Raw genomic sequence first — 141,948 nt, 5'->3', positions numbered from 1 at the left:
GCGCAAACATGCACCCGACAGATATGTTTTACTGAAGCTGCCTCAGTTTAGTCTTAAACAGTTTTTTTAAACAATTTACATTCTAGTGCATAAAGCAATATAAAGATACATGAAAGGATGCTGTACAAGGTTTCCAATGAACATTCAAATCAGAATCGATGTCTGCCATTTGCAGAAGCAGTATGCTCCAAGCATAAATACCTCAGAGCACTTGGAAATCTGTGCTCTAGGATTACAAACTGTCGTAAATCAAACAGGCCGTAAATGTCTGACCCATTCTCGGCAATAGTTGTCAAGAAGTACAACGTTGTTGATGATTGCTGATGTATTTCTAGATCAAACGCCAGTTTGAGGAAGTGACTAGGGTTAAAGGAATTAAATGTATATTTCTACATTCAATCTCAAAACGATTCGATTTAATTTGCCATTGCTTGCATTTTGTGTGCGTTTGTGTCGATCATGTGCTCCGAGAAGGAATGTGATCAAGTTTAGCAATGTAACACTCTGGAGCGGATAATTTTGTATAACTTATTTGCACAGCTCAGATGATTTTTTACCAATAGCCATTGAGCATCGGCATCCTGGAGTTACTGATTATTTCCCATGTTTTAATGAATGTGTACACATTCCCATGTGACTATCCTCGATATTCGATATTATTTACCTTGAAAATCCCCTAAAATCACCTTTAACAATTTTCGCTTGAATGTATATCTACCCTTCAACTATTGTGGCTTGTAATATTTCTCCATGAAAATTCAATGTTTTTATCAGCAACCATTCATAATATCGGCTGAATGTAATGTGTTAAACAATAAAAATAATATCATAACCGCTCATCAATCAAACCAGAGCAAGTTTGTTAAACAAACAGTTACCATTTACGTTACATTGCGCTAGCTCCAGCATTGAAAGATACCTTTACCTCCTTTTGTCCAGCGACACGATCGTCCTGTTAACAGCGTGCCTCGTATAATCATTTTTCTCTGTTCGGCAAAACTTTAAAAAAAGGCTTTATTAAAAGCTTGCAATCAATTACACATTTATCCTACACCTTGCGCCTCACGATGGCGGCTCCACGACGGTGTGAACTTGATTTGATATCGCGTGATTGGGTGATTACACAGAGCGTGAACCGCTTCCGTTGGCAGTGGGATCGATTTCGCTTGGGTAACTGGATAGCGCAGAACAAAAGCAAGAAAACAACAGCACCGGCAAGTCTTACTTTCGTGTGTCTTCGATTGCGTCGGCACGATTTGCTTACGGTGCAGCGTGTGTATAGAGTGTTATTAAGTTGTTGCAAAGGTGCAAGGGATCGTTTGTGCATCGCTTTTGGGGCCAACGCGGAGGGGATAAGCAAGCGAAGCAGCAATTCGGATAAGACGCGACCGAAGGTAATGCATTCAAGAATCGCTTAATTGATTGCTCACATATCGTACCGTTCCAAACGGGAAAGTAGTAGAATTATAGTTTCGAAAAACTTTACGAACGAAAAAACAAAGTACCGTACCGTAAGTACACACCACCTTCTGTTCCATCGTCGGCATAGTGCGGGGCTCGACTTTCGGTGCCATATTTTCATAGCCACAAATCGTGAATTATCGTGCGCTCGACAGTTTAAATTTATGAATGACTGAAGGAGGCAAACTTTCGCAGCCCATTTCTGGAGCAAACACAGTCACACTCAAAAAAAATAAAACCTTCCCATCGTTGTCGCTCTTCCAGACGCTCTTTTGCTGCGCTATTTTTGGGACGCATAATAAATTTCCATAAATTTTCACGATTTACACCACCGCGTCTTGTACAGCCCGTGGAAGTTGCCCCGATTCGTCAGCACTGCTGAGGGCTGCTTGCCTGCTGCTGGAGCGAACTTGCGATGCGAAACTTTTGGCCATCATCACTTCCCCCAACCCGTGAGTGGCGAATATGGTTCACGCGGGGGGGGGGAGTCGTAATGTAATGTTCGGTTTCGGTAGATTTTTGATGGGTTGGTTTTAATTAAATTCAACCTGTGATTTGTGTCGCGCACACAACGTTCACACAACTAGCACACCCCGTATACCGCGTAAAAGCATTCGAAAACCACACCAAGCATAAGGGTCTCTCATGTGGATCGATCGATATGTTTTGGGGACGCGGGCAAATGGAACGCCATTTTCACACCGCACGGGTACCGCGCGATGATTTGGTGACGAATTTAAGGGGGGGGGGGGGGGGGGGGGGGGTGGGGGGGGGGACGGTGCGGTTCGAGGTAACTTAATTGTTGGCAGAACTTTGCATGTTGCCCGCACGCCGTTCGCATATGGTAAGGGAAGTTGCCGAGTGCTTCAATTAATCTTTCGTCCGGAGTCCGATCCTGTTCGCCCCGGATCGTTGCTTAATTTATTGATACTTTCCGTTTATTTGCTCTCATTAGTCAGTGGGTTTGGGTTTGAAGGGGAGAAGGGGTGGTAAGAAATACATTCCGTCCCAGCTGTGAGATAATCCTCTGTATGAACTTATGTGATACGGTAAGGATTAATAACCTAATGGACCAATCGATATTGTTTGGTCTTTTTTTTGCGAAATATTAAATTTCATTTTATTTTACCCTTCACCATTTCTTTTGCTTTGTTTGGTTGGCTACTGTGGTGTGATCAGTTTTTGTTCAAAGCACTCTATCGGTTCGCTATTAAAATATATTATGCTAAATAAGTACAGCTTAAGTCTTTCCTTATAAAGATATGCAGCGCAGCAAACAAAAAAAAAACAACTGTTAACGACTTCAAAAAGATAGCCAAAAGTGGAGTTGGAGTTACGGCATGACTCTGTGGTGTGTGTGTGTGTGAAAGCCCGCAGTCGATGTATTAATTTTAACGACGCTGTAAAGAGGTTTTTAATGGCTTATGAAAGGAGATGATCAACCGAGATTAGCAAATGAATATTTGCGTATAAAATACTTTCAAAAAATTTCCCCTTTAGGGTTCAATAAACAAAAACAGCAAAAAAACGAACCATTTGCGCCTTTCACCGCAATCACCTGCAGGGAAGAACGTATATGGGCATGATCGTATATTATTTAAAATTGCACCTCAGCCGTATTGTTTGGCCGTGGCCAGGGTAGAGCGTTAGGTACACTAAAACCCACACGATATTCACAATTCCACCGCACGGCATTCTGAACTTGTTCCCGTAAAAGGCATTAATTAAAATGGTGATCCATCTCGATATCCGAACCCGGAAAGCCAGATGGGATTTACCGAGCGCTCACAATGCCGGCACACCGAACGTACCAAAACTTCACTTCAGGTGGATGACGGTCGGTCGCCAGCATGCTGCATATTCATGCGCTACGAAACATTGCGCCCGCCCCATCCACCGGACAAAAGGGTCATCCATTCGCTTTTTCGCCACTCACAGGCGGGATGAGATGCTGAGAAACGAACAAAAAAAAACACACACATAAAAATCTTACAAACTGCTCCCAGCAGTCACGATCCGTGTTTGGTTGTATCGTGTGACGGTCCGCATACCAATGGTGTTCGCGTTTGGCATTGATGTTGTCCGTTGCAGTACGGCGGCACCCAAGTGGGAAGTGAAGTTGTTTCCGCGACCCAAAAGCAGCAGCTAACAAAGAGATAAACAAATCTATCATCACTTTACGATGCAGCTTTTTTTGTTTGTGTTTGCTTTGTTGCCATGTTTGATTCGAAGCCAATAAGTTTAACAACGGGCAAGTCCTTTCCTTGCTTTTATCGCCATTACAACCGTCACTAATGGGACGATCACGAGCGTATGCCAGTATGTGTTGGGAGAGTACGGTATGGTGCACACCTGAAGAAAACAATCTTAATGTGCCCAACGCAACTTTGTCTTTGGCCGGGTATCGTTAAAAACACCTCAGATTGACCGATACGAGCGATGCGAACTGTTGAACGGTACGCATTGTTTCATAATTAGTCCGGCAGTTTGGTGCACAGCCAGCAAGGGAAACGTTCTTTTTTTTCCCGTGTGTATTCACACACGCACACTTCGAACACTGGCACAGCTACCTTAGCAAGGAAATACCAGCGGTCGGTGTTTGTTTCGATACTGGCACGTATCAAAAACCAGTACAGCAACACGGACGGACAGACGGACGGATCAATTTTGTTGGTCCAGATCATGTTCGTGAGAGGAATTCTAAATGGGAATCACGTTTCGTGGCAAAGTTGTCATCCGATTGGCGCTTGTAGTCGCTTTGTTCTTAATTGCAATTTAATTGCTTGTTTCGTTCCATGTTTATGATTTGTGATAGTGGTGTGTGGTGACATTTTCGGTGGTTTGTAAATGCCATCTGTATGCAGTTTGTCGTCTAGATGTACGTGGTCACTACACAATTTAATGTAAATGGAAATATTTTCCAGCCTTTGGAGAGCAGAATAAAATTCTTCTGTTACAGTCAACCGACAGTTACAACTAAAGCATTTACAAACCAACCCAACGAAAAACGCTCGGTATCGCTGCAAACAAAGCCATCTTGCTTCAAATCGGCACCTTCGTGATCGGGATCGGGCCGCCAGTCCCGACATGTTAATCATTCCTTGCTGCATAAATCAAATAAAACTCGCACTCCATTAAACTTTCACGCATTTCATAATTATCACGCACGGCGCGAGCACGCGTCTGTAATTGATTTTTAATGCCCATGTATTACGGATAACAGCTGCTGCTGACCCGGATAAGAGGCGCACAAGCAGCAGCAGCAGCAGTACCGACAGAAACGCGATCCTTGCCGCGGGAGAAGTTGTGTGTTTTTGCTTTGCGTTCGTGCACTTTCGTCTCGTTTCTTTTACGCTGCAAGCCCGGTAGCATTTGCCTGGGCCAGAATGGTCAGAATGGTGTTTGGGAAGCAATTTTATCGCTTGCAGGCGAGCAGGGGGCTGCTAAAGTCACCCGAACATGTCACCTTTACCTAGGGAAGATTTGCCTTGAGTCTAATTTTCTTTCATGTGCACTAAACGTTACTTGGACATTGAGATTAGCAAGTCTGGATGACAGCACTGGACAGCAAGGTGGTAACGTGTAGCTTTGGGTTAGGAAGGATTTCAATTGATTGGGCTAGGAAGTGGTGGACAACCACCTCGAGTGTATTGTAAGTATGCAGCGTAATGCTGAGCGAGTAATTATGAACTAAATGGCGATTTTTGCCCAATAAGTGGTTGCATTGCGATGATACGATCCATCAAACATGCATGGTGTGGATGACCTGAAAGGACTTTACGGGCTGGGTCGTGCGGTATCATTCTAATGACATGATCAAACAACAGCAGTCTGCCGAGAGTAATTCACCGTACGATATAACGCGTACAGGAAAAAGGATTATTTTTCTAAAATATTATTCAATCAATGAACAATTTACAAGATTTCGCAATATGTAGGTAAGAATAGTTCGTTATTGTCTAATAACTGTTCCGCTCGGAAGTTCACAAGACTCGCGTCTCTCTGACAACTTATTTTCCTTTTTATATCCCGGCCTTCCAGGGTTGTCCAACCCAATCTTTACATTTTTAAGTTATTAGCATAATGTATAAGAACAAAATGTTTGTTAAAGGTGTGATGGATATGTTTTGACGTGTCACGTTATATGCATTACAAGCCAATTACTGAGACCCACACTATACTTTTAAGTATGAATTATGTCGCACCAGGATTCAACATACGTGGCGATACGCGAATATCGGCGATCTCGTGAACATTCTGTAAACTAAACTACGCAATGAACACGATTAAATTAAATAAGTATTAGATAATTACTATTGTACAATTGCATAATTATATAATTTGCAAGATTTTTCAAATATGTTCCAAGATATATCTGAAATCCATGGGACTATCTCATCTGACATAACGAAAGCTTTGGAAATGGGCAAACGATTCGATTGTTACTCAACTGGGCTTGGGAATCAATACTTAGTTCCGAAAGTTAAGTAAATTGTTTGCGAGACGCAAATTGCAGGATTCTGTGTAGTGAGTTCGTTGTATCCTGTTGATTGAGAAACCCAATATTTACGAAGCTTTAGGCACTCATACGAAAATACACACTCATCAATCGATTGTTTTGAAAACAATTCAATTTGTTTAATTACTATCCACAACAAAATATGTTCTCCACATGTTTCTGACCATGTGTTTGCAAATAGTTTTCACGGCACAACGGTGCCTTTCACATTATGGCACCATTAATTAGCAGAATAATTTTGCGGTTCCTCATATTTCCCACAGTTCGCGGTTGGGCAGGAAAAACGTAAATGCATTCAATCGATGCACTGTTCAAGGTCGGTCGCGTTTGCGGCAAACATGTGCACCGGCATGGGTTGCAGAATGCGGATCCATTTAAATGAAACGGATTTTTCCGTACCGCTGGAACTCTCCCGGTATGGAGTGCAACGGCCATAGGTTGATTGATAAAATTACACCTAGGGACGTGATTCTACCTTCGGTTGATTGAAATGGCCACACACATGCCGGTAATTATTCGTTTGCCCAAGTCACCGGTGGCCCAGATCGTATGGTACGTTTGATGGCCGCTCGGTAAAGCCTGCAACGTGGGAGCCGGTGCGAAAGATGCGTTGAGGTGTGGCACATGAATGTAGTTCCAATCACTCGCAATTACCGGTGCGCGCAGCACGTGGTCCAACCGATGCACTGGCGGGAGTGTGTGGGACGCAAAGAGGAAGTTACGCTCGTGGGGAAATGATTCAATAGGGCACGATATTGTACCATGAACTCCACAATGTAAAGCATTTAATTCGACAGCGTGCATAGTAAGCGGTTGTTCGAATTTGGCAAATGTGTGGCTTTGATTACTGCCACATTAGTGGAATGCTTACTCTACGGCAGTGCATAACATCATCTGCCCATTTTAGGCAGCTGAAATGGAACGCAATGCAGTTGTGTGTCTGACAGAAATTAACAATCAATCAGTAAGCAAGCAACCAATAAACTTAATTGTTTCTATGAAGCGCTTGTTGTATGCATTTTTGTTCCGATGAATTTGTAATTAATTCTTGGAATTAATTTATTGGATCAACCTGCCCCAACACCGCTCGAATGTTTAAATGATTTGATTCTCAGTAGATTGTCTCTGATGCTGGAGGAAGCAATTGAATTGTTAGTTCAATTGGATTGAAAAAAAAACAAACAATAGTTTAGATGAACCATAACCGTTCATCAGATGTAACAATGTTGTGTTCCGTGTTTATCATGTAAAAAGCCGGAAAAATTATATCATATAAAAAGTAAAACTTCCCTAATAATGTACATATCTCAAAGGTGTCATTTGGGAATGAACATTCGTGATTATGTTTTCGCCCACCGCGGGGAGCCGGGGTTCGTGATAAGTCCATTAATAAAATCTGTCGCTTTGCTAAACTGCACATCTTTACGATAATGACATCCATTTATCCAGCGCGAACCCATCAACTTGCGAGAGTCTGTCATTCCGTGTGCCATTATTATTAAACAAAAAACAGAGCAAAAGAGCAACTCGACTGATCACGTTGTGCGCTCCGCCTACCAGCGCATAAAATGGAAATGTTTCCCACCCTCCCCAAGAAAGCTCCTACATCCATTAAGTTACCCGTTGGAGTGCTGCGTCTGAGGCAAAGAAACGAAGAAATGTTTATAATAAATTCCACATCATTCCCATTTTTGCATTGGCTGTGATAGCTGACCGTCGAACATCAATGTTGCCGAGCTTGTATCACGAGAGTGCAGTTAAAATGTGATTAATTCACAATCATACCCCGATGGTTCCACGCGTTCCTCCTCGTTTGTCCCGGAAAGGCACGCTAACGAGCACGATCCCAAACCGGGCTTAAAGCTTAATGATGGGAAATGTTGTCATCTACTCACCGGAATGATTTAGACCCCGACGGAATCGGTCGTATGCTGCAGCACGTGTGCGATGTGTGCGACCACGTACATATAGAAGTTGTTTTGTGTGTGTTTTTTTTTTTGTTTCTTCACATACCTACATTACAATGTTTCAAAGTGGCAAACCAGCTACACGGAATGAATGATTTCATTTACCACCCCTCGAACGATATTTATGCGATAGAACACAGGGAAGTAATATACAGCACCTTCATGTGTCAAATTACGGCCGCTTCAGATGCGAGAAAAGCATAAGAAGCCCTTCTTTGTAGAGTAGGGCAATATATTTGCACTCGTGAGATTAATACGGTGATTAACCTAACGAAATTTCCAAAACTTAAGTAAAGCCGTAATCCGTGTGTTCGATACGACTTTTTAATGGTTGCACAGTTTATGGTGCTTTAAAAGCTACTTGCATATCATGTTTCGTAATGCTATCGAAGACATTTTACGTGCCACGCAGTTTGAAGGCAAATTTATTAAACCTATCCGCCATTTTAACAGTGCAGTTGAAATTGTTCCCGTTAGTGCAGATTCGTTACTCACACGAGTGCATTAAATATTGAAATTGCTTTTTGTACAGTGTTTGTCCAGGAATTGTCTACGATTTCGAAGGGGAATTCATTTGTTTGAACCATTTCCAACGCTATATCGTCTAGCACCGTTTGCACACTTACTTTGCCTACAGTTGTAAATCCTTTTGCACCGTGCGCTGCGCATTTACTGCTGAACGAGCCAGAAGCACCGAAGGAAACGAGCTGCAGCAACGTTTGCATCCATCGTTCGCCCAACATCCGTCCCCAGGCGTATCCGTTTCCGCATCCGGGCTGGGGCTTCGTATCCGTTTAAAATTATAACCATGAATGGTGAGAATTATATTTCCTCACTTTGCTTAAATTTCGCTCGCATTGGAACATGTGGGCGAACGGTTGAACGTATCGGTACGTATAAAACTACACGGGCCCAGCGTGAGTTAAGGTAAATTTATGTTTCATTTCACATTTGGGCACCCAGCAGGAAGTTTCTACCATTGCAACGACTTTTGCAGAAAACAGTCGTTTCCGTTCGATGGCTTCCGAGCGTATATTGCCAGTGCTTTTGCATATTTGCCATGCACCTCGTTGTTTATCTTTCGTGGGTGTATTTGTACATGGATACTGCATTTACGGTCTACTTTTGTTTAGTTTTGGCATGTGCGGTATAATTATTTGCCTAGCAATTAAATTATGAATTAATATTTGAATTTGATCATGTTTTGCAGATATGTAAATTACAACTACATACAATGTTATTTATGCTTGTGTGCCTACGATACAAATAATTATGAAATTTATGGAGCTAATGGTTAAAGTAAAATCCAGCAAATGTTTATGGAAAACACCATTGGATGAGCAATTTTTCAATAGTAAAGCCACAAAACAAAAGTAATGTTGTTTGCACACCAACGAAAATCTCTCGTTTGGCTAAGTTACCTTTGGCGTAAATCTTCTTTAACGGCACAACGCAACGACCTCAAAAGGCCTGCTATTTCTGACCATCTTTGGCTTTATTTACGTAGCTACGCAGCTGAAGAACGGCGCTACTACCGAATACACCACCGGCTCACTGTAATTTATACATATCTATATCAATATTGGAATTAATCGAGCTAAGTACTGAGTAAAGGGTACATAAACATTATTGTAATATTTTTTTTCTTTCGTTAGAACGCTCTGTATCAACTTATTTTAGAACATAGCCCGAGAGTCAATTCTTGCTACGCAGAAACGACCCGGATGAGATTTTGACTCGGTTCTGTCGTGTGGTACTGATGTGATTAACAAATACAGCAATGGGCCACGGCATTTCTAATAACATTTCCAAATGCAAAAATCTTTCGTAAAGGCGATGGAGGCGCCCAGTGGATTGTTGAAACATGTATAAACCTAGTATGGGATGTTTTCTGTCGGAACACCCAAGCAATTAGCGGTCTTATGCACCAAAGGATGTGGCACGAATCTCATCTGGTCACCTGTTCTAGACATTGATCCTTTACAGCAATGTGATATAAATAAGTCAATTATGTTATTGGCGATCATGCCATTGCAAATCTTCAAAGGATTTAAATTGCAATAAACGATTCTTTTCTGGGTTTGTACAAAACGCAATGAAATATGTCAAGCTAGATAGGGAAAGCTTCGCACACTCTAGATCTTGTTCAAAAGGAAATGGATTTTGCCTGAAGCTTTCTCGATAGAAAGGGTAATTAATTGGTTTTGTGAAGCAAATTCCAAATTTGTATTAACATAAGCAGCAATTTGAACATTTTAAACTTAATTCAATGAAAATTTCAAACGAAAGTTCAGAAAAAAACAATGAAAATGTTTTACATTAGCTGGCACAGTTTGAGAATTTACAAGATTTTAGATAGAATTATGCCGGATAAAATCGAAAACTGTGCCTCCTTATCGGACAAAATTTGTTTACTTTACAAAGGAAATTTTTTATGAATGTTGTGTTCAAATAATTAAACTTAATGCTATTAAATTGTAGAGCGGCTCGTTGATGTATCGGTACCGAAACCGGTCTTCACACGACAAGATCGGTCCAATATTCCATCTGGACTAGTATTCCTCGTACGATGGACTGACTATCCAGAAAGCCAGAAATGGCTGAAATAGATCTTTAGAGCCTGTGGTGCCGACAAAGAAACTACTAAACACCGTCTACCATATACCAAATCAAAAGCCGGTAATCTTTCACACGCTTCCACTTTTCCACTCGACCTGCAACGAGTCGAGATGATAGCAATTCAGAAAAAATGTAACCTTATTGCATTTCTATGTACAGTATCTGAACGTCATGGGAACCGTGGCAATGCATTTTATTGGATATACCGAGTGTCTTCTTCACGACACAACGCACACCGATTGACAGAAGTGGGGCTGAAAATAGATACGTTTTATTGACTCTTAAATTTGATTTTGATCCATTTTGCAGCTACGATTTGCGTTGATGGCAAAAGTGTTATATTTCAAATTCGCATCAATTACCTTACGCTTAGCAGCATAAACACCAGTGAATCAAACGTATCCGAAGTGATAAAGGACGAAAGCGACGGATAGTTTGGTAGCATTTTTATTTGTGATACAACGTTTGTTTCCTTTGTACGTGTTGCCATGGCAATGGTTAACGTCATTGCGCTCGTTGCTGTTTTGAACGTGTTGCAGCATTGTAAAACTCAGGTTTTATTTTTGGTTAAAACGCAAAACATCAATTACTTGATATTTACGTCATTTTTGAGTACAATGAACTAGTTCAGGTTTTACGCATTTTAATGAAGCTGAGTACATTGTACATTAGCCACCTAAATATGGTTTCTCACGCTATGAGATGGATCGTTAACTCTGCAGATAGATGTATACAAAACTTTGCCACAGTCTTTAACTATAGTTCGGGTGTTCGGACATCTGAAGTTACCGCCTTATCGGTACCCTCTTTAAGCTCTTCAAATTTATTAGAATCCATAATTTATCCAAAGCATCATTCGACCCATTTGCTTAACAACAATGAAAAGCAAGCAGATTCCGCGCTGTAATTTATTGTCATTGTTGGCTGTTTTATCGCTAGAAACCGGAATTAGGGAAAACATTCAGCGACCACTGAACTGAAACATTGTACGCGAAGTGCCATAAGTCAAGCCTGTGCTGTGGTGAAGAAAACAGCGATACAAACAAGTTAATTTGCCATCCGCTTACCAGCCATCGGCACACAAGACTGCCATTGCGTGTTGCCTAGCGGGCTGAAAGAATTATTACCGACTGATGATAAACAGTGCCCGAAATGCGAAAAAAACGACGCCCCAAATGAATGAACGCGTCTTGGCAATAGCTTGAAATGCAGTGGAAAGAAGTGACTTTTTGACTGCTGAAGTAAAAGCGAAAAACAAAAGATGAACAGCATGACCCAATCTCCTGCCTGTGGGTCACGGCATTCAAGGTGATAGGTCTTCTTACGGCAGATGGCGGCAACAAAGAAGCATGCTGCGAAAATAGCCATGATCGCCCAAGGGTAGCAAACGATGGGTAGCTGCACAAGAAGCAAAGTCATTTTGACCCTTAAGTTTGCTTTGTTCCCCTTTTCCGAACGCAGCAAGGAAGCGACAAGCTGTACAAATCGACACATGATGGCAATGGTATTGAATTGTGGTTGGATGGTGTCATCTACGGTAATAGCTAATTTACTATTTACAACCCGAGCAAATCAAATAGCTTGATCTGTTTTTATTTGTACATAAGATGGTCAATTTTCTTTGAGAACATGAAGATATAGTGGTAAGTTTTAAAGCAGTTGTTACAAGAACAAGTATATAAAGCCCGATTGCGTTGAAACATAGCAACAAAGTTTTCAACCCAACACTGTTTGACGCTTACAGCGTGCTTCGAAGTTCATCGGCTGATAATACGGCACACGTTTATCTGCCCATACCGCCTACGGAGGAAATGGAGTCCCAGTCGCAGCTGTCCCTGGTGCAACTTCTGCCCGAAGGGAAATTGAAAACCAATAGCCGTGGACGTGCGAACGGTGAAAAACTGTGAAATATAAAAGGTCAGCGCGCTGGTCGGGTCCGGGGATGAAAGTTTCCATTTGCGTCCCACTATACTCGCTGCTGTTTATGTGAAGGTTGAGCGAAAATTACACTGTCAGCTGGTGGTAGCAGTGTTGGCAAAGTGGTTCAGATTGGATTTGAAGAGAAAATAAATGGAGCGCAACAGCTAGCGGATAGTACGGGCGCCATCATCACAGGATGATCGAAGGACAGCGACGGATACAGCCAGCATCCGGCACCGTTTGGAATATGATGTCCTTTCCCACCAAAGCCTCACCGGATGTGGGCAATACCCTTGGCGAATAGCTGGAAGAAAACTCAATCATCTAAACAAAACCGTTTGCAGCTGTTTTCGAGAGTGGGAATTATATGCTTCCCGGTCGGAGGATCATCCTTGGGCGGGGTGATACAGTAAGAAACCGTGGTATAAAACAATTTTGAAGCACGGTATCCGGTTTAGTTGTTTTGAATTATTAGTGGTGTTGGAACGCGCAACCGATTAAATGAGAAACATTGGTTGCAAATTCTATATGCTTTAAATAATTTTCAAACATTCATGTGTTTTTGAAAACCAAACCAAACCATCACCAAAAGCTTAATCAATATCTACTTAGAAGATATTGATTTATGCAAATGATTTCGGTGTAATCGTAGTGCTGCTTCAAATGCATTACACTCGAATAGCTTTATTTTTCCGAAAATAGGCACCATTCGTACGGTTGCATGCGGGAGATGGTTCAAAAATGATTGTTCCACTTGAGTAAACCAGATACTAGATGGGTATTAAATTTCAACGTTATCATCGATCGATGAGTGCCGATACGAAACAATACTGGCAAGCCGTTGCAAAAACGCTCCCGCAACGATGATCAAAGCCGCCCGGAGCGTAGAACAAAAGGCAATAAAACGGTTTTGCTGCGAAAGCTGCACGAAAAAACACACACACTCAAAAAAACGCCAACAAAATTGGCGGTCGATGAAACAGGTTGAAATATTTAGACGGTTTTCATATCATTGAACGCGAAACGTTAATCTCGCACGATGCATATCGATTGCGTGCTCTGCATAATGACTGTATGGGAACACACGTTGTGATGCTTTGCATTTCGCTTTTATTTGCAGCGGATAGCAAATGCGCATTATGTATTTCCATTTCAATACATCGGCTACATATTTGGCAGTTGCTAAATTTGCGTGAATATGCTTCAGGTTGTAACATGGCTGATAAATAAAATAAAACGTCCGGACAATGTCACGGTTGCGTTAGTTCGCATATTGCTTTTCCACCCAATATTACTCAGCCAAATTTGCATTTCAAAAGCACAAACTCAATGGGCACCCCAGAGAGGGGAGCAGTAATTTTCAGGTTGCTTCGGGGTGCAGAGATAATGTGCTTAAATTACTTCATAATACTTCCTGGCCATGATCAGACAAATATTGCTACCGAAAGCACAGCAGAACATGCAACAAGCCGTACCCGTACATGCATACATGATGGCGCTAAACCCGGGGCTGGAAGCTAATTTGCAGGTGGTACGACGAAAGGGAACATTAGTTCTAACCTTTTGCACCTGGGAAAGGAAGATATAACAATGGTCTGAAAGCTTAGAGCCGCGATAAGTCCGTTCGTAAGAAGATTAATTTAAATGTTGCATGCCATGCACCTGGAATTAGTCATGTTACGTTTGGCCTGCAAGGCATTAGAGTTGCACCGTACGTTGTGCTTGTTTCGGTTGCGGTCGGCACAAGTAAGTGAAACGATAAAGCCTAATTGGGTGTTGTCAGGAAGACAGTGCAAGTTTGCTCCAATTTACGAGCAAAACACGGTGCTCCACAATGGAACCGGTTTTGAAATAACAATAGACTAGGGAACTATAGCTCACCGCTGAAAGTTTGGATGAATAATTTGAAATAATATTACATGTAACGATCATTATGACCGTCCTCAATTCCATTTAATTTCGTTATCGAAATTAGTTTCAATAACGTTGGTCGTTATTCCCACATGATTATGTTTAAACAATCTTTTGCTACGATCATTTCGCGTCAAGGATTAAATAATTAAATTAAAAAAAAGTATATGAAAATATTTACCTTCATCGATTGACCGTATCGCGTGATTAGCTTTTACACGATCTATATAAAAGATAATTTATGAGCAATTGCCTTGTCAGGTATAAACAGATTATCCACTTAACGTACCCTTGTTTATAAGAATGCGTCCAGAAATTGTGCCGCTCCCTGGTCCTACTAGCAGCAATCTGTTCAACACGATGTACCAGCCGACGCGACATTGCAAAATGAAACCAAAAAGCAGCAGTAAAAAAAAGCCCAAAAATCTCTACCGTTCATTTATCCCTTTGCTTCGTGTTCGCTTTCACGTTCCAAATGAAGATTGCGCCCCATCAACATACTGTAAACGATGGAGCTGTCCAATAAGATTAGAAGCGTAAGTAATATGCCCCGAAGCATAAGAATAAAGTTGTTCGACGTGCGGCATCGACGCACGGAAGAACGCCATCCATTCGTGGCGGTAGCTTGAAAATGAAGGTCCCGGCAAACTCGTGTATACGCCAGCGTTCAGCCCACTTGCTTTATGAGCATCAAATATGCCCTTCCGGGCACGAACCGACCGAGTTATGCTGGTATAGTTTTTATTTGTGCACGTTCAGGAATTCAGTCCGGCGGCGATAACCATTAAGCTAGCGCTTAAAATGGAGCCATAATTTATTATTACTATCTTCGAAACTTCTTCTTCTCAAAATGATGCCAAAAAACACACGAACGAACTTGGGAGATAAATATGTAACGACTGTAAACATGCGCAACTTCAATCGTTGCCACTATCGGGTGTAAAATATGGAAATGTGGGTAGCAATGTTGCACGAAAGGAATATAACTTCTAATAATCCACTTTTTAGTGCAAGATACGTAAAACTTCCGATAGGTAAACGGATCACCGTTACGATATGTTACGAGCTCAAGTAAATGAAATTCAAGTTCAAGAGATATACCGGACGAAAGACATTGATCAAGATGGCAGCTGTAACGGACAAAATGCAAAATCCACTTGATTCTCAACACGTACTCCAGGCACGATTCAACGATTTTTTAACGCTGCATTTAGAAAATATGTTGAAGAATTGGTAAATTTATAGCTTAAACCGTTTTGATATAAATGTTCTACAGTGAACGTTGTGTAACATAATATTGAACGGGTCGAATGTATGGTCGACCAACGCTTATGTTCTCTTAAATTTGCGCTCAAAAGATGCATTTGTCCAACGCCATAAAAATAATCCATATTAGACTGGTTATTAATTCTCACCTGGAAAATAATGAAAATCGTACATTTTGGTCTTATCTGTATAGTGGCAATGTAAAATATAATTAAATGAAGTTAAAACAACTTAAACTTTAACCCAGTTGTCCGTCCGTTTTCCGTCGTATCTCAGCAACTCCAACGTTACACCGTGCATCACTGGCTCATCGACGGTACCAGATATCTCATTACAGTGCTTGCGCTTAGTTAAAAGTCTCATCGTCAACTGCACTCTCGTCAATGGCTCTTTCAGTTGGGGTTTCCAGTTCAAACACCAACACCATCAGCCGCTACGGCTACGGCTGCAATCCATGACGGGGCTGACCTTTGCTAAACAGTCCAGCAGACATCACTGATAAGTGATCTGTTTACGAGAACGACCGGGATGAAGTATGAGTTTGAGTGTGAAATTCTCAAGCATTCTCACTGCTGTTGGTTGTCGATTCCATCAGCTGTAGTGTGCATCGCAGACCGAACTGAAGTACTTTTGCTAGTGTCACATTCAGATGACTATCATTGTACAGTGTTTATTCGAGATTACAGCGCTACAACTGTTTTCTAACACCAACGTTAATTAATGCTAAGTCAGTAAGGGATACAAAGAAGCTAAAATAATTAAAAACAGGAAGGGAATGACCAACACAAATACAACTTTTGTAAGAATTTTTTTTATGTTCAAATTCCCAGTTGTACGATTTACAGCACCCCAAGTCACAATGGTATATTGACACAGTTATTATTGAACAGTGATCCCCACGCCCCAAATATAAAGCACATTACGAGTTTACTCCATCTGAATAGCCTCTTGAATTTTCCAACTTGGAGCATGTTTATAAAGGGAAAGTAAAATTAGGTCAAGGCCAATTTCATTAACCGCGTACCAGGAATGGTAACCATGGGCCAAGGTCCTCTCGTACCTCACAAGTGAGCATTTCCGGTACGTTGTTAGTAAGTTTGGATGCTCCACCGCCAGGTATGGCATGACTTGGTACGTTTTCTTGTTGACTGTAAGACGCCATGATTGTTGCTAGTATTTTGACTTCTTTCGCCCATTTCCTTGTAAAACCCTGCCGGAAGTATCAATAAGAATGAAAAAAGACTACAATAACACTCAACCCATAGCCTCTTGGAGTATCGGCGTTATGGAAAGTAAATTAACTAAGCACACAATCCAAATTCAAAACTCAAACCAATTTACAATTCCAGTACCTCTGCTCGAACATGTCAATGTCAAACATATCATCTGGTATGGTAATATGTTAAAAAAAATATGCCAAAAACCACAACCCTCATCGTGTATCGATAGCCAATGGTAGGACTACCGTTAGTGATACATTGAGTGATTGTTTGTTTGCTGACCACATTGTTGCCCGGCAGTGAATTGCGCTAATTTACACCGCACGTTGACCATTAGGAGCACACCTAAGTGTTAAATTAATTAGTGGTGGTTGCCAAACTGTTTTTGTTTAGCATTCATCTATTACCGCACTAAACGAAGGTGTGTGAAGCACAATGTCACGGATTGTGCCATTTAGCAACACGGAGTGTTTTCTTTTCACAAATTCTTAGTAGTAAGCATTTTGATTGTACGTCACTGGAAAATAAAACAAATAAATCATTAAACTTCTGCAAAAATAGCTCTGCAATCCCGTCATCTTTCATTACTGAATTGTTGTTTACTGCTTAAGATTAAGTACGCTTCCTCATACTACTTTGCCTATCATCATTTCCAACATTCACCATGATGCCCGCTCCGCATGAGGGTTGTAATGGTCGCGTGTCACCAATTGCATGTTCGATAGGTACCGTCTCGCATGAGTATGCCCTTCGTCCAGCACTTTTATTGTCTGGCTTGCGAGCAGTCTAATCTTGATCTTTTCCGTCTAGAAATGCCAGCGGAAACATGGAAAGCTGATAGGTAGCGTAATTTCACGTGACCTACGACAATGGTCACGATCTGGCTAATACGATGATAGTTGGGTTGATGCATTGAAAAATGCTCTTCTCCCGCGGCACAGTCGTAACATCATTTAGTGAAGCGTTTTGACAGGAGCTGTCAACATGACCGGCAGTTGACACAAATACGTACAGTGATTGGTGTGATATCGAAAGGTCTTCCATGACTTATTGTGTGAGTGATGGAAGAATTTTAAACAAGTTTAATATAATTTAAATGACAAGAAACCAAATGTAGGACCAGCTAGACTAGGCTCCTGCTAGATAGTTGCCTCACACAAAAACACGTTTTCCAAGACCGTACTGTGACCATAAATTGCTAAAGCATCAAATCAACATAGCAAATGGTTTAAAAGATTGAATTAACTATAGGTTGAGCTTTTTTGTGCCTACAAATATGTTAAAACATTTAAGCCTATTTAAAAGAAGCATACCACAGAGAAAGAAATATACAACCCTCGCCCATAAAAGTATGTCCATTGTATTCGGTACAATAAACATCTACCATCTGTCGTTATCGTGGCCATACGCCATCATGCGGCTAATCTTTGTCACCCACGTACTGGAGGTAGTTTTCCCTTTTGTGATTGTGTGTCTGACTGTTACGTGTATTCCATTCCATTTTTTCCCATTTTTCCACCAGACGTTTTCATTGCACCATGACACGAATTTCGCTCCACCCGTCATTGGATCATGCAGAGCTGTGGGCGAGCTTCGCACCATCCACGTTGTGGTTATTGACAATATTTTCCCTTTCATTTGGTTGCGGGTACCATGAACTCTAGATTTACGGTGAAGCTGAAGAAGCGAACCGTCCGGTATAGTTTATGAAGCGGTAAAGGAGCTTTTCGAACTACTTCCTTCCACGCTCATTTGCAACCATCGCAACGGTGGTACTGATAATCAGTAGCATGGCGAAATTTTATGCGTTGCGTGACGCCAGTCGCAACCGGAATCCGGCAATGTCCGAGGGAAAAGAGTTCTTAGCAAACTCGTATCGCACTTCCCTGGGAAAACTTCCCTTCTTAAACAATGGCCGGTCTGTTACGCTCCGTTGCAAACGGTAAAACCAAAAGACAGAGGAAACTTTGTCGTCTAGCCAGCCAGTGCCAAGTGGAAAGCAGGTGATTGCATATAGATTGGTAGGGCATTATTATTTTTGTTGTGGTACACGCCAAATAATCACGCCCTGTCGAATCACTCGGTTACTTTCACAAGCAGTTATGTCCGTGTAACGTTTTCCACTGAGCAAGAGTATACTTAAGCTGTCTGCTCTCTAGCACTGTGTAGCTGGTTCTGTGACTGAAAGTTTAGTGACTGACTGACTTCTTCCGATGGGACGATTGCACATACCAACGCACGCACATACAAGCGAGCGAGGCAAAAGGTGAAACGCGAACAATATCAAGGTTCGCACTGACAAGAGCCGTCCTGCGGGAATCGTAAAGGAACCGAAACCAATCAGCAGGGGATGGGATAGTATGACAGTAGTGCGTGCACAGCTGCCGGGAAGATGAATTCAATAAGGGCCGGAAAGCTAAAAATAGAAGCTCGATTTGACTTCCGTAGCGTCCGGACGGGTGAAGTAGTTTAAGTTGGAATCACTTCCGGTGAGGTTGGTTCGAATAAAGATATGTAACGGAGAGTCTCCCTGTTTCACTGCCATTCCCACCACCCCCTTTCGTAATGGTCACAGTTAATTGGAAAAGTGTTACAAAGCGCGAAAATTGGACCCCTGACAATTGGTGACTGCGATGGGATGAATGAAAATCGAGTGATAGGAATAAACAATGAAAGTAAGTTGAAGCGAAAATAAAATACCAGCAAAGTGAAGTAAAAAAAAAACCCCCCGAAAGGATAAGCTTTGTAACCAGGAGTTTTAATTTTCACGAGGGTTATGCTAGCAAACAAAAAAGTTTAGTCCTTAAAGGACTGTAATTGTTAGTAGTGCGACCGGAGCGTTCTATATAGAAAAAAAACTATTGCGATTATATTTAATAAGAATTATTCTACAGTAAAGAAGCTTTTCTTAACAGAGAAATCTATATTAACACGCCACATATAGACATACGACAGATTTAAAACGTACATGTTTAAAGCAGTTATTAAATGAAGGCCCTTTTTGATACTTGATTGAGCTTTCGTATAGTGAACTCCCTGTCCTATAAGAATGTCATTACATAAGTTAACAATTATCGTAGGTTTGCATTGGTTGAACGATTGAAAACAGCACTGAAAACATGAATATTACAGGACAAAACAAGGTGTTTTTACATGTCTGCAACATGTTTGGGTCGATAGTACTTCGACAAATGCTTTAAACGAAGATGGAATCTCTTACGTACTCAACTAAAGGTTGATAAAATCTTGAAAAAAATTAACAAATTCTTGTTTTTTTCGATATTTCTTAGTTTACGAGCATTTTGTTTGAGAGCCATGTTTCTGGCCAATAGATTTTTGAAATTATGGATGCAATTTTTTTAAGGTTATCTAAAACTTATTTTGCAATGGTGGGCATACATTGTCGAAATAGTTCTGTCTTTGGTGTTCTGCTAGATGTTGTCTACATTACGACATAGTTTTGCTTGAGCATTTCTCAACAGAAAGTTATGCGTTCTACACCAACCCCCAACACATACCGTCGTTATCCGATACTCGTTAGAAAATTTTGCTGCAAGTAAATTTAATCATACTTGCAAATTGTGATGCCTAAGCTTTCGCTGTCAAAAACTTTTGCTATGCATCCGGTCAGCACAGCTGGGAGCGAATGGAACGATTCACACGATACAGGTGCTTCAGCTATCAACCGACAACCCGACCGACAAACGAACAACTGCTGTACGGTCACGGAACACAAAATATGAACTGCGCCTGTATCGAGTGTGGTTTAGCAATGGGGGAAAAAAACATTGAATGCAAAGTCCATTTTCGGTACAGACAACAAGAAAAGGTAAAAGTTTACTTCCGTTGACCATCTTGGCAAGTTTGATAGAAACGAATTTATTAGTGCTGCCTGGGCGTCGAATGTTTTTGGGGAAACTTTGGCTCGTGCAATAATTAGTTTTGGCTGGGCGATTTTGCATTCGGCGAAGTTTGGTCGGATTTTTGAACGCTTGCGGGCAAATTGAAATGGTACGCTATACTTTCCACTCGCATTTCACTTGAGCAAACATTACATTGCGAGGGACAAGTGATTCGAACTCTCTAATGAAGAAAACGATGAATGAAAGTACGTAGCTCGACATTATTCGCATGATCTAAATAACAATCACCGTTATAAATAAACTAAAAATAAATGTTTACAACCTTGGGATCCACGAGAAACCAGCACTTTACTTCCAGTACATTGTCGCTGTTCTCATATTAGCGAATATTTGAGTGGTTTTTCTCCTAGTCTTCAGTGATCGTTGCAAGCTTTGTAGCCATGGACGAAAAAAGCGCACTGTGCAGAGTCGCTTAGGAAATGTGTATGGCAGCTGCTTGGCGAAAGCATTCGACTGCTTTTACGGTTAACTGACGGCTGCGAGTTATGGACGGTAAATACGTACTCTGTTTGCGTAGCAGTAAATCATTCTAACATAGTTAAATAACTGTAGCGTGCTGCACAGAACGAGGCGATAGAGATCGCATACCACAAAGAAGCACCAGTACCATAGGGCAGAACGAGCGCGCCAGCCAGCAAGTAGTGAAAGCTTGCGGTCCGGCAGCACAAACATTTCGGTTGCCAATGCTGGTTGAAATTTGAGGCAATAAAGATGTAGCAATATTCATGCTTCCTCAAGTTCAACCAACGCAAACATGTCGGATTTGTGGTGGCAGTGTTTGCTTTATAACGCCATGCAGCTGTACAATTTTACCGTGCAGGATGAGTTCCTTCAAGCAATCCATTTAACTTAAGCATTAAACGCGAGCTCTGGTTGGATGTAATAGTCTAACCAACCAACAGCACCCAAAGTATAAAACCAAATCGGTGCACACTTTTAAACTGAAATAACCTCATACAAAACCCAGAACATAATAAAGCAAATATTATTATAAGTACTACGCAACATTCAATGGCTCGGACGTCGTAAGAATAAAAATAACTTTCTCCTTACTTACGAACCCCTGTACGAATAAAACAACTATTAGCAAACTGCTGCATTCATTCAAATTCGCCAAGCGTCGTGCGACAAGCACTATAAAACTTTTCAAATCCATTGATGTGGAAATCCCGAACGTTGACGATCGGAAAATTCGGTCAACCACTAATATTTTTTCAAACGCATCCTTTGCCACTGGCACGAATAACTTTTACATGGTGGCTGAAAGTTCAACAAGCCGTGCAGCAGCACTAACAAACGACCCGTGCACCGGTACCGACACGTCCAACGGTCCACTCGGTAAAATTCCAACGAAACAGTGAAGGATGAGATGTTTTGTATCTTTGAACAGCTGTAAAAAAAAGGGCTCTTGAAATCCATCCAGAAGAAATGCTCAAATGTTTAGACGTATCGAACTGTCGTTCAGCACCGTGCATAGCTTTGGCGAACGATAGCGCATAAAGCGAAAGGACGAATTTTTGTTTGCATTTAGCGTTAAGCTTAGTGGATTTCAACCATCTTTTTGCTATCTTTTGCCGCCATACTCCGCCGTGCTCTGTCTCAATAGCGGCATTCGATGGTTAGTGCTATGTTTTATCATGAGTGGTATATATTTAGAGAAATATTTGTACGAAGAAATCAACTTTCAGGTTTTTGGTTGCTATGGCCCACATAAAGAGGAATTAACTCGCTATCTAGACTGCCTGTATAGTGTTTTAGTCAATGTTATTTAACACTTTAAACTTCATAATAACTTCTATTTCAATTTACGGAAGGAAAAATAAACATTAAACGCAAGAATATTTCAACACTATCAACTAATACCGTGCGTTTCGCATATCAATTTACATGGTAATTGTTAAAATTAATCCATTAAATAATTGCTTTTCTTCTACAGATCGTTGAGCATTGAAGCATTCGGCGTACCGATGGGAAAAAGGAAAACTTTAATTGTTTAAATCGAGACAACAACAACCATTAGGCATACAGAAGCTTTTGGGAAACCCAGGTTAGTAACGGTGATGCGCATTTAAATAGTTTTACCTATGTACACTGTAAAAACAAATAATTTCGTAGCAATAGCGTACGTACAGTATGATGAGCTTCGAGCCTGGAAATCGATTGGATATTGCTTGAAATTGCTTGAATAATTTAATGAACACATCTTTCGAATTGGGTGTACAAGTACGTTTCCAGGAACTTTTCTGCTAAATTTGAGCAACTATTGTGAAAATTAGTAGCAGTGTTTTTATGCGGCGGATTGTTCATTAGAAACAACAACTTTTCCCAACAGTCTGGCAATTTTGAAACCCACTATGAAGCAGATCGTAATATAAAATACTATTCTGGTCCCACCATAAGCTGAGCCCTGATCACCTGATCTTCTACGTCAGAAAAAAAACCCTGTTTGATCCCACTACAACACGTTGTTTCATTGGTGAATATTGGCTCATCGATTTCATGGGACAAATGTTAAACCTCCTTTTTCTTAATTGTAAAGAATATAAGTAAGGCTTCCAGTAAATGATGCTTTGTTGGCTTAAAACTTGATTGTGATCAGCTAAAAACAAAACTTTCGTAATGATTCACAACGTAAATGATGTAATATTATTCACAGATATGCAACCAACACATACGATTTGACATTCAGCCCCGTGATGTACCGGTGGCTTTTGTAAATCGCTCTAAACTTACTTGTATACCTAGTACATTAAACTCTAAGGCACGAATATTTCGATGCTAATACAGCAATATCCATGATGCATACGTACTTTACCGTACGCACATTCACATGTTTGCCAAGAACCCACTGTACCAACGGGTCAACGTGGTCATTGTGGGCGTAATTTCTGCTCAATATTTATCAATCTGGTACATGCGTGGCATCGTGAAGCCTTCTTGGAAAAGCACCACTCTTCCTTACCGCACACTACACTGATGTCACCAAATTGAAGATGCTTCACGCTGTTAAGTCCGCAGGCCAAAAACCGGTACACACATACACACTCCCGTTAAGATCTGTGTATCTAAGAGCCGTATGACAACAGTGGGCAAAACCGCTCGGAAGGAATGAATTCACATCCTACGGTCGTTGCGTTAATTATGCATGGTTGTCGTATGGCACGGCAAATATGTTTATCGACACTATACCGCCCTAGCATATCGTTAGAGTGGTGCCAGAAATGAGTACAAATTATGCGGCAGTCGCTGTCGGCCCAAAGCCCGAACCCAAAGCTTGTTACCAGTGGTGTTCTCACTTGGTGGGAAGAAATGTATCACTGTTGTACATATCACAGTCACCTAATAGAACAACAGTGCGTAACGCCCACGTTTATAACATTGATACGGAGCTACGCTGTAGTTAATCTGAAAGACGAACCGAAAGGTTTCAATTCATGCGTTGGTACGTATGTAAAAGGAAACCATAATTATGCTTCTGTAAAGGTATTGAAACGGATGTGCTTTGAATCTGCATTATGTTAGAGCATGGAAAACACTTCGGAGCTTTCAGTATGTGGTTTTTTACGTAAAACAAGACACACAAACAACATAGAAAACTATGATAGTATCACAAAAATAGCGATATTGATGTGGGAAAAATATCAGTTCAAGTTGGTCTTCATGAAGTACAGGTGCTCTGGATAGTTTATGAACAAAAACGAATAAAAATAATCAACTGGAAGATGCTCAAAAACTTCAGAATGTTTTTGATAGAGGTCTTATTTCATGCGCAGAAACTATTTCTATCGAACCAACTCTATCAGTATATCCAAAAGTTCTTCAATGCATGGTGACTACGTGCATTATGTTAAAACCTCTTCGATACTATTGTTTGACCCAACAGGACAACATATATAGCATGTTAACTGCGTTGGTCCTATAATGGTTGCTTCTGGAAATTTAATATCAGGCCAAAGCTCCTTCTCATTGTTCGACTTCGACACCAAGCAGCAGGAGCAAATAAGAGTTCCAGGAATCCAAATTTTCATTACGCAGAACATTGCTCATGGAAAGGAGTATTAACGCAACATTTGCATTTGCTTTTGAATACATCCTATGCATCGGGCTTTTGGACATAACTATTCAGCTATAGTAGTTATAAGTGAGTTCTAGATGCAATACGCTTTAGTAATTTTAGGATCACCTAAATGAGGCAATAATAATTACAAATTGCGGCAACGAAATATAAATCAAAAACCACATTCTTACAAATTGAACCATCAGTATATTTATATGCAAAATAGAACTTATGTCGCTTTTATAGATCAGTTTCGAATCAAAAGAATTCGCATCAATCATGAAGCCTGCGGTTAAACTATTTTTCATTGCAACCATCAATAGTTTAACAACACCACGCAGCAACACGCATTAAAAATTAAACACAAAATCAATAGGAAACACTTTGTGTGTATGCGTTCCTAAAACCTACAATTATTTGCATTTACTAGCAGCAGCAATTTTCAGCCAACATGCATTCCCACACGCTACTGCTCCGCAAAGACTGCCGTAAAAAAATGTCACGCATCTTGATATCTTCCTGTTTTGTCCGCTTCAACAACGAAAGCCAGTCTCATAAATTGGTCTCCGCACTGCAAAACACTTAACGCGCCGAAGATTCCGATTCCACCACCGTGCTGCGGCCCATGATTCTTCGGACCTCGCGGACTGGTTAATCCGGTTTAGCTAAGCGACGCGATCCTACCCTGCCGTACCGTCATGGGATCGCGTGCTGTCCACTGGTCGAAACGTCGATGCATCGACACATCACGAACCGGCCGGTCGGGGCGACGATCGACCGATTCACCACCTGAATCCCGCCACCAAGGAAACGGGCGTTTCCGAGACGCCGCCTCGCCCGGTGCACGAAATCTGTCACACACAGGAACGGATGCAATGTGCAGTTAGGGCGGATCGTACGATGATCGCCGGCCACCGATGGAAGGAACTGCGAATACATTGACGGTGGTACCCCAGATGCGCTTAATCTTAATTGAAATCTAAAGCAGTGCACTTTTGTTGTCACGCACGGTGATAGAAGGTTTCTTTTTCCATGCTCTCGGCGACGGCGACTATCATTTCCACTGGCGATTGTCGTAAACATGCGGCCGACAGATATGTTTTGCTCAAGGTGCGTAAGCACAAGAAGCTTACGCAAAAGAGCACATGATCTAATGGCTCAGCTTGAGCTGTAAGCATCGATCCGAAAGTGATTTGAATTTACATTTTCCCATAAAAAGCCGGATGAACATGGTAACAGAATCGGTAAGCGTCTTCGCTGCCGGCTTTTTTTTCTGTTCGCGGTGGGTTAATTATTATTCTCTAGCCACCGTGAATCATTCGAAATCATTTGAACCTAACGTACCATCCCATTACTTGGATATTGATCTGTTTACCTTAGCTAAAACAGCTCCAATTGCATTTGAGTAGGAAACACAGGAACGAAACGAACCTAATTATGACATCTACGGTATCGTCCAACTTCATACCGCCTCATTGCCGCACAAAGATATTATGACACATAAGCTCTTGATCACTGTGCATTGGTTGATTGAAATGGCCACACATGCCGGTAATTAGCCATTCGCACGACCATTGCCGACAAGATGTACGCGCGTGGTACGTTTTATGATGGCCCCTCAAGTTGTGGCCGGCCAATGCCGGTCGGTCAGCCGCGAGGAGGTGTGACTCATGAATGCAATTGCAATCACATGCAATTACCGTTGCACTGCGGTCGTTGAACATAAATTGCTAAGCAATGAGGCACACCATCCACCATAAACGCTACTCGCGCAAGTGATAATAGAGACACCCCACATGCATGATCGTTCGTGCCATGATACGCGGCTAATTGTTCTCTTATTCTTTCCTCATGCGGCGTATTTCGTTGCTAATGGTTGTTGAAACTCTGCCACGTCTATCGTGCACTGCGTTTCGGTGATTGCAGAAACACAATAGGATGCTGGTTTAAATTTATTTGTACCATTTTTTATCATTTCACAATCTTCGTTGCCGTGATTGCGGCTCCTTTCACATGCCAGTTTATGTAAACATCGTGTATAGTCCTCGAGCGATAGATCAGTCAGATACGACAAAAAGAGTTTCCAGAGCGGTACATAGAAATGGAGGGAATGAGTCCCTGTCCGTACGGACAGGGCACTGAAATTAAACGATCACTTTTCGAACCTTGCGACGGATTAATTACACACCTTACGACTAAGAGTTTGTGTTTAATCCGTGTATGGCTGGCGGGTATGAATAAATCGGTCCTCTCTCCGTGTGGCCACCAGGTGCTACATTATTGGAAAGGCTTAGCAACATTTTAATGTTTTCCCAACCCCCCCCTCCCCATCAACCCACCCTGCACCCGAGCAATAAACGAATGCAATGTAATACGCGAACAGTAGTGCCGGTTTCTTCTGTTTGCATAATTGATTTACCGTACGCCGTAACGGGCAGCAGCATCGGTTCGTTTTGCGAATTTAGCTGTCAATATTTGTATTAACAAACCGGAGGGCGTATACGTGATGATTGTTGTTAGTTATTAATTAGCAAATCTAACCGGTTCACTAGCCGACAGGCAGCATCACTGCAGGGTTTTAATAGTATGTTTCAATAAAACCCGATCCCGTGTGTGGTAGTGAGTGATGCAGAAGAAATGTTGGCAATTTGCTTTACCTTGCAGGTGTTTTTATGGGCAAAAATTGTGCTTTTGAAGGGGTTGAAGTTGAAGGCTAAATTTTAAACTTGAGGTCACAAGTGCAGTGGAAGAATAACATTTCGGTCGAAGCGGATTTTGCACAATTAACATGCTGCTATACTTTTGCCATAATGTTATGATACCCCGACGAAAATCACTGTAATGCCATCGCAAAGTATGTACCAAGAGCTGCATGCTTGCAAAGAGTTTTGAAAGTAACATTCTTAGGAAAGTTTGTTGTTTTTGTTTTTTTTTGCCTTATTCCATACCAGCGAGACCAGCGACCGGAGGATATTTAATAATTTTACACATACTTCAAATCGCTGTAGAACGGCACGCTAAAGAACGCCCGCATAACTGACATAATTTTGCTTCGACGAGAAATTCAAGCTTAGAAGAGTTGTTATGCTCGTATAATGTGCTATGCGCCACCACCCCCTTCTTTGCGATGGATCTATTTCAATGGAAACGAAGTTTGTCTTTTGCTTTTTATCATGTTGTCAGCGTTTAGCTGCATTGAATTTTCATGAGCATGCCTAATGGATCGCTTTTACGCTTATTATTATGCGCTTGGCTGGACTGATTGAACAAATTCTACGATTTGTATACAAACATATACGCACTTACTGTTGGCAGGACAGCACAATGCATACTTCATTTAAGTGGATTGTCATTGCTTTACTAAATAATGCTATGGAAATATTCCTAAATAATATCAACAATCAACAAAGAACAATAAAACAGTAGCGAAATTTACGCTATTGTATAAAGATCGGTGGTACGCGTAAGTAGTAGTAATTGTCGACGACACTAATACCAATGATCGAAATGATGATAATGTAAGTAGAGGTTATAACGATGGTTAAATTAAGTAAAGAAGGAGGATTTTAAAATAAATATTTATTATTATCTTCAATAAAAAAAATTTCTAAAATACTGTTACCAATTTTTAGAACTCATTTAAATGACAATTTCATGATGGTAACACTTCCAGCGAACTTACGAGTAGTACTTAGTAAGTTGACTGCAATATGAAAGTTGGGTCTAATACACCGAATATCATGGATCTATTTTCACGTTGTTTGGTTTACCTTAGCAAGGACGACCTGTCAATTTACGTGAAAATAATATGGAAGTGGAAGTCTACAGAGCCATTACATGGCAGACCTATTCCCACAAGGATCGTTAAGCCACCGTTTTCATATTTTTTATACTAATAGTTAAAGATTTGCGACGACTCGGTCCCAAAGCGGCGCCAGTCTTCACACGACAGGACCGATCCAAATTCCCATCCAGACCAAACCCCCGTACGCAGGACTGACTATCTAGCTACGAGTAAATAATTCATTCATTTATTTAATTATTTATTTTATAAAAATACAGATATCTGCCCTTAAGGTTTAATGTAATGTCAAAGAAAGCCAGAAATGACAGTCCTCTTGAGATTGTAAATAAGAATAAGATAGTTAAAGATGTGTAGTACAAGAAAGATTTTTTACAGCATAAATATTTGTTTTGTACGCTATACAATTAGAAATTTATTTTAAAAAATCAATCAACGATTTTGATAAATGTAGCATGATTTTGATGTTTTATGAAAAGGAGACGCCTGGTGTTTTATATTTATAAAATATATATATATTTTTTTAACGAACACATTAAACAAACAGACACATTATTTTTGTTTTAAAAGTCGCCGATCGAAGATCAATAATAACATTCACTATAATATTCACTAACATTCACTATAAAAAATTCAAAGTCATGTTTCGTTATTTTACGTGCAGTCGTTAACACTGTTGTTTCCGATGGGACCAAGCTGTAATATTTGAATGTTTTTAAAATAGAAAATCTACCGGTATGGTAGCTATGCGCAGTAAAATTTGATGATTCCGATTCCTGGTGGATTTTGCATAATTTGCTATGTTTCCCAAACAATATACTTAACCGAGACAGGATCGCGTTTTGAGTGGTTCACTTTAAATTTCAAATTACACCGACATAAAAGCAACCCTACTCCACCCAAAATCAAACTACTACACAACCTACCTATTACGAATGGAAATAAGCGCTTTGGACAGTGCATAGTTTCAAGACGGAATACATTTTTGGGCGCTTGATTCGTATACTAACAGCAGGCGCTTAAGTTACAAGTCAAGTGATGTCGGATGGAAATACAAACGGTAAGCTGAATGGAAAGGTGACCCATCGGAGCTGGCCCGGTCCACCCACACGGTCGATAAAACATGCGTTGCGTGTCGACCCCCGTGGGCCAAACGAATGATTTCTGATTAAAGTGGTCAAAAGTAGTGAATCACACACGCACAACAAAATCTCCCAAAACAGGCTACTGCGATGAAAATGTACGTTCTTTTTTTTTGGGGGGGGGGATGGGGGAGAAGAAAATGAATGAAGAGTTCGCAATCTCCTTCCGATCAACTCTCGGAGGTCACATTGGACGTGACAGGTCTCTTATATGGTTCAAGGGTCGGTAAAGGGTGTACCACCAAAAGAAGCTTTCGTAAAAGGTGCTCGAACGAAGGGAAAAACCATCGCAAAAAACACCCGAAACACCCATTACCCGCGTCGGATTTAGCAAAAAAAAAAAAAACAACACCAAAAATACGGAAAAGCCAATTGCATGCTTGACGAAAACGAAGGCGTAGAAGGCACAAGGCCTTGGCTGTAGTGGCCGATGGCAATCTATTTTAATAAGTGAAACATAATTTGCTGATTCCGTACCTCATTCGCTAGCGACTATGAGCAAGCGTTGCCCCGGAACTGGCATAGCGGGTTGTGAAAAGGCACACGGTGGTGGTCAGCACAATTCAAAGAACACTAACCTTGGGGTGTAATTTCACGAAAAAGGACCTTGAGTTAAATGAACTGAAACGAGTAAAGAGAGTTCTTGTTACTGTGTTTACCGTGTAAGAGCAAACGGTTCATTGAAATACCTTTAGTTATTTATAATGTATTTTTGATTAATACATGTTTACGGCATGAACTTGTGTTGAAGCATTTTTTCATACGAATTATTTCATCGATCATGGTCTGTCATGATGTCTAAATTAAAGTAATTCCAGTGCCTTTGACAAACAGGCAGCGTTCTCTTATAGGAGTATTTTGCGAAATGTTATGCCAACAATAGCATCTGAATGATGATACCAGCGTTCTGCTGGTAACCGCTATGGCTGTATCCTTAACCCACGCTCCATGAAGAGATCCTTTACTATGCTTCACTGTGCAAACAATTCTCCGAATCTAGATTAGAATTCCAGTTTTTACCGACCCCAAACTCGGCAGAAGCTCAAGAACGACAACGACAAATTTGTCAATGTAGCACAACTTATGTTAGACATTTTTTCCACAGTACGTCTTCATGCGACAAACAATGCATTTTGTGTAAATTTTCTTTAACAAAGCTGCTACACAAATCTTTCCTTATCGCTCCCTTCATGGAGTGGGATTTATAAAGCAATTTTTGGCCTTGCTTTACATTTCAGGGCTATTGATGATATTTTTTAAATTACAAAAAGAAAAACACATCCTCTGTGGATCTATGCATACATTATTTAATAAATCCACTGAAAGTGTTAAATAAAGCAATTAAAAATCTCCGATCGTAGTCATAATAATCAATTATTGTGATCAATATTATGTGTGAGCTAGCAAACACATCCATTAAAGCACGCGTTCAATGTTTGACCACCAAATAAGTAAACAGGAAACGAGCAACAAATCACACTGTCTGTCAATTACCCGGAACAATCTTACGACCCCAGGTGAAAAAGTGACACAATTAGAAACACGGACTCAAATATCTCGGCCACTATGGGACCATAATTTATAACCCCAATGATTAAAATCACATTAACGCCAACTTCAATTGGTAGCTTCCACGTGTCACCAAGTAGCACAGGTTGTCTCGCATTCTCGCACCTTCCTTTCGAGGCGCTTGCCATTTTGCTTTGCTGTGGGTACCTATGCGGAGGACCTGTTTTCAAAAATCATTTGGGAGTAAGCATTTTCAGCATTTTTCCCCCTTACCGCCTGTTTGGTTTATGTGTGTGTGTGTGTGTGTGTGTGTGTGTGTGTGTGTGTGTGTGTGTGTGTGTGTGTGTGTGTGGAACAGTTTGTTCAATTAAGTATCTTCAGCTGGGTTGTGCTATAATTGGTAGGTGAAGTTACTCTTTGCTTTCCATTCGGCTGTGTATCGGCACCCGTACATGGTTGCGCTTGCTGTTGGAATGACAGCATTCCCACAATGGACATAGATCATGGGCTGCAGCAAGCAATAGAAATCACCTAAATGCGGATAGCTAAACTTATTCTCCGGAGTATTCGCAGACAACGCACCGTTTCTACTCGGGCCGTTTATCCACTAGACAACTATATCAGTCGTGTTTGACCACTTGCAGTGATACAGCAAAACCACCAGTGGTCAGAGTCTTCGGCTACATGCAAGTGACGCAAGCAGTGCGTAGAATGCTGAGGTGGGGCAACAATTTTAAACGTGTAAAATGTCCCGTCCGTCTGGCCGGGCTATGACAAATTAGTCTCGAACCTCCGTTTGAACCTGCTCGTATCATGGTCCCTGCTTCTGTCATGCTCATGGGAAGAAACCCGGACCTTGCAAGATGTAGACGATACAACGCCGTATGATACGATGGAAATGCTTTATTTTTACTATCACTGCTTGTGAGTGGCTACGCTCCCACGGTTTTGTTTGGTATGTATGGGGAAAGGTATGCCGTAGGGTGTACAAGCAAGTTTCCTGCGTTAATTGTGGCAAAGTTACTCTAAGGTTTATCTGTCGAAAATTACATTTTTTTATTTTATTCTTGCAATTTATAATCAACAGACCACAACAAATTCTCGTTAAGCTCCGGCACGAATCTGACCAATCTGGTGTGATTCTGCAAAGAAACATAGAATCAAGATGAAACATTGCAAATCTACTATTCCCAAAATAATTTTACGGCCGAGCATTGCAGCAAATATGTCCAAATATTATGGGACATTGTTAAGTACTGATGGTCCTGATAGCTAACATTCCTACTTGTGCTATATATGTCAAACTGGCGTCAGCTTTTATAATAATCTAGAAAGTTATTTATAGACCCATAATATATTTATAATATGGAATTTCTTCAACCAGCATATTTCATGCACATTCACATTTTAGCCATACGACCCGTGTAATAAAAATAGAATTATTACTTCCTTTTATGGGCTCGTATAGGTATGTATGTATGTGTATGTATAGTGGTATGTCTTCACACGAACGGACCGGACCAAAATCCCATTCGGCCCCGTAGCAACCCTGCGGGAAAAATCATCATACTTTCCCGCTCTGCCTTACTAACAATTAAATCTGGCAAAGCAAGATAGGATGATGGATTTGTTCCGCAGGGAAGGACTGACTATCCGGCTACGCGGTAAAATAATCAAAGGAAAAAATAGAAACAATGAAACAATTAAATAGGACAATGATAAGCAATGAAACGTTAGTTTACCGTCAAAAATATGCAACGTCCTCATCCTTCCATGCGCTTTCACACGCTTTCAGAAAGAAAAAAATCACAATGGATGTCTTCGTTACTGATAAAACTCTCTCCTTTGTGGCTATTGATATTGAGGAAACATAAATGTCCATCATCTGCATTGTTCTTTTTGCATAGATTACTCTATAATCCCAATCTGTGTAAAAAAAACCCAATCGATTGCACTGAACTACATTCGCCGAGGGAATGTATGGTGATGGACGCGGAGGCATGTAATAACCGATTCTCAGATATTTATTTCTGTTGTAGTCTATTGTGCGCTCTATCATTCTCTTCCATCGTATTTACCATCGAAAACCATCATGCTTAAGGTTTGCCGAGCAAATACCATCTCGGATCTTAAATCACACAAAACCGTGTACACTGGAACGGAAACTCGGTACCGAACAAACAAGTATATTTACTTTCCTGTAGTACAACATGTTCCTTTGGTCCTTGATGTTTGATGACCGGTTTTTGTACATTTACAGTAGAGCCTTGCAACTATAAACAAAACTGGACCAATTTCCCTTTATTGTGCAGTAAACCGTAAGCTGATGAGCCACATTAAGAGTTGTTACATAGTTAAATATACATTGCCAAAACAGTGTTACAGATTCATTTTTTGACAATCAGTTTGAATGAATATCGGATTTCCTCGTCACACATTTCCACACAGTGTTTACATTCTACAAACGAGTCTTATTGTCTCTGCTTCTTGGCATCATACAACGGACGAATACCAATTTCCAATCTCAAACCCATCATACGACGACGATCAGCAAATAACATGGGGTTTATTTGAATACAGAATCGCTTCTACCGATAAAAGTTTATATTCATTTCACTGTACCAGCTTATTTCGATCTGACATATCACCTTTTCGCCTGATATTTTCGCTATTTACCAGCTGAATAAGTGATTCAAAAGCGCGAATCACTGTGCAAACTATAAATTGCATTCCGAAGCATCGATGAATTGTGATGCACCATTGTACCCAAGCGTATTGGAATGATACTTCATATTCAATAATGTCACTCGAATGTATTTATATTTGCACATGTCCACGCTGGCACAAAAAAGATTAATTACATCATCCCGTGGCTTGATACTTGGTTTTATGTTGTAGTGTAGACAAGGTCAAATGTTATCATCCCGCGCGTGACTACGTTTAAAGCGCTCAAATTTAATTTCCTTATAACAATCCTGTCCATATTCAGATAGAAAATATTATGCTTAAAACAATCTACTCTACGCTTTATGCTCTTTAATGATACAGTTTCTTTTGTTGCCTTGTTTCATTTATTGCACAAGTTTCAATACTTAATTCATTCGAACAATGAGTAATTGATATTTTAAATGGTTCAAAAATGAAACCGTTTCTTTTTTATGTCGTTTTAAATAAAATGAGTATTCAGCACTGCGGTTTAAATTGAAGTTCTTCCATTTATTTCACAAAACTGGTGAAGGTTCACTCAGGCTACTGAACTCAGAGCAAGTTAATAATTATTTTACCACCTTAACTCACTCCTTGCATAGCTAACAGGTGGATAAATAAGTTCAAACCCAAACCAATGGCTTGATAAATGCTGCCCGATGCTACTCTGTAATATCACATTCAAACAACATTAGTTATGCGAATTTATATGTTCAAAACAGGTTCTTTCGCCAGAAAATATAAAGTTTATTTTTATGGACTTTTGTCGATAAAATGGTAAAACAACATTGATCGAGATAGCAGAAGCTTTTGTGATATGGAAACGTGTCCATAATATTATTCACGATCATTTGGACATCCGAAGCCTTGGCCCAAAGTGGGTAGCGCGTGAGCGTCCAATCGACCAAAAACATCCGTGCCACAAACTGATGTCGAAACTGCACGAATTTGGGTACGAATTGCTTCCGTATTCACCAAATTCTCCAGATCTGGTCCCAACGACTATTTTTTGTTCGCAGACCCGAAAAAGCAAGCTGGTTGGAACGAAATGTTGCACCAATAATCCAATGCAGAAACGTGGGCCTATTTTGAGGCTAAAGACAAACACAATATTACAAATAGCATTAAAGCAATTAGAAGACGCGCTGTATCGATCGAGTAAGTTAAATAGGTTGAAAACAATTTTTTAACCGATGATTAGGACAAAAACTTATCTACACGCCAGTTATAATACGTGCGTGGGCTGAAAGTCACCGTGGGAAGAACCCAGCAAAACACATTCACTCTCATTTAACTTACTCAAGAGCTAAATAACTAAGAAATTATGTAAATTTGCTGTGCGTGAGTTAAATCACATATGACTCACAAAAAACTCTACGTAAAGCTTCTACTTAAGTTACTGTCTGGTAAAATTTAACTGATGCATTTAGTTTGACTCAGTTCCTCGGTAAAACAAAACTATAATAACTTTACGTTGAATACCATCACGTTGAACTAACAATATAATACCATTATTTTTCTTCAATCAGCGCAAACTGTTGCGTTCTTTTGTCTGATTGCACTTTATTAATGATGCCCTACGTTGTGTATTTCTATCTTTGTCTCAAACATTAACTTCAAGCTTATGTATTCGTCCTTTCTCTATGCTTCCTTGCACGCGACTGGCTTACATCATTCGCGCTGTCACTAGCAGTACTGCCAAAATGTAGTAATTTCAATTCTTGAACCAAATGACCGTTTCAATACCTGTTAAAATCCAACATATACTATATATACGATTTTATGAGAAGGTTCGTGTAAAATTACGAAACGAAGTATTAGTTAATATTTTAATATTTTTTAATTTACTATGTGCAAGGCATTTCCTCCTTGTAATTTGCCTAATCCCGGGCATACTCGGTTCGAAACGAGATTTTATTAAATGAAATTTGGTGGGACAGAGCTGTGAAAAAAGTAAGAAAAATATCACTGCATTAAGCTTATTTTCATATTTTCGCAATATCTGTTGTTTGGTAGGTTGCAGCAGTTCGATCAGCGCGCTGACTTTGTTGCATCTCACCGAACAACATGTGCTCTCCTGATGCATGTACTAATTACATTCATGGAAAACAAATTAATCAACCCACCCTACCGTAAATAAAGCTCATGTCAAATGCATCCCATCGCGAATCGGCTCATCCCATCAGGTGCCGTAGAACGTCAACGGACACTTTTTAACATCTACACCAGGGAAGTGATGGTATGGATTGAGTAAAAAAAAAAACTGTCCACCACATCTGTAAAAAAACCCACTGACCTGGAAGATAGGGACGCACTTCATCGCTAGAAATGGACTGCCAATCTCCGTAGGCGTTCTCCCCTGAAGCCAACCTGCCGTGGACTAACGCCTTTCATACTGATTGATCTATTCCTGGACCATTTATCCCGAGGAATGAGGGGTTTAATTTCTATAAAGCACACCGTACTAGCATTTATTCACTGACCTGGCACAATGTAATCATTTTCTTGCTCTTTTTTTGAGTTCAGCTTAATGAAAAAGCTTGGAAAGGTCGGTGGCAAGTGGTTAATCCTTTTATGTTGCTTCACTCGTTGTCGTTGGCAGTGTGCCAAGTGAAGCTCAACACATTGAGGAACAATTGTGTCATGCAAAACGATACGACACAACATCGACATCGGGATTAAATATAAACACACACACTTCCTAGAAGGAACGCGAGAAAGAAGGCACGTAGAAGAAAAAAAAGTGGCAGTGAGCCGCGCTCACAAGCGAGCAGTCTACTGCGATCAATCGTTTGCCTGATCTTCTATCACACCTGTTAAATGTATGATTAAATTACGATTGTTATCACGCTTTGCTCCTAGCAACCCATGTGAAGATGGTGTCTTATTACGCTTCCCTGTCGTGCATTCCTTCGCTCGCGTCAAACAAAAAAGCCTCTTTGCACAACACTGTGCTATATTACGCTGCGTAGGGTTGTTGATACGGATCGGGATCAATGTTCCGTACTGCATCCAGTGTGAACTTTTTCGCTTTGAACACCCTTATATCTGCACTTGGTTCGAAAGTTCAAACACTTTTACTCCTGCAATGCGCCGACCAACGACAGCGCAACCTGAAACCAGCAACGGTAGCAACGAATAATGCAAGAAAGCAACCGGGACATCCGGCTGCACTGGTACGGCTGGCACTGGGATAGCGAGAATATCACACCCCATAAACCACTGTCAGTTGCAAGAAGCGGGGGTGCCTGTAAGTGGGATTCTTTGATCCATCGGGGCACAGTGCCCTGTGTAGTGGCCATGGTTCAAGTTGCCCGGTGCGTTATTCGTCCTTCGTACTCATCCCCATCGTTAGATGCTTCTATTGCTCTTTTCTTTCTTCACAAACAGCAAACGCACACAGAAACACCTGTTGACGAGTCGGAAAGCGAACGAAAGACATGCTAAATCCTAAATACCCCTTTTTTCACGGTATCTCTTGAGGTGCGATCCTTTCGCACATAGTATGCTAGTGGTAAGAGTATCTCGCACGAAACAATTGAACGGCTGTGAAGACACTGTTTCGTGTCATTAAGCATCAGATGTTCATGTTGAAGTTAATAAAATTAGTATCACGCAGCCAGGCGGTACGGTGGAACAGTGGTCAGTGCATGCCCAAAAGATTTGACTATCCTTCTTCTCTGTAGTGGGATAACCACGTAAGCCTTGACCTATCAATTTCTGCTTTTCTCAATTCTTTTTTCCCCGTAAGACATATAATATTACGACCTGGGAACCGGGGAACATGCCGGATTTAGTGCAGGTTCTCCTTCAGTCTAAGAAACCGGCTTCATTATCACTGGACCACCTGGCCCGCCCTGCATTTCCTACTATACAGACACGCATAAATAAGAATTACATGCCATACAGCTCCGAAACGGTAGGGCCAAAGACCACCTGTGATTGTCTAATCCCCGAAATGTAACATCGCAGACATTGCTCTTCACCATTTTTGCTGCTCAAACATCCAGAACTCCCAGGCCGGGCGTGTTGGCTGATAATGACGTAGACAAACAGTCACCGAAAGCAAGACAAATATCGCACAGCATATTAATTAGATCCTGCTGTGCCGTAGCGGGTTCGCATTTTTACGCCATTTCTACGCTCGTGTGACTGCGGATCGCAAACATCCGAATGCTCAAACGCCAGCTGAGCATTCCCATTCCGGTTGGTTGGTGTTTCCAATTCGAACCGGGGCGTAAATATTTTAGTGCCAACACACACCCCATCGAACCACGATGCTGCACAGTGCGCAGAGCTCAGTTCGCTTCCTAATGAATTCAATTAGAGCGGCTCGCTATAAAAGCTAAAACGCTATACCGAGATTGTGCGCTTACTTCCATCTATTGGTACAGCAAATATGTGGCCGGGAATGTGGAGACGCGTACCGTGGGAAGAAAATCGAAGAGGTTTGGGAAGTGGGCACAAATGGGAATGGAAGAGATTTCCGATATATATTTGGAAGCGGCAGTGAGAAATAACCGAAGGTACAATTGTGTTGTAAAAGCCAGGAGAACGCACGTTGAGATAAAAATGTGGAATTAAATTTGATTTCGATAAATCAATTACCGTCTGCCGCACACCGATAAGTGCTGCATTTATAGCAAAAAAACTAATGTTCGACGATATGTTACGCAAAAAAGTGTTCGAAGTGTGCTCCGATAACCAAGCTTAAATCTCTATTGTGTGCCATTTTTGCCAACCCCTGGAAACCGTCAAATAAAACACAGCATCACCTCACCATGCATTTTCCCGTTCTCCGTTACAGATACGGCCCTGAAGGACATATTGGAATGATCAAACGATTAGCTAATGTCAATGTACTCAGCAAATTGCATTCGTATCCAGCTCCGGGTGAGTGTGTTTACATCCCGCCTGGCGATTGATTTTAATTCAATTTCTCCACCCAATATCCCCACACCCAACACTCAACAGGCACGTGCCATTTGCTATGGCAAGCAGAGTACCGCACACGAACGAAATGTCTCCAACGGTACAAACGGAAGCGGACATCGAGTCGGCAGTAACAGTCAAAGCAGCTGAAGAAGTGGACGTCCCCGTATCGGAAGATCGCAAGGATCGTGGATTGCAGGGTTCCTTCCCCGCAGAGCAACTACCGGGCAACATTACCATCGTCATCGATGCGGAACGCCACAATGTTGCCGACGATAGTGGCGGTGGAACCAGCGGCAATCGGAACAACAACAGTGCTAGTATGAAGTGTCTCAATTTTTCCACATCGCCCCCATCCGTACGCGATTCGCATGCGTCTGCCAGGGGTTGCATCTCGACGACCGCGACGGATACGACCGGGACGCGGGACGGTGGGCAGGATACGTCCACACCATTAGATAGTGCAAAGAGTAATCAATTCGTCAATCATAGCTTTAGCTGCAGGGAGATGGGTACCAGCGGTTCCGTGGTGGTCAGCGAAGGGCCTGCCGCATCGCCACCGGGGATGGAGCTGGCTCGGGGGTTTGCCGATGTGGTGCGCGTGTCCACCAGCGTCCCGCAGCCAGTAACGATTCAGATCGAGCCCGGTACGGGCGGTGGCAGGGGAGCGACAGGTACTAGTTTCCACTACGCAACAGCAGCGGCCGTGGCGGCTGTGGCGATGACCGCGGCAGCAGCAGCGGCGGCCGCTGTTTCCTCCAGCAGTAAACCATCCCATTGTAATACCGCATCCGGTGACGGTGAACCTTTGCCACCCATCGTTGAACCAATGGCGCCTGCCAACCCTGCCGCTGATCCCGTGCATTACCATCCTATGATAACCATCAGCGACCATAACGATGACGCCACTACTAACCCTAACCGTACTAACCCAACAACCGTGCATGCACCGTGTGAAGAAGCGGACCCCATTACCAAACCCTGTGATAAAGACTACCACTATCAGCATTACCATCATTCTAATCCAACAACCGTTGTTATGCCTTTCGTGTCCACTAACGTGCCGCTCGATGCAGATCGATGCGACGAAACTACTAACGTCCCATCATCCGTCGGCAACCAATACCACCCGTTCGTAACCACCACTACCACTACCGCCGGTAGTAGCAGTGTCACCATCCCCAACGCCATGTCCATCACTAACACCGGGATGGTGGGAAGATCCAGCAAACCGCCTCTCCATAGCTACCAGCAGCACTATCAAAGCTACCACCACCAGCAGCAGATTTCCACGGACGGCCAATCGGCCCGGGGAAATCAATGTGCGGTTGGTGGTGGTGGTGCAGTGTCGATGGTGGCCGGCGGTGGCACATATCGGTCGCATAGTGCACGCTTTATGACGCAGCACATTAAAATCCTTCCCAAAACTCAATCCCTCGATTTGGCAGATAATGACGACATGCTGGAAGCTTCCAACCGGTCCGAATCGCAGCTCGAGATTAGTGCCGCCGGCATCGTGCCGCCCGGGTTGAAAGGGCGTGTCTTGCCCAAGCTGCAAACGCTTGACCAAACGAGTCGTCCGATTTATCCGAATGTGCCCTACAGTCCGTACAACAGCCCGTACGGCAGTCCCCGCAGTGGCCGGCGACGAACACCGCTGCGCGAATCGAGGCGCGTTTCGATCGAACAGTCGGGGAGTTTCCTGCAGCTTAACCAGTACAAACTGTTGGATCAGATCGGACAGGTGAGTTTGGTGAAATGCATAATTAATTTGCAGCATAATTTCAAAGTTTTTGACACAAAATCAAATGAAGTTCGACAAAAGCCTATTGATTATGCGTGAATTTCTAGACCTCATCTATCCTACACCAGATTATCTTAATTGGGTCAAACGTCCACCGTATGGTTTCAAATAATTTGTTGCCATTTTGAAGGTAGCAAAAGAAGTCTCATACTTCTGTGAGTTCGTATTGGCATAAAAACTCTAATATTTAAATACCTAAATCTTCTCTTGATGATGTCAATTATTTATCACTCATTAAGTAAAGTAATGCGAGCAAAAGATGCTAATCACTAGGTAGGAATTCAAAAAAATATATTATTATTATCATTTATTATTATTTAACAAAACAGATACAAAATAATTTATTAATTACAAAAGAGATACGAATTGGGCATTTAGCCGTACGGAAGCAACTCATAATAACTAATTTGCTTTTTAGTCCCACCAAATGCTTCGACCAAGTGGAAATACTAGATCTGTCCAAAACTGATGACAATCAGAGAGAATAAAGGTTCTTGGCTGCGAATGTGTGAAATGGCAATAGTGGAGCCGCTACAAACGTTCATTAACAACTAGAACTATCGGAGGAGTCATTTTCACTGGGACGCTTCATATTCATTACATTAATGTTTGGGGTTAAACAATTTTACCATAGCTGATGGATGACTTTTATGTATCTTTTCTATAGTATGAAGTGAAAAACGTATTAAAACATATTCCATGTCTACGATTTTTTTTTTGTAAAGTGATAAACGCTTGAAACGCTTGGTAGTTCTAGTGTTGAATTGATACCAACTTCGGAAGCAACGTTGATATATGCCTTAACTATGAATTGGAATACCCCAGTGCGGTTGTAAAGGACTTTCCTAGAGCATTTGAAAATGTCATTTAAAATTTTAAAACCCAATAGTTTGCAAATGATCGGAACAATGATCAGACAAGAGAAAAACAGCAATTGTTAATGTGAAGAATAATTTAATCTTATATAAGTCCTATGAGTAACTCCATTTGTAATCGTTATTGTATTTTTATTACTTAAACTTTCACCATGAAACATGAATCCCAAAGAGCTTCCCATTGGTTAATGATTTTTTTTTTTTTTTTTTGTTTTCGTTAGAACGGCCTGGCCGTATCGACTTATTTTACCACGTAGCCGGATAGTCAGTCCTTGCTACGGGGGATTGGCCCGGATGGGATTTTGGTCCGGTCCGTTCGTGTGAAGACCGGCGCCGCTACCATCATGCCACCGGGCCGCCCCATTGGTTAATGATAGCAGAAACAGAAGAAAGCGATTGCTTGCTCTTCTAATGATTCGCAATACACCGATATTCGATATTACATAAGCTACACACAAAGCACAACTTTCACGGGTAACTGCTTTCGTGTCACTTACCATAGATTACGCTCCATCGCACGGGAGCAAATTAGATTTCAACCTAATGCAGTAGAATAGCAGATTTGCACAACTTGATTACCCCATGTTGAACTGCTTTCCCATTCGCAGGGTTCGTACGGTTTGGTGAAGCTGGCGTACTCGGAGGAAGATTCCACACACTATGCGATGAAAATCTTGTCGAAAAGAAAACTGCTCCGCAAGGCAGGTCTGATGCGCCGGGGACCGAAGCGCGGTACTTCGCCCTTGGATCGGGTTTACCGTGAGATTGCCGTGCTGAAGAAGGTAAGAGAAACTTGACATCCGAACTGTCCAGCCAAACCTCTCCTGAGGTCTTGTTTTTGTGCCGGTTGATGTTGAATCTTGTCCTTTTTTCCTGTTTTTTTGTGTTGTTGTTTGGGTCGTTGTTTCAATCCTTTTTTTTCCCTCCGCCTTCGCGCTGCTGGCTCGCGTTTCCCGTCAGCTGGACCATCCGAACGTAGTGAAGCTGGTGGAAGTGCTCGACGATCCGCTGGAGGATTCGCTCTATCTAGTCTTCGAATTGGTGCAACAGGGCGAAGTGTTGAGCATACCGACCGACACTCCCCTGAGCGAGGAACGTGCCTGGAATGTTTTCCGAGACGTGCTGCTGGGTGTCGAATATCGTAAGTAATGTGTTTTGCAGCCTGCGGCCTGCGACCTTGGGATCGATGTCGGTTAGGTTACGCATAGTCGCCCGGCTGTATCCGCACCTATGGTGACCATGTGCCCAGTGGTGATTGATTTCCCGGGTGCGATGGTAGATATTTGTTTTGCTGCTGGACGCTAAATCACGCACGGAAAACAATCAACACCGAGGATCCGATTATCCCACTTAATTGGAGCACCCGGGGCACCCCCGGGGACCTGTTTTGTCCTGTCTGCTCGTAAACAATGCTGTCGGCTGTTCTGTTCTTTGCAGTACACTATCAGCGCATCATCCACGGGGACCTGAAGCCGGCAAATTTGTTACTTTCCGATTCTGGCAGTGTCAAAGTGGCCGACCTGGGCGTCTGCAACGAGTTTCTCGGTGAAGATGCCGCCATGAACAATGGGTCAACGGCGGGGACACCAGCGTTCCGGGCCCCCGAAACGCTGCTACCCGGGCAACACTTCTACAATGGCAAGGCGGCCGACATCTGGGCGCTTGGGGCCACCCTGTTCTCGTTGGTGCACGGCAATGTGCCGTTCATTGCCACCTCGGTGCCGGGTGTGTACGAGAAGATAAAGAACGACCCACTGGAGTATCCGGCGAACAGCGGCATCAGCGAGGAGCTACGTGATCTGATAAGCCGTATGCTGGACAAGGATCCACAGCAACGTATAACGCTGCCACAGATCAAGGAACACACGTGGCTCACCAGGCACGACAGCGTCCGGATTCCGACGGAGGAAGAAAACTGCCGGCTGGTGCAGATCAACGACGAGGATATGAATAGCGTGGTCAAAAGCATACCGAAGCTGGACACCCTAATACTGATAAAGACCATGCTGAAGAAACATTCGTTCCAGAATCCATTCACCAAAGGCATATCGGGTCGGGCACCACAGGCGGGTGGATCTCGACTGGAGCGTTTTTGTCGCTCGGGGCGATCCAACTCAGCCCCTGGTGACTACCACACCTCCGAACGGTAGGTCTTTGTTATACGGGTAAATCTTAATTCAGGCTGTGTCATTGCTTGTTTCAAAATGCGGTCTGCATTTGTTAAAGTTGGGTGTCAAAAAAAAAGCATCCGTACCAAGATGCTTGTTACAGATGTATTTTCTCTGGATCGTTTTGCTTTCAGACAACCTTCCAACGAATCGCTCCTTCCGTCAGTCACGGAAGGTGTGACAAGCCCACTGGGCAGCCCGGATCCCACTACCGGCAGCATCATCTCCGAGCTGGATAGCCTCACCCTTCGGTCGGACATTTCCAACCCATCGTCCAGCACCGACAACGATACCACTACGGTAAAAATTATCACCACTCCGCCAGAGTAGCCGTTTGCCGTAGACAGAAAGTAGTGGCGCTTCTTAGGTTCGCCGGCGTAACAGCCGGACAAGTTGCATCTTCTGTACATGCTTGACACTAGATTTGGTAGAAAAGTTACACTAGCGCGAAGTTGTAGCGTTCCTTTTCAGAACTAACCACAAAACATCTTATCTACTCTCAATTTCTTTTCCCGTTTTCTCTTTCTCTCTTTCTCGCTAACCTTTTTACTGTTATGGTTTTTCTCTATTTCCTTTTTTTCCCTCTAACACACATCGTTCCTGTTCGCGTTCGATGGTTTACAATTCTTCCTATTTCTAGTCCTTACTTAGCACCTCCTACTTCGAAGTACTGCTTTAGCTTTACTTGCCTTTTTCCAGCTGCGCCATCAACAACCGAAGGCTTCCTCGACCGTCGATAGGGTACAGTGGAAGCGCCGCATTTCATAGAGATGCCAAACACAAATTAGTCCACTCACTCACACTAAACCCCCTCTATTGCGTATCGATGTGTAACGTGGGTATAGTACTGTCAACTATGACAGCTCGTGCATCAACTGTCAATTTGACAACTACTTAAGCGATAGAATGGTAGTTGGCAGAAAATAAGCGTAGAACCGTTGGAGAAGAGAGGAGCAATTCTAAGAAGAAGTAAAAACACACACACAAACACACAATTATTGGGCCAAAAGTAACATAAGGAGACGTAAATTGCTTTGGCAAAGATTTAGAAGGTACGCTTGCTTTAGTCATACCGATACTTAGTTTGTTAGAAAAAAAAGGAACGCCACAGGCGTGCACAAAGAAGGGAACAATTGGTTAGAGCTAGGCAGCCGAAACGGAAACCACTGTGCAATAGGCGACCCAAAATAAACACATTCCTGGGGATGCTTTTTAGTGTTGGGTACGAAAGGAGGCGAGAACGGCCGGAAGGAAGGGATAGTTAATTATTTTATAAGAACCAGTTCGTGAAAACGCACCATGTTTCTATTCGCTGTAAACAGCACAAGTCATCAGAGTTACTATAAGATTCTAGCGTGCACAACGTGTACGCCACGATCATCTGTTATCGCGCACGGTGGTAAAGCGTTCATTTTGTTTCTGTTTTTTCCCCCCATACGATGATTGGCTCCTGGTGGCAGGAATGACATTTTTTACGCTGAACAATGTTGATCAGTAACTACTAGAACATCTAGACGATTTCGTTCAACATTCTGGCCTCAATTTTCTATACTATCTCACTTTATATTAAACAAAAAAGCATTTAAAGACGTACCACGCAGACGTGGAGTACGACGTCTTACATTCAGAATTGAATACGCTTTAATATGGTAAGAAGCACACTCACATGACGCGATCACTAGAACCGATCAGCAATGAAGCAGTGTTTTTTTATTAAAGTAAAACGAATAAAATGTACATCGGTTGTCCATGTTCATGGCAAACCGTCACACACCAATGCCGTAGTAAAAGCGCGCGTCCACTGAAGATTAAATGAGGATTTGTCAAAAATTTTACAATTGTACCGATGGTTGGACCGAATTTAAAGTACTCATCTTCACAATCTCCCAAGTTTCGATGCGCACTTTGGAAAGCCGGTGCGCTAAACCTGTTTGATATTTCAAATGATAGATCTGACCAATGCATTGTAGCGATATTTAAGCGTTAGAGAAGCGATAGATTTTTAATTACACAGACGAGTTTCCTCCAAAGAAACGGGTTTTAGCGTTAAAGTTTATTATTTTTTTGTTTGCATTCAATGTCGGGTTGAAGCGCGACGATCAGTGCACGGGCAGGGGCTCGCAACACCCTGCTGCAGGGTTCGGGCAACGTGCAGTGACTGAAGTGTCCAGAGCAATACACTATTAGCACTAGAGTGTTCGAGCGTAATAAGGTAAGGATGGTGAACAATTTAAGTCATGCTAAAAGTAGATTCCAATTACTTATTTACTACACGATGGTTACACTTTTCCTACTCTATCAATACATTTACGTAGGTTGTGTTTGTATCCGCCATTCCAAGATGCAATCACACAGGAGACACGTTTCGGTCTCCGTCACTTTGATCCATTCGCACAGCTGCACACTAGTGCATGTTCTCCTTTTCGTATGTATGTACCTAAAGGCTACGCAATAATCAATCCCATGTGGTCTGCCACGGCCCATGTTTTGACCCCGAAAGTGATCACAATACAACGAGAACCTGTTTGGCGCTTTGTTCTATTACGGAACGCTTACATTACAGCGTTAGTGTACGCTGCAGTCGTGCGTAAGGCAGCAAATAAAAAAAAAAAAACGGGAACCATTTTTTATAGTTACATCCACAGTCTTACACGGCGCCTCAAGCATTAGCACGAAATTCAATGCTATTCAACTGTTATTGCATTGCATTTGTAAACTAGAGTCAGTGTACCTTTCGCAAGGAGGGAAGTATGTGAAAAGAAACACAAACAACTGAAGAAGCGTTTGGATAATTGTTCGGTACAATTTTGGCGTACCCCCGCGACCCGGGGCGCACAGCGATGGTTTGCAGTTTATTTGTACATAGAACAGAAAATTTATAGCAATTGTTTGACGAACACTTCGGAAACCCTCACCAGATGGTCTGAGATGGTAGTTTAGTTGTTTTACTGTTTTGGTTTTGGTCCTGTGTTTAGGCAACATTGTTAATGATAAATAATATTTAAAAAACAAACCGTTAAATATCCAAACCGCCAAAGGGTAGGGCAAAATTTAAGGAACCTGTTGCATGGACGAAATTTTATATTGCTCTTTTAATAACCTACCTATTGAAGCATATCATTGAAACGGCTACGAGTTGCAGCAAGTGTAGCATGCGTGCACGCACAGACAGACAGACAGAGTGGTACGACAAATGCATAACGGTGGATGAATAAGTCGATATTAAACTTGATTCGTCGAACTCGAAGCTCATGGGTAGAAGGCAGATCGGTACAACCAACTGGTGATAAAAGCATGCAGCAATGCAGAGTAACAACATCCACATACATACGCACACACAAAACATGTGCTGAACATGATATAACGCACATAATGTAACGGCAAAACACGTTAGCGGCAGATCTTTCTTCAGAAAGGATAAAGCAGTAAAAAAAACTCCTAAACTTTTATATAAATCTTTTCCTATTTCAAAACCGATTCCGTGGTGAAAAGCATAAATGCCAAAAGCAAAGTGTCATAACAATAGTCATGAGCACACATTGATAAACACACTCTTATCCCGTTACTAGGCTAACGTAACGCCACGTGCAAAATTTTAAGCTAGTTGAAATTCGATAAACGCTTTGAGAACATTTGAACGTTTCTACCATTACTAACCGGCTAACATGTAACGGAAGCTATATCGGCACACTTTTATATTCCGCACTATCTAATACGTATTTGCACAACTCAAGCGCACACACTTTGCAAAAACAAAGTCTATTTTACCACTTTACTCAAATTTTGCTAGTAGTTAAGCGAATTGTTCTAAGCTCGTCAGTTTAATGATGAAAACTAAACAGCAATATCCTAAGTAGCGGTCCTTTCGGGGGCATGTAGATGTCTCTGCGTCAGGTCATCTCACGGTCCTGCAGTTTGCTAATTCCAACAAACCACACCCAAGGCTGGCATCAACGCGTACAATTAGCTGTTCTCAATCCATGCGTACGAAATGCACGTTTCTTATGCGTTGTAACCAGACAATCACGTTGGTTTGCGATTCCACAAGTTTAGACGTGTTCCAAAAGACAAAATTAAGTTGTTTTGAGTTGTTTTCAACCAATGTTTTAACTGGCAATGAGCAAAATTAGCACAGCAAAGGAATTGATGGGATTAGGTTTGGGTTTTAATGTATTTTGAAGCAGGCAACGCCCATGAGGGACAGTTTTATGCAAGGCAACAAGGCATTTTGACGGGAAGATTGAAGCGATGCAGTCCTAGTCATATGGCGAACCAACGCTTTTCACGCACTGATTTGAACATCGACACATTTGGCACAATACACGACTTCATTCCTGTGTTTGTTTTTAGATGTGGGGGACCCCCTTAATGCCAGTCAGCAAGAGACAGGAGAAAACAGGATAAATTTACAATGGAAAATCTCGCGTGTAGATCCTATGAGCAGAACCAACTTCCCATTTCTAGCTAAGTACTAAATAAACAAAAAAGAGAAAAACGAAACATAAAAGAGATATACAATCGATCGATGCAAGAAAATGATATATACATATATTAGATTCTACAGAGCCTGACATGTGTTAATATTGATCCAAATAAAATAAATCATTCGTTTTTTTCTATTTTAAAATCATTAATGGGTTGTTTTATTCCTCATTAGTCAGAAAGCATTGCAAAAACTAACAAACTGAACTGAACATGTGATTTCCAACGTACAGGTAAAGTATTTTCATTTCATACAAAAATTCCGAAAAATTCCCTAATCTTGTAAATTTATGTACCCTGTGGTGCATTCCGTTTTGGATAACTCGCGATCGCTTTGAATTTCAAAATAAATATACATTCTTTTCGCGAGTTACGCGAATTCGAGATACGCGAATCCCAAAATTTTGACAATTCGTGTAATTTTGTATGTGGATTTGAAGTTTGTATTTGTCAATTTGAAAATTTCCCAAAAATACGTTAAATTTGGATATTAAAACAATAATTTTGGTCAAAATTTACTCTAGTTGTCGAAATAAACGTAAAAATATCAATAATTAACGTGCTTCGTAACACGAAAAGAAGAACTCGATCATTGAATACTAACTATAAACGATATTATAAAGGGAATCCGAGTTACGCGAATTTTTCTGGCACGCATTATTCGCGTAACTCGGGAAAAGACTGTAATTATACGCGCATTAATCGATCGTGGTACTTAGCGATCGGTTATTATAGTTTAGTCCATTCAAGAATTTATTCAATTTTTTAGACTTTACCCATATAACATTTTTGATAGGATAATTTTAAACACTTAACAATAACAAACAGGTTACTGTGCCAAAACCATTGGAGTATAACTTAGAAACCCCCCAAAATGAAGGCGGCAATGTCTTCGATTCTTAACTGAACAAACACTGATCTAACTTAGGGTGAAATATATAAATACGGTAAACTTACGAATTACAATGACCAACGACGCATGCCAGGTGATGGTGGATGGAAAACTCTCAGGGCACTTTGCTACCACCAAAGGGTCCGCGCCAAGGAGATGGGCTAGCTTGTCTATTCCTCAACCTAGCGCTAGGGAGGGCCATCCCCGAATCGGAGGTGGAAACTTTGAGGGGCATCTTCTATAACTCAATCCAGATCCTGGCATACGCTGATGACATAGACATCATTTGTTTACGGCTCTCCTACATAGCTGATGCTTACCAAAGGATTGAGCAGGGGAGACAACGAGGCAAAAGCCAAGATGATGATGGCACCACCAGCGACCCTTCTAACACATCCTAACTTACGCAGGGGTGACAAATACGTGAGCGCTCTTTCGAAGTTGTCCAAAATTTCACCTATCTTGGGTCAAACGTCAGCGCCGGCAATAGCATTGATGTTGAAAAATGCTCTAGGGTGCTGGCTGCCAACCGGTCATACTAAAGACTGAGGAAACTTCTTCACTCAAAACACCGGTCGCGACGAACGAAGCTGGGACTATATAGAACCTATAAAGTTCCAGTACTCACATACGCCTCTGAGACATGGACTTTATCCAAAACTGACGTAACCCTCTTAACCGCGTTTGAGAGGAAGATGATCAGAAGGATTTTTGGCCCCATATGTGTGGAAGGACAATGGAGGTGCCGCTGCAATGACGAGCTGTATGGCGAACTTACTGTCGTACAGCGGATTAAGCTCGCCAGGCTCCGGTGGGCTGGTCTCGTCATGAGAATGACACCGGACGAGCCATCCCGTAATGTCCTTTTAGATCGTCCACTTGGACAGAGGAGGAGTAGGTGCAAATTGAGCAAGAGTGATGAGACGTAGCTAGAGAGATGGCGTAGAGAGAATGGAGACCCAAAAAAATATCAAAATGTTCTACTACCGCATAGTACTACCACAGTTCCACGTAGTACGATCAATTGGACCCGCCTTAATAAGCATGCAAAATCATCGTTACAAGGAACCCGGCCTAAGATATCTATCATACTTATTCATACAAACTGGCCTGTGAGTTAAAATGAGTTTGACACAACTTGTCTAGACGTTTGCGAAAGTGAACGTGTTGTCTAGCTGGGTAAGCTAAGCTTAGGCTGGGTATTCCACTGTTGGATGCATTATCTGTACAACACGAAAGAAAAACCTGACCTACATTCGCTCACCGATAACGGACATTCACCTAATACGAGTGCAATTTTTGATAAGATCCGTTGCCCGTTCGGTTTCGCCCAAAACCTTTGTGTGTCTTATCATACCCCAATGCAAACGAACTGCAAAAAATTCTGTCTAGCCTAGTATCGATTCGTTGCAATCAGTTTATGCCCGTTGAAGGTTGGACCAGCATTTAGTGAACTGCATTTAAAACGGTAGGATCGGTGTATCGAGTTGAAAAATTGTTGTGGGACCTATGAGCAACGCACCGTAATTTCTTTATGGTAGGACAGAATGGAATCGATTCCACTAGAAGAACGACATAGAACTGTGAGAGATCGAGAACGAATTGAGGACCAAGAACCAAGTGAGGATACCGATAGCATAACCGAAGCCCGTACACCCACGATCGATGTGCACAACATTGCCGGATTGATCACGATCCTAACGGTCAACATTCATCAGCTGGAGTCCTTGCTGCAAGTTGGTGCGGAATTGGGCTTTAAATTCTGGTTGAACATCGTGCTCATATCCATTTCTATCGTGTGTGTGGTAAGTGTATCCGTTTCTCCCTACTGCAGCTGTTACTACTAATCGTGAGTGCGCTAACTGTTTCATACCCACAGTACCCTTTGCTCGTTCTGCGAATGCTGCAAGGTGAAGGTTACGCACCTTCGCCTCGACGCTACTGGGCCAGTTTTGTGTTGATGGTGATCATTTTTACAATCAACCTAACGTTGCAGATTTTCAACGATTTGGAGGCTCAATGCACAGTGCTTTTGAATCAGGCATTACCACCGATCGAACCACATTCTAGTTTGAACTGTTCCGTCTGATGCTGCGATCCTTCCGGGGTAGAATCTTGAACAACTGTTTCGTACACGATGGTAGGCCGAGTTCATGTAGTACAACTAACCTGTTACCATGTGTAATATTTAATAACTAATCTACTGCAACTATCTTTATGTTATATTCACAGGCACACCCAAAGCAAAGAAGATACTTTGATGTGTCCTACATTCTTATCCTCGCCACTATATTGTCGGTTAATGTGGCGCAAATCGTGACTTACGTTCGAGCACATAACATCCGCGCTTCAGCCGATCCCGCAGTATGGATATTATTTGGAAGTGCTTTATTAGCTCTTTTCGTGGTAGGACTTTTGGTGCTTGCCAACGTAGTGATTCAAGTATGGTCAACGCACCGAAGGACAGGATCGTTTAACGTTGCCCTACTTAACGCTATGCATAACATTAATTCTAGTATTGCGTTACACTTGACATTGCTTTCCATCAATCTAGTGCTGCAGGTTTTTGGGGAAAGGTCCTTATTTTGTGATATTTCTACTTAGCTTATCCACAATGAAAAGGGAAAGCCGGTAAGCAAGATCTAATCTAGTAAAAAAACACATCAATTTATTGTACGCTGTGAAGCATTTTTGCTTAAATATGAATGTTGACGAACATCGAAGCTCAACGGCAGCATGTTACTTTTTGTTATAAATCGTGTTATAAATTACAGAGATAAACTGAACGAGTAAAATTTTTCATCCCCTTAGACATATTTTCCATGATTGAAAATTGTACTGTTCAAAAAGATTGTTTTGATAAACCTACATTTTAGTGTCCCCATACATATAGTGTCCATAGATTTGTATAAGGTATATATTTTGGAGGTTAATATAGAAATGAAAAATATCCCGAAAAGCATATTTCATTAGCACATAAAATTTACTTGCCATTATATGACCGACGAACCGTTCAGGGCCTTATTTTTCTTCACCTTCTGCATCTTGCACGAGTTGACCTGCGAGGCAAAGCGAAGCGATTTGACCGTTTCCATAAAGCAGTCCTGGAACGGTGCCACGTTGACAAACATCAGCGTTTTCGAATTGCCGCCCAAGCTTGGCATCAACAGGTGTGTTAGCTTGGAGTTGCGGTACGGGATGTGTTCGTTCCTCTGCACCAGGGCCAATATAACGTTGCTCAGTTCGCTAAGCGATCGATTGATATTTTTCGTCTCGTCCATGCGTGTGCTTGTCTTGGGACTCTCGGACCCGGCTAAGTCGACCAGATTTACTGAACCAACGCACGTTTCACACTTTTCCTGGTGCGTACCGATCAGGGTTATTTTCGTGACTGCATGGGACCGCGAGGAACGCTCATTACCGGCGGTTGCTGCCGTGGCGCGATTCATCTTTGCGATATTCATCAGTTGATGCAATCGTCCGGGCGATTCTACTGTCTCTTCGATTATGTTCGAAACGTAAACTTCTGTTTTGTTTTTCGCATTAGCCATTCGTATCTCCAGATCTTTCGTTGTACCAGAGGTGTCCAGCAGATCGTACAATATTTCGTTATAAATCTCAAGGAATGTGACACGGATCTAAAGGAGGAAAAAAAAACGTTTAAGAAAAGCCGATTTTTAAGTTCTGTTTATGCAACATAATGAACTGAAATAAAGAAAAGAAACCAAATCGCAAACTGTACCTCATATTCCCATCCAAAGCGTTTGTAATCATTAACCGCGTTGAAAATCAAATCGACTGTGCGAGGAATAACGCCCAAGCTCTCCGGTACACCATCCATCGTGAATGTTTTGCCGCTTCCCGTTTGACCATACGCAAAAATGCAAACGTTGTATCCATCCAAAGCGGACTGTATCAGGGGCGACACGTTATCGAATATGTCCTGCTGCGTAGTCCGGGGATGGAACACGTGATCGAAACTGAAGTCCATCCGCTTGTTAGTACCGTCCATGGCATACAGTTCGATCGACTGTTCGTCCAGATACTTCCAACCACACTCGATTCTGTTCGCTTCCGAAGGCAATGGTGGCCGCACACGACAAAATACGCGTATGTTGCCCCGTAGGTCCATAACCATGTTGTGCAGCTCTTTACGCTCGATGTTTGCATGAAACAGCAGTTCCGCGTTGCGTTCGTTTGCGTCCTGTAACGTAAGATTTTCTTCCTCCAAGAATGCTGACCGCTCCTCGAGCTCTTTGACTTGCTTTCGGAGCTCAACATTTTCCCGATCAGCAACGGTAAATTTTTCCTTATATTTGCTTAGTTCCGCTTCTGTTTGTTGAAGAGCAGTGGATAGCGTTAGATTGTGTTGCTTCAGTTCTTCGCTCTCCAAGCTTATCTTCCGCAGATCCGTCTGTAGCAGCGCATGTTCGTTTTTCAGATTGCCAAGTTCTCTAGTGCAGTCGTCGTACAACTCCTGCAACGCTTCCCGGCTGGCGTGTTCCTCCTGCAGTTTTTCATGCTTCTCGACAAGTGCTTTGTGCTTTTCGGTTAAATTCGCAAACCGTGCTTTATAATCGTACGGCGGAATGCGTTTGTTCATCGTTTTACCGGTCGTCTTCGTACCTACCCCGTTCGATTTTGGTGCATCCACTCCGGTCCTTTTAACGCTCAAAGCACCACCGCTACTGCCTGTCGTCTTCACGCCTAGAGTGCTTTTCATTGGCGGGACCGCCTTCTTTGATGTAGTCGTAGAGATAATAGTTGGCTTCTGTGATGAGGATTTGGTAAACATGCTAGTAGATCCTGTTGTCGCCATTCTCGGTGGAATTGTAGTCATTTTTGGCAGCTTAGCTGGTACAACATTACGGCAGTTGAAGCCAGTGGTCGGCGGTTGGCGCTTGTATCCGGCTAAGGATGACACCCCGCTAACTGATGATGAATTTGTCGATGAAGCAGAAGACATGTTCGATTTCATTGCAATATCGCAGGCGGAACGACTCCTGCGAAGATGCGTTCTTGCACCATTGGTATCGGTTAGCGGTTTGACCAGATCACTAGTTGCCATCATTGCCACCGTAGTGGCGTTTATATTTGCTGGTCTTGACGATATCGATGCCAGGTTAGACAGATACTTCGGACGATGAAAATCCGTTCTGTTTAGCTCGGCCGCCGATCGGCTGCGGCGTAGTTTCGTACGGTTTACCAATCCACCAGTGCTCTTATGATCTGGTGAAGCAACACGCACTTTAGCCAACATAGTGGCATTTGCTGACGGAAGATTGAGCAAATCTCTGCTTAACGGTAGACGAGCATTACCGGGCAAACTTAACGGCCCGGTAGGTTTTCTCAGGAACGCAGGTTTCGGAATTTTGGAATCCATACCCAACATCAGCCGCAACTCGTTAGTACGTTCTCTTTTGATATTCTGGTAGAAATTTAACACAGCGTTTGTGGTCGTTATCGTGTTATCACGGAATTACGTGTCGTGCGCTAGCCTTTCTGTCTATTTAACACCACGATACTTTTCGCCGAACGCTGCAAGTCCGTTTGCTTGCTAAATTTGTTTTTCAACGTTTTTGACAAGTGAAGGAAGCGCAATGTCGGTTAAATTTTGAACGCTCCGCACATCGAGCAGTCTGCTCGATAAGCTGCTCGAAAGCCATACGAATTTGAATGATCCCAACCAAGGTCGATATATACATAAAGTTTGCGAAAGGATTTGAATTACTTGGTATTGTTTTTAAGCTCTTCTTTGATCATTTGTTTTTCAACGTACTCAAATGGGTATTTGCAACAGAACAAACTTAACAAATTTAATTACAATTTATGATGCATTCGAATAGCCACATAGAATTTCGAATTTAGAAAAATTGACAGCTCGTAGCTGTCACGCGGTAACAAAAAAAAAACAACCAACTAAACAAACGCTGCTTGTACCGAATTGGTTGTACTTTATTGTTTTTATCGGAAAAAGTCACGAAAATCTACTAATCCGGTCAACGGATTACACGCACCCTATTTCCCGGCAGACCTCCGGAGAAGCCGCACGTCACCGACTGTCGGGAACTAGCCACATTAGCACCGTCGCGGAGGCTGAGGCCAACAAAGCTATGCCTGTTCGGTGCGCCTGAGTGTGGCACAAAACAGCAGCAAATTCCCGTTCCCGATTCCGGAATAAGCGACAAAGCTGTGTGCCAGGGGGTAGTTGCTAGGTCGCAGTGTACATTCTTCGCCAACACGGCCTCATTCCTTGCGGGAGCTTTCATCGTCATTCCGTTTTCAGTTGTCTGGTACGGGAGGATCCCTTATTTTCATCCCGAAGCATCTGATCTAACCTTACCCGGGCTGTGATTTTGCTCGTTAGCGTTAGTTTGTGTGCCTTCTTTGGTTTTTTTTCTTTTCCCCCTTTTCTTTTCTGCAAAATTGTCGGAAAGCTGGATTATTCAATAGTCTTCGAAGCGATGGCTGACCGACTAACTCAGCTACAGGACACGGTGAATCAAGTAAGCGTGATTAGAAGAAAAGCACTAGAGCGGGGGAATGATATCACTGCTAATATAACCCCTTATCTCTCACCAGCAAGCGGAACACTTTTGTAATAGCATCGGTATCCTACAGCAGTGCTCGATTCCGAGCAAGTTTGCCGGTTTTGAGCGTACCGGGTCCCAAACGCCTCAGCAACAAGTGCAGCAGCAACAGGAAGACTACCCGCAGCTATTCTCCACTCTGATCTCCCGATGCGCCAAAGACATCGACACCCTTATCGAATCTCTGCCCAGCGAGGAAAGTTCGATCGAGCTGCAGGTCCAATCGCTCCAACGACTCGAAGCCGAAAACAAAGAATCGGCCGAAAAGCTGGAAGAAATCGTACGGAAGGGCGAGCTGTTGCTGGAGAAAATTCAAGCCGCGCTCAGTGATATAGCGCAGTCCCAACTGGACATGCAGTATTCGTCATGAAATAGCCTTGGCAGCGAGTACTGGCAGCGGTACTATAGGTTGGTGATAGTTAATAATGCAAGGATGATCACAATTTCCCATACGAGGTGGCAAAGCACTTCATCATTGCGATGTGTGATGCGGTTCAATCAAAATGCGGCGCTAAGTGGGCAAAGGGAAGGCCCTCGTACGATGTGTAACACTCTCAATCAAACAGCCGCAACCAAACGATTGGGAAAACGATATTTGAACACCTTTTATGTGTGTGTCTTTAAAATCCCATATACCCCCTGTAGCGTATTAAGCAAACAAATAAAGTATCATTGATTTACATACGAGGACGTACTAGCTTCCATTGCCATCCATGAAAGTTCTCAAAAATCTTAAAAAATACTTCCCACCCAATAATTAACTACAATTCGTTAGATGGCTTTCGTCGTATGGATGTGTGTGTGTGTTTTTTGTTCATCAGTTGTATTTTTAATAATATTTTACTAATCGTACGCTTTATTTCCTAAGCTAGTATGATCAAGATTAAATCTCCTGTTAGTTTGCATAGTTTCTTCGTAACTTTTTAATTACCACAACACAAGTTTTACACTAACTCATCTTATTAACACCTTTTGAGATTCCCCAAAAAAGTTAGCAAAGGGAATCGAATACATATAAAAAATAGAAGATAAATGTAAAGGCCCTACGGTTGGAAAGAAAAAAGGGACACAACAATGACATTAACTTAATGGTCGCACTGTTCGCTATTGCTCTTCCCTTATCAGCTACTGTATATAAGCATAGGTTTCCAATAGCAAGCGCAAAAAGAACAAAACTGTACGTGTTTCGTTTTGCCGAGTGAGTTGTGTATCAGAATCGCACCGACCCGGTACCTGCATGTTCAGATGAGCATTTTCGTCTAATGAAAATAGATATATACAGATAGAAGAAATGTACAAAGCGCATAATGATTTTGCCCTGGGGGCTTGTCACGCTGTGTCACGCTGTCATTCCGTTGCCCCGGTATGCGGGTATCCAAGGGATCTAAGCATTTAGTTGAGAGTACCACGGCAACCGGGTGCACCGCACAAGCATGGGATCTTTTCGTCCTCCAGCGGGAATTTGTAATCGTACGTAATTTCCTCATTGACACCGATCGGTTGCTTTGAGTAGATTACTATCTTCTTTTCCGACTCGATCGTAATCACTTTTGCGTAGCAATTTGGCTAAAGAAGTATGGGGGGAAGAAAAAGCACAAAAGCAGGGTTTAACTATTAGTTCAGTGTTAAAATACGGTCGCGTTTCACACTTACGTTGCAACTATGGTTAATAAATCGCGCCAAATTACCACACTTGGTCGCATCGATGATCGTTTCCATGTCGATCCGGAACAAGTACGAACTTCCGATACCGATCGCTTCGTATTTCGTTTCGCGTAGATCGGCCACCGATGGGCGTACCATCTGTCCGACGTACTCGATCACCATCTCGTCGGCCGCGATCGGTTCCATCGCAAACAGGCCCCAGTCGTGAATGGCCGATTTGGCAAACTTGAGCTGCTTTTTGCGGAACTTGAGCTGATTGAACTTCAACAACTCTGACTCTGTACTTGCGCCGAACGCATTCAATAACCGGCGCTGATTCGAACGAGCCTCCCGCGATATACCTTGCATCTTCGTGACCGCCTTTGCCAGTTCCAGGTTGCTCAGATGGTTCGCCGCGGCCGTACCCTTGAGGTGGTGGTACTTGTACTTTGCCTTTTCGCGCGGATCAATCTTGTAGTACCCTTCCGTCCTGGCACTGCCCGTCCGGTGTAGCTTTATGTCGGCAAGCGAGCTACCGCTGCCACCCGCTTTGTCCTTCTTGCGTCGTTTCGTTGGCGGTGGCACCAACAGTGCCGGCTCGAAACTACGATCCGTAGCACAGTGGTCAACCCAGTGCGTCGCGTTCAACCAGTAACTGCTTGCATCGTCCATCAGCAACAGCTCGTAGCTCTGCCGAATGTACCGAATATCCTCGGTGTCGATGCCACGCGTCAGGAAGTCGAACAGCAGACCCATTTCGTTGGCCAGCTCGCGCGGTCGATATTTCGGCACCGGGACAAAACGTTCCAGCTGGATGCCTTCCGCTGTCGGATCGAATTCCGTGAACGAAAGCGATTGCCTATCTGGTCGCTTACGATCAATCCTTGGTTTGGTTTGGACCGGTGGTTTCATCACAATGGTATCACTGCCACCCGGATTCCGACCAGCGATCGGAGCAACCGAAGGATCGGTGGCAATGCTGACATTACTCGTCGCATCGGAAACTAACGGCAGCGTAGCAAGATCGGTTGCAGCTGGCTGTACGCCGTCGTTACTGTGCGTATAGCCATGGTCGTGGGCAAGCACGTTTTTGGACGAAGGTGCATATTTGTTTGTCTGTGTGTTGGCCGTCGAGGAATCGGACTGTTGCTGCGGTGAGGATGAGGATGGTGACGCGGACGGAGGTAACGAGTAGCAATGATCGAGTGCGACCTGACTGGCCTGGCTGGAACCACCGTCGGATGAGGCCGGCGATGCTTTGGCCGCTCGTCGAACGTTCTCATCGCTGCCCGCCATGAAGAAGTCATCCGAACGTACCGAATCACTCGGTACAGCCGGTCCGCTCGACGATGGTAGAGTATTAGCGTGCTCCGACCCATTAAGATCTTCCTTGATAGGTCCCTTGCGGGAGGTGCCTTTGGGTGATTTACCCGCAAGCGTTCCTTTACCACCGGCCGTACCACTCTTTCTTTTCTTCGCACTGGTCGATGGCGACGCCTGCTCCCTTTTCGGATGATCTTCACGGGCTGAAGAGTCAGTATCCGCAACACCTCCACTACCACCATTACTATCACTGCTGGCAAATAGTGAACTCAGTGGATTCTTTCGCAGTTCGCTCAGGCCCGCCCCTGGTGTAGGAGGCGGTTGCGAAAGATTCGGTGTCAAAGGTTCCTCCAGACTAGACGGTTTACCGCTTGTAAACGACAACATAGTTGCTTTCTTATGATCCAGCAATGCCAACGATTTTGGAACCGGCACCAATCCTTTATCCCTTTCGGTCGCCGGCTTCCTGGCAACCTTTTCCTTAGCCATCCGCTCCAGCTCTTCCGCACACTCCTTATCAATCTGCTGTAGGCATTCCGCTTTACGACGTCTCTTTTCTTGATACTCGCGCTCCTCATCCGAATCACTGTAGATCCGATCCAGCATACCGAACGATGAAGATTTTTGGTGGTTCTGCTGATTGCTGTCGCTGTTGTCGATTGTGCCGCTACTGTTTGTGACATTTTTCGCTTTGGTTGGAGATTCACGGCCGGGCGTTCGCGGCGGCTGCTCATCATCCTCCATCAGCAACATCTCATCGCCGGAACTAGGCGATAAATCTTCGTGCAGTTCCTGCAACGAAAGCTTTGGCAGTAGCGAAGAATCGACGGGTGGTCTTTCAGCGGATGGTTTAGTTTTTTGAGCCAATGTTTTAACGCCCGGAAGCCCTCCGTACTGTGGGCTGCGACTTCGGCTGTGACTGCGCCTTCGCTCGGTGGATACTGCCGGAAGCACCTCCTTGCGCAACGGAACACGCACATCGTCCGAATCCGAATCGGAATATATTTTGCCCACCACCTTGCCACCATCCTTCAACCGTCGCGAGCCAAAACTGTTTCCGGCACGCTGTTTAATCGGATGCGTATCGACGGTGTCACTGTCGGAGTCGGAGTAGATACGATTTTCTCTGTCACGCCGTTCACGTGCCCGCTTCGCACCGTATCCGGCGGTGGCCGTCGTGTCCACGTCCGACAATGAGCCCGATTCAAGACTATCGTCCGAATCGGTCGCACTGGAGTCTTCTTCTTCGCTGCTGGAGGTAAATGATGACACGCTAGGCATTCGCTTCTCGGCCGAGCGGGAAGGACCTGCTATTTCACTGCCATCCGCTCTTGCTCTCGACCGGCCGCCGGTCTCTGTGGATGGTGAAGATTCTCCGGCATCGGCTCCTTTACCGGAGGATGATGAACCTCCGGTAGCGTTGGACGGTCCTGCTGTAGTTCCGCTCGATGTTTCTTTCTCCGAATCCGATCCTCGTACCATATCGTCCTGATCGCTCTTGCGCGAATCTTCGTCCTGGGGCACAGGGCTCGGTTGTTTGCGTATACGCCTGAAGCTGGGCATTTTGGGTATGGTGGCGCGCAATCCAAGCCCCACAAAACTGCCCCCGTTGCTGTCCAGATTGTCGTACGTTTGGCTCAGCAAATGATTAATGTCAGGCGGTTTCTCTATTTTCAACGCTGCAGTTCCAGCCCCACCAAGTACGCCGGTACCCGTTAAGCTGGACATTTCCGTTCCGTGCGACGTTCGTTTGTTGTCGCCCTTGTTTTTACGCTCCTCTTCATCCCACCACGCTTCGTACTTTTTGAACGCGGTGTTTTCAATCATTTTTTTGTTGAAATCTTTCTTTAGGATCTGCTTGAGCTCTGCCACTACACGTTCCACAACGGAATCGATTGCCACCTCATACCGGTTTCGTTTACTACCGCGCGCTCGATCCTTGAGGTTCGTTGCTCCACCAGCATCGATAAAAGCATTATGCCCATCGTCGGGTCCATGAGTACCTGGTTGCTTGCCCGATGAATAGTACATCCCGGTAGATGCTGGCATGCCGTACGTGTTAAACAGAGGTGCTCCGGGGAACCCAGTAGGATAGCCATGGTAGTAGACAGAACCGGCAGATGAGGGCTGCTGGGCAGCATAGTTGTAGTAACTGTTGGTTGGATACAGAAAGGAAAAACTACCCCCTTCGGTGGGTTCCGGCGGTGGAGGAACTTCCGGGGCAGGCTCACTGGGTAATGGAGGTGCTGCTGATTTCAAACCGAGCTTTGAATCATCCGACCCCGGCAAAGGAGGCTTCTCCGTCGCTAGCCGCTTCTTCTCATCCTGTGGCGAAACGGCAAGAATTTCGTCATCATTTGCCAGGATCTCGTCGTCGCTCGAAGAAATGTCGCTCGCTCCTTCCTCTTTTAGGCATTCGATTTTCGGTTCCCGTTTCGGAGGCTTCAGTTCATTCGATTCCTCATCGGGTGGAAGCATTGGCGGTGGAGGTTGCGCAGATTCAACGGGCGGGGGAGGGCTTGGAGGGCGACGGGTAATCGGCACATCCTCACTATCCATCGGTTCTTCCTTCAAGTGACTAGTGTCAACGATTGCGGTCTCCTGTGCAGCAACACCACTGATCTCGGGTTTGCGATCATCCTCCTCATCGTCACTTAGCTGCAAAAAGCTCCCACCAAAAGTTTTCTCTTTGAACAGCAGTGCTATCCGTGTGTCCAAATCGAGTGTGCTCCCACTGTCTTCGTCATTTGCACCTGGTACTTTTGATGTTTTAGGTTCCGGTGGTGGTGTTGGTGACGCCGTTGGAACTGGTGGCGCTGGCTTAGACCCGGTGGCCGATGGAACGGCTTCAATGTCCCACATCTCGCCATCGTCCATGATCGTTTTGCTAGCAGTACTGCCGCTGCTGCTGGTACTGTTTTTGTTACCCGGGGGCGGTGGTGGCGCAGGCGGTTTGGAAGTACTGTCCCAATTTTCCTCTGGTGGTGGCGGCGGTGGCGGAGGCGGTGGTTGCGGCGGCGCCCACTTTGCAGAAACTGAAGACGTACCGTAGCTGCTTTCAGACGCCGGGTAACCGTACATACCGTACTCTGAGTTTCCCGGGTACGAGGAAGAATAATAATCGTATCCGGCCTCATACCGACTGCCCGTGGGATAGCCGTCTCCTTCACTGTACCACGAATCACGATAGCTTTTACTTCTCTTTTTTGGATCCCACTCACGGTCACGATATTCACGATCACGCGTACGATCCCGATCTCGTTCTCGAGTTCTGTCACGATCCCGATGTCTGTCGCGTGTACGATCCCGATCACGGTCCCTATCTCGATCACGATCACGTTCGCGTTCCCGTTCACGATCCCGATCCCGATAGCGTTCACGATCACGATCCTTTTCCCGATCGCGTTCCCGATCTCGTACACGATCACTCTTGTGATGATGATGGTGATGTTTACGATCCTTATCGTCGTAGTATTTCGCATCCCGGCTGCGCCCATCGTCATCCCATTCGCCACCATATTGCGACTGGCTGCGACTGGTGCTTTTCTCCTTGCTATAGTAATTCGAATCCTGACTATTACCCGCACTGCCGGAAAAATCATCAGCATCCCAAAGTTCCGTATCTTCCCCAAGAGCAGAAACGCCCTTCTTTTCCCATGGTTCGGGCACATGGTCCGGTTCGGGCGGGGCTTTACGATAGGTCGGTCTCGAATTCATTGCCGATTTCAGCCCAAGAGGATCACACGCGGACGAGTTGGGAAGGGAATGGTGATTGGAACCAGCAGGAGGTAACGGTGGAAGAGGAGGCTGCGACTGTGCTGGTTTCTTTTCGGAGGTTTTTTCCTCCAGCAACCGTTTGCACTGCTCGCCGAATGGGTCTTTGAATACGTTCAGCACTTTGCCCATTACGGATGTACCGTTTAACTTGTCCACACACATTAGTGCAGAGCGAACCTGCTCGAACACAATACGCGCCAGGCCGAGGTGTTTGTTCGATACGGGATGATAATATATGTACAGCTCGGTAAACGTTCCGCATTTCGCCAGCATGTCCGATAGAAATGGCTTATCGATGTTGTCGTTCAGATTCGTTATGGTGATTTCAACTGCTGGTGGTTCTCCGACGTAGTGCTGATCTATTTTAAACCTATCGTAGTAATCAAAACGTTTAATATCTGTATAATTGCCATAGAATGATCGTTTCGCTCAACAAACCTCGGAACAGGAATGTCCAGTGGTTCTACACGGGACCGAATACGGGCTAGTGGGTTCCGTGGATCTCGTGGAATAACCGGCGGATGGGTAGGGTCTCCCGGCACAACACCATCGTAACGATAAATCTTTTGAGTGCCCCTGTGCAGAAATGGATCAACCAGCAGCTTGAAGTTGCGAGCTGCTTTTTGCTGTGCCATCATGTTGCCTGCAGCCGATGCACCTGGCATAGGCGGAGTATTTGCCATGGTATTATTTTCTACCGTTCCGTTCATCGCTAAAAAGAAAGTAAAACCACATTATACAACTTAAAACCCGACATCGTTGAAGGCAAAACAAATTGTTTATCGTTTTGAGCATGGAACGCGCGCATAACATTCAAGAGTAAACCACCTGCCTCCTAACCTCACAAAACTATCAGCACCTAACAAGGGACGAAGTGTCAAAACGGAAACTGTTCTGCCAGCCCAGGCCAGCTCACAGAATTACTGTTGGGTTGGCTCATTTTACCTCCCAGCTAGTTGGAATTCGTACCGCAGCTAATGTTGCCTTTGCTCGCAGTGCATTAAACCTTCAATAGTCGCAGCAGTACCGTAAATACGGATTCAAGTTTCAGCATCGTACAAACATGCTCCATATCAAAACAACCAGTTCCCAGAACTGCAATGAAACAAAACATTAGCGTATACTTTATCCTTCGCTACTTGCTTACATTTTGATCCTTGTGGGCACTTACTGAAGGCTACTCCGCCGATGGGAACGATGATTTTTTACACGAACATGAACTACAAAATCGACTTAAAGTTGGAAATATTTACAGAGTCGCTTCACGTACGTCAGGGATTCTTTTCAGCTAGCCATGCACATTGGTCGGCCACCAAGATATAGGACAGCTTGCGAAATGACATTTGTTGACATGGATAATTGTGTAATTGAAGTTGTAATTTGAAACAATGTAAAATTTAATAATAAAAACTAAATAATTGCAGCAATGCTCGATCTACAGGTATAAAATTAAATGAATGCAAGATCTCTCTTCAAAACACCCTGCTCGAATTCATGCTGCTTCCGAAAATACTGCTGGAAAAAATGGCGTAAAACGTCAGGCTGCTTCTTCTTTCGCCTCTGTCTCACTTCTTCTTGTTCCAAGTTGGACCAAAAGTCAGAAAAGAGTTTGTCAAAAGTTATATCATCGTCTGGTTGCAGCTTTCCTGTGCAATTTTTGGTAAATACAATATTTTAGCTACTAAACTAAACGAATAGCAATATGTGTCTATTGCTGCACGTTTCAAGTGCATTCTGTGCTTAATGATTAGCGTAACGTTATCAAGTAAATATGTGTTTTATTCGTCATATTCGTAGACTTGCTCGGTGATATCGAAGGCGATCGAAAGACCGACACGATGGCTGCTAGGAAATGGTTCTCATCCTTTTTCCCAACGGTAAAGGCCCAGGAAGAGGAAGATATTGTTGATCCACAGACGGTATTGCGGGTATGTGTAAAGTAGAATTCAAACCAACACCATACTTCCAATTACAGCATCTCACGGCGTATGAATGTGTCCCTATCGCTCCCTCAAACTTACACCGTGTGTGTTATTGTTCTTTGCAGGAAAAGTGCGCTCAACATGGACACAATGTTCAACTGTGGGAAAAATACCAGGCATGCAATGAACGTGTCGGTGGCCGTTCCCAAACGGCGGAGACCTGCGTCGAAGAGCTGTTCGATTACCTGCATGAATTGGATCACTGCGTTTCAAAGACCCTGTTTTCGAAGTTGAAGTGAGGCACTTACAGTAATGAAGTAAAATTTACTAGACGTGGTGTTACACGCATTTTCGGTGGCGTTATCCGTTTACGAAGTAAATTAAACGCCTTGAAATAGTGTGCAGATGAGTGCAAGGGCAGAAGCAACCAGAACATCCTACTTGTTTGTTTCGCTATCAAATGCTCTAATCTAGATATGCATCTTAAAATCGCATGCATCTACACAATGCCTCGTCGAAATGTGTATGTTGAAAAGGAGAATAGTAAATAAAATTGAGCTTTAAAAACGAATCACGTATGCGGATTGTTCTTAACGTTTTCTCTATTAAAAAGGACGGTACAGGCCACAGATAAGTTCGTTCTTTCCAAAATTAAGTAAAAATTATCAATACTGTTATCTGATACCTATGGATATTGATGTCGGGTACATCTTCATTTTCGCGTGTTACATGTGTGTATAAATAATCTTTTTCTTTATGTATAACAAAAAGATAATTTCCAAAATAACAAATATAATATAATGAAAAGCTGAGAATGCTCTCGATTCTGGATGACCACTGTAAATACACTGAAGAGAATTTTTGCACCACCAGCGCGCAGATCGCTCTCTGTGTCCTAGATCAGCTTACGTTACAGGTAGTCCGTACAATGATAACCATAGCTTATGGTGCAGCCGGGACACACATGCGTCAGAAATAATTCGCATTTGAAATGTACTTCCATTTCAAACTCCACCACTTCCAATTTGTAGCACTTCAAAGCAGACCGAACAAACACGGACCGGTTTATTAATGCCAAATTTGATGATTGGCACATCGTTGTTTGAACATCGGCTACAAAGGTTTCGTCCACAGTGACGGCTTAAAACATTCAGAAGGAAAGAAAAATGTTACCATGGAGGTCTAATTCCAATGTTCCTGTTTCACTATTGCTTACCAGTGGTGTTTCCGCATGGTGATACTAAATTTGGTGCCGCACTCCTGGCACAACTCTGACGAAGCCCAGGGGGATTCTTGCGGCAGTTCGTCCAGCAAACGATGCAACAGCTGATTGGTGGCTAGTTTAAAGTTAAATAGCGTTAATCCTTCCTTGTTTTCCGCTCCTAAGCAGGCGCCATTCTTCACCAACATGCGACACAGTTGTGCCTGACCACGCATGTACGCCAGCAGCAGGGGCGTGTTGCCTTGCAGATCGGGACTGTTGATCGGATACTTTGGCATACATTCGAAGAATAGTTCCAAGATAGCTGCGGCCGTATTATCCTTTCCACAGCGACACAGCTCATGCAGCGGATTGCAGCCTTTCATGTTAACCGCTTCCGCGTTCAGTTCTGACTCTGTAAGCAGCTCTCGCACGACCGCAATGTGACCTTCGCGGACTGCAATGTGTAGCGCATTATTACCGTCTCCGTCAACGGCATCGAAATCAGCACCGTTCTGCAGAAGCGCTGATACGGCACCCACCGTACCACGCTCGGCTGCCACATGCAATGCCGTTTTTTGCGTTGCATCACGATCGTTTAACCGAGCGCCGGCCAGGATTAGGTTTCGTATTAACATTTCCTTCTCGGATGCGGCCGCTAGATGAAGCGGCGGTGTCTGATTAACATCGTGCACGCGCGAATTTACATCGACCTGAATCGATAGCAGAAACAATACGGATTCAAGATCATCTCGCATGATCGCCAGATGCAGAAAATTGCGTCCCCGTTGATCGATCTGTTCCGCCGCGTTCGGCAACCGCTCAAGAATGTTCTGAGCCGCCTTATTGTTCCGCACTTGTAGCGCTGCAGCGAATGGAGTGTTGCCGGTTTTATCGCGAATCTTCAGATCGATACCCGGATGGCACAACAGAATGCCAATTATCTCTTCGTGCTGGTTTTCTATTGCAATGTGCAATGGGGTCTTAAGATCACAATCCACCGCATTCACGTTAGCGCCATGACCAATTAGCGTATGCAACACATTACGAAGACCCCATTGGCAACATAGATGCAGTGGGGATGCTTTATCCTTTGCCTCATCACCACCCTGTCCCTGAGGACCCGGTTGCCGAGGTGAATCAAGATCACACCCACTTTTGATCAGGAACATGGCCGCCTGCTCCTTGTTCTCGTCGATCGCTCGATGCAGCAGGGTTTGCAAACATCCGTCCGGTCCGGGTCCCCAACAGTCCGTATCGACACCGTGCCGCACCAACACCGAAGCAATTTCGAACTGTTCCGACTCCAGCGCACTCCAGAGCGGACAGTCACCCTTGTTATCCGGTGCGCTAAGCGATACTCCACGGGAGCAGAGCGCATCGACAACGTCCACCAAACGACAGTGGATGGCGAGCTGTAGAGGCGATTCCTGATCTGCTGTGAGTGCGTTCATGTCTGCACCCTGGCTGAGCAGAAAAACGGCCGTCTTTGAATCTTCCTTCAAAATTGCCTGATGAAGCAACGTCATATCCTGACCGTTGCGTGCATTTACATCTGCTCCACCCTTGATTAACAGTGGTACCAGCTCGTTGTATCCAAGGCTCAATGCTAAGCTTAACGGTGAATCGCCGAATGCATTTTTTAGGTTGAAATCTACCGTGCCCGGCGGGTTTGTTTCTTTATATTCGATAAACGCTTCCACCACATTGGTATAGTTCTCCTCGACGGCATAGTGCAGGGCCGTTTTCAGCTCCGTCACGCCGGACTGTACGTTGGGCGGTGCACCCTTCTCCAACAGGGCACGGGCAAGGTTTGCCAAACCCTGCGATGCAGCCACGTGTAGCACAGTCAATCCGGACCGATTGATATGACTAAGGTTGCAGTGTTCGGTAAGAAAGACGGCAGCATCCTCCAGCTGCTGTTTCGCTAGGATGTGCAACAAACTGTCGCCCGTCTCTGGATGGATGACACTGGAACGAGCACCACGTTCCAGCAGCCGGCGAGCCAATTCGTATGGTGGCCCATCAGTGTGGGGTGGCATCAGTGCCAGCTGTAAGGCACATTTTTCATCCTTCGTTCGCACATTCGTATCCACGCACGAGCCATCGGTTTCGGTCAACAATTCGTCTAGCATTTCCACGTGCTGGGACATTATAGCAACGTGGAGCGGTGTGCTAAAATGTGTGAGAAGAAAAGGAAAGTTGTCAAAAATCAAATCCGCACAAATGTTTGATCGTCAAAGATCGCTTACTAGCCCTTGCTATTTTGCATGTTCGGATCGGCTTGCTGCTTCAACAGCTGTCGGCCGATGCTGAGCATTTCGCGATGTGTTTCCGTGTCCGTGCTTCGCTCCGAGTATGTGCAAACCAGATGTAACGCCGTATCGGACGTGTCTCTCGTGACCAGATCTACGTTGCAGCTTTTTTCCAACAGAAATTGTGCCGTAAAACTATCCCCACGTTTAATCGCATCGATAAGCAGTGTATTTCCCTAATCAACACATTAGAGTACGGTGCATTTCATTATATTGCAGAATGATGTAGGCACTTTACCTTACCTCAGTTGTATAGGCGTTAATATCAGCTCCACCAGTTTCGAGCAGTGTCTGTGCGATTGCTGTACTGCGACCCATGAGTGCCAACCCTAACGGTAGCTGACCCTGCGGTGATAGGCTGTTTACAATTTCCTGTAGCTGTATATAAAAACCATGATCAAAACAAAGTTGTATTAGTTTTAATCAATGTTAATTTAGAGTTGAGTCGAGTTTACATTTGCTACTTAAGTATCATGTCCAATGGATACGAATTAATTTCTACTCCATTTAACACAATTTTTTAATTCGGTGTTTCTATTTAAAGATAAACTTATTTGATATGCGACTGTATTAACATTTTTATGCTATGACACACATTTCCACACATTCAGTTATATTTCCCAATTCCCAATTCCAAACCAAATGTTAACAATACGACGCTTGGGTTCAATTGCACAGGAACGCACAATCGTTGGAAAGCGTGCGTGCGTTACGCTTTCACGTGTGTGCTTTAAATGTGTCACCCCCTTTGTGGGCTCATGAAAGCTGTCCATCAAACAAACAACTGTACACATGTTATGCTAAATATCTATTAAATGCACAAACAATTCCAAACAGTTATTGAAACTTTTCACTCAGTGTCAGGTGTATTCGGCAACGGCGAAATGTTTCACAAACTAACACCAAATCGTCTGTAATTGTTTGTCGTTTAATTAACAAGTATGTCTTCGCAGCGTGTTGTTTGTTACAAACAATTTCAACGATCGAAACCAGAACGTGATCAATTAACGATAATTAACACGCAAAGCTTCTCACCAAATGCGGAAACGACGTTCAGGAACTCTTATCGTCAACAGCTCAAACCCGTTTCCGATGGCAAAACTTTTCCAAATCCAAACATGCAAGTTTTCTTCTTTTGTTATCCTCAAACGGAATTTACATATGATCACTACACTATATTTAAAATGGCCAACAGCGGTTTTTGAATAATTCATTTTTACCAGTCCGTTGACTAGGGTCAAGGATAGGAACGATATCTCGAAGGACAACGGCATCTTCGCTTCTCCGAAATGCGTCCGGTGTGTCGGCAGTGACGACAGCCGTTGGAAGGAGCCATGCGAGAAGATTCAAAACATAATTACCCCACCCATGTTGAGCTTCCGTGCCGGGCAAGAGCTGAGAGTGCAATGCACCAGCGCTGAGGGCACCAGTCGTAGCTTCTAAGCACGGGAAAGCCGACATCGAAATGAAAGCCCATTCATTCGCCACCCCATCCAGCCGCCCGTACTGCTCCCATTCGGAGTCAGAGAGTTTTTTATGCGCTCGTTACACCGCTATCGCTGCTTGTTTTGTTCGATCGGCCTTTCGCTACATTTTTGCCTTTTGGTTGTTCCACCGTACACGCCAGAGCGTGGCGTTCTCTCGTGTCTTGCTCTCCGTCTGGTCGCCGTCGACGCCTAGTGCCGGGTAGCAGCACCGACCCGATAGAGCCAAGCGCGAATATATGCGTACATTCGGTCACGGTTCTCTTGCACCGAGTAGCAGCATACGAGAGGAGATGATTCCGACTCAGTTGATGGTTGACTTTCACGTCGGTTGGATCGCCGCAGCATCGGGACGAAGCACGACGGTGACGTTTTTAAACGGTTGCCGATTTCGAAAAGAAAAAAAAAACCGGAACTGTGCCTAGTGTCTTTCAGTTGGTATCGGGACGGTACACCCTAACGCCGTCTATCTCATTTGAAATACTCAGTGACCGAAAGTCAGTCGCGGAAATTGTTAGCCAGCCAGCATAAAAATCCCGTTACTGCGATCGATCGTGTTTAGGGGTGATAGTGGTCGATTAGTCATACTTTTTCTCGTCCGTGCTGAGCAACACCGTCTCTGGAAGCTCAGTTCTATAATTAAAGAAACCAACAAAAAAAAAGAAAGGAAATCGCACCAATTCGACGGCCGCACGTCACTGTGCGGTTGTTATTTGTTTTTATTACCCCTGGTCACACCAGCCACAACGCTGCGCGACATCGACATCGGGTGCTGTGCCGACCGTGACCTTGTTTGGGTTGAACTGTTTTCCTCCGAATTCCTTGTGCCGGATCCCAGAAATGGTATAAAGGAACGGTTGGGTGTGTTTCGATCACGCGCGCGTATATAACATTGCTGGCGGCGGTATTTAAATGGTTGATATGGTTTAAAAAGGTGCACCAATCACTGAACCATCCCATCCATGACCTTTCGTCAGTATTAGTGGATCGGAACACGTAAAATTTTCTACAGCGGATGTAGTTTAGAAAAGTGTGGCGAATATGCAACACGATCTATGTGCGACGAACGAACTGGGTGCATGAAGAAATTCCACATGCGGTTCTTCTAATTTTAAACCGTCCGTTCGGTGCACTTTGCAAAAGATCAGACACGCGGATTCATTCTTGGATATACAGCATGGAGCATTGTTTTACCGGATAACGGCGTCTACAGCAAAACCCATAGACCGGTGAATCTAACGGGAATACGTTACATATTGCGGCTTTAGCAACGGGTCGCTGCGCATCTTCGTGAGGAAAAAAAAAACAGTAAGCGTCAACAATAACCATCCGCCAAGATTTCTCCTAATGCTCTCCGCGCCGATTTGTTGAATTTTCGTGTGCCATTTTCTTCGCTGGTTGCTTTCAAAATACTTTGAAATATCCAGACAGAAAAACAGCACGATTCTGCGTTACGTGACGATAGCAGAAAAGGTTTACGGCAAGATCGTGCCTTAACATCGGTTGCTATTGCAGGGTGGTCGAGACTTCTAAGGCGTTGAACGCGTTTCCGGACGGAAGTAAGGGCACACTAAGGCAGGTCACACCACTGATAGCAACACATTGTCCGTGTTCCAAATGGACAGGTTTAGCAGACAGAGCGGCAGCCGACCGGTGGTATTCGTAGCGTTACTTCTATTGCTTATTGCAGGTAATTATAGCTTTGCTCGTCGGTCTTCGAATCCGTTGATCTTGTTGCGTCAAATTTCGCAGTGTCAGTGCAGACACGCACAGCAAACGGTACTATTTGCAGTTAACAATAACTTACAAATCGTTGCTCGTTGCAATTGTTTGAATCTATAAAGTTATAAAGTTGAAAAGTTAGCAATTAATCAATGGTTTTTGTGTGATTCAAAGTGAATATTGAAAATCCCACCCTGGACATAGTAGAGCAAACAGCAATGTTTTCAAACGTACGACATGATCACAGCTTCCTTGCCCCAAACACCCTGGAGTAATGAAAAATGATGGCAACGAACAACACAAAAACACAATAACCAATGAGGCCAGTGAAAAGATGGTATGCAAATTAACTCCTCCTCATCTTTCCCATATTACGCCGCGATGCTGAGGGGATGCTGGGTTCAGTTGGTTGACCGGTTGTTTTGTGCCGAGTTTCTATGTGTGGCACTGTAAGGTTGTGCCGCTGGCATGTTAGGCATGTTTATCATTAATGTAATGTTTGTGAAGAAGGATGAAAGTGATCCCACAAAACGCATCCCCCCGCGTGTTTCTCTTTAACCTTTCATTGGTGTTGAGGGGGCATGTATAGTATTTGATTTTGGGCGATCGAATATAATGTTGCTCATTCAATATATGTAAAACAATATGCAGCAGATGTAGAAAGAGCGTGATAGAATAAACAACATTAGTGGTACAGTACCAAAACAAGAAATAGTTTGATGACTCATCAATGGGAAGTTGCTGAAGTACTAAAATCAAATTTAGGGGGATTGTTTATAAACAATATTTATGCCAAAGAAAGTTAAATCTTGACTTAGATTACAGAATCACTATTCAGACTTCATTATTCAATCGTAAGAAACGAACGCTTATTATACTTCAAACGAAACTTAATTTACTTATTAAGATGAAGTGAATCATGAAACTGTGCCTCGAAATACTATAAGTAATAACGCTATCTCAAGACTTCTCCGGGAACAATGTTATGTGAACAACAGTGGGTGTTTTTATTCCTATATGTCAACCCTCGGTTTCCCATGAATCAGCGCCTAGCACTTTACTGGTCGGCGGCATAAATTCACGCAAGACATGTCACGAAAAAGGAAGCTATCCTCAGTTGAACCCGTGGGAAGACATATTTATTCATAAAAAAACACATATAGAAATATTATTCAACCTTGATTAGTGTCTCAACTTTCGTCGAGAATCGATCAAATTGATTTTTTTTCCAGCGAGTTATTATATCATCAGTTAGTCAAAATTACAGAAAATGATATTGAAACTTCTGAATGTCGAAACAAACTACTTGACAATTATTAACTTTGGCCTTGCAATTCCTCTAGAACTACAGCCCTGATTTCCGTACTTTTACTGTCGCACAGAAACATCCATGGAGATGCTGGGCGGCGATAAAGTGGAAGGTTGAACTACTGTGAGCGAACGGTTTGCAACCGCGTAAGCATGTGTGAACCGAGTCACCGAATGCACTGAAACGAGTTCACAGCCTAGAAGCAGCACGGGTTAAAACAGGTTTCCGTCAGCAGAAGTGTACGAATACTTTCGAACCAGGAAGCCATCACCCAAGATCGGCAGGCAAAATCGGTTCCTTTGCGGTGCAAAAGTGAAGCAACTAAAAGGGATCACTGTGTCACAGTTTGGGGGCTACCATGAGGTGGACATTTTGATTCGATATTCATCTACTAAAAAACCTGGGGCAGACTGGCCAATCGTTGCTAACATCGGTGTTAAAACAACCTCCTTTTGGACAATCAATGTCCGATCCCGCAGCGAAATGCATCTCTCTTCCATTTGGCACGCTTCAACTGGGACAATTAGGGAATTGGGTCATAACCTGTTTGTGTGCGGCATTGTGCCCCGCGCTAGGGTGAACGAGCGGTGTCGCGGCACTTTGTGTGGCGATGGTTTGTGACCCGGTCCCTATTACAATGTTTAATCAGGCGCCATGGCTACGGTAAGCCGGCGGCCAGTGATTGTGTTGGGACTCAGTGGTTGAACTCAGACCCTTCCTTACCCTACACACGTGCGTACAGTGAAAGAACGGAAACGCCATCTCACTATCACAGTGCCCCATGCACGTTCCATTTCGAGCGGCAAATGTGTATATGGCTGCGTGTTACGATTATTTTTCTTCAACAATCCCTTTTTCGGGGGCAGGTTGGAACCGAATAAGATAACCTTCTGGAAACATAAGCCGTAACATTGATAGCAACTGGCATGGCATGCTGCTTGACGATGTTCGTGACGCTTGCCTCAAAGTCACACTTATTCGATCGCGTAGTGAATTTATTTGATCATTTCTAGACAGCGATCTATCCATAACACGAAAAGGTTGCAACACGTACGCTTTAAAGCAACACGAAGCGCTTAAAATAGAAGCTTGCCGAATAGCGAGATCGGGTACAACGACGACCTAGATCAACACGTGTGAAGTTTGCGTTTGGTTGTTTTGAATTAAATGTAAAAACGGTAACGGCGCACATTAGTTTGTATGAAAAGCAAAAATCTGTGTTTAAAAATAATGAATTTTAATGACAAATTTCCCTCATTTGTAAGCAGTGCAAGTATATTTAAGCACTTAAACGGACAAGGTTTAAACATCGACACTGTAATTGTTGTAATATATTTTGGTGATTCAGTATCGACAAAATAATGGTTCCCCCAAAAGCCACATTATTGCCAATATTATGGCCATCATAAGTTCGATTCCGAATCATTAGCCACCCGATAGATTACGTGGCTCGGTCCAAATGGGCGTACATACTGGCTGCTCACATACTGGTGCTTTATCAGGCTGCTTTAAATGCAGCAGCTCTACACAGCCGTACCACGACATGTGTACAAGCATCGGAGGTTAACAGTGAAGTGCTTTGTGTCGCCTGTCTGACTATGTAACGTGCTTTATCCTCAATTCTACTCCAACGGAGACTTTCAATCGTCTTCGCCTGAGAAAGTGCACATGAACATCGTGCTACATGCAACAACGCTTGGTGGGGCAAGTCGTTCAAAACCGTGGCTTCTGGTGCGACCGGAAGTGGTAGGAAACGTTTACCAGAGCATTACAGTAACGAGAGAAGTGGTTTTATACGCCCGAGAGAGCGTGTAGAACTTTAGTACGGACAAAGCATCTCTCACGATACCGATATCGATGCACCGGAACCGAATAAGTACGAAGATGCCAAATAGAATGTGTGCGTCAGAATTTTAACGTCCTATCATTCATCCATGAATGAATCAACCCGCTAAAGTGCTGGATGGGAAAAGTGGGCATCTTGGTGTGGAAGGAAACACTTGAGCTCAACTAAACGAAACAAAGTGCTGGGTGCGTGCTCCGGGCGGAAATGTTGATATTATCGTATTGTACACGTACCACGTTTCTGGGCCCTTGCATTTCTTCGTACAAACGAAGCACATGTCAGCTGTAGCGATTCCAGAACTACAGTTGGAGACAGGGGAGGAATGGAAACTGCAATCGTCATTCATTGAATTCATACTCTAATGCACCCTCACACAGCACAACTTCTTTTGGGATTGTTTGGGATTGGGTTAAAGTGCTTTTCTGCATCTTCTGTAACTTCATGCATGAACACGCACGTGGCCAGCTAAGAATTACTTGTGGAGATCCATGAAAACGGGGGTTTGTCTCTCGATTGATGACGCTTATAGTTAAATACTTTTTAATCACGTACTGAGAGCTTCATAGACATATTTGGATTGCAACCAAATTTCGTTGGTTCAGAACTCGTACTAGGAACATGCACGATTGATACGATAGTCGTTGAAATAATCAAAGAGAAGGATGTTTGAAGTAGCGATCCACTTTAAAACTGATAAGATGGACGGTTTCAAAAGAAGCTCGACGAGCGATTTGTAAAAAAAATAATGTAATCTTAAAGCCAATGAATCCTTACGAAATAATAATTTCAATTTTTTTAAACAATAACGCATTTAAAAAAATGATAATTTTTCTAAAACGTCCATAATTAAATTGCGCACGAAAACGAAATAAATTTCCGTTTTGTCTTTTTCTTCTATTCGTCCACAGAAGTGGAAAATGTGATGGGAATTAAGTGTTACCACTGCACTGTGGCACCACCGAGTCGTCATCAAAATAACACCAAAACGCAGCTATGTTCCAAATTCGACGAATCCAGCTACTATGAAGTGGACTGCCCTTGGTCAACCATGTGCATGAAGCGTATTTTTAAGCTGAAACTATTGAAGGGCGAACAAGAGACGGTGAGCCGTGGTTGTGCCCAGCAGAAAAACACGGAACAGGTAAGTAAATTTGAACTGTAGTAAATTTTGCTCCGTTTTAATAATAAATATTTTTTTCATTTTCGATAGGTTTATAAATCCGGTTCCTGGACGCCGCAGCACAATATCGAGGAACCGTACACGGAGGGTTGCCAAACGATAGACGATTCAATGTACTGTTTTTGCCGGGGGTCTCTCTGCAATTCGGCCACGAAAGTATCAGATAGAGCCAACTATCACACGGACGCGATGGCCGTTATATTTGTGTTTAATGTGATGAAATACATTCGCAACATAGAGCACTAAGCACTGAACGAACGGAAAAGGGAGACATAACAATAACTATATACAGTAAGTGATCGACAGGTTTCAACATCTGATCATAATGTGATACTGAAGTGCTGTCCCACGTGGCAATGCTTCAAAAACTATGCCTTGACTCTAAGTGCGGCAAAAATAAAACGATTTGTTGTATTGTTATACGAGTTTTGCTAATACGGACTAATGTGTATACAGGTAATAGGAATGGAAGGAATAAAAACAAAACGCGTGATGCACTTACCGAACCGTTGTTCTCCACTAAACACAAAAATACGACATCTTCTCGAAGTAACCGGACGGCAGCATGGAGTGGATGTTTTGTTTTGCTTTTAAGCATTTTATACAGCAGCGCACCGGACATATGTTCGAAGTCTTGGGGCGTTAGATCATCCCAATGCGTCGATATGAGACCGGAACAGTATTCTAACAGGTTCGCCGCACCCACTTCCTCCGCCACGCAGTAGAACCGTACGCAGGAACGTACCGAGACGGATGATACGAGCGCACGTTCACAAAGTCCCATCAGACCGGGCAGCTTGAAACGATGGGACGTTTTGAGCAGCTCTAGTGCAAGTGAATCGTGCTGGAGATCTACGACATCTGTGTAAATCCAGCGTAGCAGTGCATATCCTACATCCGCATCCATATCGGACCAATCTGGAACGGAATGATTGGGGAAAAGATTAGTACAAACATCAACTATAAATGATGTAAGCAATTATACCTAATTCACTCTTGTCCATTAGATTTTCTTCTCGCCATTCTTCACTGCGAGCATTTAGCACAAACTTATGGGCGGGCATCGTTTTTTCCTTGAGTTTGACTGTAATATCAGAATAGGTCGTTCTTCCATAAAGGGTGGCCACCGTCATGACCAGTCGCGATATGAAGCTGCTAAACTCGCCGGACAGATCATGATCTTCATTTGCCGCTGCCGCTTGACTATATTTGCGCTCTAGTTCGGCGTAGCTCTTCTGCAGCTTCGTATACTCCTCTTTCAGCAATTTCAGATGTTTCTCCAATTTCACCGTGTCGCTATTGCCAGCTGCCATAGAATGGAATCGTGAGAAATGAACAGATTAATGTTTTATGTATTGTTTTGTTTCAAAATGTATCAAATCATAACGGCAAGATTTGCGTACAAAGTTGTAGTTGTACTGTCTTCCGCTAGCAGCGCTGCTTGGTTTGTTTATTCTTGATAACACTACATCAGATCATTGGTGCTAATTTGGAAGCAGAGAAACGCCCTTTCTGCATTCCAAGCACCATTCCTCCCATACCCTTCAGCTACATGTACAAATTGTGCGGAGCTTGTGTTATGCTCATTGATTGCGATTTACTACTTTTTCTATGCCACATCCTCAACTGGGAGGATGCTTCACTTCTCCGGTACTCTTCCGCGAGATTCTCTCTTTACGCCACCATCGTGCACTTGTCCAACAAACCGCATTCATCACTTCCGGTAATAGACTTGTAATTTTTTGCTGCTCTTCACCTGTGTGACACCTGTTAGGTCTCGCAATGGCAACTCGGCAGGAAGGAATCTTCTGTAGAGAAACCCACCCACGTACGGGAATCACTTCCTGTACACATTCACCTACCCATCGTATCGGCGTTTTGGAACACAGCACGAAAGCTTCGGATTCACCTTGCAAGAGCACGTTATGCGAGTGGGTTAATGCCGAGGAAGTGAAATAAAGATGCCAATACAATTATGTACAGAAGGGCGCCGAGTTTACTACAATAACATGACTACGTTTTTTAGGCACACACTTGTTTGAAGCGGATGAGAAAACACAAATTCGCTGGCAGGTTTTCGGCTTTCTATCAACAGAGCAGAATGACAGCTTCTTTCAATCAATGGATGACAGATGCGGCTTTTCAATCTGGACGTTATATTTCCTGATGTGAACAAATGGAAAGAAGCCATTAATATAATCGATACTGAAATACGATTGTAATTATAATTATGTAATTCGATTCAGGTTCTAAACTATCCTAGCATCGCTCATTTGCTTCTGGTTCGATAAATAACACTGGATTCCTTTATTCAAACAATGTGATAACATGTTTAGCTCACTTCGTGAAAGATACATTATAGTTTATCGAAACATTTAGGGAGAGGAAGAATAAATCAACCAAAGCTGCTACACAATGTAACAGAATAAATAGGCAAATCTTGAATAAATGAGGATGTTTGGAATGAGTCATGTAGAAGCTTTTACGCCCGAAGGGCGTCTATTATAAAGCCCGGACTTCACCAATCGCGCTTCGCTACTGGGGCTGGTCGGTGTTGGTGCTGGCAAGGACATGGATTTGCATGCTTTTGGTCGAGTTGTAGATCTGCCCGGGCGGAAACGGTTGCAAACGAGAGTGGGTATCATTTTTGGATTTGTTCGCCGAAATGTACTTCGACAGGCGAATGTTGGGCAGTGGCAAAAAACCGGCCGTTAACGGGAGCACATCCAAAGTAATGCTGTGACTTTCAACTTCTTCCATGGATATAACTCCTGTGAGAAATGCGAGAGTACAGGGATTTGTGTTAAGAAATCGTATGCTTCTTACGAACAAAAGAGAACCTTATGCTTACCTGCCGTTCGACCAACGACTGCCCACATGTTTTGATCCGTTAGAACTTCGTACATCAGATCTGAATATGGATTGTCATGTACTTTCGAGATGCGCAGATTGAGGTGACATACGGAGTTCACACGGCATAATTCCTGCGGTTCTACCTTTGCGCAGATAGTGAACAGCGTAGTGTAGTCCATCACGTCGAACGTAACGCTGTACGGAAGGTAGTTTCGGCTTTCGTCTGGTACAGTGGCATCGGCAAATCGCATTCGGAAGTCGACGTTTACAATCGGTAGTTCGGTTTCCGCCTTCAGTGCCTCTACCTGAAACTCGTACAGATACGAAATCGACAGCGCTTTGCTCATTACCGTTTCCTGCTGCTCGGGTGGATTAATGTCGATGATAGTCACTCCTTCGGCCGCACATGTCATACGTGCATCGCGCAGTACGAGCCGATAGTCGCTGACACCTTTTAGGACGACTTGCAGAAATTTGCGATCACCGGACGAATGCAACCGGCAGGATGCTATGAGTGCCGGCATGAAGTGAAGCGGAATCGTAATTTCGTTTCGACTCCACGGAACTTGAAGAGATACCTTTTGTTCGATTGCTCGTTCCTCCCGCTTGCCGGGAAGATCGCAGATCGCTTCTAGAGCAATGTTTCGCTTTTCGAACGGAGCAAAATCGGTCAACTGTACAACCAGTTCTTTTTCGAATGGTTGGCGTGTTTCACCCGCTCCTATGCCGACGGATTCCGTTAGTCTCATTTTCAGATTCTTCGAACAGCGTATGGTCGCCGTGGCATCCTTTGGAAAACGGAAACTGCCAGCCGAAATGACTAATTCTACCGGCTGCTCCACACCGGCGACAAGGTTCACAAAATTCATTGTGGCCACGGATGCCTTCGTAATAGTTTCAAAGCTATCAATCGTGCACGGCAGCGCCTCGGATAGAAACTCTACCGTGTCTACTTGTATCGACAGTTGACGGAAACTCCAGGTTCCTACGCGTGTAGCTTTCGTTTGAAGAGTCACCGTGTTACGACCCGGTTGCAAAACGAGCCCTGATTCGCTGCAGACACAGTTGGTGAAATCGGACCGCTGTGTTGGCGATATCTTGCGCCGTGTGCTACTGCTTCGACGCACCGGTTGCTTTGCGCGATTGTCACATGCCACCGATGATCCCGCCAATGTATTGTCCTGCTTATGATCGAGATGCAGTTTTATGGGTAATTTTGTACCAACTTCTCTCAACGCGCTTGTTGCCGGTATTGTTGTCGGTTCAAGTGATTGCTTTGCGTTCATCTCGAACGATAGCAACACCTGTTCAACTATGAGCTCGCGCGGAAAGTTGCTTTCCAAGTCAAGTGTAACAAGTATGAAATCATCCTGAACGATCGATGTGCTATCTAGGCGCACGTTTACCACCAGGAAATGATCCTCCAGTGTGCTGATCACACTGAGTGCGTTTATATCCATATTGCGCACGGATTGTAACGTTTTGAGGGATTTCATAAATTCGTCAAAGTAGAATGTTCTTACTAGTAGCTCCAAATCCTGACAGCACGCGATAGTGCTGCATGTTTTTGTGTAGTTCACATTGTCCTCCATCTTTCGGTAGCATGAAGCCAGGTCGAGAAGCGTCTGGCTTGCAAGATAGTGCCAATTTTCCGATTTCAGTTCGCGCAAAACATCGGTAAAGAAGTTTACCGCCTTCTGTGGTTCGTTGAGCGTGATATAAAAATTGCCGAGATCCAGTCCCACCAATCTGGCTGATCGTAAGCGTGAAACATGCTTGTACGTGCTGATAGCCAATTCACTAAGCTCGAGGTAAAGCTTTGTAAATGCCTGATTAGAACCGAGTGCTTCCTTTAGCGTATCTGTGGCAGATTTTTTCGGTTTTCTAGCTGGTGAGTGGGCGGATTTAGCGTTTGTGCGATCGCTTATTTCCGGCTCGAGATTTCGTAACCCTCCGCTGCTTCCCATCTCTGGCACACTGTCTCCCATTCCCGCCGACAAGTGCACTACGGTGTGCAGTTGTTCCGAAGTGGGAACAAATCCGGGCAGTAATCCGCACTGTTTGCCAAGCATGTACAGTTTCTCTTTTGCCAAGTTCCAAATCGGAGCGGAAAACTGTGAGCATTTGTAAATATCTTTCGATTCCTGTACTTTATCGCACAGATTTAACACCTCGAGTGCGCAAATAAATTCCCAGCACGCCAGAGCACCTTGTGGGGTATCAAGTTTCAAGGCATCGATTTCACGCAGCGTGGAAAATAGAAAAGGAAGCAATCGTTCGGCTATTTCCCACGGCTTACCGGCGGCATCCAGCAGCATGCACTGCCGTTCAAACAGGTAGCTGCGAAACTCCAGTAGCGTTACATTGCAGGAGATGATTTTTTCACGCGTCTCCGTCATTTTGGCTGGATTAAGCGATATGCCGTGGAACGCGTAGAGCGGTTGGTCGAAGATGTGAAGCCATTTCTGTTTCTCTCCAAAAACGGAATTCAGAATAAATTGCGAGAACATTGCATCTAGCTCATCGTACTGTACCAATGCTTCCGGGTACTGACCGAGCATTTCCAGCACAAAGGCCAGCTGTTCTTGCAGTACAAAATAGTCGATGAAACTCCAGTTCTCCTGTATACGATTTTCCCTGTTCGTACGAATGAGTTCTTCGTACTTGACGATGGTTCTGTTGTAGCCCGTCAGCATGAGGTGCCGAATGCGCTGCAGCAAGCAACGGAACGATTCTGTGGCTTTCATTTCAAACTTGGCCGGATTTAAGATGGACAAACATCGGTCCCCATTCTTGGAGGCAAAGTCGAGTCGTATCTTATCTAGCACCGTTGTGCGGGGTAGGATGTTTTTGGATTTCTTCATATCCAACGTTTCGACCAAGAGAATCATCCAATCGGTTACGTTATAGTTGTTTAGCACCTTGAGCCATTGGTCGATTTCCTCCTTTACCGACGCCCGGTATGCTTCGATGTCGCTACATTCCGTCACGTATATATGCAGTACTGGATGATCCACGATGTTCCATTTGCCATCCTTGTACTTTTCGAGCACGTTCTGATCGAACGGCTTGAAGGTTGCCTCGACGCGAACGTTCTTCACCGGACGTCCATACGATCGTTTCCATTCCGCTGTGTCCGATGGTAAAGCGGCCACAATGTGCGGTTCGAGTGTTTTAAAAACCCGAACATCGCCGGAATCTGTTGTCGGATGAGAAAGGGTAGAAACCCGTGAGATTTTTTTTTCCTGTTTACGTGGGCAACCCCAAACCAGCACAGCCCAACTTACACGTCAGAATTGGTTTACAGTTCATGTTGTATCGAAAAATGAGCTTTGGGAAGTATGCTAGAGAGAAATGATGTCGTTCTCGTTTTAGATTCGATATTTTCAGCACCTAATCTTCAGAAACATTTTGAAATGAACACCAAACGTGCGGGCTACGACGATTGCACTTTCCGTCCAACAGGAATGTAAATAAACGATTGCACCAAAGCGAATTGACAGTGGGGTGGATCGACTCGCTCGCTGTTCTACCAAATTACGCTGACACATGCTTACGAAGAACAGGATGTAATGCACAATTTAAAATACAGTTTAATTCATTCATTTATTTAACGGGCAGTGTGCTCCACCATATCGTTGGATAACCACAATACAGTTTATAAAACAGAATCTTTTTCATGATGATGTGCTTTCGCCCCATGTGTCCACGGCTTCAACACGAAACGTCAAACAAATTTTACGAAACGTCAAGACGGAGCAAAGTTCAATGAAATCGTACTGCATACAAACAAACAAGTTGGAAAAACAAGCGACGCGCGATGAGTTCGTCTACAGGGAAAGAAATTTGTGGAATTTGCGGGATGAAAAGGCTCATCATGCATCGCAACCTAATGAAGGTGAAGACGAAGTTTTCAAGCACCACGGTATTTCATTTGCTGGAACGTTTTTCTGAGCGGAAGCTTTCGCATCGAACCACCAACTTAGTAGAGTCCGGTGCTTGTAGCGATTGCTATGCCAAGCTGAACGATTACGATGCCGCTCACACGAAAGCACTAATCATACAGCAAGAGCTGACGGATCTGCTGCAAAACGGCAGCTTGCGTATATTTGAAGACGTGCAGGAACTGCGTGAGGAATGTGTGGACGAAGACAAGCACGAGAACAAGGCTAATGAAATCAAATGGGTTCCACATCTGGAGCATCCTGGAGAGGTTCGTGTGGTTGACGACAAAAAACCAACATTCTCCATAGCTGGTTTGTCCACTATTCGCGTTTCTATGAAATGCAATGTATGCGAAGAACTATTTAACAACATACACGATATGAAACTACATTCCCATGATGAAGCTAACTGTGAAGAGCAGCTGGATATGCTGGGAAGGGAATCCGCTGTTCGATCACCGACGCTGGTCATTGAGACGGTTAAGTCGGAACGTGCATCACCGGTTAATTTTGATGATGATGCTGATGATTACATGGATTATACTATCAGTATAGTGAAAGAGGAAGTAGATGAAGAAGAAGAACGTGTGGAATATTACTCGAATGCGGAGGACGACTCGGAAGCAAGTGTGAAAAAGGCTGTACAATTTAAATGTTTTATCTGTGAAGCCAAGTTTGAAAGTAAACATAATCTTAGGGTAAGAAACAATGTGTATTATTCTCTGTAAAATCTAAAAAAAATGCTAATGTCTTCACGATTACATACTTCCAGGTACACTTCAAAACGAACCATCCGAGCAGTAGTACGGAAGGAAACATATGCAAAGTGTGCGGCATTTCCACCAAAACCCGGGCGGCACTTGCAAGCCACTATGGAAAGCACGTTCGGGAAACACAATTAACGTGCGAGCTGTGCAACAAAAAGTTCACCCAAAGATCATCTCTGCAGCGCCACATGGCGATCCACAAGGGAGAGAAGTCGTATCAGTGCGATTTGTGCGGAAAACAGTACCTTCACTATTCGTCGTTCTATATGCATCAACTGGCGCACAAGAACGTACGTAACAAGGAGTGCAACATCTGCGGATTTTTGCTACGATCAAATTCTCATTTGAAGCGCCACATGCGGGTAAGCCTAATCTTGTTTTGCTTGTTGTTAGGCAACATATCGTAACTAATCCAGTGCTATTTGTTCCCGTTTAGACGCACTCCGGTGAAAAGCCATTTGCTTGTCCAGTATGTGGTCAAAAGTTTTCACAAAGGTAGGTTATAGTCAAAATACATCTGTCGGTTATACTTGAATTTTTATTGATTTCATCGTATCAATCATCGAACTTTTATTGAACGCTAGGTACAACATGGTGCAACATCAAAAAACACACAAAGGCATTAAATGGCGATCCGATAAAACGTTTAACTGTACCTCTTGCGATTACATTAGCAGTCGGAGCATGCTAATGAAAAGGCATATGTTGAAACACCACGGCAAAGACATGAACACGTCAGAATGTTCTAAATCGACGGACGGAATGAAACAAGAGGACGGAATTGCAACCACTTAATTTGAGATAAATAAGCAACGGAGTAGTGACAGAGGAACAGCGGGTGTTTATGAACATGACACCGTTGATTTTGGTTCTTAGAACGTATTAATAAAATTTGTTACTGTTCCCATCGATACAATCTGACACTTGCCACAGTAGAACACCATGCTGAAAAACCGTCCTCAAGCACTTTATCTGTTTCTTCATCGTTATCGATAAGTGTGCGATGATAAGAGCACATGCTTCACCCCATTAGACAGTACTGCAAGGACTCTGACGGGCAAGAGACACAGATTTCGAAGCTAGGGCGTGGTAAATGAGTGACAGTAAAGTAATGGATAGTGATTGGAATACGGAAATTTACCGACCAATTCCACAACTGGAACTGGCTGAAGCTCCCGAGGTTAGATGTTTGTGGTGTGTTTCGCTGGCTGGAATGTGAACGAATGATACATTTATCTGTTTTTCTTTGCAATCAGACGAAGGAACCTTTGGCGCGTAACGATGACATCAAACAGAGAAGTGCACAGAGCAACATGTTCGTCCAGAGCATGTTCGATATGACGCTAATAACGATAAATTTTTGCCAAATATGCTACATCCTTAAAGTTGGACCGGGCTTAGGATGGTTGTACTACTTTCTGCTAGGATTGTTCGGTGTCTCACTCATACTGCTAGTAAGATGCAAATGTTACGATTGCGTGACGCATACGTGGGATTAATGATATCTGTTTTGACTTTTCAGTTCATGCACGGATTTATGGGATTGTGTGGAAGGTTGCGATGCAGCAAACCTCTTCCTACCAGTTGTTTCAACTGTCTGTACAACACGTCCATGTTTATGGTTGTGGCAGTGTACATGGTAAACCTCGTCGGCAATGTACTGATGCTAAAAGAAGCCGAAAATAAGTGTCAATTGATGTTAGAGCATACAAAATCGATCATCTCTCCGCCACTAGATTTACCGCAGTAATCTAATATTTGGGTGAGTGTGCCGTTAAGGTGGAATGAACTTTTTTAAAGAAGGTCTATGCGTTATTAGTCAAATGTATTTTTAAAATGTAAAAATAAATAAGTGGAAAATCAGGCTGTAGCAAAGCATAAAGAGCATATATATGCTGTGGAAATGTCTTCCATCAAGTTAAGAATTCTGTGATCACATATTCGATGATTTTTTATTTGCAAATGCATTGGAGATGGTTTCGTTAGCGGTTTTAATTAGTAACATAGCAGACTAATGTATATTTCCCACCAGGTTGTCTTTAATTATCTTTGATTTAGTAATTAATACTTTCAATAAAACGAACAGCTTGTATCCCGTAGTAGCGGTGCACGATCACTTCAAGTTGTTACGTGCGAGCTGTTCAATCGCGTCCGTTTGAAGTCGATAAAAGTGCCAGCATTCAGTTTCCGTTAAATCCATGGCACCCATTCGGCGATAAAACTTTGTGGCAGGATTCCAGTTCAGCACATGGAAATCGATTCTCGCGCACCGTTTATCCTGAGCGTGTTTTGCTAAGGCACGAAGGAACAACTCTCCATAACCATTACCACGGTAGGTCGGACGGATGTAAATATCTTCCAGTGCGAGCGATTTTCCTCGCCATGTTGAGTAAGAGTAGTAGCAGATAGCGTATCCAATCAATTTCCTATCAATATAATACAAAAGGGCAGAAAAAAAAAATTACTCAATGTCTATATCAGGAGCCAAGTTCAATTTTTTACAAATGCTTTCATCGCCCAACTCAGCCCGACAGGCGGGGCAGCAGAATATGTAATAATAATTGGTTTCATGCCGTCATTGAATAATCTCGATTTGTGATTGACTTTCCTTTAATTGTATAGTCGCCACGGCTTGTCGATCATTCGAAAGCGAGCAAGAAGACTAACCATTATGTGTGTGAAAGATGTTGGGGACGAGAATTGTGGTTAAATATGCTTAATGATAAGATAAGAAAATGCAACCCTCTCCATGAAACTCTCCGTTTTCCAGCGTGTTCTCTCACACTTTCGCTAACTAGTGCGTGGAGTAGTTGTGTCCAGCACAAATGTTGAAGAGGGCGACGGGCCGGGCAACGGCAATGACGCCCAAAACGCCCTCTGAGCAGCGGAGAAATTTCATCGAAGTCATGTTTGTTATCTACAGCTGTGCGGTTTCGAATGCCCGAGACTGTTGCCGTAGTTGAACAGCCCTAGGGCAGTCTCCCTTCACATGGGGTTTCAATGCAACGACGCTATGCAAACACCGAACCGACCACTAGTCGAGCACATTATGGCTGGACCGTCATCCCGTCTGCCCACCAGTCGCCGTTGGCGTTGGTAAGGCGAAAGGATCGAAGGTTGCCGGGTCCTGCAGCAGCGCGCGATCATCACGGTACGGGTAAGGAACGATAGAAAACAAACAAAGCCCAACTGATAGGACATGACCGTGCCGGGTGAGACGGGATGCAACTGAAAACGCGGGTGACATGAACTGGGGTAGAAGCAAGAAGAAATAACGACTGTTGGAAATCAAAACACCACTGGCAACGCTGGATCGTGCTCCTGACGGGCAGACAGAGCTGGGCAGTAGAGTAATCTCTTATCAGTGGCAACAGAAAACAGAACTAGCACGAAACAATCATCCCATCGCACACATCGTCTCATTACTGAGTACAGTCCGAGGACCGGTATTGGAAACTTTATGAAAAAGAGGCGGCTACAGTTAGTGCCTTCGTTCCTCGTTCCATCATGTGGTCCACCACTGTAACATCCCGTACCGATCTGCATGCTCTGCTTGGGCATTGGAATTGAAACCATCAGCGCGGTACCGTATTGCGCGCTATGTATTTATAAATAACGTCTTACCGGGTTAGAGGTCTTGCGTTTGCCGGATCGACCGATTGCAATGACGTTAACCGTTCCTGATTAGCTAGGCATTCCGGGTCGGCAGGAGCTTCCAGCACAAAACTATGAAACACTGGTGCACCGTCCGCCGTTCCTTGCTCCTCAAATCCACCGTCCCGTATCAAGTCGTCCACGGAAAGCTGGGGTCCGTCCGACATCTTCTCGAAGTCTGCCAACTCCTGCGCGATGTAGTGAAGTATTTTCTGCTCAGTAAAGCAATCAACAACTACACCGAATGATCCACCGTACCTGTATCATAGCGATCACTTCCGGCAGATCATCTTTCTGCGTCTTCCGTACGATCACACCGCTATCCTTGCGGGCCGTTGCCATTGCGCGGCCCAAGTACAGGTCCCCGGCACGTTAGCGGAAGCGCAATAGTCGATGTTTCCGTTCCGGGGAGATCCCTTTCTAGCTCGGCTGGCCAGATCCTGCCGTTTCTGCGAACGGCACAAGACTGAACTGCACAAGAGCCGCCGACGAAACTGGCTCTGTGTTGATAACTGGTTGAATTGAGCGGTACTATCAAATTAGTTTGTAAATTAAAATTTTATCTTATCAGTGCACGCGGCCGCGTTTTTCCCCGTTCGCGCCGGTCCACCACACCGCCGGTTAACAAATACACACGTACGCCCGCTGGCTACTAATCAGCCATCGGGGTGGTACGCCGGGCGGGTTTGCCTCCTTTGGTGACGCCTGCTGCCAGATGCACCGGCCGCCCGAGCCGATAGGGCAAACCGAGCGGTATCAGAACCAGAACCATGTTAGCTATCAACAGCTGTTCGGTGACGTGCGATTCACGCCCGATTCCACTCCAACGTTGCACGGTATTGGAATGGAAAATTTGCCAACTTCCTTCACACTAACACGGTGAATCTCGTTATCGATGTGTCAAACTCGATCACGGACCCGATCAGAGCGATCATCGAGTGGCGGCTGGGAGGTGCCGCTTGTATGGACAAGTTATCAAAGTGTGAACCAGTAGCACAGTCATGGTTCAAGTTCAACATTTGAAGCTTATCATATGACCGGGAGTGGGAGGCACAAGTTATGCAACCGATAGCTTATCACACCTTGCGCAGGCTGCTATCAGCGAAATGGTATTATCAAAAACCAATACCAGTCTCACTGTGGACTGTCAAAGAGTTGAGGGAGCAGCAATTGTTTGTTTTCTTCTCTGATTTGGCGAAGATTTCTGCGATACAGGATTTCTGCGACTATCGCGTCCCTGCATTCATCAATCATTTGGACGTGGTATTATCTAAGCAATTTAAGCTCTTTCCACGATTGTTCACATTTTAGGAGGATAGTTTAGTGATAGTATTTGCTTCGATTACCAAATATAAAAAACAGAGGCACAAATTTCTTCAGAAAATCTTTGTTTTGAACTATTTGTCCCAAGCTATGAATATTGTGTTAGACGAGTCCGCGCGTTGATTCAAAAACTAAAAAAAAAAACATCATATTCCTTCACTTCATCCTACACCGTACATCATTATCTTAATGGCTACCGGCTTGTGAACAACATGCCCCAAACACGACCAAGGGGGGAGATGCTGAACCTTAACATTAATTGGACGATTGATCTGTACGCGCAAGGAATTTTGTGCTTTTACTGCTGCTGCTGACGGAACTGACGTGGTGATAGGCGAAGGTTTACGAAAAGGTCGGTGGTAGAATATAAGAAACATTAATAATAACACAGCGTTTACCGAAACGGGGGAAAAAAACCCGAAAACGAAACGCGAGCAGAGGGATGTCGAAATTTGAAACCATTAAAACGTTATCAATATGCTTGAATGCAACGCAAGAAGATTTGTGTAATGGAGGTTGTTTTTTTTCTTTTGAGGAATAAATTCTAGTGCTATTGCTCCGCATAACCCCGAACAGTATTAACAAAATGGCGTCATTAAAAATTAGGAGGCTTCAATCGTCGCTTAAAAAGATGCGTAGGGTTTTCGCAACGAAATGAATAGTACCGTTTCATTCAGAATTATTTTGAATGTTCTCGAACAAAACTTACCACTCCGTGCTGCCGATGCTCTGTTTTTCGCGCGTGGCGTCTTCATATTCGAAATCGAACGATGTCCTTCAAACGGTGACTCCCATGTGCCACAGTTTGAACTTTGGTGTTCAGGTTGCCTTCTCTCCTGTTTTTTGTTGTTCTTGTTGTTCTTGCTTTCCAGTGCTACAGTAGGTTCTTGCACCTCCGCCACTCCGCCATCCCATTTTCCATGGATTTCACTCGGCCAGTGCCTAAGAAGCCACGGTCACCGGGAACGATGGCGCATCCTGTGGACGGCTGTGGGGAGGTAATGGTCGAGCATGACATGGGGAGAAAAAAGCGAGACCGCTACACAGCATAAGGGACGACGTGTGTGTGGCTCTTCGTCGCTACATACGCGATTCGTCGTAGCGTCGTAGTTGTGGCGGTTCCGGCGTTCGTGGTCGTCGTCATCGTACCGACACTGTACCGTTTGTGGGGGGGTTGTAGATCAACACAGCGGCTGTGTTGATCAGTTCAGTTTGAACGATTAGTGCGCAAGCCGTTTCCATCCGTCGACGTCGTCGTCGTTGCCGTTGGTGTGCGACTTGCTTACGGACTTCGATGTGTCCTTTGCCTTGCGCGTGTAACAAATCCTTTTACGTGCGACCTGACGCGAACGTTTCACTGCCGTGCGGGTAGAGTATTCGCGTCGCGATAGTAGTGTTGTGCCGAGTAGCTAAATCATTCAAACCGTCGGTATAAACGAGACCAATAATTGAAACATTGCGCGTTGGTATCTGTGCTATCTAGTGTCTCTGCTCCAAACACTTTGAGCAACGTTCGGAAGTGCAAATATGCCGGGAAAGGATTGTTATGGTACGTAAAGAAGGTTTTCTTTTCAATAATAGTGATATGGTGGGTGGTTCAAAGCTTGATAGCATTCGAATGCATCGTTTGGTTGTAGTTTCGTTCCGTACGGAAATAGACGTTCTGTTATCGAACGCTCCATAATTTGCACCTCGCCCTATAGAGGGACGGCCGTATCTCGGAAAAGGGAATTCCTTTGATTATAACGCTGCCGTCCGGCTGATAACAATTACCGGATCAGTTAACCGTACCCGAACCGTCTACCGGTGACCAGTGACGATCGGATCGTGAATCGGCACGGTAGTGCCAGCAGGAAAGATGTGTGCCGTACTGTTTTGTGCGTTGGCCACCAAGCCCCGCACGAGATACTCTGTTGGTGTTTTGGGTTCGCTCCGTGGGATGTTCTGGTGTGTTATCGTGAAGATTTCCGAGCAATATCGAAAGCTTCCACACAACCGGAGATGATAAGCTCCGTTCTGGATTTTGGGTAAAGTGCGTGCGTATGATCGCATGATCGTACTGCAGTTCCGCAAAGGATTTGATCAAGTAGAGACGTTGTTTTAGAAGGCCTTTTAAAATTCCAATCGAGTTGCAGAAACGCGAAAGCCTCTCCTTCAGAACATCAGAAGCGTTTGAAAGTGTAGCGTACATTCCACGTAGGTTCTCCATCATCAGACCGTCGATCAACGTTGTTGCAAAATGGAAATATAATTTTTTACTTCCAGCTCCACCGTTGCTACTGCGTTGCACTGATGTTTTGCATGGGCAGAAATTAGAATCGCACTACGCGCAATTGGCAACGCCTTTGCCGGCCGTGACGAATCGAAAAAGTTCAAAACAGTGTGCATGGCCCTTCGAACTCAACGTCTGGGTGTTTGTTTGTGGAAAATATGGCCTCGTAAGCTTCGGACCTAGCAAAACTTGCTTTGCGCTACCGATGTAACTTTCCGACCGTCGCTACACTTGGGCCGTTCAGGCTGTCGTCGCTACGCGCAAGTTCTCATGCGTCCGTTCAGTGGAAGGTGCCGTAAATGCTGGATGACCGTCACGGTTTTCTGGATGCTTGGTATGGTATTTGTTTCGCACTCTTTGGCACGGATTGGGGGCCAGCGGACTGCTATGCGGTTACGATGTGCGACGGGAACTTCGTCAAACGAGATGATCCTCAGACACTGTCAGCAAAATCTAGGCGGTAGACAGTACGACGAAACAGCTGCAAAGAGTACCTTAAAACTGAAAACTGAACGCCTTTTGCCATCACGGACGGAGTCGTAAAACTTGTGTTATGCACTTTAAGTGGCGAGAGCGTACGAAGAAAGGAAGGGAAGAAAGGCAACGGTGCTGAAACGTTGTTATGCACTTTTTTACTGTGTGCAGTGTACTTTACTGGGTGATCGATTTCTATGTGTGTTCCAAACTTCATTGCTTCCGATCACTGGCGAGCTTTGGAAGTGGAAGAATCTTGAAAGGAAGTTTCACGCTGAAATGTACTCGTTTATGTAAAACTTACACACAACTCACACAGTTAAGTACTCACAATTCATGTACTCATAATTCGAATATTGTAGATTAAAATGAAGCTCAGAAATTGTGCCAGCAAGAAAATAGAGAATGAGGTAAAATTTAAACTAGCTAGCCACGCGACAACTCCGGTTCGCGTTTATGGAGTCGTTGCTAAGCTTAAGCATTACCATATTTGTTTGCACTGCAAGGTCAACATAATGCATTCTGAAGGATGGAATTTGATCACTGTTGGTACAGGACGAATGGTGCATCAGTAAATATTATGATTGACCCAGGTAGAAGAAGGTCTCGAAATTGGGAGACTGTGAAAAATTTGTAAACCATTTGTTAGTTTGGAAAAGGATATTGAACGTTTGCTTTCTTTTTTTTATACGAACTCGCATTAGCTGGAACGATATGCGAATGATCGTCGTCCCGCAAGCCAGTCTCTGACTGTCCACAGTATCCCGCTGGCCACGCAAATAGTGGCAATAAAAAGTGGGTGCAATAAAGACGTAGAAACATAGCTTCACCATTGAGGCGGAATGAGGTGAGGCTTCGAGAGGGGTGGGAAAGGTAAGTTTGAAACGAACGGAAAGAGCGAAACACGTGTTGCACATTACCGGTCAGAAACTTCCTGCTTTTTTTTTCCTTAAAGCTATTTCGTCGTCGTCGTCCGAGGTTTGCGACGAAATCTCTGACTAACCCAAAAATCCATCCGTCACGGATGCGACGGAAGTGTCTTTGTGTTTTGTGGGTTTGAGGTGGAGATTCCTTTTTTTCGTCATGCGTGTATTACACACTTGAAGAACCAGCATTCCTTAATGTAATCTTTCGTTTTTTTTGCGTGTTTTTTGTTGTGTCAATTCCACGATTAAGTATTGCTATGGAGAAGTATGTTGACAAAATGGAAATGAGCATACTTGACAGAGAAAACCACACTTCAAACAGGCTGTTCAAAGTATAGAAGCGGTGTCCTTCATCCTTTCTGGCACGGGCGGCACGTGTGGTTCGGAATAACAGTGTCAAATTTCTAGAAGATTCTTTTCTTTTCATTCATTCTTTTTTCTAGATTCTTTTTTCCATATTAAACAAAACACTTTGTGCAACTTAAATCTGCGGCGTTTCGAAAAAAAAGATGTTCTTTAACCATTCTAATGGTTATTGAACAATAAATTAGTTTGTTTTAAAATCTCGATTGTATCTTCTTACGTTATTTGGTGGGGAGTGAAATTGATTTTTTTTCCAAATTTCTATTAATGCCATTGTAAACTTTCTACCTAACGCTAACAAATTATTATACGCCGACGATCTTAAGGTCTACCTACTAGTATCTAATATACTAGGATATACCATGACTGCCATGCTCTTAAAAATAGCTTGACACAATTAAGTTTGTGGTGCACTAGGAATCATTTACACGTTAATGTATTGTCGTTACTTTTTCACAAAAAAAGCGTCTACAAGTTATGTTTATCAGATTGCATATCAGATATAACTGTTCCTCGTAGTAATGAAGCTCGTGATCTCGGAGTGTTTCTCGATAGCACTTCAACAATACTTCGACTTTACAATTTATAAAGCTTTACGTGTACTAGGTTTTGTCGTTCGTATTTTTAAAGATTCTTAAAGATTCTTCTTCCTAAAGGTAACTTCTGTTTGACCCCTAACTAACCCCTTCTGTTTGAAATCACTGTTCTGTTCGTTAGTTCGGCCCGTTATTGAGTTTGCTTGTATAGTCTGGTCACAGCGGCAACAAGATAGGATAGTTAGACTTGAAGATATTCAGTGAAATTTACAAAAATACAGTTTTATCCATTACCTTGGTCCAGTAGTGTCTCCTGCCCTAACTATCGGACTAGATGTTTGCTTTTTGGACTAGAACCGTTCGAACATAGAAGAATGACGGTGCAGTGCATTTTCTTCCCTAAGACTTTTTTGGGAAGTGTTGACGCTTTGTATATTGTTAGCTAAATTAAGTTGCTAGCTCTAGGTAGACGTTGAGACCTAGACAATTTTTTCGGCCTGATTTTAGATCCACAACACATAGCGCTAAATGACCCAATAATTCAAAATATGACAGTTATCCAAGTTGGGAATTGTTTAAGTAAAGTTTTTTGACGATCTCTGTGACTTACTTATGTGGTTTATTGTTATATATGCAATCTATGTTAAATAACTTATTTATACGAATAAACGAATATCTAATAGATTGTTCTAGAAAATTAGATATATAGATATAAATATAGATTCTATGCCTATAGAGATGTTGGTCAGCCACTTAGTAGTTCCAGGATAATCAAATATCAAAATAGATGATAAAATTATTACGGCAATTAAGAAAACTAGCGTTATCTTCATTCATCCGACATATAAAACCATCTAGAAGCATAGACCAACAAAAACGTGAAGCATAAACATCATGATCACCGGACAAAATGGGAATGATTTATTGCCCATCATAAATATCATCGGTCAAACCCTACCGGATAGCCACAGTCCCAGAAAGATGTGCAGCGAAGCGTGTTTCCTCAGTTGCCAAAACATCGGTTCTGCGGATTATTCAAATACCTTTGAACGTAACACGGAACAAAGGCTAAAACGAAATGGGAAAAGCGATGCTCGTGGTTACCTATAAGGGCGCTCTTCGCCGGATAACTTGAGGATCACACAGCATGCTGCAGCGATCCTGGCGCATCGTTGCTAGGCACACTCGTAATGTGATGTGCACCGTACGGTTGTTTGATGGGTGGTAGCAAGCAGCGGGACGTCAGACAGTATGCAAATGGGACACATTGCTAAATGCGCGGGGCCAAATGGGCTTGCATCTGCGCCGCGGCGCTTAACACTCACACGTGGAGCTGTGGCAGTGTACGCCCCCCAAAAAGGATCGGAAATCAGCAAACGGGCAAAAGTCATTCTAGATCCAGATGTTAAAGCTAGCCATCGAACTTTAACTCTCATGCCACATCCACATTTCTTTCCGCTTATCACCGCAGCAAAATATTTCGACACAATTTTTGGGCTGAATTTTGTGAACCCAAGCAATATATAGCAAAATAAAACTATGACTCAAACATAACTCCATGGGAAATATCCGCATCGGAGGCTGGATACAGTGTCCGACCAAATGCAGGAACGGTCTTTAGGGCTTTACCAAAAACAACAGCGCGCTCAGTGGGGGAGGTGATAAAAGTGCTAAACATTTCTTATCTTGCCTTTTGTCGATGCGATGATTCATGCAAATATGAACGGGTCGAATGGTGGTGGAATACATAGACTCTTATTTATTTCAACATATTAGAGAAATTGTACATCATTTGGACGGCTGTAAGTCTGGCAGTGAAATATGATCAGAAAAATAGGGTTGCTATTAATTAGAGAACAAACTTTACTCGTGATAAGACACCCAGTGCGGTAATTCCGGGCCGGTTGTAATATTTTATGTTTTCCAACTTGTTCACACCAAAAAAAAAAAAGAAAAAAACCCAAATCAAGCCTGTATGTGATTAGTTGTTGTTTTTCCGTTTTAATTTTCTTTTACCTCGGCCCTCTGACCTCCGTGTCTCGGAGGGATCGTAAATCTTCTGCTTTCTTATCACCCCGTCCGCGTGATAGTGGAACGGGCACCAGATTATTCTCCGGCGGGAATATACCCGCCCAACTCTTTTCGTACAGAATAATGCTGCTGCATCGGATAGCGTTCGAAATAATGGTACTAAAAAAAAAACAACATAACAATGCCAGGGGCTGGTTACTATCGGAAAATGTGGTGTTTATTTTTTATTTGTTTTGACCGGCAAACGATGCATATCGGCAGGAAGACGAATGCCCGCGCAGTGACATTATGGTAACGACACATTCCAGACGGTTAAATTTTCGGAACCCGTGTGCTCGGTTGCACATTTCTGAAAATGCATAAAACTGCCACAGCATCAGCGGATGCATTTTCGTTGCTTTGTGTCGATTCGGTTCTCTACTCCGCCACTGACGGCAATGGCTGTTTAGTGTAACGGAGATGTGCGTTTTGAAATGCGAGAGTGATTTTTATGTGTTTTTTTTTGTACAGAACGAGCTGATCTTGACCCTAAGATCTGTCGTAAATAACGCGTGACACTTGCCTGTGTTGCGGTTCGACTTTAGGGCGTATCATAGCAAAAGCGACACTGTGTAATATTAGTGAGAAACTTTCGCTAAACACCGCGATCGTTTAAAGAACACCAGCGATTATTCTTCCGTAAAATCATTTGGGAGATGTTGCAGGTTGCGCACACCGGTAAACATCTTCATTAGACGATGTCGATTGGAAACGTTTTCGGGAGATGGCCGGAGAAACCACAAAGCCGCTTGTTTTCGGAGCCCGTGTTTGCTGAATTCACCCATAAAATTATCTCTTTCCGGAGGGAAAATAAATCACTCCTCATGGACGGAAGATGATCTGAAACGCCAGAACACCGATCTGTCTCGCATTTCTGTGCGCCTCCGCATGTGAACGGAAGAGTACACGCAGAACACTTGTCGCAGGCCGCCCAATTTCACTCGTAAATATTTCATTCGTTATCCTTTTTTTTTTTGTTCTGGAGCTTATACGAAATTGAACATGCTGTAATGCTGTGTACTTCGATCGCTCTTTATTGGTGTTTAGGAGAGAATGAAAAAAGCGCAAAAAAAACGACAAGCCCATTATCCTTACGATCCTCATTGCGACATGTGCTGGATGCGCATCCGTGCACCGGGAGAAAGTCCCGCAGGAGAGGAGACGGACTGTGCGACTGTGAACGCCGTTTTGTTTTATGTTGCGGATGAAATTTGAGCACAAGCTTGTGGTGGTCGGTGCGCGCTGACACACGGGAGGACGAAGCACGGACACCCGGGACACACATCCTTCGAGTGCGGTTGTATGGTGTAGATGGTGTGAAAATTCGAACATCTCGCCCATGTACCACTTGAATGGGCCGTTTTTTTTTTGTTGTTGCTTAGCGTACACGTTGCAGCAAAATTGTTGTCCTTTTTTTTTTCGTTATGTAAAGCTGTGAAAAACTACCAACAGAGAACGGTGGGGTATGATGGATTGCATCCTAAGTGTGCTGGCCATACTGCGACCGCAGATCGGACTGCATGCGCAACTACAAATTGTCGGTACGCGTTCGGTTAGTTGTGGGATTGAAAAATTTGTTCCCATAAGTTACCTCGTGTTAATTCTGTTACACCGGTTCTCATGGGTGTAATTGCCCCCCCCCCCCCTCCCCTCGCTCACTCCGGCTGCCTCCTTTGCTTTCTACCCTTCCGTTCGTCACACCACACGACCGCATTATGTGAACGTGGTGATCGCGGGTTCCGCGCACACCAGCACATTTAACAGGCGTAACGAGCATTCCGTTTCACTGAAATTAATAATTTCATGAACCCATTTTCATGCGGAATAAAGGTTCTCGTTTGATAGGGAAACTTGTAGACCTAAGCAGGGCTTCAGCGGCTTGGAATGGAAATTAGTTAGTACGCGTTCTTTCACATCGCACTGTGCTAAAACAGCCGGTAAACAATGTTTCCTGGGGCGTCGTCGTTAGGCAAGGGGGAAGGGGGGCGCCATGTGGAGACCGTGAGAGAGGTTGCGAGGGAGGGGGAGTTGGTGTACTCCAGCTTGTACAGTAATTTATGTAAGTAGAGCATGAAAATCACTCCAATATAAAACCAGTTAGTAGTTTCCTTATTAACGCGGTTTGAGTCGTTCGTTTTAAGTGCCGTTTTCATTTTGGCCGTACGCTTATCGTTGTGTGCCATGTGTGAAGCGGTGGTATTGTATACGCAACTGCGAGATGGTTATTGCCACCACGGGTTGCTGGAAAGCTTACGATTGCCGAACGAAAACAATGGAACAAGAACGTTTGGAACGTTTGCTGAGCTGTTGCTAAACGTTTGCACACTGCTGTGCCTTTCTATGCGAACACCGAAGTCGAGGAACGAGTACAAGAATCGGGGAGAAGTAAAAGAATGAACATTATTTGCAACGTGGAATACGTACACGAGGACGTTTCTCCTGGCCAAAGGTTAACGCTACAGCAAGCGCGTGCTAGGTGTCGATCCGTAGATCGTTATGCAAATTGTTCAAAATGCAACGGTTCCCAAAAAACGGTGGTTGCCACATTACGGATGATCGCCGATAACCTTGCACCTCGAAAGTTACGCAAACAAACAAATCCTGTGCTCTTTTTATCACCGGATCGGGCTCGAAAATTCGCTGATAGTGTCGTATTTTGGAGTACTTAAGTTGTTAAAACTCCACCGGCGTACAAACACTGTACTGCAAAAAACGGAATGGTATTCACTCCGTCCGTCCAAAACCTGCTCCATTGCGTGCACGAAATGTACAATCCGTTGTAAATCGCAGCGAGAGAAGCGCCATTTATTAATGCGAGCAATTTATAATCACAATTATAAAGGGGCGGAGCTAAAACTACTCGAATTCGAGCACGTTGCAGTCGACTGCTGCATAATTTATTGTTTCTAATGCACAAACGCATCACATTCGCTGTGCGTTGTGATGTTGCGTTACATCATTTGATTCGGGGTAAGGATAATATTGACCCGTTCCATCCCCGGGTACATTCGGCCCGATGAGTCACGCTGCCACGGGGGTAGATAATGTTCGAGCGGGTTTCGGGCAGTACCTGCCTAAGGGGTAGTGAAAATCAACCCCCTTTGTTTGATTTGGTTTGAGCTTGCCAATCGCATCATTACTGAAGCAATGTTGCTCGTTCATGCGTGCTGCTGGTTAGGAGAGGATTGCCGTTTGATTGCATTCTTGCAGGGGCAGGATCGGACGTGGATGAGACTGTTTTGCGGCACTGCAACGTACCTTTCCCGATTGTGAAGGGCTGCAGATGTAGGGACAACTCAACTATTGCGTTAGATGTTTGCTTTTGGACAGATTATTGCTGTTGTTTGTTTGCCTCTTTTCCATTGTTTGTTTCGCCTTTTTTCCAATTTGCATCGTCTGGCCCGTTCTGTTTTGAATGTGCTGCAGTGTAGCAATATTGCTACCGTCTCTGTAACAATAAATCTATCTTTCTCATCCCTTTCTCGCTGTAACTGCACATCGTGCTCTCTTTTTTTCTAGCCACGTTCCATTTGACCTTTTCTTTTTGCTGCGGTTTTCCTTTTGTTGTTGTTGGCTTCTCTTTCGCTCTGATCGATGCGTATAATGCGCCCACTGTTGCTTTCCCTTGCGGTCTGCTTTGTATTGACTTACGCATCTTTGCTTTACGGTGACTTTTCTTTTCTCATTCGTTTTCTTCATTTCCTCTCTTTCTCTTTCTCTCTTGTGCATGCATGCGCTTCTGCATCAACTCTTGCTCTGCAGAGCCGAGTTTTGGTGCGATCGTGGGCGCGTACAAGTCGCCAGTTGTAGTGTCCCCGCAAGCAAGCACGCAACACCCGCAGGAGCAACACCAACAGCAAAGCATCGATAACGGAGGTAAACAGACGGAATCGCAATCACAACCCAACGATAGCGACCCAGACAGCAATATCGGTCGAACTACGTCAGAGACGGGATCTCCGGCAGCATTGCTGGTAGCACGTGCAGAAAGTGGTGATCGAGCGTGTGAAGTTGGTGATAGCGAAACTGGTGAGAGTGATATAAATCGAACGTCACACGAACAGAACTCCTTGCCAGGGAACATAACGGAAGCCGGCACTCCACCGACCAGCAATACGCCCTCAGTGATCACTTCCTGCTCAAAGCTACTGTTGGGGTCGGATCCGGTGAAGGGGTCTTCGTACGGATCGGATCACCACCAAGAAGCTAGCCCAGGCCCCAGTTCTCCGCCACGTTTCTCTACCCTGCAAACTGTTATCAACAGCAGCGGTGGTGCTGCCTACGCCCCGTACCAACATCATTGGCCGTGCGATTTGAGCTACAAACCTGTGGAACATCGGCCCAGCTCCCCGCCGAGTGAACCTTCCACGGGAGAGCTTTCGCGCCAGCAGCCCACCCCCCCGAGGGCAGTGTATATAGGCGATCCGGACGCGGGAGTGTCTTCATCCCCTTCGGGTCATCTCACCGTAGTGAGCCATCTGAACCCGTTGGTGTGCTCGAACGATCCCTCTCTAATAAGCGGAATGCGTGGAAGTTTGCTTTCGATGTATTCTTCCTATGCGTCTCCGCTAGGCAGTGTCCCGCACCATCATGAGCACATGGACGAAGCGAGTGTCCTGCAGCAGCATGTGCAAGCGCAAGATGCACACCTTCGAGGAGACGACGAAATGTCCGCTATTCATCATCATCTACATCAACATCATCAACAGCAACAGCACCATCACCATCATCATCATCATCACTCTCAACACCATCATCATCATCATCATGAAGTGATCGCTCCACAGCCCAACATTGACGAAATGATTGCGGACACGTTAAAAGACGAACAGTGTGGGATCGTGGACAGTTACCTTACGCCCGCTTTGGTGAGTGATCATCAGCATCACCTCGCGGACTCCCCTACGCATCACAGTCTGCAGCAGCATCATCACCACCAGCAGTTGTCGCAACACCACCTGCAACATGGCCACGGGATGCATGAGGCGAAGGAGTACGCCAACATTTATCATAACAACAACGACAAGAGTGTCATCAACTATAATCACGCAGCGACGGTAGTAGCGCATCACCAGCAGCAGTCCGATCATCACCAGCAGCAGCCACACAATCACACCCATACCAATAGCGGTGGGGAGTCGCGCAGTCCCGAGTATTCGCACGCGCATGACGAGTACGATGGCGGATTGCAGAGCTTCACTCAGTTGATTAATGTGCCTCGAGCGAGCGATACGGCGACGTCGATGTACCACCGCCACCAAATGTCAGCCGAGGCTGCAGCGGCCGTTGCAGCCAGCGCGTCATCGAACGGTGGTCAAACACCGACCACGACCACCTCTTCGCCCGGCCCTTCCGAGCATCTGAGCCATCTAGGCGGGGCGGGATCAACGGCGGGCGGTTCCGTGTTGTTACACGCGGTTGGAAATGGTGCCCAGGAACCGGGATCTGGTGCCGGTACCGATGGAAGCCTCTCGCTGTACGACACACTGAACACGAGCGTTCTTTCCGCCGGGTAAGTAAACGTTTTGCCATTCTAACAGCCATTCCGAGTGCATGTATCAAGCAATGTTGTGTATCAAGCAATCTAGTGCCAGAGTTGTGATGAAACGAAACGGTCTTATTGGCACTTTTTTGCCCCCGGAACTGTGATTCTGTCTGTGGAAGCGTTTTTTTTTTGCGCGAGACGATAGCGGATTTTATCATTTGATCGATATTGTTTTAAACAAAGACATTCCTAGACGCGGCATCGTATTTCCCTAAACGCCGGGACACACGCCATACGAGAGGGTAGTTCCGTGTAGTTTCCAATGATTCCGAGTTGCGACTGAAGAAATCTGAAACCGGCTGGCAGGAAGTTCTCTGGCTGCATCAAATGTTTGAGGGTGTAGTGGGGGGAACTTCTTCCTGTACGGGTGGAGGGTGTTAGAGCAAAATGCCATCCAGCGTTAACACATTCACCATGTGGAGCTCATCGTAACCGAAGACAAAGCGTACGATTGTTTCGGTGGACGAAAAAATTAGACGAGCTGAATGTACGGAATGCGAACTGATTTTGGATGTTTGGAGGGTGTTTGTGTGCAGAGCGATCGTTTCCATAGCGACCGCCGTTTGCTTGATGGTCACGAGTCTTCAGATGGGGTGTTAAACTAAGGTTGGGGAAGAGCGGCCATAGTGTGCTCCATATCTGGCAAAGCTGCCATGACCTTGTGCACTGACCGGGAGCGGCAGTTTCGCCGCCTGTTCGTTGCTGCACAGTTAGTTGCCAAGTTATATTTCTGGGCTCGCTTTATAACGATCGCGAAAGATCCCGTGAATCTGCAATCGGATATGTGTTCTACGCAAACATGTTCTTGTCGGATTTGTTTCGGCAATTGTTGACTTGAATACAGCGGGGAGGGCAAGAAAGGTACGAACGTTGATCAAGCTAGCGTGTTTTTGCGTGCCCTTGTAGCAACACATCAATCGCATCTGTCAAAAGTCAGCACTGGTCGGGAGTGCCGAAATTGATAAGCCGGTGCTGGCAGAGGTCGATCGTGTAGTCGATCCCGATTGCTCAACAGAGGTTTCGCGATTGCTTGCCCGAAAACGGTTATCAGGACGTAAGTAAGTGTAGAAATGTGCTATTCTTGAACATAAATGGCTGTTAAGATTATGGCGGGCGAAAGTGAAATATCATGCCTGTTTATTTTTGGCCCTTGCGAACTACGAGAACGGCAAACACATTGGAAAACAAAGTGTTTATAAGCTTGAACCGAAATTGTGAAAGGTAATTAAAATGTACCTATTTTACACTTACATCTCCATCCACTTGAGCATATGCCATGTTAGTACCCTTTTTTTCGCCATTTCCCATCATCGAATACACGTGCACAGTAGCGTTACCCTTTCCCATGCTAGTGCTTTATCACATCAAATTACTGCACCCAAATGATACCGCGAAAAGAAAAGGTAAAAACAACAACACTGTCACCGTAACTAGCGGTGGCCCGCTGAGCAAAAACAGAGCACATCAACTGGGCGAGGGAAGAAAAAACAAAACAGCAGAAAATAGTGCGCTGGAAACGAAACACCGCAGCCGCAGACGTGCCTTAGAAGATGTTGCGAAGCCTCGCAATGTTTCGCGTGCCGGCCCTTTAGCGCGGTGTGTTTGGTTGTGTGCTTTCCAACCCCTTCACCCCGTCGCCATTACCCCGCTCGGGATGCGTTCCGGTCGGTCTAGGGTTGTGACAAATTTGGTCTTCCCAGGCACGACTGCAAACGATCGTGCCTTTGGTGCAGTTTTTCGCGGACGCTAGCGAATGAGATCGGCATGTGGCAGTTGGGGTCGCGGACGCGATTACGTAACGGAGAGGAAAACGAGTGCAGCATGTTTCCGATAGAACAGCAAACCACTACGTTCTTTCCATTTAATTTTGGTAAAACTGATGTGCGAACGAACAAGATGGTACATTATTGTAAAATATTTGATATACAATCATCCACTATCGTAAATGTGTTCTGTGGCATGATGCTGGTAAGACTTATTGTGACATATTGCCTTCCAATGCAATAATATTCGATTAGCAAATTTAAACCACATCTCCTGCATGGCATCGGATCGCGTCAAGTACTCGACCTGGATGAGGGGGGAAAGTGCAATGTCAAGAATTTCGCTCGTCCATTCTCGCAGTCACGTGCCACATCGGTTAAGTAAGATACGCGAGGCCCCCCGCCCGTATTTGTCGCGGGTTATTTAATGTCATGGCGTTGTTTTGGTTTACGGGCACTGTTGTGTGCGAGCGTTTCGTGGTGAATTTTGTGGAATGACAAACCGCTCATATCTAGTTCTTTGGGGGGAACTTTTTCTACACCCATTTTGCGTGTTAATGTTGTTGCCTTCATGCCCGTTCAGGCAACCCGTTTCGTAGGGTGGTCTCCCACATTGAAGTGATTGCACGTGTGCCGTTGTTGTTTATAAGTTTTGCGGAATATAAAAGGTTTTGTTTAATTTCACCAAACCCTTAGTGGGTAGCTAGGTTGCTAGTAACTTTGAGAAGTTCGTATAAAAAATATGATCGTTATGGAATCACTCGTGCCATAACGCAGCTATAAAGGAGGGGGAAAATACGTTGAAGTAACGTTCTAGCATAAAATTCTAGCCCCACCGGGTTGGTAGCGAGATTGGGAAAAGCCTTACGCAAATTCCATGTTTTACTACCACCCACGTCAGGTATGGGACCGATTAGTTGCAGCAGGTCCGCAGCACAAAGAAACCACCGCGATGTCACGCTCCCGGTAGCGTACTGGCTTTATCGAAAGGTGGCAGAAGTTGTGACAACAAACGAAAGTTACGCTTTGCTAGTGGTCAAACGAGCACCCCACTCTTTTGCCGTCCACATCGCAGTACAGCAGCACGGTCGGTGGTTGAGTTTTGTTCAGTGTGTCCGAGCTTCGGGTTGATATTCACTCGTCGACGGCCGCCATCGATAGATGGTGCGACGAACCAAGCGGTGGTTTAATGTACGGTGGAGTTACGCGAAGTTGACCAAGTGCATGGCAAAAGCTTTGAAGTATCCCATTTTGAGGAAGTGATATGAGTGAATAAGTTGGTCGTATCGCGTGCTAAAATGAAGCGGACGGATTGATCAATGAGCGTACCGCAAACGCTCACCCGTAGTGATATTGTTCAGTGTGACAAGCAGAAGTTAGGCAAAGCAATGAATTATCGAATGTAAGTGTTGGTTGGGGATCGATTCATAGCTGCCCCCCCGGTGGCATTTGCGAGCGATCGTCCCGCTCGCGTCAAGTTATGCTGAATAGCGCACACGAACCGCACGACTGATGTTTGTGAATTTGCAGACGAAAACAAAAAAAGGAGCAGTTCGCGCCTGTGTGCGGCGCATGATCATGGGTGGGCGGCGGTGGTTTTCGCGTTTCCGCTGCAAGCTGCTGCTTTCGTAAACAAACAGGCCGCTAGCGCAAACACAGCTTCCTTGCTTAGGCGCACAGAAGAAGGGTGTGATATGTACGGTGGGGTTAGCATTAGTCAGTGGCAGATCGTTCGAAATTGAGCTCAACATCTTCCCACTCGATGAGGCTAGTCAGCGATTGCTATTGTTATTCTGCTAAGACAAGTGGCTTCGTAAAGTTGGAATTCTTTAACGTCAGGAAGGAATTCACGGATTTAGGCTGGGATCGAAACATTCCTTTTGCAGTGTCGATTGATGGTAGGATGATGAGTAAGGAATTTGAATTATGCGTACGCGTCATAGCGAAACCTGGTGCGTAGTAATTCAAGAGCAGAAAGTGTCTCTATTGGTGATTGTTCAAACTGATAGAAGTTAGGCTGTATATGTGTGTTTTGTTTCCATCATTTGAATGATTCTTGAAAAAAATTTCTTGAAGTAAAATTCCTCGAGGGCTTTCGACGTGGACAGTATTTGCAACATAGAAATGGAAAACAAACATATCATATCTTGTAGTTGAACAATGTCCACCAAGGATCTGTAAGGAATGGCAGTAGCAAACGGAGTGGTTGGTGAAAATAAGAATTGTCTACCAGAATCATTGATGTCGCCTTGTCGTACACTTAACCTTGATCATTGCTTCGATGTTCTCTTTTGTTCCAGTCCTTCGTACGGTCGCTGTTCGTTCCCGAGCATGCAGTACTTCAACGGAACCTCCGCCGACCATCTTTGGTCGAGCGGCGTTTCCGGTATGGAGAGTGAGTACATGAAAGGTGCCCTTCCTGGCTTCCAGCGGATCGTTTCCGGTACTAATACGTCGCGTGCCAATCCCTACAGTACCGTCTCGACATCCTACCCTCAACAGGTAGCCCGGTAGCCACACTAGCTTGCGTCCCTAGGTCTTTGTTTAATCCATGTTTGAATTTTTGCAGAATGATACATGGTCGCAGCATTACGACGCCAGCACCATTGCGTACAGCGTGGCAACGTCCAGTACCACCCCGGCAACGGTTAACAGACGGGCGGCAGCAGCCACGACCACCACAACACATTTCCCAGCGGCTGCCTCACTCACAGCACGTAAGCATACATTATCTGCTATGAAGCAACAGTGGAGTACGAATATTGGGAGTCTATTACTTATTATTATGCTACTGCGCAACCATACGCTCATTACTTGTAGTATCGAGCTTTGGAGTTTGTGTTCAGGATCATATACCGATTTGCAACGTGCAGGACGTCTGAATGTCTTTGCGTGTGAACGCATTTCGGATTTTTTGTTTTTGGTTGATGTTTTGGAATGTTCCTTTTCCCATTGTGGTGTGGTGGACCGTTTTCACCCCATTTCGCACCAGTCGGTGCAGGTATTTATGTTTTTTTTTGCGCTTCCTACGGGCATCAACTAGAAACACCAAGCACCGCAGGATGCGGTCCAAGTTTGGGTTTATGTTTTGGCCGTGCGATAAGCAGTAAAACCTGAATTTTACCCAATACTTAATCATCACGTAATATGTTACCTCGTAGATGGCAACAAACACAACGGAAGCGGTGCTGTTTTGTATTATTTTTCTTTGTTGTGTGTTCATTTACCGTGCGATGGTGATGCATTCCTGCAGGGTGGGCCCTTCAATACACCGAAAGAAGTCTTATTAAATTGTTATTAAATTAAAATGTAATTAAAATTAAATTAATTTAATATTACATGATCATATAAATGAACAAGTAGTGGAACTTTGTGATGTTGAATCGAAATGATTGCGGTTGATGTTGAATGTCATCCAGAGGAAGATCGTATTTCATATTTAGCTTTTTATTGTAATTTAGATATGTCGAGTTAATATTGTGTAAAAAGGAGTCCAAGCTGTCGTATTGAAGCTGAACGAGAGCTCTACGTGGTTTGACGAACATTATTTGTGACATTCTGCACGTACAGCAAATGCTAGCAGGCGATAAAAAATAACTTCCCCGTACAAACAGACGACATGATCACGGTACGACAGATTTATACGCCCCCCACGGTTGCATATCTAGCACGGACTGATGCCAGTCCGTAGAAGTAGCACATTCTTTCTGTACGTTACACTAAACCAGGACAAGCGAATCAGCAACCGAAAGCCTTTTTTCTATTCGCATATGCGGGTCCGCTAGCGTTACTGCTCTTCACGGACTGATCGTTCCTGCTAGGAAATTGATGCAGGGTAGAACACAAGAATTGTAAACGTTTTACTTGTTCACCGGAAGAATGTCAGCATTTTAATGATCAAGGTACACATAGTGAGTTGTTTGGTTTATTTTTTCGAATGAATCTTTATACGACGACAAGTATAGTTCGTCAACTGCAACCGTTGCAGACGTTCGGGAAGGCAGGGAAGAATAACCTTCTTTACCTATGGTTCGTTCTTCCTTTACACTGCTCAATGTTTTCCATGCGAGCTTCGCTTATCGGGATTGAACGAGCGCAACGAAGCTTCCGGTCGGAGACGATGGCAGAAAATGATGGGAAACTGTTGACCGCGAAACGGAGAAGTGTCATGTCAACCCGCTTACGGAAATGCGTAGCTGTGGAGCATGACGAAGAATTACGAGCATTACGCCTTCTGGGGTGCGACGATGTTGTCTTGTCGCTAATTATTCACCGTGACCCACACCGAACTGGAAACTATGCGTGATATATGACAACCAGTGAAAGCTGAAATGGAACCCGGGTCGTGACGGTTCCTACTGGATCAGAAAAGATGAAAATGTGGGCATGGAACTCCATAGGTGTAATAAGGGCTATCGCTTTTACAGACTGGCGTGGGCATTTGGTAAATGATGCATCATGCATACATTTACTAGTGGACGGTTGGCAATTTCTACTGCTTAACGTTTAACTATTTTTTCTTCGCAAAGTATACCTGGTAATTTATGCTGCGATCAAAACAATTGTTCTCTTTCGATGAACGGAACAAAGTAACGTATGGTGGAAATACACACGACGCAACCATGTAACGAAACACATCAAATAGACGTATAAGAAGAATGTACGCATACACACATAAGCAAAAAAAAGCTCCTGCAATTACTTTTGATAAAGTTTAATTTTACTAGTGTAGCAAATATGAAAACAAATTCAATTATTTACGCTTCAATAATCCTGTTTAACTTCACCCCAGTGGGCCTCGATGCGGACTTGTTTACGGAGGGACGAGAGTGTGTCAACTGTGGCGCCATTCAGACGCCCCTCTGGCGTCGCGACGGAACTGGCCACTACTTGTGTAACGCGTGTGGACTCTATCACAAGATGAACGGCATGAATCGTCCGTTGGTGAAACAACCAAGACGTTTGGTAAAAGATCCTGTAAACCAGAGCTTCTTAACTACTCTCTTACCCTGCTCCATTTCGTCTATATTAGCTCATTTTGTGCTCATCTTGATTTTTCTTTTTTTCCTGTCCAGTTTTATCGTAACATACTGTATTTTTTGTAAAGCTCTCATAATGCTTTCATTTATATAATCTTTCGTTACAATTTTAGCTTTTGTGATTGATCTAATTATATTCCTTACTGTCTTGGATGTTTTTTAAGCTTTATTGTTGTTTGTCAATTCAAGTTATACAAAAACAAGCGATACAATTTGCGAAAAACTTCATTATTTTGAACATTTGCATTAGTTCATTTTCCCCCGAACGATTCGTACGCTGCATTTGAATGAGTTAATGTATATATATGTAAATGTATGTTTGTGTGTGTGTGTGTTTGTCCTTGACTTGGGGGAACAGGGGGGGTGAAAGCGTCGCATCATTCTAATGCTCCCCCGAAATCCATTCCAACTTGGAAGGTCATATAATAGAAGGATAACAGTGAATGTTTGTACTAGTAGTAGATTACCAGAAGTACCCCGCCCGGCCAATTTAGAGACCATTGTCCACGCAATGCTGTCAGCTGTCTTTTTGTATGCAATGCTAATGGTTGATAGATGATAGACTATTAGTCGTTTCTTTGATGGTTGTATGTTGTGCTTAAGCATTATGATTGTAACTCCCTTACGGCGGAGATAGCTAGTTTCGAACCTTGATCGTACTCGAAATTGGTGTATTTTAATATTGTTGGAATTGATTCCTTTTTATCGCATCGTACTCGTCTGTTCTATTGTTTGTGAGGAACTAATCAAAGTCTACCATATCCAAAATTGTAATTCCAGTGGCCGCAGAACAGGGCGGGGATCTCTATAAGAACAACTATACCTTCAGTAACTTGACCACTCGCACCACCGAGGAGAAGCAAAGTCGACGGATGGTAGGTTTTTTCTTCGGACTTTTCATTTGGAACGGATTTCATAGAGCCTTAGTAGATGTTTGTTGTGTCGCTTGGAACCCACTGCACCCCGAATCCAGTAGTTAGTTTTCAAATATTTTGTTTCACGCATATACAGTATCGCTCTTTCTAACACGTACTAAAATATATAACTTTTTCAATTTTGCAATGTTTATTCGAAACTAACCATCTCATCGCCCCGTAGCTAGCTTGCTAACTAATGTCCCTTAACAAGTGTCTTTTTTCTCTTATTCTGGAAGACTGGTTGAGGAATGGACCAATGCTAATCTTTTTTATTTTGTACTTTCTCTCAGAGCTCTGCAAGACGAGTAGGACTGCAATGTTCTAATTGCAACACAACCAACACTTCGTTGTGGCGTCGCAATCAGGTCGGAGAGCCGGTTTGCAATGCGTGTGGTTTGTACTACAAGCTGCACAACGTAAATCGACCACTGGCAATGAAGAAAGATAATATACAGGTAAAGTATTACAATAAACTGTAATGCGAAAGCATTGTTCGGCCGACGATAACTTACATGGGCATTTGAATTTATTGTTGCAGTCTCGTAAGCGTAAACCGAAGGGAAGTAAGAACAGCGATGGCAGCAAGAGTAACGCAAGTAACGCATCGAGCAACCGCCAAAATAATTCGAGCAGTAGCAGTATATCCGAGACACCGAAGAAACAAGAAGGTAAGCAGTGCGGATTGCATACATTTAAGGGCAAAAGCTCGAGTTGATCTGCTCGAAATACCTTTGGACGCTGCTAGAATGCATAGTGAGTTTATTTTACATCAGTAACGTTGAGTTTATGATTTTTTTCTTTACTTTCAGGTATAAAACTGATGAATATTGGGGAAAACTCCACATTTGAAAAGCTAATTCCGTCATCACCGTCAAGCGAGGGTAGCAACCAATCACCCGCGCATCATAATCATATGTCACCGATTTGCTACACTCAGCAAGTGCCTTCTCCAATCACTAGCACCCCATCAAGCGGTGCCATAGTGAACAACAGCAAGTACAACCAGCAAACCAAGACGAACAATGCTTTCATGCTTCCCTCGCCCACACCGATGAGCATGTTTGTAGGCAGTCCCACTGGCGGTGTATCCGGACAGCATCACCACCATCAATCCTCTGGTGGGCCGTTGAGTCCTGTGGGTTATAGCATGTCTGGGGTCGGTACTGGACATGGCAATAATAACGGTTCTATGGTAAGCTCCAAATACCATCATAGCCCACCGCAGTCACCTGAGGACATGCTGTACTATGATATGCTACCAGCCGATGTGAACGGTAGCGTCGATCAACATTCCCTTGCCACTATCGTAAAAATGGAACCATTGGGTGGAAATCACTACGCCGGTTACCAACAAACATTACATCACGATGGAATTGTTGGATCGCTGGGACATAATCAGCATGGACCTTCTGGGGCACACAATCACAGCCGCAGTCCTTCGGTGGCAGATGAGGAGAGTGAGCAGGTTCACGGGCAGCAGGATATTATCGAGAGTAAGCACAGCATTAATCGCCCAACCGTGGTATCAATGTCCAGATAAAAAGGGATAAATGTGCAAAAATCTTCAACTCAAACGGTCAATCGTACGTGCAGTTGAACGAATCTCATAGGGCTTTGTCTCGTTCTGCCTGTCTCTGCCATCAGGGATGCTTATGATACCAAATGAACTGAATAACACAAAAGACTCGACGAATTTTAAACATATTATAAACGATTAGTTTTACTTATGATAGTTGATACTGCACAAGTAAAATGAACATTTTGGGCTAAGTGCAAATTTATATGGATTGATAGGAAGAGAATAGTATAGTATCGAAAGGAAAGGATGAGAGTTGTCAATAGTTTTTTTTTATTCGTTTACATTACTTCGTAGAATTGTAAAAAACAACGAAAATGGGCATGACTTTACGATATTTTGCTAAAATGTTTACCAATCTAGCGACATGATGGAATGATGATGAGTGTATACATCAAACCATGTTAATGCTTCGATGAAATCAGAACCTAAGATATTGAAGGGAAAATTTATGATCTGATTGAATATAGCATAAATACAACCCGCTTGCTCCTGGATAGAGCAAGCAGAGTAATAAGTAGCTGTAAATAATGTTCATTAACTTGTGTAGAAGTTAGCCGAACAATTGTACATAATAATCAGCTCTCTCGATACTTCGTAACCGTTCCAAATTGGTTAGACGCATAAAGAAACCTAATGTTAATTCTAAATTGAGATATGAAATTATTAGAGCATTGAAATTGGTGTAGAAACTTAGTTGAATGTTGTATCATATGATTGTTTGGTTCTTTTCCTCAAGATTAGAATAATATTACGTCTTACGTCTGATTAAAAAAAAATGACTCGTAAAAATTTTAGAATTATAAAATATGCAACGATTAAATAAATGCAAGCTTTTTCACAACATGGTATAATTGATGATGTTTCATGTAACATAAGAGATTCGCATCAAAGGCAATTTGTTTCACGGAAATTCACTATATCCAAACACCATTAAGCGGGGCTTTCAGTGGTGATTTATACAGAATGAAGACTGTATTTCAGCGTATAGTAAATCACTTTTCAAAAATGCCTATCATATTTTCAATGCAGTCCCCTGTACATTCTTCTTATTAGTCACTACCATCATCATTGTAATCATCATTATCAAACGGAATGGATGCTTGCATATGTGAGTATAACGTACTACCACGACGGTTTCTATCATTGGCGTTGTAACTCTAGCGAATATACGACATTTTGATATGGGGCGTGATATAGATAACGCTTATATACTGTCAGAACAATATTTACAAACTAACACAGTCTCACACATTCCGAGCGTTGATGTGTGTGTTAGTGGTGCAATCGCGCCATAACATAGTTAAATAAAGTATTTTTATTGAACCTAAGCGATTGAGCAAAGCACGGTTTACCGGACCAATTTTCAAAGCAGAGTGAAGTGCTTAAAAAACAGCATTTCTAAGATTTCTGATGAAGTAATTTGCCATTTCTTCATTTGCCATAAATCACACGTAAACTTGAAAACTCTTGAGCAGAATGTTGACGGTTTGATTGTTTTAAGAAAAAGAAAATCACTGTTTCATCACTAAGTTTATCCATTGTTACCAGGGAACACGGTTCGAAGGGATCACACTGTCACTGGACAATTGCTTTGGTTTGTCATTTCATGAAGAATGGATGCGCTTCACACTCGATCCCGTACATTCCACCATGCGGTAGGCGACTTGACTTTAAGCTTTTGAAAATACGTATAATTTTCACGATGCCGTGAACAGAAAAGGAAATTATTTAAAATGTCGAGACCCTTTTGGGTCTCCTGCCGTAATCGAACTGACACGCGCAGTTAAAAACTGATGTTCTGATACTGTGGTACGCAGATAGAGCCACTCGCCAGGAAGTAGACAGGAAAAATTGTAATGAATATCTGCGATAATCATATTATAAGATAATAAGTTTGATAATGTTATTTACTATAGCATACCTTGCCGCATACTGCACCGCGGGCAAGGCCGAAACTAACACTTCGTCTTAGGTTTGGCTTGCTGCCGGTTGTCCGCATGCGATTTTATCTGTTTGCACAGGCGACAAAATGCCTCGAGTGGGCCGGTTTCCTTTGGTGAAACCATATCTGCCAGATATGAACGGTTTCTATCTGGCGGTTATCTGCCGTACAATCACACTGATTGTCTATATCTCGGTTTAAGGTGAAGAGTGAAAGAACAAAGTATGTGAGAGAACCGCTCAGAAGGAAAGGTTAGAATACACAAACGAGCGAGTCTATTCGGTTCGTTGTGGATTGCAACGAAACGGGCAAGAGTCGAAGCCACTCATAGACGACAAAGAACCACGTACAAAATACGAATCAAATGCTTCTTTTTTCACGGTACGATTTGGATGGATGCATCCACGTCATCGTGAAGAACGGTTATCGGGGCAAATATGAAGTAGTGCATGTTGGCTAACTCCTTTCAGATGGGAATCTTCCGGCAATGTCCCGTGTTCCGAGAATATATGGCCTACCAGCGGAAAGGTAAATATTTAAACTTAGATTAAGCCAGACGAACTTAAACTGTTGTATGTCATAATTTGTTCCTTGCGCAAAAGGGGAAAAAGTTGGAATCCGAGACTAACTGTTGAAGAATGTTCGGACAAAGTTTGAGCGTGATTAAGAAGACAACGTGTGCTTTTAGGTGGAGAATGATTCCGTACCCGAGATATTTGTAATTGTTGAATTTGTATAATGGCCCCTTACCGTTTGCTATATTATTAAAGAAACTCTTTTAAGACACTTGTGCATTGCTAAGGTAGTATTTTCGTAAAAATTTAAATAAATAACAAAGTATGGATTACAATACTGGTTACAATTGTTCGTTATCCGATTGCCGGCTCAACTACAGAGCCGAAAGAAATGGTCCCATAGTTTGTAACTCAACGGTTGGTATAATACACCGAAGATCGTTGCGTATTAGAATCACATACGCGCTCTGTGGGAAATACGAGTCATCGGACTAAGTGGTAGAAGTGGGCCAAGCAGTACACCATTACTACCACGGCTTAGTAATTTAGTGATAGCGGAGCCAGTCTTCAAACGATACGACCGATACCCCATTTTACTTTTTTCTACGTTTTCTTCAGTGAATCTTGAACCTGCCATTTCTGATCATTTGGACTAATTTTTTTAAATGGGATTTCGGATTATTCAGGTATAAAACATGACATAGAATACCCAGGTCTTGGAATATACACGAGATAAAACTTAAATCAGCTCAATATCCCAAACAGCTCAATGACTTCGTCGAACTTATGGAACATTCGAATCATGGAATGTTCTGTCCATAATTGATTCATGGTAACTAGCGCACTGGATCCAATCTATTAATTGAAGTTGTTGTGTTGCTAATACAACATTTATTTCTACAATTAAAAGTTTCAGTTACAATTAATAAAATTTATTACACTCACAGGAAGCCGACTGTTCTTCGCCAAAGTACGTCGAAGAGAGAGTATGTGTGTGTTGCGGACGTCATCAGGTGGTCATCTCCTGTCATCTGTGAGTGGCTTAAGCGTAGTAGCCATACACTAGAACTTCTCCAACAGCAGTAGTTAGTAGGTGGTTGCACAATCTCTTCAACTTAAGACCTGGAATATAAACGACGTTCTTGTGTAATAGTCGAACAAGATGATTTTGTCAGGGTAGGACATCCGAATCGCGTACCTGACGCAGAATGGCATTCTGAATATCTCCGATGTTGAGAGGCCACCAAACAGGCAAGGAGAGGCAAGGCAAGGGCGTTAATTAGTTTACCGTTAATCTCTATATTTAATAGAATGTTGACTCAAAACAGCTGTGTTCAACACGCCTGCTATTTAACTGAAAGTTTACCAATATTCTATTGCTATAAAAATGGGGTTTATGGTTTGGAAGACAACAGCAATCGACTAGGGGTGGTTCGTGACCAGTGGTTGGCGTTGGCCTCTTGGGACCAGGTGGTATGCAAATTGGAGCCCAACCACTATTAGCTAGAACGCCGAAGCTGTTAAGCAATGTGGGGTGCCGGTGAATTATCTGCAAACGGAATGCTTGCACTACAGTTTCCATGGAGAAATCACCAAAAGGGGAGGAGGTTGAATGTGTTATATGTTTCAAAGGACTACTTTTCCTTTACGGATAAGGTTCGTTCGGATAGGAACTTCTACGAACCGTTCCTATCCTCGGGACGAAGATGAAGGATCTGTTGAATGGAGGTGACGTCCACGTTAGCTTTAGCGCAATTGGGAGTTCACGATGGAGCTGAGGGAAGTTGACCTCAGTTTTTGCAGTTTTTGTCCAGTCTCCCGTGCACTTTAATCCACTTTATGCTGTCTGCATACTTTGATGACAAAAACACTCCTGTACACATTTTTCCATCGGGACCTCAGGACTTTCTAGCTGGCAGGGTGGGCTTGTCGTGTGCCGTTACATCCGTTACTGCTCATCGCTGAGAAGTAAGCAGTGTTCCAAAATTCCCCACTTTAGTATACCGGAACTAATCTGATCATGTTCCTCTTCAGTGATGTAGGGTTGCAATTTTAAAAAGTCTTCCGCGCCATGTTTGTTCCCACCACTACTTCCGCATCCTGTGTGCAACGGATCGCTTTGTCTAGTGCACTAGCGTTGATTTGTTGGGGACGCATTTGAAGTAGCATATAGTTATTGCGCCTATCTGGCCACTTCGCCCACCCAGATATAGGTTGATAAAACTGTTGTCAGAGATAGGGAGTTATCATCCTTTTGCATGTAAGAAATAATAAGGTTAGTATGATAGGAGATAACTGTCCGCCGACCGGAGGAAGGTATCGCTTTCGAATGGTTTGCTCATTGCGCTCGTGCAGCCTAGAGCCGCTGCTCACCGTTAAAGGCATAAGTTTTCCGCCCAAAACACAGTCCCATTTCGCTCTCATCCTTCGGCATCGAGCAAATTTCGATTTCGATGGCGACCGGTACGAATGGTTCCTACCGGCGCGGGTACCGGGTACTCCACAGCGGATCGCACACCATCCGGCCAAGATTGGCAGAACGCCCGATACGTGAACGCAGCGCTTTCCGTGGCCGGGTACGCGAAGCGTAAACGGTACAAATCGAGGTACAACAAATTGATATGTTAACTTATCACCGCAACACTTCACTATCTGCACTGAGATATAACTTTTTGTACGAAAACGGCCCACAGTGAGTGCTAAATTTTATATTATATTATATTATCACAATATTTGAAGCATCACTCCGGTGGACAACATTGGTACGGTTCGGTATAGTCGGTTCGGTACCGTGCGGGTGGTTCGGTCGATCATACTATCCCGTAGCTGGAGGCCATGGGTTGAGAGCGGCTATTGCACCTGCGTTTGGCCACACCGGCTGGCGTACAGGGTGAGTGAAATTCGGTGCAAGTGTACAATCAATCTAGACAGTGATCATGGTGTTGTGATGTACTGTTTTAAATGTTACAACAGGAGGTAGTAAAGACAATCAGAATCATCACACGCCGATGTAGTTTGGTGATATGGCTGTGAGCAATCCCATCGAATGTCTGTGTGTGTGTGTGTGTTTAAGGGTGAAAAAGTTTAACCGACTGCTTTGTGCTGCAGACGTTGTCAAGATGTCGGTCCGCGATAGTGCTGACGTGCGAGCTGAGTTCTGCTATGGGGATCGTAATTTATGGCAGTGTCATATAATTCATTTCCACGGACGGTTTCGCTGTACAGTGCTCGGTATCACTTAATTGAAGGCAAGGGATTTTAGGGTGTCTTCTTTTGCTCGCATGCATTAGCAGCGACCGCTTGACAATGCGAAGCAGTGTCGTCGTACGGTGACGTGGATCGGTACATGGGTGGCGATCGCAGGGTGTGCGCGAAGGTAGCTGGGTGATTCCCAGCAACCTGTTTGACTGATATCATTTTATCGGACACCGGTTTCACCCCCAGGGCCATTCCGCAGAAGTTCGATTGATAAGTCGTACCGGGTGGCAGAAGGGTGGCCCTGCTGGCCTGATCATAAAAGAACTCCTCTGCACTGCACTGGCCTCTTTCATTGCGCTAGCTCACCGGAGTGATCCAATCAAGCGATGTGCGATGTTGCACTTCAACCACAAAATGGAGCACTTGTGCCGAGTCACCGGGGCTCTACCACGGGGTCGATTTCAGCTTCGCATAGGGTTCGGGCGATGAAACCCCTTTGATAAGTACATGGCCGGCTACCCAATCGAATCGAGCTGACTGTCGGAAGGGAAACAACAACAGCGAAAAAACGAGCTAGTACACGTATCGTCGTGCTGCTCCAACCCGCGTAGCCAACCGCTGGTAATGTTCCCGCGTTATCACACACTCCATCGCGGCCCCATCCGCACCGCCGCAGGTCATTATCGTCTATGCGTGTGTGTTTACCCTTCCTAATGAGCGTTTGTCGCTACAGCCGACCACCGAGCCGGCCTTCTGCAATGTGTCGGAGCCGTAGTGCTTCCCCGGCGTATATGTTGCAATTGTGAAGATAAGACCACGGGGCACCTTAAATGAAGCAATTCCAGCAAAACACCTCGGTTCGCTCGCCGCTACAAACAAGTTGCGCAGTTTCTGCAGGTGAAGGAATCCGCGGGAGAAAACTTAATCTCACCCCTTTCGATCCCTCCGCGAAGGAGGAACCATTCGGTTCTGTCGGTTGGAAGGTTGGTGATGAATATCCCAGCACCTTCCTCGATTTGGTTGCTTTGCGTACCAAGAAGCCGGCAGGGTGTGGTAGCTAAGAAATGAATTCCACTTGTTAAGGGATGCGAGCCAAGTGGATGGGAGATTGATAGAAGGCTGCTGTTTTTTTTCTGCCAATCGATCAATAACCTTATTGTCAACAGAGGAGCGCAACAATAGGTGCAATTGTATGTTGACTGCTGATTCAATACAATGGATGCCAAAAGATGGATCCATCACGTGTGGCTATTTGGGAGTTTTTGGGCAAGAATTAAAAAACAAAACCTAGATCGATAAAACATTGTACAAGTGAGCTGTCATCAACGAGGGTTAAATATTGCGTTCGAAGATCATGTACAATGGCAATCTTCTTCTTGATCGACACAACAGCCTCAAGAGGTCTAGAGAGGCCTGCCATTTCTGGCTTTCTTTGACTTTGTTTACCCGTAGCGGGATAGTCACAGTCCAGCGTACGAGGGATTGGTCCGGATGGGAGTTTGGACCGGTCTGTTCGTGTGGAGACAGGCGCCGCTACCAAGACACCACCGAGCCGCCCCAAACAATGTAACCAGTTAAGTTAATTTGAGCAGATTAGCAGCTGGATCTTATCACGCAATGTAATTATGAAGATAGTAAATCGATTGGAATTAAAAATAATATCAATACGCTTCCGATCCCTTGGCCACAAATTTGGGGATCAAAAAGGCGAAGGTTGAGGAGCGATGATCTCCATCTGCTTGCTTGATGTGTTACTTTTTCCTGGTTGGCTATAATGTTTGTGGTGCTGCCGTGTCATTGTTTGTGTGGCGGTTTGTTTTTTTCCACCATCCAGGAGTTCCATCAACGGGGCGCCAGTTTTACCTAGGACTCCTGTCCCATCCACCACCGTCCGTTTCGACCTGATGAGGCACAAGCTTATAATAGATAAGATAAGCCAACCTAGGCCTACCGAAAATCGATACCGAACGTTTGTGAAGCTGAAAGAAAGATGGATTGAGGTTGGATTAAGAGGAAATCATCCCTCCGGAATTCGAAGCCGTGGAAACACGCAGATCAGAGCGACTCAGGAGACAAGTGCAGCTAGCTTCAACATCATTTCCAACCCTCCCAGATGCGCACGTACCGCCACGCTGCCTAATCTGATCACACTGTTATTGTGCCGTTTAGCTTATCCGATCGAATATCGCATATCAGATAAGTGAAGCTGTTCACGATAGGCACGCGCTCGCTTGCGCGGTTTTTGCGGTTTCGTGTTGTACCGCTCAGGCGAGGAATCTTTGTTTGATTCCGCACCGTGCCAGGCGTCGTGCGACAGTATGCAAACGATAGTTGGTCCGAAGTGTAATTTATGAGCAAATAACCAATTTGTCTCGGCACGTACGGGCTCAGCGCAGGTTCGGGCACTGGGTCAAGAGCTGGGGATAAACATGGTACAAACAACAAAGCAACCATCGAGAACAGTTTGAGTGATCGGAAGAAGGGATGTTTGGCCATTTTTTGGCAGTTTCCTTTTTCTTTCTCGGATGGTGATGATAGATCGAAATCGAAGATCGAAAGGCTACCCTTAGGCATGATGCCGGGGTGTTGGCAGAGCATGGTCACGTTGGTAAACTTGTATGACAATCTTTTGTACCTACGCGTAGAATCGGGTATTTTGAATGTGGAACGTTTTCTTATGGTTTCGCTCGTTGGTGGCGGAAACGCGTACAACAAAATCTGAGCAAAACTACACCAAAACCTCATAGACAAACACAAATGAACTTTGGGTGGAAAGGGAAAAAAAGCGCCTATGGGTGACTATGTATAGTCGGTGCCGGTCGGAGTTTATTGCAGTCCAAACAAGAATGCAACGTAGGCACGGCAATGGGCGGGGGGATGAGGGATGTGCTGTGATCCGGGGTTCCTGGGGACGAGGGGGGGGGGGGGGGGAATATGGGAAAGCATGGACGCTGGAAATCTGCACCCTCTGGACAAACAGTGCCGATGACGATGGCAACCGGCAAACGAGAGGGCTTATTTCCTTCCTGGGTCTGGGCCCCGCGGACGGACGTACCAACCGCACCAGGTCGGCCAATGTTGATTTTACCTCAAAGCCGTGTGTGTTGTTTCATGTTTTGTACAGTATTATGTGTGTGTAGGTTTTTTTTTGTTGCCTCGTTTTCTACGGTCTCTCCCATTTCGGAACATCATCTCTGGGCAAACGCTGCCATCCCGCACCGGATTCCGTTCGGGCACAGGGCAAACTGTCGGGCCGGTCATCCGGATGTCGGACACGATTTAAGACTTGCGGTGAGTACGGCGGGTACCCTCTACGTTAGTGTCGTTTTGGGCGGGAAAAGCTTTGGTGTTAAGTTCGCTGCTAGGTGCGATCGCACCCGGTCCATCGGTCGTACGATATACGATTGCATCTGAACGCGTGCTATGTGCGAGGCGGAGGACGATTCGATTGATTGATGGATGGTGAGGAAACCCGTCAACGCACCAAGGAACACATCGCGCAGTTGGCTGTGTTTATTGTGCGTAAGCTTGTGTAGCTGCGTGTACTTTGGTGTGTGCGTGTGTGTATGTGTGTATTTATGTGCAATCAAGAGTGGAGCGAGTCTTGCGATGTGTTTTTGATGTTGGGAAGGTGTGATATTTTTACCGTTATGAGCGCAGTATCAACCCCCGGGCTGATAAGATAAGGTAGCCTATCCCCAGGCACCCTAGATTGAAATCGGTCGAGGTAGACGTGGGGACGAACAGTGGGCCATAACACCACAACACACACTCGGAGCGGTCTCCGAACACCCCAACGGATCGGTCGAGTTCGATGAGGTTGCGATATATATACATACATATATATATATATAGGGATTTTTTTTTCTATACACAATTTTACCGATCAATTTCGTTCAATATGTACATAATTTGTGCGGTGCGGTAGTCGCCACATGTCGTGCGGCGCGGAGTCCTTAGTCGCAGTGAGATGCTCCTTCTGGTGTGATCGGGTGTTCCGCGTGAGAGCCATCTATTAGTGCGCGTATCAACCAAATCCCAAAAAAACGCATCGGCGCGTGTAGGTGTACGAACGTCTGATAAACGCTAGTTGTAGTCGGTGCCTAAGCACAATTAGAAGGATCGCGTCCGGTGAACGGTGCTGCATTCGGTGAGGTGTTTGTGTTCCGCAGTACGCAGCTGCACACGACTTTCGAATATAGCACAATCCGTCACGTGGTAGCCGTTCGTGCAAGATGGCCGTTTCGTCCGATACGAAGAGTGGTGGCGTAGCGGTTAGCTGTCCACCATCTGGCCCGGTACCAAGTGCGGCCGTAACAAGTGCATCCGCCACGACGACCACAGCGTCGGCAGCTCCGATGGTTTCGATACCGTTGGAGCCTGCCGCCTCAGCACCGCCCAATGAAACGACCGGTGTTGCTGTAAAGGTACGCTCCCCAGAAGTGTCGGGTCTCGCTGTTAGGGCCAGTTTGCCGGCCGGCATCCAAACACAGATTCGAGTCCTAATCGGGGACGCCCTGCTCAGGACTCTAATCAGTGGACGCCTGGACGCCTGCCGGTTCACAGATAGGCGACCGCAAATGTGGCAAACACAGTATCAGCAGCTTCTCCAGTAGTATGGAGATAAAATACACTTTTTTATCGGAGGATCCCACAACACGCCCGTCCCGATGATAGTCCGTAGCTAGCGGGAGGTCCCTGCTGACCCGCCCGGTTGACGGGGCAGAGCAGCGCTGCATAGATGGTTATCGTCGGTGGCCCCGGTTTGCCTATCGATAGCCCTATCGCCGGATGAGTAATCTCGAACCGGAGTGTGGGCTGTGTTGTGGAATTTGTATGATAAAAGAAACGACCCACGCACATCCGCATATGCAGCGAAGGGTTTGTTTTGTTTACGACTCGTCAACGCGCTCGTCATGCGTGCTGTGCAAATTTAGTGAACGCCAAAAACGCTCCACACTAAAATGGTGAATTTTGCTAAGGTAGCTAGAAATGTGAACGATCGACGGAAGGATACCATTTCGCTGGACATAATTTGTCCTGCCGTTACGCCATCTACTTTGCACTTTGGCTGCAGCCATAAATCACATTCTTTACGAGATGGGCACTGAAAACGTAAAAGAATGAATGGTTCCGGGCAGGACAATAGTTTTCATTTGTGCTTTTATGTCTTAACGGTTGGGTTATCCATTCTTTTGCCTACCGGATGATCAGCTATATATACCTTTTTCCACAAACCTAGGTGGTATTGAACCAGCAGTCGTACAGTTATTCAACCGTATGAGACTTAGCTGCCACAATAACCATAACTTGTGGCGCCTCACGAACAAGTGGATAAGTTCGCCAAGCCAACCGAAGGACAGTTCAATTCCTGTATGTATGTCCTACACGTTTCCTCTTTACCATCCTTTCCAAAGGATAACTGAGTCCTTGGTCGTAGGTACGTTAGGTGTGTTTTGCTTTATGGCCACACCGATGGTCAAGGTCCAAAAAAATGTAGTTACCCTTAGCCTGCTTCGTTACTGTGGTACCGTTGGGATTTTATTTTGTTGGTAAAACTGAATGGGAGATTTGTTTATTGGAACCGAGCGTGCCGGTTGTCATTGCAATTGGAGCAAGCATGGCGGCTTGTGTGTTTACGGCCATAATTAGAGAAGTTTATAGTAGTTTCCACCACTGTCGTTATGTTTGTTGCTTTCGAATGGTTTTACTCATGCATGCAAAAATAACAATTTAAACTGTTAAAGTAACAACAGCAAGAGTTAAATACACTGTTTGTTCGCAGTGGGTTGGATCTTAAAGCAAGAGCGAACTTCGAAGTTCGAGGTAGCCATTGTAATTGTCATGACTATGAAGACACATTCGATCCCCAGCAGTTGCGCAATCTCGTTTAGCTTCAGTTAATAAAATTAAGGAAGATAGATATATTCTGGTTGGATCACCTTACTCGGCTTTAATGGTGTTTATTATCACATAGGGAATAATAGCTTTGAATAAGTTGAAAATAGAGCTTAACGTGTGAAAAGATGCAACACGCATCGATAGAAAAGGATTGATGGTTACTATATCTGTGTGAAAAATTTGATAGATACCGCAGGAATATTAAATTCACAAGATGTTGAGAAGATGGTGTAAATTCTCTTTATTTATATCATTAAAAATATGATTAAAAAACGGTTTTTCAGGGCTTTTGTCTAAAAATTCCCTTTACGGGATTGAAAAACCATTAAATGTGGTTCTCCAGGTTTTGATTGGAACAACTGGGGGTTGAAGTAACATGTGATTGGATTAAATAATTCAAATAGAAACGCTTGAATTTTTCTGGCACAATTATACAATTTTTTGGCAGAATAGCAGTGATAATTATCAGTTACTCTATTTATATGTAAAATATTCGTTCACTATAAAACGGAAAGTATTTCGAGTGATTAGAGTACATTCTTAGGCCATTGAAAAAGCATTAAATAGCAGAAAATACGATGCTGTTTGCATATTTGGAGCTGTTAGGTAATATTTAAAAAAAGAAATGAAAACTGCTGCGTAAGGAATAGCAATTCAAGACAAAAATAGTTTAAACATGAAAAATCATTTTCATTTCTTCTGGATCTTCGGAGCTACCACAAGTATGAATGCGTTATGCGTATGCAGAAGATAAATTTTACGTACTGCTCGAATAGTCATACCAAGGTGAGATAATTACTAAAATTGATTTGGTCTTTACAATCTTTTCCATAAGCATAAGACTGCCTGCTCTGTGGACATTAACGCATATACTAAAACAAACTATTTTTTATGTATTCTACGTATCGAATTCAAATACGAACAAATATTCTGAAAACAATTTGCCATCATATTATCTATGTAGCCATTTTTTATTTTTGTATGATTAAACAGATCGGCCTGAAATAAGAAAATGGCGCCAGTTTATATGCATTATCCCACCAGAGCTTTTTTGCGGAATTTTCCGAAAGTGCTGAAATTGCGTGAAGTGTTTGGAGTATTCTTGGTACTTCATATTACTTTAAAACTCATCCCGTTTTGTTCGAAACACCTGCCACTAACCAACGCATAGTACGGAGCGTTGCATCTGCTTGCAAGAGTAGCGCCGCTGTCTGTCGTTTACCTTTCACTGCGATCTTTAGCACAGACAGACCCTCGCCTTCAAGATTAACCGAAACCGATTGGTCAGAATTACACGCTTAGAACCCCAGGACCCAGCGTCACGTCACGCATAAAAACCTATGTAAAATTGGTTAGATAACATGAATTTCCTTCGTGGCCGGCTGGTTCCGAACTACATCAGAGTAAAACCATTTAGGATCTTCAAAATTTGGATCGCTCGATGTATGCACGTACGGGTGACACTTTAGGGTAAGATTTTTAGAGCTCATTTAAGCTTATCGCTACGTGCCCACGATACGAGCGCAGCGCATCAGGTTGGTGATCATCGGAAGCGATCTCGCGATCCTTCCAACGTGCTTACCGCATTGGGCTGAAGCGTTTCGATGTTTCGTTGTGTATTTTTTTTCTTTTTGGTGTGGATCAGTTGTTTCCCGTACCATATTTATAGCTTTCTGATAGTGATATCTTACTTGCGGACCGAGATCGTCGAAGGGAATGTAAAATGTAGTGCCGTCCGTCGCTGGTTGGGTCGATGTCACCGCCGTTGGCTGGCGCATTCTTGTGGACGCCTCGGACAGTTTTCGTTGCAGGACATTACACTTCGACGACCGAATGTGTGGCTTGATCGATGGTCTAAATTTTGTTTCGTTAGAAAGAGCCGACGGCGAGCACGTTTCCCCAGCGCTTCGGTCGGCGCGTTGTAAAAACCGATGCGGCCTGTTAACAGTTGTTGAACTCCTTCTCCCGCCGAGGCACGCATTCCTGTGGCGTTGAGTCATCGGGCATCGGAGTCGGAACAAGATGAAGCATTTTGGGCGCCACATATGTGTGCGTTGGCGCCAAAGGGAAGCAACGATCGGAGCTTGACAACGGTTCAGGCCTAAAGCAACGATGCGTGATCAATGAACCATGGTGTAAAACGCTGCTCGTCCATCGACTACCTTCAGGAAGTTAGTTCTTTTTGGGTGCGATGATAGTCGACGTACAAGAAAAAAAAAACCAATGCCTAGATCATTGCTTGCGGCCAAATTACTTTCTTTGGAAACCATTTAATTAGCGTCTCGGTTCGCTCCCCCCCCCCCCCCACTACCTACCCAGTGTGATAGCAAAGGCGGAGGAAATGAAATCAGAACTGTTGTTCGGGTCGGTCGGTCACCGTCCAAGTGGGGCATAAATATAGCCGTGGCAAGTAATTTCCCGTGTTAGCAAATGGAGCAGTAAAGCAGGAGCAAGGTGACCGCGTGAGGCGTGTTTAATTACCACCCCGATGGAGACTCCCAGTGTTCGCGCCGCTTTGGACGGGTCCATCGCTGAGCCGCAACGTCCGGGCCTTGCGGGTTGTTTATCGAGGGAATCATTTCGTTTTCTTTTCCATTTTTGAAAGAGTTTATTGTTGTTGTTGTTGTTGTTTTACTGCGTGCAGGCAGGAGATAAGACGAAATTTTACGAACGCTTCTGACATTTATGAGCTCCCGCGCATCAAAAGCGAATGGCCGTTTCTTGCACGAGTCCGCACGGTAAAAAGGCTCGGTCGAAAATAGCATGATTTGCAGGAACGGGTTGGTTAAGCCGCCTTTTTCGGGGAATTGATACGCATCATCATACCATATGTCCAATGTTTAGGCATCGGTTAGGCTCTAAATACCGGGCCTTAGTAGCCGAAGGCCACCATTACGGGATAGGGGTCCGGTTAGGTTTTTTTTTCTTTCCGTTTCGATGGCAATTTTCTACGGTTTCGGTTTCGCAACGCAAGTGCCTTTAGCCATGCGACTGACTCGAACCTTACACGCATTTCGTCTTATTTGGGCTGGGCATTGGGTTTTGCCGGTAGCTGAAGGGAGTAGACACTTGGCGCGCGATGCTATCGGTGTGTAAGCATCCACTCAGGAACTACTGGTACGCCTGTCGGGGTTATCGGCCGTGCACGGCGTAGGTCGGGGATCGGATAAGATATGAGTTTGTGCGATACAGTATCACATCGTATCGATAGTTCGCGTTAGATGGGCCGACACTTTAGTGCTGGTGGCTGAGAGTGATAATCGGAAGGTACACTAATCAGGTGTCAAAAGCCGCGCCAAACAACTGAAAGCTGTTTTTTTTTCCAACGCCATTTGGGTATGTTTAACGATTTGTTAAAAATAGGTTTAAAACGATGTTCCTTGTACAATATATTTCACTTGGTTGATGTCCGTTAAGAGTACAAGCCGAAAAACGTTTAATTGAAGCAATTGAAGAGCGTTATAATACTCATTTATTTTTGACAATTTAACGATACAAATTAATTACATCACATCGTTATGGCCCTCAAGAACCCCCAAGAACAATCACCGAACGCAGTGATGATGTTGCCTCATGTGCTGATTGCCGCTTTGTTTACTCCGTTTTGAGCTATTTCTCAATTCAATTTATCTAGGTCCATTCTCTCGTTAGGCAACTGTCCACAAAAAGGTCTCGGATGGCCCCCGGGGGTGCCTTTTGCCGCATTGTACGCATGGTGGGCTCTCTACGCCGTGGCTCTACAGCGGTACGTTTCTTCACTGTCCCCTCTTCCCATTCTTTCTTGTTCGTTCTTTGCTTCGTTTCATTGGGAAATGGCATTCCGTTTCTGTGTGTGTCCCTTACCGGCGGGTCCTTCGGCATGTGTAACTGATGGAAAGTAACCTTTGCTGTTTACCTTCTTATCGCATTGCGGCAATCTCCTTCGAGCAAAGAGGCAGGGCATGATGTGTTTTGCTGGGTTGGGTTTCGGTAATAGAGATAGATTCATTAGGTTGCGCACGTGACAAGCACGCATATTGAATGGTGAATTAATTATAGTTGGAGAATGCTGTTTTACCCTTTTTGAAATGCGAAAAGTTTTAACACTTGCTTTGCTGCTTTTGTGCACGGTACTCAATCTGTTTATCGTTTGCTTAGCCGGTGAACGTTATTGTGGTAACATAAACAAATGGAAGTAATTAATTTGAGTCGATAAAAAATTACTTTACAGCTGTGTTTTAGAAGAAAATAAAAATCAAATTGCTGACGAATATGGTAGGATTGTAAGTTGATTGGATTCATCTTCAAGTGGTCTTGATAGTTTTGGCCGTAGCTGGTAAGGTTTTTGGTTTCGATCCTATCGCGTGAAGACCTACGCCAGCTACATCACCTTCCCACCCATCCTATGTGCTTAAAAACAGATAACCCCTTTGAGGTTTATGGATACAAGTAAAATTAGAGCTTATAAAAAATCAAAAGCTCAAACTGTTTCATTAAATGGTTAAATGGTAAACATAATTTAGAATAAGCGTGTGAGTAGCTGTTGGAGAGTTTGTTCTGTTTCAGAACAACTTCTTTTTTTTGTTTCGAAACCTTTGTACATGCGAAGCGGTCTGAGTAAGTGTCGCGAGCACGATACCTTGTAAATGAGAACGGAACACTTGCTTTACATAACGCTACACGCATGTCATAGCACACCCGTGTGCTTGCGGGTCACAGTATTTGGGTCGGTTCATTGGTTTCTGTGTTTATTCTGGGAGATTTCTTCCTGTCTCGCCGAATCTGATGATGCGGTCATTGATGTCACGTAGCGGAACCAAAGCTTCCTGCACAACCCCACCATCTACTTCCTGTCCCCCGCAAGCCCCCCGCCACGGGTTCGGTACCAACCGGAAACGGGCTTGTTTGGGCGGAAGTAGTATGAGTTTGCCGGGCACGGGCTGAAGGTTTAGGTGCGTATGTCTCGCGATTTGACGTTCCGCGCGACAAACCCATCGTTAGGTGTTTGCTTTGGCAGTGATTGCTTAACGGAATCCCCACGTTTTACGTCAAGCTTTTCAAGCCATTTCAAGGCGCGCTAGTCACCCTGCGATATTGGACGGCCGTGACGTGTTCGGCAGTTGCAACGGCGGGCCCATTTTTGTACTAAAGGTTGTGGCGTTTGGGATGACTCGGTGTGACTCACCGCTTTGCTCACTCGATGGTATTTGTGTGGTTGAGTTGGTTTCAATTGTGCCGCTGGTTGCCATTGCAGATGGAAACGTCTAACGAGCCCAAGGATCAGGAGCAGGCGCCTAGTTCGGAGGTGACTTCCAGCGTGCATCAAACAGTTTCTCATCAGCCGGTGAGCGTTTCGCAAGCGTCACACACCCTGTCCGACGTACCGGTGGGCGAAATGATCGTGAACTCGGAGCTGCATGCGGTTGCGGAGCGAAGCTCGCCCGGTCAACAGACGGCGGTAATCATCAACCAGCATAAACAGCGAATGATCACTACCACGGGTCAAATAAGGTGAGTGTCAAAAACAGCTGTGTGCAACCGACAGTAGGCGATTAGATCGGGACGTGCATAATCCATCGATCCATCGTTTTTTTTTTTGTATTGCAGGGAGATTGCGGAAGGACAGGAACCACCGAACGAGTCGTCGGATTACGATACAGTGGAGTATCATCAATCGGTTCAAGCGGCTGGCGGTGTAGAGCAGCATACGTACAGCTATGAAACCGGCCACGCCACTAGTCAGGAACAGGGCGTAGTGGTCAGTGCCGCATCTACCGCCTCGGTCCCAAGCGTGCAGATCGTAAAGCGGGAAATGATCGACAAGGAGGTGGCACTCGCCGCTGCAGCGGCAGCAAACAACCCACCAGAAACCACTATTATACCCGTCCAAACGCAGACCATCTTTGTGGAGTACAAGAACGAAGGCGAGGAACCGGTGCGATACGTGAACCGCTACGAGGACGTCAAGTATCATCCGCATCCGCGATACATCTATCAGCAGCCACCCGGTGGATTGTCGCTCCCATCGACGCTGCACTCGGGCTCGGGACATCCGCACGTATCGCATCATCCGCATCCGCAGCATCACCACCATCATCATGCGCATCACGGACATAGTATGGTTCCGCCGGGACATCAAACTCACCACCACGTACACCCACAGTCGGCACAGGTACAGCAGACGCTAGAAGCGGTATGGGATCGTGAACAAATTGCAAATTAAACCTGTCCGTTAATCCATTCTTACCGGGGGTCGCAATGTCTCTTTTTAGGTTCCTCAACATCCGTCAAGCGTTGCGGTGGCATCCCAGTCCGGCACAACGATTCAGGTGCAAGCGCAATCGCACCATCAAACGATACAGGTGTACGAGACTCACGAAGGATCTGGTCCGGGTGGTGAGGTGCAACAGGTTGCCGAAGGTACCGTCGATGCTAAAACGCACTACACCAACCTGGAACCAGTGCATACCCTCGCGTCACCACAGAACTATTACATTGCGTCCGATGGCTACACGACCGGAAACTATACCACGTTCCTGCCGCAGAAGGAAACTATCTACTACCATTCGCCGAGCCCGAATCCGGTTCTGTACAAAGGAGACCCGACGCTTACCTCATCGTCAATCATTACCAAGCAGATCCACTACCCTGCGCCTATTCCGAACTCGCAGAACATGTACGAAAATGCTACCGGACATAGCAGCAGTTCACCCGGTGCTCAACAGATTTACCCTGGCTATTGGAATGGTACAGGAGTTGACTACAATACTGTAAGTGTTTTTTAGGATGTAATACTAATATGGAGACGTGGTCCGGTGGCATATAGGCGCCTGTCTTCATACGACAGGACCGAGGCAAAATCCTATCCGGATCAAACTCCCGTAGCAATGACTTATCATCCGGCTACGTGGTATAAATAAGTCGATACGGCCTTGTCGTTCTAATGAAATAAAAAAAACAATATGGCAAGGTGCAGAGATTCCTAGGCAATATACAAAGGCACTCATTAAACTGCTTGCCCCTAAATTAGGAAGAGTAGTCGAATTTTGGTGCGGCCCAGTGAAGTTTAGTTAGCGGTGCCAGTCTTACCTGAATCCGGTCTAAATCCGGTCTAAACTGGTCTAAAATCCCATCCAGACGAAATCCCTCGTACGCAGGACTATCTATCTGACTATCCAGTTATTCCAGGGTAAATGAAGTAAAAGAAAGCCAGAAGTGGCGAGCCTTAGACCCCTTGAGGTTTTTGTGCTGATAAAGAAATAGTAGAATCAAAGGATCATTTGGTGAAGATCCAATGTATACTTTTATACATTTCTAAGGAATCAAAACACAGTTAGTGGAATAATGTGGAGATTCAAGATTTTAGTTTTCTGGAGACATCTCCGTTAACGAGTAACTGACGTTGGTGACATTGGTTTTTTTCAGAACTTTACAGGCACAATCGTGATGGATAATGCGGGCGGAAATGTTGGGGAGTATGCGACAAACGGGCAGCACAGTTGGCAGATTAGCTCGCTGAATGAAGCATACGATCCACAGCTGGCCGCTCCACCGGAACACCGTGAGTGTGTGAACTGTGGCAGCTCCGATACACCACTCTGGCGGCGAGACATCGTCGGCCATACGCTGTGCAATGCGTGTGCACTGTACACGAGACAGAATCCGGGCACAAATCGTCCACCAAATCGATCGCAGAAAGCCAAACAAGCAGTGGTAAGCGAAGCCGGCCAAGCAGCTGGAAAGCGGAAGACCAAGGTATACAGGAATCGTTTCTTTTTTCTCACCAGAAAACTCCTCCAGCTCAGGGTAACCGCCGTTCCGGTGTAACGTGCGCAAACTGTCAGACCACGACGACAACATTATGGCGTCGGAACAATCAGGGCGATCCGGTGTGCAATGCGTGCGGTTTGTACTATAAACTGCACAGTGTAAACCGTCCGCTTACGATGAAGAAGGACGGCATCCAAACGCGCAAGCGTAAACCAAAATCTAGTCAGCAGATACAGCCTATGAACGGTCTTAATACAGGTGAGCAAGTGCGCCAGGCACGGCGGGAAGCGGTTGCGATGTTAACACATATTTCCTGCTGTAGGGAAACTGCTACCATCGATGATACCGTCCCAGTATCATTCGATCTCCGAACCAAAGCTGCTGAACGCCAGCCAGTCGCACCTATCGACGTCACAGCCGATGGAGCTCCACAATTCACCCGGCCACGACCCACGGTTCGTGGACAGTTCACCAGGTGCACCGGGTGGTGGGGGAAATTCGTCACCTCATCTTGCACCCGTTCCTAACAATCTTACACGCCACATACCACTATCGTAAGTACTCACGGGCACCGATCGCTTCAGTATGATGCTAACGCTTTGCCTAACTACAGTGTACCTTCGATGGATGGGAATCGGGGAGCGAATGGAGAAATTACCAGCGTCATCACCAGCACTGCGGTGGCGGAGCGTTCTGGTAATTAACCTGCGATCGATCGTCGATCATCAAATCGATCAGTAGGAACAATAGATGGCTTCCCATGTGTTTGTTGGTACCAATGCAATAGTTTAAGCGATAGAATAGATAAGAGCTAGTATGTAAACACCAAAGTTACCAAATATGTTTTCGAAGCTAAGATAAATGTACAGTGGCGGGCAATTGGCTGGGAGCAACATTCGTAATAAAAAAAAAAACAAATGTACTTAAAAGATTCGAAACAGGGCGTTGCATCAATATGCAGGAGTGACTCATTCTTTGCACCATTCGTACGTTAAAAGAATGCTAGTCTAAACGACAATCGAGAAATGCTAGAAAGCCCGTGACTGGGTCTGAACTGGCCATAGACACCGAAAGCACTGAACCAATTGTCGCTCACGTATCTCCCATGGTGCTACTTTATCTTGGTTCCATTTAACTAATGCTGCGTCTCTGGCACGGCGATGCTTATGTGGACGGCACACGCAAGCTAGATTCTTTTCGGTGAACGTTATAAGATCATTTTGTAGATTGACCGGTGTCTGGGAGGCTTAAGCCGATCAAAAGAGCACAAACGAGGATGGTTCCTTTGTTTAGGATCTACACAATGGCGGGCAGTTTCTATCAAGCGGAATGAGTCATCCCTCGGAGAATAGTGTCTAAGCTCACACCAGATGCGTGCAGTTCTAAAAGTGAAAAAAAGCAATTTTTAATAGAAGAGATCTCGATTTTCTTATGGTTAACGTTGCGTACTGTTTCAAATCGCCGCTTGGAACAATGTTCATTTGTTTGGCTATTTTGGTGTTTTGCTTGGCGCCACATAAAACTGATCTCAAATGCACTTTCTACGCAAACATTGCGCGGGTTACGTTGTCTTGTGTGCATGCGGATGTATCGGTATTACGAAAGCGATTGCCCACAGCATCAGTCCAACATCAAAGCCCCGGCCGCTGAAAGAAAACGAATGTTCGATATAAAACAAAACCAAAACCAACACCGGCTTGGTGGAGCATGTCGCATCGAACGGAGAACCATCGTGGTACGGTGTTTGTTGGCGATTAATGCGAACTTGCGACGCGTTTGCATTAGCCCCGGGGTCGCGTTCGGGACACCGATTGATAACTCCGGGGCATCTTCGGGGCCGGGACGTGCCGGCGCTGTCCATGCGCGAGGTGTAGGATAAGAATCGGTAACGATATTTGCCGCTTTCTACGTTCGTTCCGGAGGATACAGCTCGAAGCGTCCGCGCAAAAGGACATGCGGAAGGGTCGGTTGATGTTGAGTGTTGGCAGGGTGGTGGCACATTCCAACGGGGCGCTACGGGTACTTCGGAGGTTTACTTGATTTACGTTTATATAAGGAGCGGGAAATTAATCAGATAATGGTCGCCATGACGGCCACCATGACGCCAAGATTGTGGGGGTGTGCTGGAGAGGGAAGGGTAATAAGGTCGGACCGGGAGCAGAAATGATGCATCGGAAATTATGAGAAAGGCGGCGAGAGCGGTAACGATTTTTCTCCTTTCGTGCTGTTGCACCCTCGTGGACCGAGCCGGCACGATGCGGCTTGGTTAGGTTTGGGGGACCCTGACGAACCGGGGGCACGTCTGTACGTGCGTGTTGGGCGGAATCGATGCGTCGCGACATGCTTTCAGACTACAACATAGAATGGCTTTTACCAGAACGCTCTACCTGCCCGCGTAGAGTGTAGCCATGGCAAGTCTGCCGAAAGCCCGCACGGTGGGTGAAGCGCGCAGATTTTTCGCGAATCGGGATGCTGCGATCGCGATCGAGGCGCTAGGGATGCACTTTCGTATTGCGGCATACGCAGCATTCTCAGTCGGTTTATAACGGGCGGGGCAGCTCACCAGAGGCGCCAGAATGTCGTTCGTGTGGTGAATAATTGCTTTGCTTTGGTTTTGTTCTTTTCCTTCTTTTCTTCTAATATTCACTTTAATAAAGGGTTCAAGTCTTTGCGTTTATGAAAAAGAACACCAGAAAACATAAAAAAAAACAAGAAAACATAGATAAGCTTAGTAAAAATTTGTAAAATGAACTACGATCTTCAGGATGGAACTGGACAGCGAGTTAATTTATAATGCGGGTATTGTAAACAGTTCAGCGTATGCAATGTTAAAAGGCAATGTTTTTCAACCGGGATTCTATAATAAAAAAATAACAACATGAACAAGCGAGGAAAACCACACAAGCCAGTGATTTTTTCGGCATATCATTACGGTTCACTTATCTTAATTTTTCATTTCTTATACTGATAAAACAAAAAAAAAAAACCAACAACATGCATAAGTCCTCGAACTTCCGATGTTTCACAAAGCAGAAATGTGTTAGAATTGGATTCGATTTGATTGATCGATTACTGCTTTACTACAGAGAAGTACGCTATAAATGGCTATGGGGTATAAAGGCCGAATAGACTAGCGCTCGTTTATAGCGATTGAAGTTGATGATGATCAGCAATAGCTGTCCCTAATTAACGAGCATACACACGAACACACTCAGCATAACAAATTCCACTCTGCGATCGGTCTCGAGTGCAGCCCAACCAGTACGAGTTTATGGTCGTTTAAACGTTTCAATTAATATTTATGGTAAAATAAAGCAATAAAGCTCGCGTAGCCGAAGGTACATAAATATTAATAGAACCCGATAGCGCTTCGGTGTTGCTCGGCGGTACACTGATGGTGGTCGAAAGTAACAGCCCTACCGGGCAGGAGCAAACGCCCGCCATCGCCGAAAATTCTCTAGCCCTCGTGTCGAGCGTCCTTTTTCCCCGTTGCTGCTCGATTACCGGCGAGTCTTCCGAGCCCTTGCCACGGCACGCTTCAGTGTGAGTGTTTTGGTTTTATTTTGCCTTTTGCAGTTCCAGCTCGGTTCCACCCCGAGGATGAGGCAATGCATTTGAGGCAAAGCTTTCACATTCGAATGTTTAATTCGACACCTTAATAAAGTTGTTCTGTATTGTAGAACTGATGGACGAGTGACTCATTGCCCATGCGCCGGATAAGATATCATGCATCGCCGGTAAGCGACGCCATGCAACAATTATTGCAAAGCGTGCAATGAGTATGATTTTAATTGACATGTGCTTAGCAGTAATGAGTGTGGCAGGGAATGAAAACAAAAAAAACGATCTCTTTTAATTACATTTTCATTACAGGTGAAGATAAACGTATCACGCCTGCTAGATTCCATGTTCAAATGCCTACACAGCATGTAAACATGTACGAATCACCAACAGACCGCCATGACAAAGATGATTTACTGTTTAAAGTGAGCAGGAATAATATCGTAAATGTAAAAAAAAAAACATATTACATACGGAATAAACAACATTTCACAACAAATGAAGTCTAGAAATAACATGAAGTTGAAATTAAAATTTACCATAAATGATTGTTATTGGTTTGCATTACAGAAAACTTATGATTAGAAAACACTGGTACAAAAAACAAACTCTCTTTCCACCATTGTTCCTTTATTTTCCTACGCTCACCCATCCGAATGCCGAGAAGAGCAAAAAGGGAAATGTTTTCCATCTCATTACTTTCCCTCTTTTCCGTTTAATGCCACCGTGCATGATAAGACCCCATTTTATTACACCATTAGGCTTTGAGGATATGCGGTATGGTTTGGCAACCGGGTGGTACCTCACGGCCTTACGTTCTACCAGGCCAACATCTTCCCGGTAGTAGGGCTGCAGGGACAACAATGGTGTAATCATCTCCATTTTAGCCAACCGCCGAACTCAAACCGTAATACCGTAAGCCCGCCGAGTGCACCCTTCTTGCGGTGGGCTGGTATAAGCGTTCGAATATCTGAGGGAGGCCTATTTTACGACCATTTCTTAGTCGTAAAATTTCAAAAATAGAAAGCCTTTCTTTTCCTGCTGCGTTCGGTTGATGCTGAGTGGTACGCTTTAATGCTGCCCATTGGAATGCCCGCCGCCAACAGGCTGAGGGTGCGGACTGCTTAACAGCAAAAAAACCCACAAAAACCAGCGGCATTATGGGCCGCATGGAACAATTGAACATTTTTCCACTGATGCACTACTTACTTAACGATTTCCTCAGTCTACCACGGCACAATGGTGAGGTTAAGGGGAGGCAGATATTTGAAATCTAGCGAATCAGTTCGTAAAATAAAATATCGCACATTGCCTTGCTGGCCGGCGGGCACTGCATTGTTCATTCTGTGCGTAATGTTAAACCCACAAGAGTGCTGAGAAATGTTTCGATGTACGCGAAAGAATCGAAAATTAAATCAAATGAATCGCACCCGAATCGGTGGGAGTGTGGTTTTTCTTCCTCCGTCCTCGTGCGGGTAAGTCCATTTTATGGCAACTTATCGAAGAAATGGGTAACGTCATGATAAGTTGTGTAGGAGGCCATCATAAGCTGCGCGACCATAAGCTGATGGCATTTCGGGGCCCAGTTTTCGATGCTCGTACCACTGCGGCACACAAAATGCGGTGGGAGGGGAGGGGTGCATGGCTATCTGGAAATAAAACCAAAATTTAATTGGTCCCGATACCTGGTGCGCAATAAAAACCACGCTGTTAATAAAGCTGCTACCGATGCGAAAGTGCAGCGGAAGGCTGAAGCCGCATGAAATGCACCGTGAGGGTGGGGAGGGTTGATCACCGCAAAACTGATCCGTTCGATCCGATCGTGGCAAATGGTGGCAATGGGGTGGTGGTACTGGAACGCCAGGAGCCGGTCGGTGCGGAATTCGTAGGTTTGGAAAGTATTGACTCGGGTGGTGGTTTTGTTTCCACCTACCTTCGTATCAGGCTCGGGTAAAACTGTATTTACCGCGAAGGATTAGATTAGCGTGATTTGAGCCGTTGGCTTAATAAATCATGCTCCGGTGCAGTGTGGCATCAATAGCGACAGTGTGCCATCGAATAAACACGCTGGATACATTAGGGCAACATTAAAATGCTTTAAGGTGTATAAATACGGTACGAGAGAAGATCAGCCTACATAAACAGGGGAAGGTGGAATGGTTCATTAACAAAGCCATATTTGTGATACATACCTCAAAAAACTTTAAGAGAAAAGTATACGAGTTGAGGATACAGCTACGGAAACATTTTTATTCAAGAACCATGGTTGGATATTATTTTTAAATGTAGTTCGTCCACAAATGGGATGTAATTTTTGTTTTGGAAATATGAAATCATTCCTCATCCTGTTGTTCAACTCATAGTAGCTTTCAGATTTAGTTTCTTTTTAAGTTATCATTTAGTTGTTTATTTCTTGGAGAAAATTGCTTGCTGTGGAATTATTGTTATCGTGTAATTGGTATGATTTCATTCACTAAAAAGAAAATATTTCTATTATGTAGAAGCATTATGGGTCGACACCACAGTTCCGGGGTCTAATTTCACGCTGGTTCAGCGTCAACGTGGCGTTATGCTTGTGGGTTGTGCATGAAGGGATCGAATAAAAAAATGGACAACCGCCAGCATCGATCACCAAACTTGCCACGAGAAAGAAGAGCACGAAACAAGGCAGTATCGTCTCGCACCTTTGAAAGAATGGTAAAGAACCGAAAGCAAAAAACAAAAACCCCGATGCATGTGGGATGCACAATTTCGGAAGGGACTGCTGTGAAATTGGTGGCGCCTTAACCGAACGGTCCAGAATCGCCCAAAAAATGGTCAATGAAGGTTGACGATGGTTACGCAACGCACGCATTCCAGCACGATGCACCATACGGAGCCAGACCAATTCATTCGCTGATGCTCAGGTGGATGGCCCTTCGTTCGGTTTCAAGGCGCCACGGCCCAGTTGGGATTTTATGTGACAGTTTTATGTGTCTATTGTCTGCAATCTGACTTTTGGGATCGATCAGAAAGGGGCTGATAGTGGGACGCTTCTGGATGGCGCCTCCGTTTGGATGGGCGTCGCGTGCATTTAGCATGCCCGGTTGCGTCGCATCGGTATGGGATTGTGTGACCTACCGGACAGCATCCGGTGTAGAAGGCTTAGTATTTGATGGTTTGATATTAATTTTACTATCCACTGTTGGAAGCTGAAGAGAGTCACTAATATTCGACTTTTTTTTCTTACATGCAGATAAGATTTGTAACACAAAGCAACTTATATTTTGTGCGATAAAACACATTCCAAAACCGATATTCAAGCCAGTAATTAGTTTTACAATGAGCTGGTACACAGCCAAATTTAAGCGTAAAGAAAAAAAACAGCCCTAGAAGTGGGTTTTCTCCAACACCAGGGTTGGTATATACGACACCAAGCAGAAAACAGAGTGGTTTGATAAGAAATATGTATGACGCAACTCTAATGTACGCTGATAAAGAAAAGGAAGAAAGTTAAAGAAGGTTGTACACAAACTAATTGTTTGTAATGACACACTCTCAATGTAAAAAAGCTGATAGTGAACAGAGGTTGTGGTTGCGATGGAAATGTGAAAGTTTTTAGTCGATGTTGTTTTACCAGAATCCTAAATCTACCGATCCGGTTCCTATGGTGAAGAAGTGAAAAGTCAATGGTTGAAAATAAATATCATAACACATAAAATACTAACATAAAGTGTGAATTAGCAAAAATCAATAAATTATGTCAAACAAGTAATGATTTTCCTCTTTCTTTATGCCAGCAATTAGAATAAAAAGTAAACTAAAAATCACACATTTTAAGGAACAAGCAATGAAGATAAATGTTGAGGAAATCGAAGTAGTGGTGCGTAAAAAATGCTCTTAATTAAGTTTGCTGTTCACATTTCTTGAAATTGTAGCTGAAACAACAGCTTTGATTCATTCGAAAATTTCCCAGCATGTAGCCACGCCTACTCTCCAGCGATCCGCCATTTTAGTGCTCCGCTTCAGGCAAGGCGTGGCTGTTCCACGAATAATCGAATAATCGGTCGCTTCTCCAGATGGCGACCAGTTTGCGTTCGTCGCTTGTTTTGAACGGAAGTGTTTTGTCGGAGCGCGTATTTTGGAACATGTATCAGCATTATCTTGTATTGATAAGCGAGTAATCTTGGTTTCTCATCGCGATAGTCAGTGATTAGTGATTGGCGTTCCGGAAGCTGCTACTGCGGAATCAGAATTTCCAGCGTCGTTACACGTATTCGTGCGGGGTTGAAGAGAATTGAAGTAGTCCAACAAACTTCCGACTGTGGCCTTGCGTAGTGGCAGTTTCGGAAAAAAGTACTGCTTGATGTCGTGTGTTTTGGAATGGTTTTGAACATGCGCGTAGTATTACAATAAACACGGTAAGAGGTGAATAATTAGCAATCCTTACAATTCATATTTTTACGTCACGTAACAAACACAGCATACGTTTTAAGGAAAGTGAAACATTGTACGTGGTGATATAGTTGTGCGAGAAATTAGTTAACGAAATCGTGCAAATATACTACTAGTGGCAAAGGGAAAAGTGATTGAAAACGATACGAAAATACGTTCCTACTTAGAGAGATCCACCTAGCAAGTGAAATTTACTGCAGTTGTACCAGTGAAAACCATTTTTCCTACTTATTGTATAATCGCCTGCGTCAATGAAAGCACGTTAAAGTACGCAGTTAAGTTAAGCCTTGAGAAGAGTGGAGCTGTCCTTCGGCAGACAACAGTAACCACCGTGACTGCGTGTCAATAAGATCTAAGGTAAGCAAATTGATTTGTTCTATAATGGCTAGCGCTCGACATGGCCACGATGTGGAATTATTTGTACACCTTATTTACGATAATGGTAGATGCTTCGCCTAAACCTACCCCACCGTGCATTTGCCAAACAGTTCGTACTAACGTGGCAGGATTCCGAAAGAGTGCACTGAAAGCCGTACAAGTAGCGATTTGAAGCAAGAAATAGAGTAACCGATAAAAGTGGCACCTATTTCTAAGTAAACACGCTACAACTACGCTTCTGTGGCACGTAAATCATTAAATTTAATGGCACCAATTAGGGGCGGGTAATCAAATCGGTAGTAAGGAAACCCCGGGACCGATCGTACCGGACCCGGGTGCTGGTGGTGGTGGCCTGTCATAACTAGACGGCGTACCGGGGCGAGATCATAATCAGCGATACCAATAATAACTATTCGAACCGGGTGGCAAGAGGATCTACTTTGTTGCTAATTGATAAAAGACTGCGTTGATTAGTCTACCAGACCAAGGTTTATAGTTCCACATATTCGACTTTGAAACGCTTAATAATGCTCTCATCGATGTCTATAAAGAGAACGTTAATTCTGGTGAATTAGGACTTATTTTCATGCTTTTTTACATGTTTATGCATAGGATTTTATTTATTTATTTACTCCAATATGACGGCATTTGCTGTGTTATCAACATAGTGTTGAGTTTTTACAAATTTTACAAGGCACATTTCCTCCTTGCAAATTGCCTTATCCCGGGCATACTCGGTTGATTTATACATTTTGCGAGTGAAAATAGACAGTGAAATTATATAATTGACTATTTTCAAATAAGCCCAAACATAATATGCACTGTAAAAAGAAATACAAAAATGGAAAGAATTATGATTAATTTTTTAGAAATCATGAGTTCCAATGTGCACTTTTTTGAGTTGATGGTAGACTAGTTTTTATACTCGTAATGTGCACAAGTGTACGATTATGTGTACACGAACGCGATACAGAAAATATCAGTTCATTCATATTTCATTCAACGCATCGTCAGCAGATTTACACGTGACAAGCGGATCAGAAAGATACCGGCATCTAGGTTTCGGAAGTATTGAATCGTGTACCATCCCGATATCGCCAAAATTTATTCACCCCTTCCTGTTTTGAGCTCAATTGCCCTCGAACAAAACAACAACTGCCCACAGAGAAAACACACTCACAGACGCAACAGTGAATCAGAACGAAGCAAAAGCAAAGGATACAAATCCGGGAGCTCTCCATCAAACGGACGACCACCGGCGATTGATCTTGCAGGGCGTGCGATTCCACCGTTGAAGGATCACTCCCCCCTCCCTCCCCCTCACCTAAACCTTTAAGTCCAAAATCGTGTATCTAGTTTGGCGGTGAAAATTAGTCAAAATCGTCGTCGCCGATCGTCCACGGTGGCGATCCGGACGCTGACGAAGGTGGGCCCCCGGCATGGATTAATCGCACTGCTGCTAGAATGTTCTGAACGGGCAGTGTACGGAACGGTATCACATTGAAGATTGTCATTTTGGTATTTTTTTTTTTTGCAACCAGTTTGCTCGCATACGCTCTTTGGTCGTTTCCTTCGTTCGCACGATCGAGCGAGTGATCTTGCCGGCGGATGTTATGATGCCGTGTCTTGTGATCTTTGATTCCGTTTGGTTAGTCACCGCGTATCCGCTCAGCTTCGCTGTCCGCTTTCAACCGTTGGCGACCGTTGTGACGGCCTGTTAATGCACTGCGGGCAAGGTGTATTTGAAAGGTTTTGGGTGTCGGGAAGGCTAAGATTGGCTTTTGCATAGGGGTATGTGATCATGAATGAACGGACAGTTGAATGGGATTGGGTATGAATGGTTTAACATTTTTGGGCGGAACAGGTCAACACGAGCGGGACCTCTAAGCCAACATGTTGCGAAGCAATAATAGGAAATTAGAGAATTGATTATTTAAGCTTAAGTCAAGGCAAATGATCGTTTTCTAAATATAAAGCTGTACAAAACCTCGAACTCTTGAGAATGCGAGTGTGAGATCACATGCGAGTTGGTCCGCTTTTGCTGATCTAATTCTAACAGATATGTGTCGCCTAGAGGGTGTGCCAAATCGAAACGCTTTGTGACTAAAGTGCAAAATATTGAAAACGAGCATTTGCAATGTCTACGCCTGAGCTCACCGTGTCCGTGTCACGTCCCGCGCCGTGTAGGTGGAGCGACTTTATGGGATAATTCTTCGTTTTCGTTTTCTGCTGTACTACATCATCGTGCATCAGATATTCCACTTAACGTTATGCTTTATTTCCAACGCATCAATGCACTAATGGATTTGGCTCATCATTTTGAAGCCATTTTATTGGCGCTGGAAACTGGAAGAGACAGCAAGCCGGCGGGGTGACAGTACGGTATCAAACCAAACCGGCCGTGGATCAATCACACCGATCTGAGATCGTAAAACTTTTTTACGACTGTTTACATTATTATCTGCGAGCGGCCGTATAATCCGGGCGAGCGGATTGAAAGGTGTGAACAGCTGCCCGGCAGCCGTCGTTTGGCAAGAAAGAAATGTTGAGGGAAAAGTCACAAAAAATAGCATGACATTTGAAGCAGGCAGGTATACTTAATTAAAAAAAACGTACCAAAAAACTATTTTACGAGATTTGCATCTAATAAGTTGAAGTGTATTGAATATGATAGAGTTGGATAAGGGGTGCAGATATAAAACCGAGGGGCGGTCGGTGGTGTATTGGTAGCGGCGCCGGTCTTCACACGACAGGACCGGTCCAAAAACGCAAGGGCTGACTATCCGGCTACGTGGTAAAATTAATTCTAGTAAGCCAGAAATGGCTGGCATGACCTATGGAAGGTCGTTACGCCAGGAAGAGGGAGATATAAAACCGATGTCTTTCTCAGCATGAAATAAGTATCGCAATGGCCGTTATTGCATCGTGCGCTATTGCTGTCCAGGCGAACTTTGCTATAATTATAGCATTATAGCAGTACCAGCTATGCTTTTTTTTATCGTTAAACGTAAAGATCGCTCAAGCCAGCTTTAAAGTGTTTCGCCGTTTTTGCTTGCAGTACAGCTTGCTTCGTGCAGTCCGGAGAAGGTTGATGGTGCTCAATAAATCACACATACATCACGGATCATCTTCAGTGCAATGGGAAGCCCGGAGCATAGCGCCAAAGTGGAAAGAAATAAACAGCCAGTCCAGCTAAGATCCTTGGCCGGCTCGATGAGATTAATGGTTGTTTTAAAAACCGTGCCTTCTTTCCATCATTGCAAACCGGCGCTGACGAGGTCCGGAATCCGATAGTCACAGTTTGGCCCGTCCTGCACGGCCGTTCCTGCGCTCTTAAACCTGAAGATACCGCGAGCCGTCAAATGATTGATTCTTTGCTTTGACTGAAATTCACTGCTCCCTTCGTCAGCTGGGATCATTTAGACAACATTATACTGTCCGGCACTGTGTCACAACACGTACCGCCTCCGGCATCACCACCTTTCCGAGAGGGTGCATCCGTCCGTGGTTGGTGCGTCGTGTTGCAGACGGACCGTTTACGCTCGCGCTCTCGTAAAGCTTTTAATGGGCTCGGACCAGTTCCTTCGTACGGTGATCGTAGAGCTAGATCATCTACACCGTCTCGTTTAGAACCGAGTCGGAAAGCAGTTAAACCGTCACCAGTTTTATTCTGCTGCCCGTCTCCGACTAGTTTCGTCGCTTGTGAGCGTCCCGCGGGCACTCGTCGGTTGTTTGGCCCGATCCGACCGCGGCACGGTCAGCGTTGTAGCGATGTCGATGGAAACGACCATAATTATTCTTTTATTAGGAAATAAAATTTCACTTAAAACATTATTTTCGGCTTCGTCGGGCCTTTGAAGGGTCGGTTTGTGCCGGCACCGCGCTGTGAACGGTAGGCCGTCCCGAAAAGTGTTTCCGACACGCGGACCAAGAACTGGCGCGGAATGCTTGAGCGACACCTACCGATCCCGAGCCGAAAAGGCAACGGTCAAAAGCTCGCTAATTCGTGCGCTTAATAGTGTGCGTGTGGATCGGCGTGACGACTAGAATCCTTTCCCCGTTGACAGGCTTGCTCCCCTGCCATGGAAGGCACCCCGTATCGGCTTCGTGTTCGTTTTGTTTGTTTTCCCATCCCTGTGCCAATCGTCAAACGGATGGAAAATCGGCAGTTTTGGGGAGAGAAAAATTATTCAAAATACATTGAAATCCATCGGCTCGGACACACTCTTTGGTTGTGTCTGATCGGCGGCCAGCCTCTTTGATACTGCCGATCGCGGCTCGCTTTGTGCCGAGTGCTTTTCGGTCGTGGTGATCGTTTTCGGCAGGGTTTGCAGGGCGCGGGGAGCACGGTTGAGGCGCGGTAACGAAAGACGATGATCTGCCCACAACCGCCATTCTGCTGTCTCCATGGCTCCATTAGGGCTACTTTGTGCAGAGTCCGAAAAATTCACTCCTCCCTGGCTACCCTGCCACCCTGCCCGGTGCACGAAGATCCACCGTTCGGAATTGTGGCAAGTGTGGCTTTGTTTTGTTTTGTTATTTTGTTTTACCACTAATGTGTAGTGACGCCTTTCGGAGCGATTTTTGCGGTTTTCTTTCAGCTCTGAGTGCTTTCTGCTCGCGGCCGTATGCCGTACACTTTCGGTGGAGCTGTATCGTGGCCCCCGGTGCGTCGAGTGCTTAGATGTATGCAAATTTTATGCGACAACAATTTGTTTTAATTGATCATTGATTGAAATTTTCAATTAAGACCACTC

The 141,948-nt window shown here is 44.2% G+C and overlaps 14 protein-coding genes across 14 annotated transcripts; 9 read left to right on the top strand and 5 right to left on the bottom strand.

Moving 5' to 3' along the window:
• The first annotated feature begins 39,012 nt into the window (after positions 1-39,012).
• On the top strand, positions 39,013-44,131 carry LOC128719868 (uncharacterized). Its single transcript, XM_053813508.1, has 5 exons — positions 39,013-40,698; positions 42,242-42,415; positions 42,594-42,774; positions 43,071-43,779; positions 43,936-44,131. The coding sequence occupies exons 1-5, from the start codon at positions 39,013-39,015 to the stop codon at positions 44,129-44,131; spliced, it is 2,946 nt and encodes a 981-aa protein (XP_053669483.1).
• Positions 44,132-50,722: 6,591 nt separating this feature from the next.
• On the top strand, positions 50,723-51,264 carry LOC128718050 (uncharacterized). Its single transcript, XM_053811724.1, has 2 exons — positions 50,723-50,980; positions 51,055-51,264. The coding sequence occupies exons 1-2, from the start codon at positions 50,723-50,725 to the stop codon at positions 51,262-51,264; spliced, it is 468 nt and encodes a 155-aa protein (XP_053667699.1).
• A 904-nt stretch (positions 51,265-52,168) lies between these two features.
• LOC128719811 (protein claret segregational) lies at positions 52,169-54,567 on the bottom strand. Its single transcript, XM_053813448.1, has 2 exons — positions 52,918-54,567; positions 52,169-52,813 (listed from the first exon to the last, which is right to left on the bottom strand). Exons 1-2 carry the CDS (start codon positions 54,565-54,567, stop codon positions 52,169-52,171), a joined length of 2,295 nt encoding a protein of 764 aa, XP_053669423.1.
• Positions 54,568-55,538: 971 nt separating this feature from the next.
• LOC128706942 (mediator of RNA polymerase II transcription subunit 21) lies at positions 55,539-56,135 on the top strand. The gene is made up of 2 exons (XM_053801886.1): positions 55,539-55,681; positions 55,758-56,135. Exons 1-2 carry the CDS (start codon positions 55,640-55,642, stop codon positions 56,133-56,135), a joined length of 420 nt encoding a protein of 139 aa, XP_053657861.1. The 5' UTR covers positions 55,539-55,639.
• A 1,022-nt stretch (positions 56,136-57,157) lies between these two features.
• Positions 57,158-63,219, bottom strand: LOC128719290 (histone-lysine N-methyltransferase SETD1). The gene is made up of 3 exons (XM_053812915.1): positions 62,948-63,219; positions 57,419-62,879; positions 57,158-57,331 (listed from the first exon to the last, which is right to left on the bottom strand). Exons 1-3 carry the CDS (start codon positions 63,217-63,219, stop codon positions 57,158-57,160), a joined length of 5,907 nt encoding a protein of 1,968 aa, XP_053668890.1.
• A 1,119-nt stretch (positions 63,220-64,338) lies between these two features.
• LOC128719309 (cytochrome b-c1 complex subunit 6, mitochondrial) lies at positions 64,339-64,767 on the top strand. The gene is made up of 2 exons (XM_053812933.1): positions 64,339-64,437; positions 64,557-64,767. Exons 1-2 carry the CDS (start codon positions 64,348-64,350, stop codon positions 64,728-64,730), a joined length of 264 nt encoding a protein of 87 aa, XP_053668908.1. The 5' UTR covers positions 64,339-64,347; the 3' UTR covers positions 64,731-64,767.
• A 668-nt stretch (positions 64,768-65,435) lies between these two features.
• LOC128718049 (rabankyrin-5) lies at positions 65,436-77,354 on the bottom strand. Its single transcript, XM_053811723.1, has 7 exons — positions 77,351-77,354; positions 76,474-76,794; positions 75,991-76,406; positions 68,191-68,325; positions 67,885-68,123; positions 65,648-67,807; positions 65,436-65,571 (listed from the first exon to the last, which is right to left on the bottom strand). Exons 1-7 carry the CDS (start codon positions 77,352-77,354, stop codon positions 65,436-65,438), a joined length of 3,411 nt encoding a protein of 1,136 aa, XP_053667698.1.
• On the top strand, positions 71,049-75,734 carry LOC128709727 (uncharacterized). Its single transcript, XM_053804736.1, has 3 exons — positions 71,049-71,121; positions 75,217-75,449; positions 75,519-75,734. The coding sequence occupies exons 1-3, from the start codon at positions 71,049-71,051 to the stop codon at positions 75,732-75,734; spliced, it is 522 nt and encodes a 173-aa protein (XP_053660711.1).
• A 669-nt stretch (positions 77,355-78,023) lies between the features above and the next one.
• LOC128708929 (trafficking protein particle complex subunit 10) lies at positions 78,024-81,653 on the bottom strand. Its single transcript, XM_053803910.1, has 3 exons — positions 81,629-81,653; positions 78,340-81,540; positions 78,024-78,259 (listed from the first exon to the last, which is right to left on the bottom strand). Exons 1-3 carry the CDS (start codon positions 81,651-81,653, stop codon positions 78,024-78,026), a joined length of 3,462 nt encoding a protein of 1,153 aa, XP_053659885.1.
• Positions 81,654-82,149: 496 nt separating this feature from the next.
• LOC128718048 (zinc finger protein 624-like) lies at positions 82,150-83,847 on the top strand. The gene is made up of 4 exons (XM_053811722.1): positions 82,150-82,983; positions 83,058-83,414; positions 83,489-83,547; positions 83,637-83,847. Exons 1-4 carry the CDS (start codon positions 82,162-82,164, stop codon positions 83,845-83,847), a joined length of 1,449 nt encoding a protein of 482 aa, XP_053667697.1. The 5' UTR covers positions 82,150-82,161.
• A 298-nt stretch (positions 83,848-84,145) lies between these two features.
• On the top strand, positions 84,146-84,802 carry LOC128709194 (uncharacterized). Its single transcript, XM_053804178.1, has 3 exons — positions 84,146-84,232; positions 84,309-84,506; positions 84,575-84,802. The coding sequence occupies exons 1-3, from the start codon at positions 84,146-84,148 to the stop codon at positions 84,800-84,802; spliced, it is 513 nt and encodes a 170-aa protein (XP_053660153.1).
• A 363-nt stretch (positions 84,803-85,165) lies between these two features.
• LOC128718047 (thialysine N-epsilon-acetyltransferase) lies at positions 85,166-87,048 on the bottom strand. Its single transcript, XM_053811721.1, has 3 exons — positions 86,965-87,048; positions 86,677-86,894; positions 85,166-85,478 (listed from the first exon to the last, which is right to left on the bottom strand). Exons 1-3 carry the CDS (start codon positions 87,046-87,048, stop codon positions 85,166-85,168), a joined length of 615 nt encoding a protein of 204 aa, XP_053667696.1.
• Positions 87,049-89,556: 2,508 nt separating this feature from the next.
• LOC128710362 (box A-binding factor-like) lies at positions 89,557-109,474 on the top strand. The gene is made up of 8 exons (XM_053805414.1): positions 89,557-89,578; positions 98,433-100,182; positions 104,279-104,480; positions 104,548-104,695; positions 106,771-106,955; positions 108,225-108,389; positions 108,473-108,602; positions 108,744-109,474. Exons 1-8 carry the CDS (start codon positions 89,557-89,559, stop codon positions 109,472-109,474), a joined length of 3,333 nt encoding a protein of 1,110 aa, XP_053661389.1.
• Positions 109,475-118,153: 8,679 nt separating this feature from the next.
• LOC128718046 (uncharacterized) lies at positions 118,154-129,522 on the top strand. Its single transcript, XM_053811720.1, is given in 11 exon segments — positions 118,154-118,176; positions 118,178-118,219; positions 118,221-118,299; positions 119,371-119,595; positions 126,303-126,559; positions 126,656-127,241; positions 127,321-127,818; positions 128,474-128,761; positions 128,836-129,076; positions 129,141-129,372; positions 129,432-129,522. Coding segments are annotated over 11 exon segments (2,562 nt in total).
• Positions 129,523-141,948: the final 12,426 nt, after the last annotated feature.

The sequence above is a fragment of the Anopheles marshallii genome, chromosome 2 (genome assembly GCF_943734725.1).
Source record: "Anopheles marshallii chromosome 2, idAnoMarsDA_429_01, whole genome shotgun sequence".
Taxonomy (NCBI): domain Eukaryota; kingdom Metazoa; phylum Arthropoda; class Insecta; order Diptera; family Culicidae; genus Anopheles; species Anopheles marshallii.
The sequence above is the reverse complement of the archived record's forward strand: the minus strand, read 5'-3'. Positions and strand labels throughout refer to the sequence as shown.

What these genes read in the sequence shown, in the direction of transcription:
- LOC128718047 (XM_053811721.1), bottom strand. Translation starts at nt 87,048, where the DNA reads ATGGCAACGGCCCGCAAGGATAGCGGTGTGATCGTACGGAAGACGCAG. An exon ending in AAGTGATCGCTATGATACAG is followed by an intron (nt 86,895 to 86,964) that starts GTACGGTGGATC and finishes TACATCGCGCAG; the next exon opens with GAGTTGGCAGACTTCGAGAA. An exon ending in AACGCAAGACCTCTAACCCG is followed by an intron (nt 85,479 to 86,676) that starts GTAAGACGTTAT and finishes TTATATTGATAG; the next exon opens with GAAATTGATTGGATACGCTA.
- LOC128718049 (XM_053811723.1), bottom strand. An exon ending in ATGCAAAATAGCAAGGGCTA is followed by an intron (nt 67,808 to 67,884) that starts GTAAGCGATCTT and finishes CACACATTTTAG; the next exon opens with CACACCGCTCCACGTTGCTA. An exon ending in ACCATGCGGAAACACCACTG is followed by an intron (nt 65,572 to 65,647) that starts GTAAGCAATAGT and finishes GAATGTTTTAAG; the next exon opens with CCGTCACTGTGGACGAAACC.
- LOC128706942 (XM_053801886.1), top strand. Translation starts at nt 55,640, where the DNA reads ATGGCTGACCGACTAACTCAGCTACAGGACACGGTGAATCAA. An exon ending in TACAGGACACGGTGAATCAA is followed by an intron (nt 55,682 to 55,757) that starts GTAAGCGTGATT and finishes ATCTCTCACCAG; the next exon opens with CAAGCGGAACACTTTTGTAA.
- LOC128718050 (XM_053811724.1), top strand. Translation starts at nt 50,723, where the DNA reads ATGGAATCGATTCCACTAGAAGAACGACATAGAACTGTGAGAGATCGA. An exon ending in CCATTTCTATCGTGTGTGTG is followed by an intron (nt 50,981 to 51,054) that starts GTAAGTGTATCC and finishes TCATACCCACAG; the next exon opens with TACCCTTTGCTCGTTCTGCG.
- LOC128719309 (XM_053812933.1), top strand. Translation starts at nt 64,348, where the DNA reads ATGGCTGCTAGGAAATGGTTCTCATCCTTTTTCCCAACGGTAAAGGCC. An exon ending in ATCCACAGACGGTATTGCGG is followed by an intron (nt 64,438 to 64,556) that starts GTATGTGTAAAG and finishes TGTTCTTTGCAG; the next exon opens with GAAAAGTGCGCTCAACATGG.
- LOC128719290 (XM_053812915.1), bottom strand. Translation starts at nt 63,219, where the DNA reads ATGAACGGAACGGTAGAAAATAATACCATGGCAAATACTCCGCCTATG. An exon ending in CTGGACATTCCTGTTCCGAG is followed by an intron (nt 62,880 to 62,947) that starts GTTTGTTGAGCG and finishes TTACTACGATAG; the next exon opens with GTTTAAAATAGATCAGCACT. An exon ending in TTATTAACCATAGTTGCAAC is followed by an intron (nt 57,332 to 57,418) that starts GTAAGTGTGAAA and finishes ATACTTCTTTAG; the next exon opens with CCAAATTGCTACGCAAAAGT.
- LOC128710362 (XM_053805414.1), top strand. Translation starts at nt 89,557, where the DNA reads ATGCCGGGAAAGGATTGTTATG. An exon ending in ACGAGCGTTCTTTCCGCCGG is followed by an intron (nt 100,183 to 104,278) that starts GTAAGTAAACGT and finishes CTTTTGTTCCAG; the next exon opens with TCCTTCGTACGGTCGCTGTT. An exon ending in GACACCGAAGAAACAAGAAG is followed by an intron (nt 108,603 to 108,743) that starts GTAAGCAGTGCG and finishes CTTTACTTTCAG; the next exon opens with GTATAAAACTGATGAATATT.
- LOC128709727 (XM_053804736.1), top strand. Translation starts at nt 71,049, where the DNA reads ATGGACAGGTTTAGCAGACAGAGCGGCAGCCGACCGGTGGTATTCGTA. An exon ending in ACTTCTATTGCTTATTGCAG is followed by an intron (nt 71,122 to 75,216) that starts GTAATTATAGCT and finishes ATTCGTCCACAG; the next exon opens with AAGTGGAAAATGTGATGGGA. An exon ending in AGCAGAAAAACACGGAACAG is followed by an intron (nt 75,450 to 75,518) that starts GTAAGTAAATTT and finishes CATTTTCGATAG; the next exon opens with GTTTATAAATCCGGTTCCTG.
- LOC128719868 (XM_053813508.1), top strand. Translation starts at nt 39,013, where the DNA reads ATGGCAAGCAGAGTACCGCACACGAACGAAATGTCTCCAACGGTACAA. An exon ending in AGATTGCCGTGCTGAAGAAG is followed by an intron (nt 42,416 to 42,593) that starts GTAAGAGAAACT and finishes GTTTCCCGTCAG; the next exon opens with CTGGACCATCCGAACGTAGT. An exon ending in GCTGCTGGGTGTCGAATATC is followed by an intron (nt 42,775 to 43,070) that starts GTAAGTAATGTG and finishes TGTTCTTTGCAG; the next exon opens with TACACTATCAGCGCATCATC.
- LOC128709194 (XM_053804178.1), top strand. Translation starts at nt 84,146, where the DNA reads ATGAGTGACAGTAAAGTAATGGATAGTGATTGGAATACGGAAATTTAC. An exon ending in AACTGGCTGAAGCTCCCGAG is followed by an intron (nt 84,233 to 84,308) that starts GTTAGATGTTTG and finishes CTTTGCAATCAG; the next exon opens with ACGAAGGAACCTTTGGCGCG. An exon ending in GTGTCTCACTCATACTGCTA is followed by an intron (nt 84,507 to 84,574) that starts GTAAGATGCAAA and finishes TTGACTTTTCAG; the next exon opens with TTCATGCACGGATTTATGGG.
- LOC128708929 (XM_053803910.1), bottom strand. Translation starts at nt 81,653, where the DNA reads ATGAACTGTAAACCAATTCTGACGT. An exon ending in CTGTAAACCAATTCTGACGT is followed by an intron (nt 81,541 to 81,628) that starts GTAAGTTGGGCT and finishes ATCCGACAACAG; the next exon opens with ATTCCGGCGATGTTCGGGTT. An exon ending in AGTCGTTGGTCGAACGGCAG is followed by an intron (nt 78,260 to 78,339) that starts GTAAGCATAAGG and finishes CATTTCTCACAG; the next exon opens with GAGTTATATCCATGGAAGAA.
- LOC128719811 (XM_053813448.1), bottom strand. Translation starts at nt 54,567, where the DNA reads ATGTTGGGTATGGATTCCAAAATTCCGAAACCTGCGTTCCTGAGAAAA. An exon ending in GCTTTGGATGGGAATATGAG is followed by an intron (nt 52,814 to 52,917) that starts GTACAGTTTGCG and finishes TTCCTCCTTTAG; the next exon opens with ATCCGTGTCACATTCCTTGA.
- LOC128718048 (XM_053811722.1), top strand. Translation starts at nt 82,162, where the DNA reads ATGAGTTCGTCTACAGGGAAAGAAATTTGTGGAATTTGCGGGATGAAA. An exon ending in AAAGTAAACATAATCTTAGG is followed by an intron (nt 82,984 to 83,057) that starts GTAAGAAACAAT and finishes ACATACTTCCAG; the next exon opens with GTACACTTCAAAACGAACCA. An exon ending in GGTCAAAAGTTTTCACAAAG is followed by an intron (nt 83,548 to 83,636) that starts GTAGGTTATAGT and finishes ATTGAACGCTAG; the next exon opens with GTACAACATGGTGCAACATC.